Source organism: Carassius carassius, chromosome 10 (assembly GCF_963082965.1).
Source record: "Carassius carassius chromosome 10, fCarCar2.1, whole genome shotgun sequence".
Taxonomy (NCBI): Eukaryota; Metazoa; Chordata; class Actinopteri; order Cypriniformes; family Cyprinidae; genus Carassius; species Carassius carassius.
The window spans coordinates 1,431,603-1,575,781 of record NC_081764.1 but is presented as its reverse complement, the minus strand read 5'-3'; the positions used below and the strand labels follow the sequence as shown (position 1 = coordinate 1,575,781).

Sequence of the window (144,179 nt, the reverse complement as noted above, 5' to 3'; positions counted from 1 at the left end):
GTAAATTCTCATGAAGTGACGGTTTATGCGTTCTTGTCCTCATATAGTGACACACGGCAGAAGCCACAAAACAGCGAGCTCCCGCACATCTGCGCCCGTCTCCCACAGAGATGTAGACTTTGCAGGAGTAATATTTAAATAGTATTTTGCAGTTTAATATTCACAGACACTAGTATATATATTCGGCTACAGTCTGGAGCCCAGCGCTTAGACTAACACGGAAGCGACTGAACGCAGCTGCGGGTAACGAATATACTCAAACTTACTACCGGTTCTACAGAGATGCTGGTATCATCACATTTTAAAATTTTCAGCACCGTCTTGGTAGTGAAGTGCCAGTACTTGTGGCATCCCTAGTCGCCGTTTTACTGTCTGGTTGGTCCAGTCTGAAATACTGCTAAACAGCGGACATACTGCTAACCACTGATCTATAATATTACGCGATGAGCAATCCAGTCATATATAGATCAGTGCTGCTAACGCGTTTTCATTTCTTCTTCGCTGCTCTAAACAGGGGTTGCTTGTGGCAACACAGCACATCGTCCTGTGTTTGCAATGCATTCTGAGCAGCGAAGAAGAACCGTGCAGCGGTTAGGCAAAGCTAGCGGTCATAACTAGGTCTTGAAAATGGTATCGGATCGGTATATGGGTTCATGTACTCGCCGATGCCGATGCCAGAATTTGTTGTGGTATCGGAGATATTTCCGATACTAGTATCGGAATCGGAACAACTCTAGTCTAATGTTTGATGATATCCGTAGTCTTGCCCTTGCCGTGTGTTCTGTTCTGTTTCATGTTGTTTTGGATATTCTGGTTTTGACCCTGCCTGGACTGTTTACCCCTTTGGATTTGCCCTCAAATAAACATCATACCTGCAATTGGATCTCTCCTTGTTTCTTGTATCAACGTACGTGACACTGTGCAGTTGTCATGAAACGACTTTAATCACAAGTTTTAACAATAGCGATTTAACATAGCAGAGGCTGCAGATAGCAAACACTAATTAAAACCGTCTGAGGTTAATGACTCCATTAGTTTAAATGCAATGAGCTTTAATCATTCCCAGCTTTTCGGACCTCACCTTCTTTCTGTTGTGGGAAAAACTCAATTTGCTCGATGTGTTTGCTTAACATTCACTGGACTTTTAAAAAACAACAGTTCCATTTATTATTATTATTGTTACTGTTATTATTCATTTATTATTATTATTAATGATAAAAATAATATACAATTAATATAATGAATTTACAAACAAATTCATTCATTCGTTAATAAAAAAAAATTATTTGTTCATGACTTAGACTCTAATAGATTCCAAATTAATAATAATAAAAAATTATACTAATAACCGTATAAATAATAATAAATTTATAATAATCATCATCATCATAAAACAATTAAAATAATGAAATTACAAACAAAAATAAATAATAATAATGATAATACAAATAATGCAAATATAATAAAAATATATATAATTATTAAGTTTAAAATAAGTTTTTTTTTCTTTACACTAACCTGCAAACTCTGTCACTTTTACTGTTTATGCTTTTCTTGTTCTTGACTTTATAATACTTGTATATTTATTAGTGGTAGTAGTAGTAGTAGTATTAATAAGAATAAGAATAATGTAAAATATAGATATATAATTAAATTTGAAGTGGATTTTATTCTTCACACTAAGCAACAAACTCAATGTAAACTCAACTTTAAACTGAATTGATGCTTTTTTGTACTTGACTTTATAATAATTGTATTGTTGTTGTTGTTGTTTCTAAATAATATAATTGAATAATAATAAAACAAATACAAATATAATAACAATTTAATAAGTCTAAAGAGTGTTTTTGTTATAATAAAAATAATAATAACTATATAACAAATATATAATTAATAAAGACACAAAAAAACAAATTTCTGAATGTCTGCTGTATGCATCTATACAAAAATAAGTATAAAAATAAAATATATAAATAACTATATAAAAAACATCCCTGAAATAACAAACATATTAATTTTTTTTTTAATGAAATAAAACTTTACAGGGTCCAAAAACTACAGCACAACAGGAATCATTTTAAATGTTAAAAGCATAATTTAGGTTAAAAAGGCTTTTGAGGCTGCTGTCTTAAAACAACAATCATTAACATTCAAGCAAACATCCTTACTAACTCTTGCTGACATTTATTACCAACCAAGGGCACGAATGGCCATAAATCTTTCCAGCCTTGACAACAAGCTCCGTTGTGCCATCTCTAACCTACGTACCAACATCTTATAATTAAAAGGTGGAGAAAAACATTCCATTAAAAGGATGCACATGTAGAGCGTTGGCACTCTGATGCTGTAAATTTAAAAGGGTCAATTACAAGATGCACAGCACCGAGTGAGAAGCAGCAAACCATTAGCAGTCTGGCACCATCTGTTCTTATAGCAGGACGTATATAGCTTTGGTGCTATAAAACCCTGTGTTTTTTAAGAGTTTTGGTGCTGAGTTAGCGCTACATTGAAGTAGGAGATACTTTAATAGACTACAGGACAGAGGCCAAGACAAAGTGAAACTGAGGAGTTGGAGAACTGTGGACTCTCATTTAATTTTCCAAGAAGCTGGTTGTTTATTAAGAAATGATAAGGATGTTTCTTCATTTCATGTTTTAAACTACCACAAACCAGTTCTTTAAACAATAGTTCACCCCAAAAAATTTAAGTTTGCTGAAAATGTGCTCACCCTCAGGTCATCCAAGATGTGGATGAGCTTGTTTCTTCATCAGTTTTGGAGAAATGTAGCATTGCATCAGTGTCTCATCAATGGTTGCTCTGCAGTGAATGGGTGCCGTCAGAATGACAGTCCAAACAGCTGATAATAACAATAATCCACAAGTAATCCACACCACTCTTGGGAAGCCAAACGCTGCTTGTTTGTAAGAAACAAAACCATCATTAAGATGCTTTTAACTTCAAACCATTGCTTCTGGCTAAAATATGAGTCCATAATCCATAATAATGCTTCCTCCAATTAAAAAAGTCCATCTCCTGTTGTCTTTCACATCAAATTCCAGCCACATATTAGTTTAGATCTGTTTTGGCTTGTTTTTAAACAGTGCTTGATCTGTGCAGATTTCTCTCCTGATTCAGACCAGACCACTTTTTAACTGAAGGAAGTGTTATTATGGATTATGTGCTCATATTGTAGTTAAAAACATCTTAATGCTGGATTTGTTTCATCTTTTGTCTTCTCCAGATGTTAACTGATGGACTGGAGTGCTGTGGATTATTGTGATGTTTTTATCAGCTGTTTGGACTCTCATTCTGACGGCACCCATTCACTGCAGAGCATCCAGTGTTGAGCTAGTCATGTATCCTCCAGCGATATCATTTTGGAGAGAAAAATCACAGCACAAATATCAATATGTTTAGGATTTGATTGATGTTAGTAGATTTGTGTTTTGCTGAAGTTCAAAAAAAAAAAAAAGTTGCCAACTCCTGCTCACTTTCATGTCATACTGCATGCTCAAAAATGTGAAAGTTTATAATTAATAATGTGCCTGAGTCATATCTGTCAGTCTGCAATACACTTTTTTTTAGAAATACTTCAAATGGTGCTGCGTAACCCGTCTTGACATCACTGTATATGATTCAGTAGGTTTATACCTGTCTGATAGACTGAGATCCACTCCAGGGACTTCTACTTATAGCCGATGAACCGAAAAACCCCAGACTTGGTCATCCAGGTCAATCCAGATCCAGAGCAGCTGGCCATTAAAGGTCAAATACAGTGAGGCATTTCAGAGTTATTATTACTTACAGCTTTTCCTGCTTAGGTTTTCTCAGAATGCTGCTATTAATGATGTCAATTACCAAAATGATTACAGAATGAATTCCCGTCTAAATGCAATTTTCTTAACGTTTCAAAATGCCTGTCTTTGAATGATACATTGCTCTGCCAGTGTGCTAAACAGTGTCAATTAGAAGTTTCTTTAAAGAGAAGTGTTTTGAAAAAAAACTTCCATTTACATGAAAAGGTTCCAATTAAAGGAAACAATGTATTGCACCCTTTAAAACTGATTGTTGATTCCCATGCACAAACAAGAAAACAAGATGCACGCATTATTAAAACGAAAGTTAAATTTAAGGCAGCTCTGATTGACATTTCATTTTATACAGAACCAAACAACTCGCTGTACTGGTGTTGCAATATTTATGGTTATAAATCTCACTCCATGTTTGCATACAATCAGTTTTTATGTCACGTTGTTGTGTATAAATTGCACCAGTGCATGATGCATCATATCAAAGATGAATTCAATCAGCACATGCCCTTTGTCACCGCAGCCATCTATCAATTAAAAGTCACCATCTCTCACTGAAAACCAATGAGTTTGGTGCTGCAAATTGCTGGAGGTGGATTCTATCACCACTATTTTGCAAGATGATAAAACAAAAATAAAGATTAAAATACAAATCTTTACCATATTTTTTGGGACTGAGTGACCCATTGCTGATGATTTTTGAAGAGATTTTTTAAATGTGTAATGGCCAGAGGTGGGTAGAGTACCCAAAAACTGTACTCAAGTAAAAGTAAAAGTACTTCTAGAAATATTTACTCAAGTAAAAGTAAAAGTACTAGTCTTTAATAGTTACTTGAGTAAGAGTAAAAGAGTATCGGATAAAAAATCTACTCAAGTAGTTAGTTACTAGTTACTTTGGGTCATATATACTGAGCCTATTTTTATTTAGATATATAGATAAAATGTATGTAATGTATGTGTGTGTGTATAAATGTATATATTTCATCAGCCTTTACTCCAATTTATGTAATTTATTATAAAACCCTGTCTGTTTACTTAAGTAACAGATATAGGTGTCATGCCATAACATATTTTTAATACGACTGACTTTATATTAAATGTGAATTTAACATTGAAAGTTAATGTGATATAAATATTGCTACTAATCTTTCATTGTTCAGAAAGAGAGCAAATAACATTTACATTATTAAAGATCATTTTCACTGACAGTCTAGATTTCAATCACTCTCAGAAACTCCCATTAAAATCACTGAAACTGTTAACACTGTGAAATCAATATCTTAATTAAAGATTCATACACACATCTGCACTTTGTTGTTTCTGACGAGAGAATTCGCCAGAAAGAGGTATTCAGTCAGTGATTCTCAATATTCTCAATGTTACCCAGAAAACAGGATACAGGTTTAACTCTTTTGAAATACTTCTGCTAAATGTTACACTGTCAGACATGCAAAAGAAATCTACTGAAATCTACTGTCTACTGTGTATAGACCACCAGGGCCGTATACAGAATTCCTAAAAGAATTTGCAGATTTCCTCTCAGACCTTCTAGTTACAGTTGATAAGGCGCTAATCATGGGAGATTTTAATATTCACGTTGATAATGCAAATGATACATTAGGACTTGCGTTTACTGACCTAATAAACTCCTTTGGAGTCAAGCAAAATGTCACCGGGCCCACTCATCGTTTTAATCATACACTAGATCTAATTATATCGCATGGAATCGATCTTACTGCTATAGATATTGTACCCCAATGTGATGATATTACAGACCATTTCCTTGTATCGTGCATGCTGCGTATAACTGATATTAACTATATGTCTCAGCGTTACCGTCTGGGCAGAACTATTGTTCCAGCCACCAAAGACAGATTCGCAAATAACCTGCCTGATCTATCTCAACTGCTATTTGTACCCAAAAATACACATGAATTAGACGAAATTACTGACAACATGGGCACCATTTTCTCTAATACATTAGAAGCTGTTGCCCCCATCAAATTGAAAAAGGTTAGAGAAAAACATACTGTGCCATGGTATAACAGTAATACTCACTCTCTCAAGAAAGTAACTCGTAGTCTTGAACGCAAATGGAGAAAAACTAACTTGGAAGTTTTTAAAATTGCATGGAAAAACAGTATGTCCAGGTATAGACAGGCTCTAAAAACTGCTAGGGCAGAGCATATCCACAAACTCATTGAAAATAACCAAAACAATCCAAGGTTTTTATTTAGCACAGTGGCTAAATTAACAAATTACCAGACGCCACCTGATTCAAATATTCCACCAACGTTAAATAGTAATGACTTTATGAATTTCTTCACTGATAAAATAGATAACATTAGAAATACAATAGCGAATGTAGATTCTACAGTGTCTAACACTTCAGTTTCATCCATCGCACCCAAAGATAAACTGCAGTGCTTTACAAATATAGGACAGGAAGAGCTAAATAAACTTATCACTGTATCTAAACCAACAACATGTTTATTAGATCCTGTACCCACTAAATTACTAAAAGAGCTGTTACCTGTAGCCGAAGAACCGCTTCTCAATATCATTAACTCGTCGTTATCTTTAGGTCACGTCCCAAAACCATTCAAGCTGGCGGTTATCAAGCCTCTTATTAAGAAACCAAAACTAGATCCTAGTGTACTGGCAAATTATAGGCCTATTTCAAATCTTCCATTTATGTCTAAAATTTTAGAAAAAGTTGTGTCTGCTCAATTGAGCACCTTCCTGCATAAAAATGATCTGTATGAAGAATTTCAGTCAGGTTTTAGGCCCCACCATAGCACAGAAACTGCACTTGTTAAAATTACAAATGACCTGCTCCTTGCATCAGATCAAGGCTGCATCTCATTTCTAGTCTTACTTGATCTTAGTGCTGCGTTCGACACCATAGATCATGACATACTCATAGATCGATTACAAAACTATACCGGTATTCAAGGGCAGGCTCTAAGATGGTTTAGATCCTACCTGTCCGATCGCTACCATTTTGTTTACTTAAATGGGGTGTCATCTCATTTATCATCAGTAAAATATGGAGTGCCACAAGGATCCGTCCTAGGTCCCCTTCTATTTTCAATATACATGTTGCCCCTTGGTAATATTATTAGAAAATACGGAATTAGCTTCCACTGTTATGCGGATGATACTCAGCTATATATTTCAACGAGACCAGATGAAACTTCCCAATTATCTAAGCTAACAGAGTGTGTTAAAAATGTAAAAGATTGGATGACAAATAATTTTCTCCAATTAAATTCGGATAAGACAGAGATATTAATTATTGGACCAAAAAACACCACACAGAATCTTGTAGATTACAATCTGCAACTAGACGGATGTACTGTTACTTCCTCTACAGTCAGAAATCTGGGTGTTATATTGGACAGCAATTTGTCTTTTGAAAATCATATTTCCAATGTTACAAAAACCGCATTCTTCCATCTTAGAAACATTGCCAAGCTACGAAACATGTTATCTGTTTCTGATGCAGAAAAGCTAGTTCATGCTTTCATGACCTCTAGACTGGACTATTGTAATGGACTTCTAGGTGGTTGTCCTGCTTCGTCAATAAACAAGCTACAGGTAGTCCAAAATGCAGCAGCTAGAGTCCTTACCAGGTCAAGAAAATATGATCATATTACCCCAATTTTACAGTCTCTGCACTGGCTACCTATTAAGTTCTGTATCAGTTACAAATTATCATTACTTACCTATAAGGCCCTAAATGGTTTAGCTCCTGCGTACCTAACTAGCCTTCTACCACGCTACAACCCATCACGCACCCTAAGGTCACAAAACGCTGGACTTTTGGTAGTTCCTAGGATAGCAAAGTCCACTAAAGGAGGTAGAGCTTTTTCACATTTGGCTCCCAAACTCTGGAATTGCCTTCCTGATAATGTTCGGGGTTCAGACACACTCTCTCTGTTTAAATCTAGATTAAAAACGCATCTCTTTCGCCAAGCATTCGAATAATGTATCTCTTAAATTGTGAGTGTAGTTGCATCTGCATTTTTATTCTTTAGCTTGGGTTAAACTAATTTTACTTTGTTGGATCAGCAGCTATGCTAATGATGTCTCTATTTTGTTTCTATGTTTTGCCGTAACTAGGATTTACACAAGCTCCAGTCTGGATCCAGAACACCTGAGAAGAGATGATGCTGACCCTCAGAGGACCCCAGATGATGCTAACCTTGAATCAACAAACAGAACTAACAATTATTGCTACATGTGTGACTGCATCCTATAATTACTATTAATTAATAATATTGATAGTTCATCATCTAGCTGACTACGTCTTGTATTATTATTATTATTATTTTTATTTTTCTAAAATCCTGTCAAACGTGCACAAACTACTAGCTACTACTAAATATTGTAGAAACATAATTTTCTGTAAAGTTTTTTTAACGATTTGTATTGTAAAAAGCGCTATACAAATAAACTTGAATTGAAAAAAAAACTTGAATTGAGCGAGTGAAGGAAGCACCGGCATTTCAGCGATGACTCATCGGAACACCTCTGATTGGCCAATGCTTTAATAAGCTCAAAAAAATCATGTGTGATTTGTTGTAATGCGCAGTGCTGTAAAAACACCTCTATCTCTTGACTCCCCTCTGTTATAAGCCACACACGTACAACAAACTAATGTCACAGTGGTATCGTGTAATCGAATGTAGCCCAAGTTATTACCTGTTAAACAGTAGACAGCACACGCGGTGTTCATCTAATAAGGATCTCCATCGCAAGCAATAGCCTTTGCAGATTTGCTTTCAATTCAGTGCAGTTCCATAGCCACGTTTTCAACGCTCTTTCTGTTCTTAAACGTTACAACTCCGAGTGAACCGCTTCAGATGCTCAGCGCGTGCGGCAGGGAACTGAACGAATCATTCAAACTGATTCATGAACCAATTCACTCGTTTGCCAATTGGTTTGATCAAGCCTTTGAACAGAATTGACTCAAAAGAATGAATCATTCGCGAATGGGCATCGCTCATTGCCCAGAGAAAAGTAGACGGCGCGTTTGGAATAAACTGAAGCATTTATAACATTTATTGCATTAAGATAAAGTAACGAGAGGAGCGTCGCCCACAGTAACGAAGTAAAAGTACAGATTTTTCCCCAAAAATTTACTCAAGTAAGAGTTTAAAGTACCCATCTTTAAATATACTCCGAAAAGTATTAGTTACCCCCAAAAATTACTCAAGTAAATGTAACGAAGTAAATGTAACTCGTTACTACCCACCTCTGGTAATGGCACTTTTGGAGGCTACTTTAATTTATACAGTGACAATCACATATTTATTTTCATTAAATTGCAGTGTATTGGTCCCAAATGGTTAACTTTAAACAGTGTGAGCTCTTTCACCATTTTTTTTATATTTTTTTTGCATACACACTTTTTCCATTCTTGAAATACTAAAGCCTTTCTTTTTAACGTTTGTCTAAATGCTTGAATTAGTGCATTGATCATTTGTGCTGTTTTTATGCTTTGCTCAACCTGTGACGCTTGTGAGCATCGATCAAGATAATAAAGTAATAATTTAAACTCCCATTTCTATTAGATTTTTCAATTAGCACTTTATTGCACAGTTTGCAATGTTAAAACTATGGAAGCCTGTTTCTGCCACGGAATAAAATAAATACAAAAGGAAATTGTGACTTTGTGACTTCCACCTCAGATAAGAAAAGTCTAGAAACTCACAATTGCCTTTTTTATTTTTTCTTCAATTGCAGAAACAGAAGGTCAGAACAGTGAGAACTTAGATCTGCAAGAAAAAAGTCAGAATTGTGAGAAATTTTTCTAATAATCATAAGAAACAAAGTATGAATAGTAAGATAAAAAGTCAGTTATGTTTGCAATGTAAGCTTAGAAAAAACTGAATTGCAACATACAGTGAAAAGAATTTTTTGCGTTTATGACTTTTTTTTAAGTCCTAACTGTGAGATAACAAAAAAAAAAGAAGTCACAATTACCTTTTTTTATTCTGGCTGAAATGGCCTTTCATACAAGACAATATTGTCTCTAGCCACTATACATAATATATCCATGCAATGCAATGCCTTTTTTTTCGGTCCACAGTACAGAGTTTGTCTCTATTTGTCCATATGACTCAACCCAACGCTGGTTTATCAGTGATGGATTCTCTCTGTGACTTTAGGTCTGAATACTGGCCATAGTGTTCAGAAGCAGGTCTTAATCACAGTCCCTGGAGACTTCCACCACTAGACTTCATTCATACAATGCTACCCACAAAGCTAAGGAGTTTCCAATGGGAAGAGTTATAGGATCAATACTGTGATTAGCAGCAGCCTTGTAGCTATTGTGTGTTGTTAGCAATCTATCGTATCAATGCTAATGCCTGTGGGGAAAAGCACACATGCTGCAAAAAGAATCGAGACTATTAGAAACAGCTTGGCAGCACCGCACCAGTCGATAATGAATTTAGCAAGCACAGGTTTTCAATAGCATGCTCATCTCACCTTGAGAATATGCAGCAAGACTAAATATTTACATGCAGATTTTGCAAGTTTCCCAGTTGAGTGTGTTGCTCTGTGCAGGTTTGTTAGTTCACATATTTCCACGGAAGACCTACAGAGGGCAATGCTCATGTTAGCAGAAAAACTCAATAACTTACGAAGGAAAAACATGACACAACCTTGATTTGATTCCAGATGAAATCCGCTCCACGGAGAGTCACTTACAGTGAAAGATTATTGATTGTGGTTGACCTACATGTAAGCAAACGGTTAAATTGACAAAAGTAATTCCCGGCATACACTTAGTGCATTTCCACTCTTTTGAGTTCAAACGTGGCTCTAATTAGTCAAGCAATAGTCTTATTTTGGCTTTAACAAGTCAAGCAAAAATTGTATGAAGAGTTTAGAAATGGATTTTAAAAAATGCATCTGAATGTTTTCCTTTAGAATGACCGGTGTGCCAGGACAAACATGCATAATTTTACTCTGATTTTAGTAATAGAAGAGTAATAAAATAAAATAAAATAAATAAAATAGTAAGAGTTTGGCAACCCTTAAATGAATCCACTATATGCACTATATGCACACACTCAACTTAAAGTATACAATTGGAAACGATGCAGAAATATATTGTAATTTACAAATAAGTTTTGAAATTATCAGCATGGGCCTAATCAGAGCACTGCTGATAATAATAATAGTGTAAATTTCAGGTTTGTTGCTTAAAGTTTGCTTTTTTTTTTATTATTATTATTTTGTAAGTGCAAAAATGTACTTTATTACACTAAAAAAGTGATTTATATATATATATTTTTTTTGAATGAACTCAATTACATTTGTGTGTGTGTGTGTGTGTGTGTGTGTGTGTGTGTGTGTGTGTGTGTGTATATATATATATATATATTACATTATACTAATTTTCTTAGTTCATTTTTCTTTTCTTTTTTTTATACATTTGTACTGGAAAATAAGAAAACGTCAATATTCAAGTGTAATCAACATTCGCGCATGCCTATTATCTATTGAATTAAGGTTGTTAATATATGTAATATTGAATTATGCTTGAATTATACCTCAGTGGATTTGTTAGATTCCTGCTTAAAACAACGTTTTGCCAAAGAGGGATGAATATTAAGGTTACTAGTGCAAGTAAAGGATGTTTACATATTTTCTCCTAACAAAAAAAGACAATTATTCCACACAACAGAATCTTCAAATGTGCTCAGGGTTTGTAATGAGCATTTGATCTAATTAAAAAAATAAAAATCTGTGAAAAAACACAGATATGGCTGTATGATGTATCATTGCATCCTCCTCATCAGTGTATCTGCAGTTTGTTAGCGATGAAGAGCTCACGGGTTTAAAGAAGAACTTCCTCGAGTAGAAAATGATGCAACTTTCCAGCAACAATAATCCTCAGCTTCACCAAAACCTCATGCGTGCACCAACTCAGTTCAGACATCAGTTAGAAGGTATTGAAGAGCACTGTGTCAGGAATTTAAGAGAACGAAAGACAAAAAAAAGGTTAATCCCTTTCTAAAGTCATACATCCATACGCACACAACTCTTCGCACACTTCCGACTCAATTAGAGGTCTCGGACTGTGACAGGCTGCTGGAATTCAATCATTACCATGCAGCCGAGGGATGAGAAGGACCAGTCAATACAGTCAGTATCTGCTGCCTCTAATCTCTGTAGTCTGTGTCAGCGACGCTATCTGTAATAGATCTGCAGGATTATAGAAATTCCTAAGACATTAGGCCTGTCGTTCAGGTTACAGGCTTGTCTGCGACCCGGCCGCCTGAGCTTTTCCTCGGACCGTGTAACGTGAGGCGAATGCCGGCGGGAGTTAATGACCCGGGGATGGATGGAGGACGAGGGCGGATAAGCGCAGAGGGCAGACGAGCAGAGAGTCCATGTAATTTCTCTAATCCTCATTGCATTTATACCTTCACTGACAGATAATGAAAATGAAAAATCGAAGTGGTGGGGAAACTTCCCAAAGCTGAACGCTTTAATCTGTTGCATGCTTAACACAGTTACTTTCCCGGTCAGCGAGCGTCTATAAGTGCTGACTCACACCAGACGTCATATTTAGTGCTGTCACAGGCAGTCTGGACTGGAAAGAGACCATTTAACTGACATAAAAGTGCTTGTTTTTGTGCCATTTTTGGAATGAGTGCATAATAAAGAAAGAAAGAAAGAAAGAAACGGTTAAATAATTGCACAACAGTTGCACAGAAACTGAGCTGAAATGTGTACCAGACTCAAACTGATTATTTGACACAAACACAACTTTGGGATATAGTAGGTTTTGATCTTTAGTTTTTAATATATATTAATATTTTGTTTAAATTATCTTGTTATGTTTGGACTGAATACCTTCCATCCCTGTTTAATTTGTGTGTACTTGCTCTGCTTGTGAAGCACTTTGGTCAACATTCTTGTTGTTTTAATGTGCTATATAAATAAATCTGACCTTCACCTTGACCTTAAAGAAAATAGATCACTGAAAATTAAAATTAGCTGAAAATGTGCTCACACTTAGATGAGATGAGATTGTTTCTTCATCAGATTTGGAGAATTGTAGCATTGCATCTCTGCAAATTTTGGTAATTCGTTCAATCCCAGACTCCTGGAAGCCGTGCATTAACTCTGATTGGAGCTTCATATTGTCACAGGTGCTTTCCATTGATTGTGAACATTGAAAACACATGGCAGTCTAAGGATGACAGTGCAACCACAGAAACCTAAGGAAGAAAAATAGCAGTAGAAACCATTAGTGTAACATTGATATGCTTCAAATGCAAAATCAAATCAAATATGAACATGTAAAGCACACTTCTTCGTTTATTCTGTTGGTTTCAGCACAAAGCATCAGCTCCCAGCAATGAATGCATGTGAGAGGTTGAGTGCATCTCATCGAAATGAAAAAGGTGAATTGAAATAATTAATTGAAAAATAAGTACATGCTGTGAATGTGGTAATAAGATCGTTCAAGAGCTTCACTCTAAAGGTTATTAAATCATATAAAAATATTAATCACAGAAACAATGAGTCAGGATAATCATAATTAACGATGCGGAAATCATTCAGTCAGTCATTTAATAGCACTGCTTCATAACTGAGCTGCGAGTATCTTTGTTACTGTAATACCAAATAATATTTATCTGCAATTTTAACAGCACATTATAATGCATCTATTTATTTTTATATTTATTTTACTCATTCAGCATTTATATATTTTTATATATGATAATTAACAGATAGATTTCAAAAAATGACTGTATTAACAGAATTCATGAGATTCAACCTTTAAATACTGTAGAAATGCTGTCTCCATCTATGCATTTTATTCTTTATGGAAGTTTCATAAAGACACAAGTGGTTACACTTGTAAATAACTAACGTAACAATTTAGAGGCAATTAAAATGCAATGTACTCGGTCGACACTTATCTTTACAGAGTTAGCCTTTGGGGTGGAAGATTACTTTAAAAATGAATTGCACATCGTGTTGTACACAAAACACTTGACATCTGGTCCACAATCCTGACATGGGTCAGAACTGTCCCTTTGCTTAAGCACATTGCAATTAACCTCCCGCTGTAAAAGGTCAGCAAACCACTAATGCATTAACCATCCAAAACCGCTGTTTTAATAATGCTAACTTTACACAACCTTTCTTGCTCATCTGAATTAGTGCTAACGTTAAAATTGCTGGCTTTATGTGTCATTATGTGACCAGACAGAGATGAACCCAGGGCTAATATAGCTATTAAAAGATAAAAGAATGAAACATAAACTTCATTGAGAAGTGAGGGTTTGTTGTGGTACTGAAAGTATGTATGTGGAGTAATTTAAGTACATTCAAGTTCATTTTTTTTTCATGAAGCAACATGGCATGAGGCTTTGTGATATGTTATATTACAAAACTTGAAAAGGATTACTCTTTATATATATTATATAAAATTCTATTTCGAGAGCTCCTTAAATATGAAACAGAATCTTTTTAATGCCTTTTTTGATTGGCCTTGATTCTGGAAGTATCTTTCCTATAAAAAAATTATTCAATGAAAAGTCATTGTTAAAGACGCTACAAACTTTGATTCTAAGTAAAAAGCATTTGAAAATCTGACAAAAGACAAAAGTACAGTGCTCTAAACTTAAGCTAAACTAAACTAAACTAAACTTCTCCTCTTCTGTAGCTTGCTTCCTAATATAGTTATCCAATAAACTTTTGTCCCAAAATCATTGGCAACAAATATGAATAATGATGGCTTTTTGATAAATTAAGTTGCATTGGATAAAAGCTATTAATAATGCATAATTGGTTTTGTAAATTTAAAGATTTTGATTGTGTCTATAGAAACGACATATTATGTTAAAGCTATTTAAGTAGAGAGTGTATGCAGACTGATTCTATCACATCATTTGTGCTCATGCTTCACGCTCATTCATGCTTGTTTCAGGCTTTTTTGCTTGCTTTAATTAAAAAAAAAATTCTTTATTTATTTTAATCAGGGACAATGCACATTAATAATACATAAATATGTACAATGTGCCAGATTTACCCAACACTGGCTAATTTTCATCCGTAGTCCTTTTTGCACGTTGCATATATTTTTTCACTATGAATTGCACTGTTAAACATGCTTATATAAACATGGGTTGAAATAATGTGGCCTATAACGGCTTCAGCAAAAGTATATACACCATTAATTAAGTTATTGTTAAAAATTAACTCTCCTATTGAAAAAAATGAATGGGAATTTTAATTTCGGAAAGCAACCGGTGCACCTAATTTGAGTGATCAGTCACATGACGGTTTACGGCTCAGGTGATTGGCTCAAATAATGTTACAGGAACTGACTGCAGATGCAGCGGCTAACCTGGTAGCATTTATTCGTTTACTATGTGTGCGTTTTGTTAAACTAAAAAGCCAGATTTATAATATAAATGTTATCATATTTTCCCCATAATTTTAAATATATATATATATATATATATATATATACAAATATATAAAATACTAATAAAAAAAACTGATACAAAATATATATATATATATATATATGTTAGGAGAAAATTGTTAGTTTGAATGCAATCTAAGTCGCTTTGAATAAAAGTGTCTGCTAAATGCATAAATGTAATTTAATTTATTTATTTATTTATTTTAGATCGCAATCTTTTCCATTAAAGTAGGTCTGTACTTACAAGACTGGAAAGAGCTTAACAAGATGTTCACCAATTGGACTGACCTGCCTTGAATGGCTTGATCACATCAGCTGCAAGTTATTACAAGTTATTACATTTTGATGAAAGATTATGAGCGATTTTATGTACACAGATGAATGTCTACAGTATAGAGAAAGTAAATATCACTTGTGATGTCATGCTGACTTTCCCTTCAACAGATGAGATTGCACTATTTTCTGTATTTTGTGTGTTTAATTCGGCCCTGTGCCAGAACGTGTCCTCCTGCGATGGCAGAATGAACAGGTGTCGCTAGACGAAAGCTTCCCGGGCAGATGTTGTTGATGTGATGCCACAGCAGGCTGAAGGGGCTTTGACAGGTCTCAGGTCAGCAGCGAGAGGCTCGTCTTCTCCTGTATTCCTCCCTCCCTTTGGCCCCTGCGCTGTCATGACACAATGTGACTATCTGTGGCTGTGCAGCTGTCGAAATTCATTAACCATGGCTGGCAGGAAGCCGCGGGCACAGGGCACCTCGCTCAGCTGATTTCAGAAAGAAGAACACGCTCCTGTACAGGAAGGCATATGCAACATGCCACGACAAAACCAGAGGTCTGCGTGTGCCGGCCTTTTGTTTCACGCTGTGAAAATACCTGTCGAGGATCGAGGAGCTTCATAATCTGCTCTTCTTTGTAGCTGCATTCAAAAAAAAAAAAACAGACCCAAAGGATGATTTAGTTTTTAGAAACACTCGTTTTAGAAAAATGCTTAAAGGAACAGTTCACCTAATAATAAAAGCATTGCTATAATCCAGGAGTAATCCACACCACTCCAGTCTTGAGAAGATGAAAGCTGTGTGTTTGTAAAAACAAATCCTTCATTAAGACTTTTTTTTTAATCTTCAAACTTTTGCTTCTAGCCAAAATACGGCTCCTCTGTCCATAATATTGCTTTCTGCTGTGAAAATGCCATCTGGTCTGAATCAGGAGAGAAATCTGCACAGATTAAGCACTGTTACAAGCCAAAACAGCTCTAAACCATGTGTGTGGATTGATGTGAGAGACGAGGAAGCATTATTATTGATTATGGATTCATATTTTTAGCCAGGAGCGATGGTTTTAGGTTAAAAACAATGGAATTTGTTTCAGCTTTTCACTTCACATGATGTTAACTGATGGACTGGAGTGCTGTAGATTACTTCTGGATGATTGTGTTTTCAGCTGTTTGGACTCTTCTTCTGACGGCACCCATTCACTGCTGAGCATCCATTGATGAGCAAGTGATATAATGCTGCATCTCTCCAAATCTGTTTGCATGAAGAAGCAAACTCATCTACATCTTCGTTGGCTTGTGGCTGAGCAAATCTTCAGCAATCTTTTTATTTTTGGGTGAACTCGTTTAACTTGTTAAATTGGCCGTCCTGGTTGATTTCCTAGACTCACAGGCAAATACAGTAAGCAGAACTGTCAACCGCTGCATGCGTTTTTCCTCACAAGTGCCTACAGACCGTGAAAGTGTCTGTGGGAATGGATTTATACACTGACATTTCACTTCAAGGTCTGACCAGATACACACCAGGGAAACCAATACAATTCCAAACACTTTCAGTTTCATCCTCTCTTACTCATTTTATATCCAAAAGACCTTGTAGGTCTGCCACACTGAAGAAAAAAAAAAGCCTTTTGTTTACTTATTCAGTGCTTTTGCAAAGATGTGCTATAGTACATTTCTAAGCAAATCCTGAATAATGATAAGAATGATTATATACTTACAATGAAGTAGGTACATGATCCATGTTTACACCCTTAAAAATAAAGCTACTATACTGGCATTTATGGTTCCTTTAAGAGCCTTTAACATCCGTGGAACCTTTCAGTTGCACAAAAGGTTGTTTGTAGAGGAATAAGGTTCATTGAAATGTTCTGGAAAACAAATTTTTATTGCAAAATTTCGGGCACAAAAGCACAAGGCTTTTTCCAACTTTTCCTTCCAGCTGATCCTGATTGACTGAAATTATCCCACCTGAAGTCAGCAGGGAACAACTAAGCAAATAATAAAATTAAACTAACCACATAATTACATTGGAAAAATAAATGTAAACTTTTAAAGGAGAGGCGAAACACTTCACATTCCATTTTCTGTCAATGTAAAAAAATTATTTATCCTATCAGACTCCAATCAAACAGCTCAAAAGTGATCTTTCACTTGGAAGACCCTCACTGGATCAGACAGATGTCAATATGCATGCCACAAGTAAATCTACAGAAGATAAATGAAAAGAAAATCCAGGGTTTAACCCACAAGGCAATGAGGGTTATTAAATATTTGCATTGCATTGCATTATTAAACAATTGCATTGCTTAAAATATGCTTACTAATAAAAATTCCCAATAAAGAGTTTGCAAAATGCATATTGTGAACAGAAATCACATATTTTGGCTGAAGACATGCTGAAGAAGGTGCCCTGTGGAACAAACATTATTTTTAACAATCATTTTTCAGTTTCATCCTGTCTTTTTCTTTTCCTTCTCCCAGCCCAAGATGAAATAATCCCATAATGACAACCTGTCAGGTCGGCATCACATTAATCCTGACATAAACAGTGCTACCGACAGAGCCGTTTTTAATGAAAGGCAGGGAAAAAAGGAGGCGAGGCGGCAGTAATTGTTCTAATTTGGAGTGGATCGATGGTTTTGGCAGAGCACAAATCACACAGGCATATAAAAGCAGACTGTCAGATGCCCCACCCCCACCCCCACCCCCACCCTCCTCTCGCTGCTAAACGTCCATTCATTACACTTGGCACGTTGCAACCTCAGCACACCAACATTTTCAGGTCTCTTTTCAACCAGAATGGCTTTCATAGTGTTATATAGTGCACGGATGTCTTTTAACACAAGACTCAAATGGCGGCAGGTTAAATTAAGGCACGGCTGCTTCTGTGCCAAACTTGAGATCACAGTCATATCCAGTGCAAAGAAGCATTTCTATTCCTCAAACCTCTACAATACATCGGCTTCTTAAGAAGAGCTGTGATACTATGTCTATAAACCACCATTAAAACAGGCGGGGGAAAAAATCCCTCATATTGCAACCCTTGCAACCAAAAAAAAAAAAAAAAAAGAAGGGAAAAAAATCTAAATCAGTCTGTCTGTATCTGTATAAATAGTATATAGAAATTAAAACCGATTTATTAACCTATGTAATGCATGTGCATATATGTATGTATATTCGTGTGTGTATCAGCATATTATCATATTAAATATGCTTAAAATGTATAAATGTGCGTATATAATGAATATTGTCCTATTAACCATATATAACAAATTAATATTACATTAACTTGCAATGTGATGCAATGCATGTGCAATATATAAATAAATCATAATGCTTCAGATATTAAATATAAATATTTAACAAAAATATTAATCTAATGTTATTAGCATTTTTTTTTTTTTGCATATTTCTTTGGATAAATACTGGTTTATTTACTATAATTAGAAATGCCATACTGTTACATGAGCCATTAAACTGACACTTTCTGAAATTGTAAAGAAGTGAATTTCTTCTCATTAGCTCCAGTTTCTTGGCTATGTTTCATTAAATGTGCACACATAATTGCCTATTTCAGAAAAGCACATATGGTGTCATATTGAAAATGCTGAATTATGAAGCATTTCTCAGCCCCAGCGCAACAAAGTGACTTTATTTCACTCACTAACTCAACCGCAGGTGCTCGAACAGGGAGGTGAAATTGAGTTTCATACATTTATTCAAATCAGTTTAGAATATGCTTAACTGGGAAAAAAGATGATAGATTTTGTTCACAGGTCAAGAGAGAGAATCACATTTGTGCCCTTGTTTCTGAATGAAATTCTGTGTGTAATTTACAGTGTTCAGGTCTAATGGATTGCACGTACCTGAGGGTTTTCCATGTTGTAAATGAAGCTCAACTGGTCGTGTCGAAGCTGTCAAGCTCTAACATCTTTGAAAGAGAGTCGTTCTTAAATAGATGTAATGTAATGCATTATGCAGAGCATAACTTACAGTTGAAAAGAAAACAAAGACATATGTGCATATGCAGCCAGTTTGTTAAAAATACAATCACAATCGACTCTATCAAGCTTTTGAAAGACGAAAATGAGAAATTTTACACTTAATTTGCTGCATTCTCTAAGTAAAGCATCAATATTAGTGTTGTACGTAACTTGGCTGATGATTTTGCACCTGCTGGATAAACAGAGCATGCTAACAAAAAAAATCCCATAGATGCAATTGAAGAAGAGATCCAAGCCATGTATACAAACCAGAGACTTGAGGGTCCAGGACTAGTAACTAGAACTAATAACAACCTGAATAACCATACAGAACACCTAGCAATTGAACAGTAATTACCACTACCCACAAGACTCATTTTGCATCTTAAGAACCACTATTTTATCTCCCAAAAATGGAAGAAGAAAAAGGAAAAACAGAGAACATAAAGAAAAACATTTACAAAAACATCTTGCAATTATAACTTGTCCCTTGTTCTACAATGTATCGTAATGTCCTTCAAGGAACCAAAAATATTTTTTCCTATTAGTCTTGCTGTTCACACTTTCTCATCTTTCAGCTTTGCCACATTTTAACACCAACTTTCAAAACCGCTCCTCTCACAAAAAAAAAAAAAAAAACAGGTTGATGCATGTTTTTCTTTCACATGGCAAACAAGGCTTATTAAAAGCGTGCTTTGCTGAGTCTGTAATTGGCAGTGGTTTTACAAAATACTCAGGCACAACTGATGCCAAGAAAGAAGGGAGGCATCAGAGAACTGGTCTTGATAAAAGACAAGAACATGAGCCAAAACATGAGAATTAAGAAGTGTATCATCTCAGTGGATGCAAGTCTATTGGAAGAAAAACAGCGTTTAAGTTTTGACAGGAGCATTTTTACACCCAGAATGCATTGCACCAAGCTCAGTGGAAAAAATAAACCCAAGACGGTGGAGAAATATTGAATATAAAAATGCATGCTACACATTTTGCGTAACAAAAGTATCTGTTCTGGTTATTAGGTGAACTGGCAGTAAATAAAGAATTCAAAATATCCATCTGCCATCAAAACAAAACCATTGTGAAATAATACTAATGCCAAACCACATATTTCATCAACAATCTCAGACGTTATCCAGAATTGAATGGGAATTCTTGTTTCAACAAGCGGCTTTCATAATGGATGCGTAAGCTATTAATGTGGTTTCTCATCAGGTTTGGAATGACAGAACCTATTAAGCAGGTTAATCTTTTAGCCACAGTTTTTCCCCTACACTGTTCCCATTGGTAATTGCATGATTAAAAGTTCAGAAAATTTTCCATGTTTCATAAGACACTCCAAGACTCGACTTACGATTACACCTCGTTAGACGACAAACCTCCTTTTGAACATGAATCTGTGACTGTTCAAAGAATGTATAATCCAACATTAATTAAAGTAGCCGTACTGCTGAAATGAGCCGGTCGAGCACACATAGGCCTGCACAATGTGTTGAGAGGGAATAAGGCTTTCATGTGCTGTTATGGCGAAGCTGTAACCTTACCGGATCCATATTTACACATCCACATGAACATTATTTCATGAAAGCTTATAGCTGGTCACCACAGGGCCCAATGAAATTTTAATCAGTTCGTTCCGGCCAGGCGGGTTTGATAAATGTAATGCGGAAAACAGCCACAGATATCATAATGACGTGCACATCTACTGATGCTAACAGTGAGAAAAATTTGCAGTCATTGAACAGATGAACCGATACTTCGCAGAGGATCACGCATCGCATATGAGATCTATTTTTTATTCAGTTTCTCCTAGAAAGCAATGAGTTTAAATGAAGAACAAATTGAGACTTGCAACTATTTTCTCACAATGAAACAATGACATAAGAAACATATAAACAAATACTGATAATATGTGACCTTGGAGCACAAAAGCAGCCTTAAGTCTCTGGGGTATATTTGTAATAGCCATAAAATACATTGTAATCACAATTATTGATTTTCTCTTATGTCAAAATCATTAGGATATGAAGTAAAGATCATGTTCCATGAAGATATTTAGTAAATTTCCTACTGTAAATATATCAAAACTTAATTTTAGACTAGTATATGCATTGCTAAAAACTTCATTTGAACAACTTTAAAGATGATTTTCTCAATATTTAGATGTTTTTGCTCCCTCAGATTCTAGATTTTCAAATAGTTGTATCTCAGACAAATATTGTCTGATCCTAACAAAACATGCATCAATGGAAAGCTTATTTATTTCTGATTGTGTATAAATCTCGAATTTTGAATTATTGACCCTTATGACTGGTTTTGTAGTCCAAGGTCACATAAAATGTTAAAATAGAACTGGTACATACTGTACCAAGCTATATGTATGATATTTTAATTTACCGTAGTACTGAACGATTACCATGTTCAAGGGCTCCCAAGCTTTTTTCTTAATCAAATAACATGATGAACCCCCTGAAACGAACATTTATAAATAAACACAATGAATAATTCATTCAAATCACTTGTTTTGGAATATAAAATTGACATTTCTGTAGCTCAAGCAAGTAAAATGTGGCAAATCAGCAATTCCAGTGTCAATGATTCGCATAAATGTAAAAATTATTTTATTTTATTTTTTGTGTGTGCGTTTTGTACATATTTTATCATTAACTTTAATTATTTATTATTTTATTTAGTTTAAAATAATAACTTCATTTCATTTGGTTTAAATATTGTTTTTATCAATTAATTAATTTAACATTTACATTACTTTGACATACTTTGATCATAATTACTAATAATCTTACAAGTCCATGGTTGGGAAACCCTGTCATATACCATAGAACAAACAAAGAAACATGGTATTACTATGCTAAAACATAATACCAGAATTTATTTATTTATTTATTTTTAATTAATTTTTTGTTCTCAGCAGCTGGAATCATATTCAGCAAGTCCCAAATTCAACCAGAATCCTACTTTTCTTTCATCTGCATTGCCATAATGTGTTTTTCTCCTTGTGCATACTGAGGCACTTGAACCTTAATTACATTAGTGCGAGTTAGCATGTGCTGACCGTCCGATCGGTGTGACACTTCAACGATCCTCTCTATTAAACACAATTGTGATGAACAATCATGCACAGATGCTCGATCCCTTCCCCAATCGATTCCTGTCCAAATCTGTCCTTGAATTCAAACAGAAATTAAAAGTCACATCCATAATGAGCAGATGAGTGTGAAGCCATTAAAAAAAATCGACTCCCGTAGCTTCACGTCAGTTATGTTATGCATAAATCTGCCAAAATGCTATGTTGATCAGTGACAACAGTAAATGCTGTACAGTTAAATTAATAAACTGTATTAATTAGCTAATTATTATCACTTAGTCTTTTATCACATTGCTGTGAACACTTCCATTGCACAAAAGCAATAAAGCACTGAAAGATTGATTTTTACCACAGTTAAGGGATGTTCCAAGGCACACATGAAGCATTAAACTAATGCACAAGAATATGACACAAGAAATTGTTGCATTTTGCTTCACTTGCTTTTTTCGGGCCTATAAAATCACCAGCTGTAAATACGGTCCCTCAGAAATATGCTTAAACTCCTGCTTGCTTTTCCTTGGCATCCTGACACAACAGTTTTTGTCGTTATTGTTGCTTCTCCAACCCCACCCTGTGTTCCTGTGCAGAAAGTGCCGACTTTGCATTCGGGTTTATGTTACGACAGGACGACATTCATCACATAATGAACTGATGTAAGCTGCTGGGAAGCCTAAATGGAAGCGTCCCAACAGCTCACACCAAGCCTCTGGACTCACTCAGTGATTAAAGCAGAGAGCTCAGATAATGCTTTATAATTATGCGGCGAATAAACATGCTGAAGTTGACATAGACTCTGACCTGCATCAAGAAACACACTGGTCTGACCATACATGAGAGAAAAGCACAGCTTGCCTTATGTAGAGCACACATGTTCCTGACTCTGACTCTGTTCCTGAGAGAGTTATTGACAGTACACTGCTGCCACCTAATGAAATCAAGCCAAAGATATAAGTAAGTATATACTTGAAACCAAGACCTGAAGCTGCATGCATGAAATCTAATGAAACATTAAAGGACACACATTTTCATCAAAACGTGATTTTATTAAGCAGATTCATTAAGTGCTTTTCTTCTGTGATATATTTAAGCTAACATGTAAGCTAATATTTATTGTTGTTGGTGACACTTTACATTAAGGTTCCATTTGTTACCGTTAGTTAAGGTATTAACTAACATTAACAAATAATGAACAATACAATTATTACAGTATTTATTAATCTTTGTTAATGTTAGTTAATGAAAACCGTTGTTCATTGTTAGATCATGTTTGTTCACAGTGCATTAACTAATGTTAACAAGCACAACTTTTGATTTTAATAATGCATTAGTAAATGTTGAAATTAACATTAGTTCAGATTAATAAAGTTCCTCCTTAATTCATGTTAACTTAAGTAGTTAACTAATGAACCTTATTGTAAAGTGTTACCCTCATTGTTTAGCATCATGTATGTTGGCATATCTGGATCAAGGAGATTTAAGTGCTTTAGCCATATTGCATTCAGGACCACAACTATCTATCTATTTTATAAGACTGATTTGGATAATATATGTTACACGATATAAAAACAACCAAAATGTGCATATTTTATTCCTGTTATAATATTTACAGGATGATTTTAAAAGCTAATGAACTGAAATGTGTGAAGCGTAATATTTCTAACTAGGTTTCACTAACCAAGCATGAAATGTGAGTAAACAAGTTAATAGTAGCAGGCAGTTGCAATGATTTCGACTGTTGTCTGCATCTTATTTTGTTATTAATGTAAGATTTGCTATCTGAATTTGAGCTATGAAGCCAAAAGTCCAGAAAATATGAGGATCAAAATCCAAATGAATGGATAATTTCATCATGGGGTTGACTAATTGTGCACAGAAGAACAACAAATGTAAATATAGTACAAGCTGAAAAAAACAACAATAACATAATTCAGCATAGGTACAAAATGGATATAATATTTTGCATTTGATCTATTTTGCACCTACGATGAATTGTTATTGTTGTTGTTGTTTTCCTGCTTGTACTGTATGTACATTTCTTGTTTAATTCTCCCATCAGTGGAAAGTGAAGACAATTTTCATTTTGAAAGCTCTGCTAAAAGGTGAAACTACAGCCTGATTAAAAAACAGTATTTCATGATTTGTGTTAACCAGATTAATACCCTATCAGCAGACAGAAGAAAAAATTACTTAAGAATGTCAATCTTCAAAGTTTTGCAGGTCAAAGTTTGCCATGTTGGCAGCATCTGACCAGGCAGCATGCTCTGCGCCATCCATCTCAGTCGCCACATCATTTCCCTGAATGAGATTGTGATTAGTGCCTCCAATAGCAGCGTCGCATTCAGGACATTTGCTTTGTTGCATAGCACCCCCACATTCGCCGATTGCATACACATGGCCATTGGGACATTTGTACCAATGACCTTTATTCAAACCGATGGCTTTGACTATCATCACCCTCTCCTCGTCGGTGATGCCCAGGCCGCTGCGAGGCAGTTTGGTGTCCAAATCCGTAAAAATCTCCTTGACTGTATGTTCTAGATCCTCAGAGAAAGGCAAAGTGTCCTCCAGGATCTCTCTTAATTGCTGGATCTCTGTGCTATAAACACGACTTTTGATCGGTGACATGCAACAGCACACGTTGAGCTCTGCCAGGTAGGAGAGTCTCTTCAATTCACGTTCGAGATCTGCAATCTGTTGGTCTGAAAACCTCTGAGTCGGACGTAAGAGGAATCCCAAGACTTCATCAACTTTGCTAGAGAATGGCTGAAGTTTGTCCAGAAGGAGTGTCATATGTTCTGCTTGCATTTCTTTTAGTTTCCCAGCCCTCTCGAGGTAGGTCATCAAGTTCTCGGAATGCCAAAGTTGTTGGCGTGAAAGGTCCTTCGTTTCAAACTTATCTTTAAGAAATGCAAACTCTTGGCCAAAATGCTTTCTCAAGATCTCCTTTCCAAGCAGTTGCAAGCTAAGGACTTCCTGCTTTTGCTTGATTTCATACGAAACACCATTGATCTTCTCCTTGACCATCTCGATGGCTGCCAGGCTGCGGTTGATATGAGTGCCATACCGAAGGTTTCTACGGATTGGAGTGCGACACCTTGGACAATCCTTGAGTCGGATCGCCCTTTGATCCAGTTCAGCGCCTTGGTCTTGGTCAAGATTCATGTATTGATCCATTCCTGTAGTTTCGAACAGGTGCTTACAATCTTCAAGCTGAATGAAACAAGCATCCGGGTCGTCTTCATTGCCGAAGAAGATCTCCGTGACCTCATCCTTATGGCAAATGCGACACTTATCAGGACAAGGATCTCCACAGAGACCTATGCAGAGGTGTCCACAGGGCAAGGTGTTGTTACAGGGAACAGAACAAGGTGGACGGTCGCATGGTTCATGACACAGCTTGGTACAACTGTGGTGATGGCACTGCCATTCGCAGGGTTCTCTGCAAGGCGCACAAGGCTGACCGCAAGTCTTCATGCAGGCGCTGTGGACGCAGCGGTTCTCGCAGCGAACTGAACATGGTGGACAATCTCTTACACAAGGCTCCTGACACTGATGAGAACACACCAGGATTTGTAGGCATTTATGGTTGCATGCTTTGTGCATGCGACCTTGACAGCATCCATGGCAAGTTCCCGGGCAAGTGTGCCCACAATCCAAGGTGGTGTCACATTTTGTTCTGCAGTATGTCATCTTTTTGGGGTCGCTGGAAATGAAGCATGGTTCTTCCTGGACGTGTCCACATTTCAGCTGCATTTGAACTTTAACCTTGCACTGAGCGGTGCAGGACTCTCCACAAGCTGCCTTGCAGGGATGGCCACAAGGGAGGGTCTTTTGGCAACGCACTCGACAGACAAATTTCTCAGGGTCTATGTGGCAAGGCACCCTCTGACTATGCTGGCATGATGGAATGATCTTGTCTAGGAGTACCTGGCATTCACCACATTCTTCGTGACAGAGACGTGTACATTTGTGCTTCAGATCACACAGCACCTTCTGGCAGTCTTTCATGCACTTGTATTCCTTGTGTTCCACATCATATGGGTGGCACATTCGGGTGCACACGTGGCCACAATCCAAGCGAAATTGGCAGGGCTGATCGCAACCACCTTCGGGGGCACCTTTGAAGTCATCACTGCAGGATGCAAGGATCTGTTTATCCGGATGGTTCTGACAGCTCAGCGTCAAAGCACGACCCACTTGACCATGCTCTCTCAGAGTGTGAAGGATGTTGCTCCACAGCGTAACGGAGCTCAGCATGTCCATATTTCCAATACAATAGAGACCCATCTTAGCACGAGAAAGGGCTACGCAGACACGGTTTGATATGTTCAGGAAACCGACTCTCCTGTGTAGATTGCTGCGCACCAGAGACAATATGATGATGTCGTTCTCCTCCCCTTGGTATTTGTCCACAACGTGGACTTTGACTCCAGAGAAATTCGGTGAGGGCATGAGCTTACGCAGACAGTGAAGCTGTCCTGTGTAAGTCGTCAGAATGGTGATCTGAGAAGGCTTGTAGTCCTGTAACAGCAAGTAGCGGCAAAGCGCGACCACATACTGAGCCTCGTGAGGGTTCTGGTGGCTCCGTCCATCCTTAATCTCTTCCTCAAAGTGACCATGATCCACGAAAAAGAGATTTGTCAGAAGCCCCTGTAGACCGAAAGATGCAGGAGTCAAGTAGATGATGGTAGCCAAATTACCTACAAGGTACCTACCAGAACTTATGTAATAGAATAATAGAAGGTTGTGTAATTGTATTTGCTGAAATTTACGTACCTTAACATTGTCATACTCCAGTACAGAGGGGTGGTTTTCCAGTGTTTCATAGATATGAGGAGTCAACAGTCGAGCGATGCATGGCCTCATGCGATGCTTTAAATATAAATCAGAATTGTTGTTCATGTTGTTTTAGCATACGGTTCACTAGAGGAATGACTGACATCAGTAAATATCTAATCGGTTGGGTTACACTTTATTTATTTACAGTATGTGCACACTACAGTGTACTAACCTAAAGTACTGGATAATATAAGGTAACTACATGGGTTAAGGTTAGGTTTAAGGGTGGTTTCAGTACCTAGTTATTACCCAGTTGTTGTAATAACTATAACAAGTACGCACACTCTAAATAAAAATGCTGGGTTGTTTCAATCCAACTTTGGGTCAAATATGGACTAACCCAACCATTGGGTTTATTTTTAATTTATTTTATTTTTTAGAGAGTACATAAGTATGTACATGCAGAACACGACTTGAAAATAAAGCGTTTCCCTTAAACAGCTGATGTAATAATACAGAAACTAACCTGGTAGTTAAGGCGCACAAATGGAAAGTTGACTCTGACAAGCCTCTCAAACATCGACACTTCCAGATTGAAATTCTTGGCAAGGTCATACACTGTTGCACTAGGCCTCAACTGTGCAGGATGACATGCATAAAGACATACGTTAACACATGAATGCATCAAGATATTTATACTTATTACACAAGCATTTATTGTTTATGCAATAAATAAACCTAGTTAATGACCCTGATTTGACATTACCAAAGAAAAAGATTTATTTCATAATATTGCCGTCTACCTGTTGGTGATCTCCGATCAGTATGAGGTGCTGGCAGGCTTTGCTGAGGGTGGTGATGGTGTGCGCCTCCAACACCTCCGCCGCCTCCTCCACGATCACCAGTCTGGGCTGCAGCTCCTGCAGAGCCTGTCTGTATTTAGCTGCTCCTGTGGTGGTCATACCCACGACCCGAGCCTGTTGCAGTACACACAGATCCTCACGACGGCGGATTTCATTGAGCCTCTCGGCTGCGTCCTGATACAGGTGTTCAGAGGTGAGGGCCTTAGTGCGGAGATCAGTCCGATAGCGCAAAACCCAAAGCCTAAAGGAGAAAACATAGATCTAATTTAGGTGATTTTAAAGATTAACATCTTAGTGCACCGGTCTGGCTTCAAGAAATTTGTGGGTAAATGCTGCCATCTAGTGCATGTGTGTCTTACCGATACAGTCTCCATCTGTCTTTCAGACTGAGGCTCCACAGATCCACGGTTTTCCTTTCTTGATGTTCACTCATGGCTGAAGTTTTCCTCAGCTCGTGTTTAGCCATTTGCTTGATTTTTTTCTTCTGGTGGCTTTGAATCTGAACACACATCAGCAGAACAGTAGCACTGAGCTCATCACAACACACAACACAAATGGTGAACATCAATACCTTAACAATCAACATGAAATGACATTCCCAAGCCACTTTACTGCAGCAATATAACATATTTCCAAGTAAAACAGGTTATTTTAATTCTTGCATAACCTTGCTTTCTATCACATTTCTTTTGCATTTTTGGAGTTTGACAACCTTAGGAAAAAACCTTTAGGATTAGGATGCAACCTTTTCATTGCATGCAAAAAAATTAAAAATAAGTGGCATGAATTTTATGATAAACATCTGAGAGGCTGAGTAATAACCTGTTTAAAAGTTCAATTTTGACCATTACATTTTAAATTAAATACAATGTTTTCTTAATGGTCTTTTTGCCTTTTCTAGTTCATATAAAATAATTAAAAATAATTTTTAAATGTGCAAATGTTGCATGTAATCTCATCTAATATAAGCTTATAAAAAATAGTTACTTTTCTATTTTTCCCCAACATTTATTCAACAGTTATAATCTTAAAACAATCTTAAATTTAATAATTAATAATATATATTTTAATGCATATATATATATAAAAATTATTAATACAATGTAAACAGTTTTCAATAAAATATATATGATTACAATAAAGGATGAGGTCTCATACCTGCCATTCCCCTTGATCAGCCTGCCTCTGATTTCTGGCTGCTTCTTGTGGCTCAGGATCATTCAGGTTCATAGCCAGCATCTGCTCAGCCATGTCAGCGATGTCTTTCTGATCTTGCTTCAGCTTTTTCCAGTTATTATCCCCGTGCTCTGCATCCACCACTATCCTCTCGGCCTGGATCAGATCCGCCTCTTCATCGATTTCTATCAGTTCCTCATCATTCAGCTGTGCCCCCTCTTCATCAGACACCTCTGAGAACGAAAGAGAGAGCGGTTTCTGTAATGCTGTATTTGCCATTAATGCTTCTGGTTTACATTCATTAACTAGAGACTAGTTGAAATTTGTAATGCAAGTCTTGCAGCTAATTTGTAATGTATCTTGATCTCAGTTTAAGATTTGCTTAGTTTTTCTTCTTCTTCTTTCTTTATCAACATCTAGTAATAAAATGATTTATTTCATGATGTGCTTCATGTTAATAGGAGACACAGACCTCAGCCAGTAAGGGCCCGAATGAGCTGCAGAAAAATATATTACCTGCACTGTATTTATGCCAATAACTGAGTAATGCAGGAAACTTCATCTAATGCATAGTTTGGCACATGTTTCATTAATTATTAAATAATAACAAAAACTGCATCTCAGCATTGAGAGAAAATGCTATAGAAGAGCAATTCTTTCTTAAATGCAAGAACTGAACTTTAAAGATGTCGTGGATAAATGTTCTTCAAGGGAAGTACAATCCAATGATTATTCACCTAATATAGAACATAAAAAGATAAATTATTGCTGATATTGTGGTTTGTGTATTAGAGTCTCCACCTGTTAGTAGCTGCGAAAAACCAGAGAATCCAATGCCGAGCCACTCCGCCATCATTGAAGGCTTCTTTTTCCCCACACTCTCAAATCCATCCATCACCTAACACAGGAAGAAACCTGGTTTTGAAAACTGCTGAGTTTATGCAAATTTCAAGCCACAAGAATCATGGCTTGATGAAATAATAGTCAGAATTTACTGAACTTTTAGACCAAAAAAAAAAAAACCTTTTGCACGTGCACATTTGCATGCTTTTTTTGTATCAAGTATCATATTTAATGCAGGCCTTGGTGGTTCATAGTGTCACTATACCTAACTAAGCATTTTAAAATCATCTTACAAAAACATATTATTGGGATACTATATCTTAGTAAGATTTTGTTGATCATCAAAACATATAATCCAATGCAATACAATGATGACTGAGAGATTAATAAATAATCGTTCCTCAAAAGCCAAATAATCATATTTGATGCTTGCATTTGAACATAAATAATAGTAATATTATAAAGTATACGATTCAGTACAGTAACAATATAAACGTTATTCTGACGTTTACTTTATAAAAGTCAATAAAGACACTTGAAGCTCGAGCTGAAGGTGGAGGTTTGTACAATTAGGCTTTTAATAAAAAAAGTATAACTATCAATCAGATGACAGGCGTGGATTAGATTGTGTGTAAGGTATTAAAGCAAAGTTTTGATTATGTTGATAATTTAGAGGCCTTAGAAATGTGCATATTTTACACAGTAGATTTGTAGTTTTAAAGCAGGGTCCAGAATTGACAACAGCCAAATGCAGTTTCACTGGGAACTGCAACATACTACACCGTTTAAAGAATGATTGTCTGATTTTACTGGATGCAAGTGAAAGAAAATCAAATGGGATATTAAACTCATCAAAGAAAGCCAGAGATGTTTTTGTTAGCTTGTGCCATTGCTTAGCTCAGATCTTCAGGGAATAATATCTGCAATAATAGCTTCAAGGTCTGTATACACTATTTGTGGACGACATGTCTGACAGCTGTGGCAAAGCATTTCAGAGCATGTGTGTGTGTGTGTGTGTGTGTGTGTGTGTGTGTGTGTGTTTTTGTGTCATATCAGGACACAACTCTGTATAATGACATGGGTATGACACAGGTATTACAAGGAGAGGGTGACTTATGAGGACATAACCCATGTGTCCATTTTTCAAAACGCTTATAAATCATACAGAATTAGTTTTTTTGAAAAAGTAATAATGCACAAAGTTTCCTGTGAGGGTTAGGGTTAGGTGTAGGGTTGGTGTAGGGCCAGAGAATATACAGTTTGTACAGTATAAAAACCATTACACCTATGGGATGAACACACTTTACACAAAAACACCCCTGTGTGTGTGTGTGTGTGTGTGTGTGTGTGTGTGTGTGTGTGTGGCAGGCACTCACCGGCTGTAGACACAGGCTGTCCCAGTGCTGAGGAGACATGTATCTCTCCAGGAAGTCTTCTCTGAGGACGCCACGCAGGCAGCACTCCAGCTGAGCAGACTGTCTCTTTAAGAGCTCCTCTGCGGCCTCCATCTGTGTGTAGATCTGCCGACATACAGCACAACTCATTAGAAATATAATTTATATATTACTAGATGCACTGGCACATACTTGTTTTTAGATAACTGAAATGAATAACTAAAACATACATGACCATGGAGCAAATAACCAGTCTTAAGCATCAGTTTTTCGAAATTGATACAACTTTAAAATTTGGATTCTGAGGCTGCAAAAAAAAAATCATCTTTAAAGTTGTCCAAATGAAGTTCTTAGCAATGCATATTACAAATCAAAAATTAAGTTTTGATATATTTACAGTAGGAAACTTTAAAAATATCTTCATGGAACATGATCTTTATTTAATATCCTAATGATTTTTGGCGTAAAAGAAAAATCTATAATTTTGACCGTTACAATGTATTTTTGGCTTTTGCTACAAATATACCCCAGAGACGCAAGACTGGTTTTGTGCTCCAGGGTCCCCATATAGTAAAATAATAAATAAAACATGTTATGCACATGCCTCACAGCATACAATCAATCTAATTATCAAACTAAACATTATATTTTTACTGATATTTTTTTGAGAACAATTGAAATGAAATGAAATGAAAAAAAAATAAAACTGACAAAACGCAAATTTACTAAAACTTTAAATAAAATTAAAACATAAATATAAAATATAAAAAATTCAATATAATAAAATATTAATAAAACCTATAACAGTATATTATTAATACTAAAATAACACTGGCTGTTAATTATTTATATTCCATTAACAATCCTAGGAAGTAATATTATATAGTATAAGAATAATTAGTAAATAAAATAAAATAAATTAAAATATAACAAATAAAATAAAATATAACTGAAATCAAATAAATTAAAATATAACAAATAAAACTAAATTAAATGAAATAAAATAATGAAATCTGAGCTATGTCCAAGATAGTGGGCTCACTTCATGATGGGCTCTCCTAAGATGCTGTGGTAAATTTTTGCGGAAGTTTGATGCCCTGGTCAGCTCCCTCAGACCAAAGGGCTTTAGAGTTTCACTGTTACTTCGTCCTCCAACTCTCACAATGCCCCTTTTTAAAAATCCAAGGATGCCTGGGACAAAAGTTAAGAAATAGTTCATAATATCATACATGAGTCATCTTTTACTGGACTAGAATGAACTCTCTAGAGAAGCCATGAAGTTCAGAGTCTTTTAAATGCTTAAATGAAATGCATAAAATAAAATATTTTCTGAAACTTGAATTTAATATTACTGGTGTCTTTTATCACAAGCAAGAACTCAGAAGTAGGAGGAATCTCTATTTTCTTTCCACTTTATCTTATCAATGGCTCTAAGAAACAACTGAGAGATCTACCCATACTTATCCACAAAGTACAAAAAAGCAACAAGATCTGATAAATACTACACAGATATAGATATTAGCACCGTACCTTCCAGAAACTGGTCGAGCGCATGATTGGTATAACAGACCACCAGCATAGGGCTACCATTTGACCAGGCCTCATGGTTGTTTAGCAAAGCCTGAGCGATCTTCAGGCCTACATGCGTCTTCCCTGCATGGAAGAAAACAAACAGAATCATCAAATGTTCCAAGTTTCTTTGCACTAGGTTGCATCTATTAAGCTGTTATAATTAGCATTTTGTGCATATGCAAGTTGATCTCAAGAGTGCGGCATTGGTTAACAGCAAACCCTAGACACAGATAAGTCACCTGTTCCTGGTGGTCCCTGTATGATGACCACTTCATTGGTTAAGGCCAGTTTAAGTGCTTGAAGTTGGCTTTCATCGAGACCCATTGTTTCCTCATCAGGCCAGGCCTGTGGGGTCAAAGGATTGAAGGGTGCAATCTTCCCCTTCCCTTCTGCCATGATGCTAGACAGATCATATGACCTTCCTTCCACCCGAAGGTAAGCTGGAGGATCTACATCTGTGTTGCACTCCACTATGTACCTAAAACAACAAAAATGTGTGGTGTGGTGTTTACCAGGTTAAGCACTACTGTTATAATTGTTCAGACCTGGATACAAAGACTTGGCAGAGAGTACTCTTTAACATCTAGGAACCACTCAAGCAACCACAAAACAACACTCTGAAAACCATTTAAGAATACCTTAGCAATTCTCTAGTTTAGTGGCGTGACATTCAGCCAAGTATGGTGACCCATACTCAGAATTTGTGCTCTGCATTTAACCTATCCAAAGTGCACACACACAGCAGTGAACACACACACACACCGTGAACACACACACACACACACCGTGAACACACACCCGGAGCAGTGGGCAGCCATTTATGCTGCGGCGCCCGGGGAGCAGTTGGGGGTTCAGTGCCTTGCTCAAGGGCACCTAAGTCGTGGTATTGCTTGCCCGAGACTTGAACCCACAACCTTAGGGCTAAGAGTCATACTGTCTAACCACTACGCCACGACTTCCCCAAGAAGAGTTTTGCACAAGTAATAAATTCTTACATTTACTTCAATTATACATACCTTTGAAAGGGAACATCATTCTCATCTTGCTCCTGGAGACCTTCTAGAACGTATCGATAGGCCTCAAAGTAAGCCGTGGTCTCGACCATCAGGAAGGAGTCCGAAGGCTGAATACTTGCCAACGTTGCCCTGCTCTCAGAAGAAAAACAGAGATGCACCTGTCCCTTCCTCAGCAGCGTTGGATCCCGATCGGTAACAGTGGCGAAAAGGAAGGTTTCGAAATTGTCCATGGAGAGACAGACAAGGGATCCGTAAATGAGACGTTTGGAATTTTCCCACCGGACAAACTGCAAGAGAAGATTCAATGATTTAAACTGACAGAAGGATCAGTGGTGGAAGATGGACATAATTGGGAGTGCATGGAGTTCTTTCAGACAACTTGCAATTTGTGATTACCTGAAGAGGCCGTGGGTCAAACTGCACTTTGTAGGCGATTCCCGTTGGTGTGCAGAGTGGCAAAACCAATCGGGTGTCAAAGTAGACTCTGATGTCATCAAAACGCCTCTTTTTCATTGGTATTCCATCGACAGTCTCTCTGTGCTGGTTCCTCAGGATCTCCTTAACGCCCTCTCTCAGCGGCCTCACGAAATCTTCACGCAGAAGTCGGAAGTGTGTGTCTAGATAGATGCGAGCGTTAGGAAAGCTTTGAGACATTATATTGGGTCTCAGGAATGGCTTTATGTCTAGGTGGAACTCCTCAAGGGTTGGATAAATGCTCATCTTCCTGAAGTCTTCTTCCCCAGGTGGGGCATCCTCATCGGCTGCTAGGAAGGAGTAGTTATCAGACCGCAAGGTGCCTTCCCTTGATTTCTCTTGGAGGTGGTCCACCAAACCCTGCACCCTCTCCAAGTCTTCATCAGTGCTGGGGAGGATATCCACACCAGAGGCACGCAACTGGTTGACGGTGGGTTTCAAAAGCGCCACCAACATTGAGACCGACTGGATAGAGCTGTGAGGAAACATGTTGAGAACTTCAGAGAGAAGGCTGATGATGTTGCTCAGATGTTGGGGATACTGCTCCCTTCGGGCTTGCGCATAATCCGACATCATTCCAGTCACATGATACGGCAGAATGTTACGGAAAAACTGAGAGTCCTTGACAACACGAGCCAAGTGTAGCACGATCTTGCGGTCAATTCGAGAGCCGAAGGCCTTGTAGAGAACTTGACAGACCAGCTGCACCAGGTCGCTTCTCATCATACTGTCTTCAAGCAAATTCTTGAGCCCAGTGTTAGATGAAAGGGTGATGGCCACCTCGGACGCTTCTCTCTCCAGTAGGCCTTCAAGCGTTTTATACCCCAGTTTGCGCACTTCAGGAGTGCCATCTCTCCCTCTTCCTCTTCCTCTCCCATTTGCCCCTCTACCTCTCTGAGTTTCTACTCTTCCTCTTTGAGGTTCTTCACCTTGTGGAACAACTCTTAAATCAGTCATACTTCTACTGGCTTGTTGGTGACCTGTGTTTTTAGGGCGGTTGCTTGAATGTAAAGGGTCTGGAAGAAGATAATTGGGCAAATTCTGTTGCATGAGCCCATAAACAGGTCTCCCAAATCCTCTCGAGTGGCCTCCTCTTATCACTGGGCGGTGGACATAGTTAAAACTTGGCTTCCCTTGTTGCTTGTTTTCTTCTGTCCTCTGTCCTCTGCCCCTTCCACCTCCTCCTCCTCTTGCACCTTGAGCTTTTTCATCAGGTTGTCTTGCCCATTGGCTGTTTGTACTTCCACTGGCTTGTTCGTGACCTCGACCCCTTCCATCTCCTCCTCTTCCTCCTCTTTCTCCTCTTCCTCCTCTTTCTCCTCTTCCTCCTCTTTCTCCTCTTCCTCCTCTTTCTCCTCTTCCTCCTCTTTCTCCTCTTCCTCCTCTTCCTCCCCCCTCCCCTCGGCCACCTCTACTGCTTCCTCTGCTTCGACTGGGAGAGCTGCTTGCTTGTCTTTGACCAGGCACGGAACCATCTGTTGAAAACATAGAAATGATGGTGAATAAATAACAAGGATGCATATTGACCAAGTTAAATAAGGCTATGTAAAGAAGTAAACAGAAAGATCTATACCTCTTCTTTGAGGGCCACTGAAGCCTTCTCTTCCTCTTTGCTGTCTTCCTCCTCTTGGATTGAACATGCTGCAGCTGTTAATATATCTGCAAGGCGATTATACCAATACAGTAAATATAAATATCTCAGAATAATTCTTCTCTGTAGATATCTGCAATATCGTTACTCCCCTCTAGGTGGACATCTGGTTGAAACCCTGAATCTAATGCAATGGCTTTCACACATCTCTCAGTAACTTTGATACATTTCTTGAATCACCCTTAACGTTTGCAAAACAGTAAGTGTGTGCATCTCATGAAACCTTGCTTACACACTTTAAACTTTCATACAAAGCCAGTAACTTGCTCAAAATCCTTACTTTATATCAGAAAAGTAAATATTAGGTTAATGAACACGAGAACCCTAACCCTAACAAGTGTCATCTGAATGACCTATCCTTGTTCACAAACTAGATATCAAAACGAAATTGGACAGGATTCACATTTAATATTTTACACTGCTGGTCTGTCACAAAAAAAAAAAAAAAAATACTCATCATTGTGATACAGAAAAAAAACCAAGACCTGAGAGCACATGTACAAAATGGTAAACAGACTATCTATATATATATCTATCTTACATATCAAAATTACATTGCACATGATCCACATTTACACTTACACAAAAACTACAGTGTCATTACGAAATAGAAAAAAAAAATCTCAAGATCTGAGAGCAAATCATAGAGAGAGAGAGAATACGATGTTTTTATTTATTTTATTTATTTATTTTAAAATGCTTTATCATAATGCTACAATATCTTGTAAAATTATACTATTACTTGCGTTATTCTCTTTTCAAAAAATATTTCGAAATTAAATGACTGCGTGCTAGTCTGCTACCGGAAATGATCAGGCTAAAAAACAACACACAGACGACTCTTTTGAGACGAGCTAAAACAGCAGCAGCGACTCACACTACACTAGATATAACATTAATAATAGCGTAAACAACGCGTTTTTGTTTATTATGATCTCCAGAACTCACCTGGTTTGGATGTCTTCGAGTCACTCTCCCGAAGTCTTTGGGAACAGCTCGTGTTTGATCTCCTCCGTGGCTTTAAATGCCGGTTTAGTTTCGTTTCTCGCGGCTGTGGGCGGATCTTCAGCTGGTTTCTGAGTCAGAACCGAAAGTGATGAACGGAAAATACATTTACCTATGAGCTATAAGGGAGACCTATCACAAGTGTTATATCTCAGTAACAATGCATGAATGCATTGTGCATATATGACATTGCTCATATCAGTAAACAGTTAATTGGCAACAGAACTCATTTAAATTAAAATATGAATAATAGAATTTCCCCCACTACTCTATAAGTCTTTCTATATCTTGTTAAAATAAAGTATGCTATGCATATGCTTACCTTTAATCATATCAGTAAATATTTCATTGTGAACAGAACTTATTTAAAGGAAAATAATAATAATAATAATAATAGAATGTTCCCCTCTACTGTAGAAGTGATTCTATATCAGAAACGGAAACCTACCTGGAAAAAATGTTGTGGTTTGAAAGCAAAGCATTGATGCAGATGCAAAGCAAACAATGTGGTAAAGTTGGCAAAAGGCGAAAATTGCTGTTTATCAACAATTCATCTAATTTGGCAGGGAAAAATAAATAAATACAGACTTGAAGTGTGCAAAACTCATGCATATATGACCTACAATAAAAGCTATGGAGAGATTAGCTGTAATAAAAGAGGAAATCTTGCCTAAAATGAGGCAAAGCTGTCCTGTTTTTAAACTGAGGAAACTGTTCTCAACAAGCATTGCCTGTTTGATGAACAAACACAGAACTTTGACCTGAATAGAGCTTCATGTTTACTTCCAGCTTTAAATCAACTAGAGCTCACAGCATAGATGCAGATTGCAGTCACAAGCACTAATAACCTCACATTACACGCAGTCTAATTTAGTCTGTTTTACAGATACTGCCAGCTGCTCTCAAAAAAGGGGAAAATGCCACTAGTTTCTGATGTGCCCTATTTGAGGAAATCATTTACATAAAGCTGTACATTAACATAAAAGCTCATTCTCTGAACTGACAGATGCAAATCAGTATTTATTATCAGCATTATTACTTTTATTTATTATCTGTACTTAATATAGCTATTTAAATTACAGTAGTTACATTTAATGTTCACTTATTCCGTTACCATATACTCTATGAACATTTGAGCAATTACTACAATAAAAAAGCTCCATATAATATTTATACAAGTACAGGTACTTATAAGTATTACCTTCATTTTATTTCTATTTTATATATTAATAAAGACAACACATTCTATATAAATAATAAAATAAATAAATAGTAGCAAGCAATAAATAATTTTTTAATAAAATAAATTTTATAATTATATATATATAGCTATACAGTTATTTTATATATATATATATATATATATATATATTTAATTTAAATATATAATTTATTTTATTAAATATTTTTAATTGTTGCTTGCTACTATTAATTAATTTTATTATTAAAAATTCTTGTAAAAAATATAATTATATTATGCATCTTTACTGTGAGAGCTTCATTCCTTTCTCATGGTACCAGAAGGTTTCTCTCTACATTATCTTCAAGGTTGGCTGATAAAGGCGTTTCCTGTCACGGATGTGGATTCATTGTATAATGTGGGCTGTACAGTATTTGATATTGTGGGCTCTCTAACATCTCTGACGGCTGGCAGATCTCTAACAGAAGCTTCTCTTCATCTGGAAAATGAAATCAATCTTATTTCTGATGCTCATTAACCGTTGGTTCATATTTGCTCTGCTCTACCGTGACAAATGCACGGACAAACAGAAGCACAGGTTTTCATTTGTAGCGCATTATTTGTAGGTTTTACGTTGGGGAAGGGATTAAAGGTAATAAAATGATAAAGATGCTGAAGTTTTGGTTCTTATACATCAGGAACGGCTTCACTTACTTCTGTACATGAGAAGACACAAAAGACTTGAGACGAGACATAGCAGGCAAACATGATGGCATAAAAACCATGAAATTAGATTAAGATGAACCTAATTTATGTATTAATCTTTTTACTTGAAATACACATTTTAAATAGCTTGACAGTATATCCATTTCACAAAATATAAAAATAGTTTTTATAAAATAAGGTTATATTTTCATTCAATATTTAAACTAGTTTTGTATGTATGAAAACCAGTCTAAATAAATATATTATTAAATGATGGATTGTAGCAATAGATACACAGAAATAAAACAAAATGCAAGAATAAAATACATTTTCAACAACTTTTTAAATTTTTACATACAGTACTACGAACTTCCATGATGCATTTGATTATTTTATGATGTATTTATTTGTGGCTTTATGTCGTCCGCTACATTTTAAATCAAGGTTTTTGGGAATTTGTGGTTAACATCTTTTATTTTATAATATTTAATGTATTTCACATCATATTTATGCTTACATTTACTTGTAGTTTTGCATATTCATTGCAACATTTCTCAGGCATTTAAACTTTTTATTAAATGTTTAAATAATTCAGTTTTAAATCCCTCCGTAATTCCCAACCAATGCATTTATTTTATTTTATTCTCTGTTGCAACTGAAAATCCTCTGTTAAATGAAATGAAAGTGACCATTCAAATTTGTATTTATTTTTTAAGTTTGCATGAAAAGTGAGTGCATATTTAACGAGCGAGTCTGATGGGAATGTTGCACCCGGCCTTTGACTTGAAGCATCCTCCTTTCTTGTTCGGAATGCCGAGTCTCTTCCTGTCCTCGAAGGACGGCCTGGACAGAGAAATCACTGTTAGACTGGGAGACAAACACACAAAGCCTTGAACTCCTCAGTATCACACACACCCGGCTCTGTGTTCATGAGCTCCTTGTTAAAGACAAGACTTCTTCCTACCGCCCTTGACTTTGGAAACTGGGAGAAGAAAGTTGAAAGCGTACATCTGAGACTCCGGCATCTTGAACTGAGCTCTCTCCTCCGCCTGCGGTTCAGACACACACCGAGCACTGAAACAAACCTGAACATGATGCTTTATACAGAATTCTGAACCTCTATGAACATGATTTATGGAAAAAAAGCAGATTTAATGTCAGATGCACAGCGATTTACAAAGGCAGGTCATTTCAGTTTAATTGAAGCTTGATGAAATCTCACTCTTTCCTCTCAAAGCCAAATCAAAATCCTGCAGTGCTTTGGCCACTTTGACAAGGAATGAAAAAACGGAAATGAAGGATGATATTTAAAACAATTATATAATGTGAAGACAATTATAAAGAATTATTGAGAATCTGAATCTGACGTGTTTTCATATTGCTATGTGTTCGTTAAGGTATTTTTTGGAAAGAAGTTAATACTTTTATTCAGCGAGGATGTTTTAAATGGATCAAAAGTGACTTTTACAATGTTACAGAAGATTTCTATCTCAAATGCATGCTGTTCTTTTCATCTGCAAATCTTGAAAAATAAAATTTACAACCGTTTCCACAAAAAATATCGTGCAGCACAATTGTTTTCAACATTGATGATAAACAGAAATGTGTTTTGAGCACTAAATCATCATATTATTCTGATTTCTGAAGATCATGTGACACTGAAGACTGGAGGAATGATGCTGAAACCACTAGAATATGGAAATATCTTATGTCTGATCATACGGCAAAAAAAAAAAAAAAGTTCTTCCTCCGTGTTTTCTCAGTGTCTAAAGCTTTTTACAATAAGTTAAATTCATTTAATAGTCAAAGTGATATAAGTCGAGAGAATTGAACCAAATGAAGTGATTAAAACAGTACACAAATCTGCCAAGAGACTCAAATCAAAGACCTTATTGACAAAATGAGTTTCATTTTGTTACATTTTAGAAAGACACAGGCCTCTCAATACTTGCATCTCAAGTAAATCTTTGTCTATTTAAGGATATTTGTGTCAGAAAACACAGCCTAAAAAACATTTAATGCAATGACAATGAATTTAAGACTTTCTGCTCCTACTTAACACCTTTTAAAATGTTTATATGACTGTAAATAGTTGAATATTAAAAAAAATAAAAACTCTACTGGATTCATTGTTTTAGTCGAGTCTTTTGTGTGGTTCACTAATGACCATTCACAGAGTTACTATCTGTGAAAAACACTTAAAACCAATCACTTATAAAGATGCAGTTCAGTCAGAACACCCTATGTAGACAGCACACTAACAAGGCCACTCAACTAGGACACTTTACCTGCAGCGACAGCCTCTCGTCTCCTCCTTTATTGGGTCTGATCCTCACAAACTCTTGTCTGAGATACAGAGCCACATCTGTGTTACTGTTCACAAAGATCCTCACCGGCTGCATCAGCGACACGGACACCAGATCCTTCACCGGAGGACAAATATTACAAAATATCAGTCTAATATCGGCCTAATCAAACCACACTCTGATATGAGCACAAGTGTGTACAGGGTTTAGAACAGATTTGTGTATATATACAAAAACACAGCATTATTATCCACTAAGCATGTACCAAAGACACAAAAACAGGATTGCCATGTTAAGCAAAATATGATTTTTGCTTCAGTTTAAAACAGTATTCCTGTAATATACCCACATATACATAGGATTGGTATCTAATACATAGGAGCACTACAGTATGTGGCTCAAAACACTACTACTATGGAACATCACTAGATTAAATATTACCATGCATTACACATCCAAAACAACAATAACAACATGGTATTACCATAGTACGAGGCTCAATTCACAAAAGAAAACACAAGCGTGAACTCTACTCACAGCTTCATCATCAGACGCCGAGTCCGGTTCCTCAAGAACCTCACCGAGGGTTCAGATCCAGATCTGGAAACATGCTTCTGCTGCACTCACTAGAGCCGTTTAGAGTGCATGTCTTCACTTGTAGATCTAGAAATACACACTGGTGACAGTGCTGCATGTTCACATTCACACGTGTGCAGCTGGAGCACTGGATGTGGCTCATTCTCACAACTCTTCCTCGATGGCCTCGTGAAACAAGCACTGAGAACTGGAGAAGCTTTTCAATGTGTAACAAAAAAAACAAAACCCTGTATTTTAATATTGAACTCCTCTGAAAATATGTAACGATATACATAATCAGCTTGAATCTGATTTTTTTTTACTATACGCACTATATCTCAAGACCTTCAAAAAAAAATACGGGTCTCCAAATTTTAACCCAAACCTGGCATTGCATCTATTCTACAAGAAGCTGAATCCACAAATGAAAACGTCTCACAGAAGATGCTTTTAAGACTGATTTGTGGAAACACTTTGCCATTTAGAAATTCATACTCCATACATACTTTATTTAGTTGCATCAAAACAAGAGTAAAATCAGCTCAGCGCATCAAGCTGTACCTTAAATTGATATCAACTGAAAGCAAAACACAGGAGTCTTTTTAAAACAAAACTGTCAATGACACTTTATTCAAAAACAGGACAGAAATGAAAAAAAAAAAAAAAAAACTATACAAGAACTTGCAAGCCAAAGGTTTCCCGCACGAGGAAAAGACTGATCTCAAACGCACGGGTCCAGCGCAGAGGTTTAAGGTCTGGGAGGACGCATGCCTGGAGGAGGAGGACCTGGTGGAACACAAGTGAAAGTCAGACCAGAAGAGGAAAATCTGCTTTTGTGCATTCAACCCAGATGCACTTTACCTCTCATTCCCGGCGGTGGCGGCCTCATGCCAGGAGGCATTCCCATCGGAGCGCCGCGGCCGGGTGGCATCCCCATCGGGGGTCCCATGGGGGGCCGCATGCCTGGAGGAGGACCCATCATACCTGCAGAAGAGAGAGACGTCCATCTTAACCATCACACCACACGATAATGGCCATGTGATTGAGCCCAGTGTAATCCTGCTACTTAGAGCTGCAATAACATTTCATGTGTCCTTTAAACAGGGGTGGGGTCACCAGAGGCCCCACAAAACAATATTGCAAGTTATTACCTTTAAAAATTATGTTTCCAAAAGAAAGACTTTGGCAACATCCATTTTAACTAAAAATAAGCATTTGTCAGTTTCTCACTTTTTTTGTTGCTGCAGTGCAAAATGGGGGGGTGGGGACTTAAAAAGGAAAACTCAACTATTTGTATTACAGTCTAGTCCACCTTAATAGCGTGAATTTTACTTTAATTTATGGCATGGTCCGTCTGAATACTGCATTATGATTGGCTGGCAGGTGTGCTTTAAAACCATTAAATGCTCAGGTAGTTCAGTGTCATTCTATATTAATGCAACTCTGCTGTAATTGACAAATGCACACGTCAAATATTGCGCCGCAAGGAACAATAATAGTTTTAACTTGTGTAATTAGCAAACGTTTTCAAAGTTATAGACAAGTCACTCAGATTGGGCAGTAAATATTTTGCTCAACGATCATTAATACACTGATAATAGCATTGCCATGCCGTTTTCAACTGATTAACATTATGAAAACTGAACTTTGGAAACTCCTAATATAACTTACAATAATTTCCACTTATGTACATTTCCCCCCATGGTATCACACGTAGCAAAGGTGCATTGACAATAACACAACAGATTCATTGTTGAAACTCTGTGAAAGTTTAAACATGCCAGCAGAGAGAGGGAGAGAGAGAGAGAGAGAGAGAGAGAGAGACTCACCTGGAGGAGGTGCTCCTCGGCCCATTGGAGGAGGAGGTCCACCGCGGCCCGGAGGATACTGTGTGGGGGCTCCAGCTATACTGGCCCCCGCTGCAACGGCCCCAACCGCACCTCGCCCCTGAGGGGTCATGACCTGAGAGAGAGAGAGAGCGGGAGACAACATACAGTTTGAAAATAAACCACTGTCAATGTACAGCAAAACAGGTCAATTAAAATAGAATTCAATTATTTTTAAAAAATGCTAATCTAAAGCAGTGGTGAATAGTAACACTTTGGATGAGGGCCCTGAAAACTGTGACTCTGGACCACAAAACCAGTCATAAGGGTATATTTCAAAATGGAGATTGAAAATCTAAATAGTCATTAAGTCATTATGTTAAGAGGTATGTTAAATCAATGCATATTAATAATAAAAAAATAAAATAAAAAAAAGTTAATATATTTAAGGTAAGAGACTTCTAAAACATCTTCATGGTACATTGTATTTACTTAATATCCTAATAATTTTTGGCATAAAGGAAAAATCTATCATTTTGACCCATACAATGTATTTTTGGCCGTCGCTATAAATACACCCCAGAGACTGAAGACTGCTTTTGTGCTCCAGGGTCACATATCAGTCGACCCCATCTATTATTAAATAAAAACAAAAAAAAAAAATTAAATGGATTTAAATACTGAATGGACTGTACCTGCTGTGACGGGCCCCCGACCCCCCTCACGGGCCCTGCGAGTCCCGCAGGAGCCTGAGCCATCGGAGCTCCAGCGGGGACACCTCGACCTGCTGCTCGGCCCACTCCTGGCCCTCCGGCCACACCTGCCAGCGGCACGCGGGCGATGCCAGTCTGAGAGAGGACACAGATACAGCACATCACTCTCTGCATTAACAACAACACCTCAAGACTCTGAATGTGGACTCACGTCTTTAGGAGGGGGTCCTTCCACCGTCATCGAAACCAGATTCTCTCCTCGGAGCAGAACCAGACCCAGAACCCTCTTCTCCTCTCGCTCCGGCTGCTTGGAGTTCTTGGGCCTGGGAAGCACAACAGATCGATGAATATTAGGGATGCACAATATTATAAAAATCGACCGATAATGGCTTTAAATGTAAATAAAAACAGTCCGAGTATAAAATAAAAACCATGTCACTGCAGGGTCATGTGACAAACGACCATTCAACGACAGAAATATTTGTCGAAACTTTTATTGCCGATAATGTTTTCTAATTCAGCCCTAGTTCATAACAGCCTGAATTCAAGGTTCACGAGGACTTACTTGATCTTTCTGAACTCGTCACAGTCGCACAGGATCAGGTTCATGTGTTTGTCAAACGCTTTGAACGTGCCGATGAAGATCCGTCCGTCCTGAAGGATACAGCGCATCCGGAAGTCGATGTGCTGCAACATCTTACTGCTCTTACCGACCGTCTGAAAGACAAGAGGAAAGGGTTAAAACCAACATTCACAGAAGCATCCCATGAACCTCGACCGGCAGAAACCATTGGTTTTCATTCAAGTTCACAATCTTGAAGGTTTTCCTTAAAAACCTTAATTTCTTTGCGACTTCAGACGGATAGGCATGAACGTTGGATTTTCATGAAATTATCAGGATTATTCTGGAAGTGAACGACTCCTTTAAATATTTGTATTACAAATCAGAACTTTTATTTTAAAAAGCTTACTTTAATCAAGGTGCACAGACTACGCTCCCGGTCCATTGTGTTTTGGGAGGTTTATATCGAAATGAAATAAAGGATTTAATGTAGAGCATGAAAATCCAAGCATTTATAAAAATAAATTATACAAGTGGAAAAAAAGCGCACCGGAAATAATCAGTTATCAAATAAAAGTCTTCTTCCTGATTGCGCTGCACAAATCAAACAGCTTTCTCTTCCTCAATGAAGTAGTGTGTAAATAACGCAAACAATAGACTTATGAACGCGCTGCAAAACATACTTATTTGCTCTGCTTTCAGACTAATAATTACATTTTTTTTTACATGATATAATTATGTAGAATAAAATGGGTTGCATCGAACTCGATGCTGCATTAGCGCTCATTCATTCTCCTGCCTGGATTTAAGGTTAGATAAAAACTCTGCGTTTTGTTTCAGAAACGTTTCAGTAATAAACTATCATTTCTAGAGCATTTAAACCCCTCATTTAATTAGTTTTGGGCTACTTTTCTCCGGTGAAGCCGCGCGCCGTTTTGTTCCGCGGATCAACAACGTCCTGAAAACGTACAGCATTTTGATTAAAAACCTCAATTAAAGAGCAGAAATATCAAAGACATGGTTTAAACGTGAAGATACAAGTCTGATGATGAAGTCTTACCATGACTGCTGTTCGGATGGCTCCGATTTAAATCGGATTCTGCCAAACTGGTTTAAAAATTGACCCGCGAACAGCCGCTGAGTCCTTTAATGGAGGCGAAGCGGAAAAGAGTGTGACGCGACAAGAGTCCGACCGGAAACACGGAACACAAACAAACTCTCCGGTTTTGTCCACTTAGCCTTTTGTTTGTAATTTTTTTTTTTTTTACGAAAAAGTGTTCTTTAAAAATAATAAAATAAAATACAATTAATTTATTAATTACAAAAAAAAAGAAAAAAAATTCAATATTACTGAAGAATGATATGCATAATTTCGTTCTTTATTTTATTTTAAAGAGTTCTCTCGTGGTTTTTAATGTACTGCCTTATTTTATTTTTTGAATGAGTGTAGTAAGATTAATCATATGAAATAAAATGTATATAATAATATATTTTTATACTAATAATGTTAATATAAATTAATTAATTTTTCAAAATACAAAAGGACAATAGCTTACAAAAGAACACTGAATATCCGTAATAATATTAATATAATAAAAATAAATAAATAAATACATATATATATATATATATAATTTTGTTTGAATTAATAACCTTATTGGAAGGGGAAATCTAACATGACAGAATCCACAGCTTTTATCTAAAATACTTTGACATAATGTAATCATAAATGTACAGAATAAAAGAAGCAACACATTTTCAATTGTTTTTAATATATTTTTATTTCAGTTGATAATTGGTATTTTTATATTAATAATCCAACTGTACACATTCACTTAAGAAAAATAAATACGATTCAAATCATTAAACCCAGCCTAATTGATATCAATAAGTTATAGATCAAAGGCTAACTGTTACATGATTTACAGTGTTAAGAAAATAAAGAGGTAAGCCGTCCATCTGGGCTTTACATCTCCAGAACGCTTTAAGACATCAGATGTGACACTTTCCATCTTCACCTTTATTTGTCAGTTCACTTTAAATCAACCAATATGCTTTTTAGAGTTAAGATAAAGTGCTTTTGCTGTAACAATGAAAATAACAGACACTGTATGGACTCCAAACAAAACCCAAATCACTCTGAAATCTACAGAGCCTTTGTTAAAGTCTCTAAAACACACACACAAATTAAAGCACAAAAATAAAGCACATTTTCTTTTTTTTAATTCACATTGGAGGTATAAAATGATCTGATTATACTAAAACAGTTAACGTTACAGCTTCGGTCATGTGGCTTGTGAATTCAAGATTGGTGGGAAATCTTGGGCTATTGCTATATGTTTATCCAACCATATGTGCATAGATATACTCTTACTGTAGGTATGTCCAGGCCACGGTTCACCCAAAAATCAAAAACTATTATATTTTGCATGGAGAACGTGAAGCCCATCCAGTTTTTTTCAGTAGTGAGAATGAGATGTGCTTGCATCGCACTAGTCATTTTTTCTCGACAATAACCTACACATTTTTTAATAGTGAGTTATTTTCTTATAATTTCTCTTGATCCTGAGATGAAATTTTGACTTGTTGCATGTTTCATATTAGCTATATTCGCTCAATCCTAGTGTTTTCACTAATAAAGTGCAACCCTTTTCAATTGGGAAAGCCTATGTCTTCAAATGAGTAATATTTGTATGAAGGTGCAGATATGCAGGGGTAATAAAACCGTCTTGCACTCATTTTTGCATGTACACACTTTGCATCAGACACACACACCATGCAAACTCAAACTTCTAGAGGAAAAGTGTGTTGCATGTGCATTACTATAGTAGGGAGGGGCGGCAGTCATTAATGGGTTAACACAAGGGTCACACAGTCTGTATAGAGTGAGCCAAGGTGTGCAGATCTTCAGTCCGACTGCTGAGCTGTGCATCCACCATTGACTGAAATCAGAAGTGCATGGTGAGCAAACAGGAGCAAACAGATAATGAGTGTTTATCCCTCCTTCCCGGTTCGCTGTGTTGTCGTGGAAAAGCTTTAAAAGATGCAACGGTGCATGCATGCATCACTCTTGACCGAAGCCTTCTGTTTCCTCGATGGCAAACAGCAGCTTCTCCTTTAACTGCTCGTAGCTTTTATACGGCGGCAGATCCAGACGGTTAAAGCTGGTGGGGCGAAAAATAAAAGAAACGCTGTAAAAGTTGAGTTTATGTATATTACACACCCCTGCATATTGAATAAAATCGGCAAAAATGTAGGATTGAATTTGATGTTGCTGTGCTCAAAGGTAAATATAAAAACTTTCCATCATGTATAGTTTTTTTTTCACAAGATTTTCAAATCATACACAAGTATCAGCTTCATTGCACTTAGTTATTAAAGTAACAAAGTATGCAGGAGGGAAAAAAACAGAAATTAGGCATCAATATCTGCACGTCATGCATGTGAAAACGGGATTAAGTTTTAATCTGGTTCAGAGGAAGACAAGAATCATGTCTTTGTGGTGTTTTCTGCTGATTAAGGGACGACTTCACTGCACAAATGGTTGTCAAAAGCAAAAATAAATATATAAATGCATCATATTTTGTGAGAAACAGAGACTTTTTTTGGAATCAGCACCCGAAATTAGTACGAAACATCCAGGATCTCAGTCAAATGCAGGGCAGTGTTCTTATATTTTTGGCTTTAGGATGTGAATTTTAAGGAGGTCTTCAGAAGTGAATGAACTGCACATTGATAATTTAATGAACATTCATTAATGCAAAAATCTCTGACAAATCAGATTGTACCTGCTTTACTGCACAATAAGATTTGCACCCGTATTATATAAAAGGTTTTTAGTGAGCACTGTATAGTGTGCATCATGATTCGTGATCTTACCATGTGTGGCTCCTGGGCAGCCAGTTTTCTTTTCCCACTTTCTCAATACAGAACTTCTGCGGCCCATTGCTCCCTGCAGAAATCACAACATAGCTTCTAATAAATGACCAGATTCTTTCAAGAGCAATAGAAAACACCAGGCTCTATGAAGACATTCAGTGATGTGAATGTTTATTTGCTTTCATACATGGTAAGGGGAAGACACGATTTCATTTAAATTGATTCTGAAAATCAGAAAAATGGTCACAAACAAAATAATTGCTCTTTTTTAATTAAAAGTTTTTATAGCCATTCTTTTTAAATTCAAATTTTTTATCATTATATATATATATATATATATAGTTAATCTTTGACCCTTACCCATTAGGTCAGCGAATCCCCCGACAGGAAGTCGACACGTGCCGGTCACAAACTGCAGCAGACGCATTCGCTTCTCATTGTCTATCTCCTTCACAAACTAAACACAGACAGACAACAGACCATGCATCTCCACATTTAGGAACATCTGGGTTTAATTTAATGGGTCTGATGCTAGACTGTGAGATTAACAGCTACTAGTTAAGTCTGACCTGCCAGTACCAGACGATCTGTTTGCTGCTGCGAGTGTAGTGTCTATAGATGATGTTCCTCTGCCAGTCGCCCAGATCGATCTCCTGCATCCCACACAGCATCACCTACAGCACCAGCACACGATCAGAACATACTGGCTGAATTCAGAGAACTACACCAGATACATTTAGATATTAAAAAAGCCTCTGAACATTATGAAGTATGGTTTGTACCTCCAGTTCTTTTGCATCAAAGTATTGCAGGTACTGCTGCGGCAAGACTTCATTAAAGCCCTCGAGAAACGCCTGAGTCTGTTCCTCGACCCCTCGGGACAACCTCCACTCAGCCACCAACCTGCAGCACAACCACTCTGATATTATGGCGAATACGGCAAATTTGTTTATTTGGGTACAATTCTTAAAGGAGCATTGCGTAGGTTCTGAAATTTCTAACCGTTACTGACACCAGTGGCCGTTAGAGGAACTGCAGCCAGTTTCATACATGTACAAATGAAATTATAAATCTTAAAGATTTTTTTAAAGTAAAAACCTCCACATAGCTCCTCCTTTAATTGTGAAAAAAAAAAAACTGACGACACAAATGTAACACAAGAGACACATACTCGATACTTTGAACTCACTTTAAATTTTCAGAAGATATTTTTACAGTCCTAGTAGAAAACGTTTTTGTAAATGTAAAAAAAAAAAAACAAGATATAATAAACAAAGTTATATTATTCATATAACTATATATTGACATATGATACTTTTAATATAACATTTTCAAATATAAAACATTGATATGGAGTCATGCTGAACACTTTATGAAACATTATATATTTATATATTAAGCAGCAAAACTGTTAGTATATTATTCTGATTTCTGAAGATCATGTGACACTGAAGACTGGAGGAATGATGCTGGAAATACAGCTGCACATCACAGAAATAAATTACACTTTAAAGTATATTAAAATAGATCACAATTATTTTAAATGGTTATAACATTTTAAAATATTACATGAAAAATCTTACTGATCCCAACATTTTGTGTGTGTAATTAATTAATATTATCTATTCATCTATATTATGCTAATACAGAAATAGATTATAAAATATATATAAATATATATATTTTTTACTAAAATTATTGTCTGTTATAAATCTGTTTAAATGAGATTTTTTACCTGATATACTCCTCTTTATTTTCCTCTGTCACCTGAATGTTTCCTCCATCAGGTTTGAGTTCATGTGTGGTCACTTCTCCCAAAATCTCCTTATCGACCGAGAAAAACATCTCCAAGCCACAATCCTCTATATTATTATCCCTATAGAAAAACACTTTGTAGTCAACACCAACTGGGATTCTTAATTTCCCAGTAATTCAGATCTCGTATTACCACAGTTTGAACCCCAAGCCCTCACTATTATCTCTGTAACTCATTCTCACTCACTTGATCCAGATGAGCGAGTTGTAAAACTCCGGGTCGATGGACTCCAGGTCTTTCAGAGCCAGAGGTTTGTTCAGGATACGCTTATAAAAAGGCAAAGAGAAGCCCGTGTCTATGAACTTCCCATGAAAAAGAGCCTGTGTGAGAGACAATGTACAGTTAATCTTCACAGGCTTTCAATGTATTTCAAACTAAGACACTTCAGAGGTCAGTCGTACCATAGCGATGAACCGGCCAATGAACTTGAAGTATTTGAGGTGGTCGGGGTTGATGAAGGAGGCGGGGTTTATCTGCAGGCAGTAGTTGTCTTTGCCGGCGTACTCGAACAGACAGTACATGGGGTTCAAGACCTCGTGAGACAGCAGGAAGAACCACTCCCTGAGACATAAACACAATTTTATTGTGTGTGAGTGTGTGTGTGCATATATCAACTCAAGTCATCACTTCCTGTAAATGATGCAATGTACCTGGCCACGCCTCCATAGTCAAGCCCCTCCTCCCCGGGGAAAATAATCCACAGTCTCCGTCTCAGATCTTGAGGATGGCAACTCATAATCTAAACAAATGCATTCACAAGTGTTTCATTTCTGAATGCATGCCACATGTAAATTAACTTTTCAAACAAGTACAAAAAGTGTCATTCACCTGCTGAAAGGAGTCCTCAAACAGCGTTTTGCGACTGACGTGGATCTTAATGTGCTGAGGCATTGCTAGTTGCTTTGGTGTCAAGAACAAATTTTATTAGAAATTAAATCACATGTGAAAAAATACTGTTTTTGTTTGCTTTGGCACTATTTTCATAAGCCGTGAGTTTTCAGATCTCTTTAAAGTACTCATCTCTAAAAGGGTTAAATAAATGCTTTTTGTTTTCAAATGCATGCTGAAAAAACTAAATCACGTTTTAAATCCCACCTAAATACTATTTTTGCATCATTTGCAATTCATCTTGTATAATTATTATAAGTAATTAATTATAATAACATTTATTAATTGTATAAATCAGTGACAGTAGCTCAAAAAGTTGAATTAACAACTATTAAAATGACATTAAACACTGTGAAATTAAACATTTACAAGCCTAATGAAAGAACGAAAGCAGGTTTTTAACAAAAATTGTAGAGTTCTGAAGATGAATGAAGATGGCGTCAAAGCAATTAAAAACTGTAACTTAATGAGCATTTCTCCTACCTGACACCAGAAGCGGAAATAGTGCACTTTTGCTTTAAAATCTCGTACGTATGTGATCTGAGGGCCGTTCTCACTGCAGGTTCACAAAGACAGAAACTGTAAAACTACACCGAAACATTCACACACGGTGTATTATTTAAAACAACATGAAACTGCATTTAACAACATTTGACTTATGTGACATATTACTATTTCCATATGAACACATTTGCACCCAAAGATAAACTCTTGAATTTTGCATCTGAGTTAAACTATTAAAAGGGCTCACAGGGAGGATTTTCCTGTACGAGGATCGATGTAAGTCGTCGTTTTCCTGTTGTGATCGACGAAATATGGAATCCCGTCCACTGTGAACCTCATCTCCCAACCCTCCGGCAAAGGCTTCTCATTCAACAACCTGACACGCATTTAAACAATCAAAATAAAGCCATAATGCTGCACGTCAGCTCATTCTGTTAAGTCAAACAACATGATCCAAAAATATCGCAAGGAGGCAATTCAGGGCTATTATAGTGAACTCAAAAAGTATTAATTCAAGCAGAAATGAAATAAATTGTAAATATTAGATGGAAAAACTGAACAAAAATTTGAATGCTGCTTTGGCATCTAAATCTGAAATCAAATAAAAAAATAAATGACTAAACTTAAAAAAAAATGCAATAAATAAATACAAATCTGAAACTAAAAGCTAATCTAGAATATAATTATAACGTGGGTTTGTGACTGTGTCGCACCCTTGTGTTCGAGGGTCTTCCCATTGTGTGGATCTTGTAGGATGGTGAACAAAATACATCCTGCGATTACTATCAGTCTGTTTCTCTGTGGGACAAACACACAGAAAAGACTCTATTACGAGGGTCGAATCTAATTTCCTGTCTCTGCCGCTTAAAAATGAAAGAGTGTTGACTCACCCCATCCCTGCGGAAGAGGACCCAGAGGATCAAACTCTTTATTAGCTGTCGGCGCGAGTTGTTCCTGCAGCTGAAGATAGAAGAGGTTACAGAGGAAACCCTTCCATCTGGAATCATTTGAACAAGAGTCTAAGTGTACATTCACTCACTCCGTAGATGAATCTCTGGTTGAAGCGCTGCATGGCTCCCTGCAGCTGACTGCGCTGGTTCTGCCACTCCTCGTAGTTTCTCACCGACTCCAGCGTGGGTCTCTGCCATGTGGTAGTTCTGTTTATATGATCCACAAAATACACCCGGCCCATCGGGTCCAGACGACGCTCCCAGCTACAACACAACACACACACACACACACACACAAGCTTCTCTAAACAACTGCTCATCACGGACACTTTAACATCTGACCTTGTTCAATTTACACACATTTTTTAATTTTCATAATAATACTCTTAATTAAAACCCCATATAATATATCATCATTACTATTATTATTTATATTAAAAGTCATTTTTGATGAATGATGACATTTAAGATACTTTTATTTAAATATAACTCTTCAACATTTATTTTTCATACAAAACTGAGCTAAAAAGAAATGAGAAAATTAAAAATATGTATTGTAACAATATTTATATTATAATAATAAAAATATGTATCACTGATGTTAATATTATCGTTTAAAATTAGCAGTTAGCATTTTTTATGATGATTGCTGATAACAAAAATAACAACAATAATAATAATTATTATTATTTAAACAAAATAATAATTATAGTTACTATTATTGATTTCATTATTATTATTATTTCATTATTATTATTATTATTTAAATATTACGTTATCTTTCCAATACATAAAATGTAGCTAAAACGTCAGAGGTCAGAAAATGAAAAATAATACGTATTGTAACAATATTTATATAATAATAAAAATATGTTCATTTAAAAATGAGCAGTGAGCATTTTTTATGATGATTGCTGATAACAAAATAACAACAATAATATTTATTATTATTATTTTAAACAAAATAATAATTATTGTTACTATTATTGATTTTATTATTATTATTTAAATATTACATTATTTTTCCAATACATAAAATTGAGCTAAAAGTTATAATAAAACAATAAAAAGCATGACCTTTAAAAAAATCGTCAAAAGAAATGCAGTGACCAAACTGGCTTAAATGCTACGTCATCAGATGCTCTTTTAAAATGAATGCCTGGAACTTGTCTTATTTCAGTAGGTAAAGTGGCATTATGCTTATAGCCTCACTGTTTGTAATCGATATGCAATTTAAATATCTATTAGCAACAAACAGACAGATCTGTGAAGCTGAAAAGTGATCTCTAATAAGACAGCAGGGTTACCCTTGTGGCAGTGGTTCTGGTCTTTCCCATGTGGTTCTTTTCTCAATGTGATCCACGTAGTAAACACGGTCATTCGGATCCACTCTCTGCTCCCAGCTACACACACACCAATAAAGAAAACATCAGATCAAATCCTTCCAGGCTTATTATTATAAAACGACTTTATTGTCATCCATTTATTCTGACATGCAGCAAGACCATCTGCTGTTATTATAATCTCCGTATGGCACATAGCAAGTAAATGAGAAGAAATATGCCGTACCCAGGAGGAAGAAGGCCGTTACTGATCAGAGGAGCTCTGGGAGGCGTTGGACTGACGCTGGGAGCCTGATCTGACCCTGAGCCTGACCCCTGAGTCTCAGTTTCTCCGTTCACACACACCTGTGGAGATGCTTCCGGGCTGGGAAAGCTGCTGCCGTGAGTCGGAGTTGAGCCTGCAGAGGACGCTTAAAAACAATGCAGTGAAGAGATAGGAAACTTCAATTTAAAGGAGCCACGTAATCCAAACAAAGTGCTGTGAAGTGCTTTGATAATGTCCCACCTGTGGAGGAAGTAGGTTTGTGTGGCCGCTGGGCTCGAGGTGTGCGGGGGGGTCTCAGAGCCGCTCCTGATGGAGAGAAAGACCCCGGGCTTCCCACTGCATGACCGTTGGGCAGCGCCGCTTCATCAGTGATGTCACCAGATGGGGAGGAGTCTCGACTGGACCAACAACAGACAGACAAGTCTCAACATTCAACTGGTGCGAAGACTGAGGTTTAATCAGCATGAATCAGTTTAAAATCAATACGCATCAGTCATTATATAAAGGAAATGTGCTAAAAATACATACGTTTTTAAAAGTCTAGAACATTCCTATTGAATTTGCATGACATGTAAAACTTTCTTGCATAAGTTAACTGCTAAATACGCATAAAAATTAATTCATACATAAAATTATGATGTTAACATCTAAAATATTCCTGTTTTATCTGTTCAATAATGTGGAAATAATTTGTTATACATGTTATTAAAACTGAAATAGAAAATAAATGAAAGTAAATACAAATATGGAAAACAAACAACCTTTTTAACGTCCATTATCTAGAATTATCTTTAACATTATGATTGACATTCATTATCTAAAACACTCCAGTTTTATGTGCATGGCACAGAAGTTTAATATTGCATAATTTAACTGCTATATATATTCAATAATGTCAGCTGACTGAAATAAGTACTAAAATTATTGAAAGTAAATATAAAAATTAAAAACAAAAAGCTAAAAAGAAAAATAATTTTTCAACATCTAGAACATTCCTTTTATGTGCATAATATAGTTTTATATGATATAATTCATCTGCTAACATTCAATAATCTGACCATCATTTTTTGCATCTTATTTATTTATTTATTTTTGACGTCTTGCACACTCAAATTCTATGTGCATGACAAAAGTTTAATATTTCACAATTTAACCATCTAACATATGACTACAAATAGGTTAAAATAATAAAATTAAACTGAAATTTAAAAATATTTTATGTGCAGCTATGCATCTTATTTAAACCAAAACAATGAGGAAATACAAGAGAAGATACACCAAAGAAGAACAAAAAATCACTCTACTTTTATGCATCAATGAATGGTGTATTACGAGTCATAAAATGCTTATTGCACTGAGTCAAGATATTTCCCTGGAGAACTAATTTCACCAAGAATACAAATAAAAGCAAAGAAAAAAAAGATATTAGCACATAACGTCGTACTGTTCTTTCAGAAATAGCACAGTAAAGCATAGTAATCTTTATTTTACCTTCCTGCTACATCTCCGTTCAGTTTGGATCCTGCATTCACAACAGCATCTGAGCCAGAAGAGAAACATTACACAACTTCACGTGTGGGAAATCTATATTTTAAACAGCAAAGAATCTGGATGTTTTGTAGGGATAAAGAAGGTCTCAACTGTGCTTTTGTTCCTCAGAAGAAAAAGTCTCGGGATCCACCTGCAGTCCATCGAGACACACGGAGAGATCTCCAACCACTTCTGAATCCTCTCGGTCTGAAGTCAACTGCAGCGTCTGCACGATCTCACAAACTGAGACACACATAACATTGCTTACAGAACTCAAATACTCAGAATAATAGCCTGTAAAAGTAGCATCCTGATTGATCAATCTGCGGTTCTGTAATTCACATTTGCTGTGAATTATCACATGATTCCCACGTGACCAAAGTATCTGTAAATACGCTTTTTTTGCTCCTATGAGTCAGTTCACCTGCCTTTGTCTATTACAAAGAGCCTATAAAACCCAAAAGCACTCACCATAGAGACCTGACTCTGACTAATGAGATGCACACAAGTGGAGAATATAGAAACTCACTCTTCATGTCGTTGGCTTTTAAGGTCTCGCTGAGCTCCAGAGTGGCCATGCCAAGCAAAATATCTGCTTTAAGTGTCTGGTGACTCCAAACCCGGAAAATTAACTTGCTGAAAGGGGTGACGATCCTACATGGAATATGATCAACAGAGCAGTGTTGTTAAAATGACTATTTTACTTAACTAAAAATGAAGCTCAAAAAAAATCAAAATATTCAAAAACAGTACAAAAAATATTTTCCTCAAATTTAAGTTGAAAAAAAAAATAAAAAATACAAATTACTAAAATTAAAAGATAAATAAATAAATAAATAAATAAACCTATGAAAATATTATAAAAAATTTAAACAAAAACAATTATATAAATATATTAAAGAATATAAATATTATATTTAATATATATATATATATTGCCTTAAACATAAAACTAAATAAAGCTAAAATAAATATAAGATATACATAAATGACAAAAACAAAACAATTATTATTAAAGCTGAAAATATAAATTAAAAGTGAAAATATAAAAATACAATCCTATTCAAAACAGCAAAAAAAGGAAGCTGAAATAAAATCTAAATATTAAAAACAGTAATACAATTTTAAGTTGAATTTAAGTTGAAATACTAAAATTACAAAAAAAAAACTATGAAAATATTATAAAATAATATAAATGACAAAACAAAACATAATATAAATATATTATAGAATATAATATATTTAAAAAAATCTAAATATAGCCTTAAACATAAAATAAAAAGTAATGCTAAAAATATATAAAATATATATAAATGACAAAAACTGAATTTAAGTTGAAATACTAAAATTACTAAAACTAAAACTATATATATATATAAAGCTATGAAAATATTATAAAATAATATAAACGACAAAACAAAACATCATATAAATATATTATAGAACATAAATATTATATTTAAAAATAGAAATATTGCCTTAAACATAAAATAAAATAAAGCAAAAAATATATAAAATATATATAAATGACAAAAACTGAATTGAATTATTATTAACTTAAAAAGATTAATTAAAACTGAAAGTAAAAAAATAAAAGCTAATTCAAAACTGCAACAACAACAAAAAAATCTTACACTTTAATATTGTATTTATTAGAATAACATTCATTTTTAGTCTCGAGAGAGAATATAAAAATAATAAATATTGATCCTACATTCGCTCTGTAACTCAAAAATTACTTATTTTAGTATGCAATGCATTCTTACACAGTGAGAGACTGTTTCCATTTGGGACTGTGAGTGTTGGTGCATTTCTCCGTCTTCTTGGACTGGCCATCCACACAAACCTCGACGTAAGGACTGGGTCCAAACCAATTCTTCTTACCGTCCTGCAGCTTAGCAGACAGAACTGATAGAAGATGAAAAATATAATCACAGATCTATCAAAAGTATTAATCTGATGACATGACAACAAAATGCTAGGGCTGTATTGCAATGAGTTCAAACAAAAATACAGTAAATGCATGCAAAATCATAAAATAAAGATTGTCAGCTCACCTGTTATCTGAAGTTGGGCCTTCATTGTACGGCCATTAAAAAGAGTTGTGGATCAAATCTAAAATACACAAATAAACATATAGATCAATATTAATTGGGTTAAGTTTCATCATCACAAAAACTCATGAGCTGTGAGTCATTTCATCAGCAAACAATAAGAAATATTTTCTTCAGATTTGTACTTGCTCTGCTGATTTTTTCCATAATTACAAATATAAATGTGACCTATACATGAGAAGAAACCTTCAAAATGATGCATGATTTGTTGGAGTCAAGCAAAAATTATGTTTGAAGTCGATAAGGATCAGCAAAGTGAATTTTGGAATAAAAAATTGGGTCCCAAAGCAAAATCACTGAGCAACGTTGCATCTTTTCCTCCACTTCTTTTCTTAACAATAATTACTATATTAATAATCACAATAAATATAACTGTTTTTCATTTCATTTTAATAAGAAATTAGAACAACGATATAAATAAACAGTAGAACCAACATAAAATTAGAAAAAATAAATAAATAGCTTATTATTTTTTTCATCTTACATCTAAACAGCGTATTGTAGCAAAAGCTAAAAAAACATTATGTGTCAAAATTATAGATTTTTCCTTTATGCCAAAAATCATTAGGATATTAAATAAAGATCATGATCATGCTTTTTTAAGGTGTTGTACTAAAATAATTAAAACTGAAAGAAAAATGTATATACTACTATATAAATAAATGACAAACAACTAAAATAATTACTAATATTTTAACTATAATGAAAATGAAAAGGGAAACTAAAAATTATAATTAACAAAGAAAAATATTAAAACTAAAAATATTAACAAAAACTATAATAATATTTATATATAATAGGACCAGGACCTAATCCCATCTTTTCCATAACACCCTAATTATACCAGAGAAATAAGGTAATGCAGCATGAAAGGAAAAAGCCCTGGAGGAAAATGCATTTTAATTTAGAGAACCAGAGGTTATACTGTAGAAAAAGTATTCCTGTTTGGATTTAAAATCAGGATATCAATAGCAATCACTCATTGAAGTAAAGAACAGTCCCCTATCAAGGGAACTTCGAACTGCGTCCTCTAGGGGTCGCTATGGGGAACACCTCGTCGTTATTTGACACCTGATGACACACACAGTCTTTGCGTCTCTTGTTTGGGTGAAGAGCACACACGCGATGTCCTTGAGGGCGCGACCTGCGTGCACTGCGAGCGTTTTTCTATGAAAAAGCTCTGCTCTCGTCTGTCTCTCTTTTCGAGGAAAGAGGAACGGCCGTCTGATTCCCGCGGTTCAGGACCTGCCGCTGCTGAGGCACGGAGGAGAATGAGCTTGTGGGGATCGCAGATGGAGCTCGCTGAGGAGTTTAGAGAGGGACTTTCCCTTTGGCGCTCTTTGGCGGCAGACGAGAGTGAACTTCAGGAGGAAGATGTTTTGTCATTAACCCTTTCTGATACTGAAGTTTGTGCTCTGCTGGGTTCTGCCCAGGAAGAGCAGGAGATGTTTGAGGGTGGCGAAGAAGCTGAGGCTGAGTCTCCTCAATCCTCCTGCCCTGCGTATGTGGAGCTGTTAGAGGTTATGGATCGCGCCATGGCAAAGTTGGACTTGCCATGGAAGCGTGCCAGCAAAGTGACGCCGCGAGGTCGTCTCGACGAGCGTTATTTGTCTGACCATAGCCCTCCAGCCCAGGTGAGCCTTCCATTCTTGCCTGATTTACATGCAGAAATTGAGAAAGAATGGAAGAGGCCGTTTTCTCCTCGCATCCATCGGTTTCAGCATACGAGTTATGCCAATATCGAGGCAATGCGCGAAAACGGCTATGAGAGGATGCCCCCTGTGGAAGAGACGCTAGCTAGCTATCTCTCTGTGGGGGAAACATCCTCTATTAAATCTCCCTCTTTGCCATCTAAGCCCCTCCAGGATACATCCGGCTTAAATGGCAGAGCATACGCAGCAGCAGGTCAGGCTGTGGCTTCGTTGCACACGATGGCAGTGCTTCAGGCTTATCAGGTTGACCTGCTGAAGGACCTGGATGAAGGCGAGGGCCTTTCAGCTGATCAGGTCGCCGAGCTGTGCCGCACCACAAACCTCTCTCTTCGTGCTACCAAGCAGGCCGCCTCTGCCATGGGTAGGTCTATGGCGGCCATGGTGGTAACGGAGAGACATCTGTGGGTGAACCTGGCAGACATCGGGAGGAAAGAAAGGGGCTTTCTTCTCGATGCTCCGGTCTCGCCTTCCGAACTTTTCGGTACCTCCGTTGAGACAGTGGCGGAGAAGTTCAGGGAGTCAAGGGCGCGCTCAGCTGCCTTTAAATCCTTCATTCCACGAAGGTCCAGGTCCGAGCCCGATCAATATAGGGGTCCTGGCCCTTCTCGATCTGAGGATCAAAGACAGGCGCAGAAGGCTGAAGGCGCAGAAGGCGCGCTCCTCCCCCGCCGACAGGTAAGGGTAAGAGGAATCGTGGGTCACGAGGAGGTAAGCAGGACCTGAGGGATGTGATTCAGACGAGGCAGCGTTCTCGTCCGAATCGGAGCGATACCTAACGTAGCTACTCATTCCCTTGGGTGTTTTTTAACTTCTGTTTTTTATCCTCCTTTCCCTGTAACCACCAGCTCTCCACCTAATTGAGGTTAGGTGGGGAATTTCTTGCATAACAGTCTCCTATGCTGGATTTATGATGAAAGTGACGTGACATTCAGCCAAGTATGGTTACCCATACTCAGAATTTGTGCTCTGCATTTAACCCATCCGAAATGCACACACACAGAGCAGTGAGCACACACCCGGAGCAGTGGGCAGCCATTTATGCTGCGGCGCCCGGGGAGCAGTTGGGGGTTCGATGCCTTGCTCAAGGGCACCTCAGTCATGGTATTGAAGGTGGAGAGAGAACTGTACATGCTCGGGTGGATCTGTTGCAACTCAAGAGAGCATCGCGCTGTCCCCTCTGGCTTCCTCTGACTCATCCAGCTCCAATGGGGCTGGACGCCATTGTACAGACATGGCCGAGGCTTCATCTGTACGGTTTTTTTCAGATTGCTCTGCTCTGGAGTTCTGGAGAGAGTGCGCCGGGACGGTGTTTGGCTGCTGTTAGTAGCCCCGTTCTGGCCAGGTACGATTCCTGGGCCTGATTTCTCTTTTTTGACGGTACTCCATGGGAGGTTCCTGTCAGGAGAGATCTCCTCTCGCAGGTGGAGGGTGCGCCCCCGCATGGAGCTTAGAGGCTGTAGGTGTGATCTCTGGGAAGGCACAATTTGTAGCTTCCGGTCTCTCAACCGAGGTTTTTAAGACCGTTTTCCAATCCAGAGCTCCATCAATGTTGAGGGGATATCCGGGTGTTTCTCGTGGTAGTTAGCAGCGCTCCCCTTTTCCAAGGAGGGTCGCCTATGAGTGCACTAATCTAAATTCGGAGTTCTCCTCTCATATGAGACGGAGTTCTCTGTTATTTCCCCCAGAGCGCTCAGATTAGGTTGATGACTCTCAAACATACTGTTTTGAGATGCACCATTCCATTTGTGAGAGGCCCGATCAGAGTGCCACAAGAGCCCCTCCTTTGAACAGTATTTCGAAATCCATGTTATGGTAAGTGTACATGCGAGGTCTTTGTGCACTTTCTGAAATCCACACTGTGGTAAGTTTGCACGCTAGTGCTCTGCGTTCTTTCTTAAATCCTTTATGGTGAGGGCTTCGCGCGGTTTCTTTGTGCCCTTTCTTGAGTTGGTAAAAGCCCCGTTCATCTTGGGCGCCACTCCACCCATGTATCCTCCGATACCCATCTAAACAGGGTGTTGCTGCTAGGGATCTGTTGAGACAGAATTTTCAGCAAGCTTGTGCGAGAGCAAGCGGTTAACCCTGTGTGACAGGCGAGACCTTGTATAAATACTGGGTTCTTAGCCATATCCCTCTAAAGGAATCCTTCTTCATTCCAAGCCTTGAGCTCTACCCTGGGTCGAGGCCCTAACAGGTAAGTTGGGTATGTAGCCTAGGCCTCTGGCCGTAAGGTATAATGTCACGGACAGCCGTCTAAACGGGGCAACTCCCATGGAAATGGTAGAGTTGGGACTTAGTGTTTGCCATGGTTCTGGCCTGCACTCCCCTCAGCATGGCGGCGTGGGTATACTGTTCCCCATAGCGACCCCTAGAGGACGCAGTCCGAAGTTCCCTTGAAAGGGAACGTCTCAGGTTACGAATGTAACCTTGGTTCCCTGAGTAGGGAACAAGACACTGCATCCTCTAGCTTCCTAAGCCATGCTTCGGACGCAAGCTTCAGACGAAGAAGTAAATGACGTGCTCTCCGGGCGCTTATTTATAGTCGCGCCGTTAGTGACGTCAGAGGCTGTCGCCGGCCAACGGGTTGGCGTTTTTTCATTGTATGCTTTAGACACGGGTCACGACGAGCTGTTCCCAATAGCGACCCCTAGAGGACGCAGTGTCTCGTTCCCTACTCAGGGAACCAAGGTTACATTCGTAACCTGAGACGTTTTCCCCCATTAATTAACAATGCTTTCAATAAAGCTTAATAAAAAAAAGAAAAAAGTGAAAAGTGAAGTGACATTCAGCCAAGTATGGTGACCCATACTCAGAATTTGTGTTCTGCATTTAACCCATCCGAAATGCACACACACAGAGCAGTGAACACACACACACACACTGTGAGCACACACCCGGAGCAGTGGGCAGCCATTTATGCTGCGGCGCCAGGGGAGCAGGCAGTTGGGGGTTCGATGCCTTGCTCAAGGGCACCTAAGTCGTGGTATTGAGGGTGGAGAGAGAACTGTACATGCACTCCCCCCACCCACAATTCCTGCCGGCCCGGGACTCACAACCTTTCGATTGGGAGTCCGACTCTCTAACCATTAGGCCACGACTTCCCCAATAAAAAATATTTAGACAAAATGCACAATATGGACAGAGGGTAAAAAAAAACACTAATTCTGTCATATTCACAATCATCTATATTATTATAGTAATATTATAATACTTTTAATAATATTTAAGTGATTATAAAATAAAATACAGTGTCAACAACATGAAGTTTTATGTGTATTTGACTATACCTGATACATTCGCATAACTTTTTTTTTCTTAAAAACATAGTTTAAATAGTTTTATGACCGTTGACAGTATTTATGAAGTGACAAAAAGAGACATTTTAACTCTAATGTGTCAACAAAATCACACAATAGATTTTGAACCTGGTTTTATCCGGGTTTTCGGGTTTCTGTTATTGAAATGTATGCAAATGAGTGCATATTTAATTAGATAATGCCTTATTTGCATTTGTTAAAACGACGTGCAATTGAAGACAACTGTCATAAAGTAGTTAATTATTTTACTCCATTCAGCTTTAATAGTTTCTAAAGAGATGATATCAGATGGTATAAACATGATACGTTGACATACACCATATATATCAATATTTACATAATATTACAAGCATCTTGGAGTACCATGTAAGTAATGGTGTCAGATACTTTTGTGTTATGATACCGTAAAACAGTGCAGAAGTGACGTCACGCAGCGTAACTGACTGACGCAGCTACAAAAACAAAACAGCAAGACGTCAGTCAGACGTTTATAAGTCAACTAAACACATATATGTATTTGAAACTAATAGCTGATAATCGTTTTAGACTGTAAATTGCGTGAATTAATTAATGAGCTGTCAACACAGTCGTTACCAGTCAGTCACCAGTCAAACGAGCTAACGCATTACCCAAACGCGGCTGTTTTTCTTCCATTTTGTGCTCTATATTCGTGTGTCGCTTGTATCTTACCGTCTTATGATCACGGGAAATGTTTCTAAGGCTCGTTTTTAACGGGTTCGGAGGTAATCTTCCCGTCGTTTGAATGAACTTCACTCCATCTCAACCGGCGACCAACGGTCCGCCACCAGTGCTGGCTCTACGTCAGGGCGACGTCACGGCGCGACCCCGTCACGTGACGCGACGTTTTCGTATACTGTATTGAATTGAATGCCTTTATTGTCATTGTATTTTTTCTGCATACAACGAATGTAGGAGCACTGCTCCTGACTGGTGTTAGAAAAACAAACATACAACCACAGACAATAACAAGACTGTACAGTACAGTTTTCATGATTTTCACACTGTGCAATCTGAAGTAAAATGACCATTCATAGTATTGCACGTGGACCTTCACATTGATATGCACAGTAAGTTTATACAAAAGTACAATTTAAATGGAATTTAATTTAGTGACTATATATAGTATTGCACACTGACATGAAATAGTGCTTATTATTGCACATATTATTGCACCCTTACTGCAGATATGTAGTGTTTCACATATGGTATTTCAACCTGACATACTATTTAGTGCATTTGTTTTAAATGCTGATAAATAAAGTGTTTAGACAGTGGTATTGCAGATTTACATACTGCATATTGTACAATAGCTTTTGTATATATTGCATGTTGTATAGCAGCAGTATAGACAGAAGAGATTTTGAAATAAGTGACTAGTGAAAATAATAACTTGGTTGGAATTATATTTTAACATAAGTGCATTGATAATTTTAAAGTCTTGATAGCAACTGTTGTGTAAGCAAGAGGTTTTTGCTGTTAAGGATTAAACAGGTGCTGTCCTGGATGCATGTGTCCTTGATGATGATTTTGGCTCTGAGAGATTATTTGGAGAGAGCGATGCTTTCCAGGGAGTGAGTAGCTAGTGATTGTTTGTAATGTTTGTTTGTACAGGGCAGGTGCGTACATTGTGTTTCATTTCACCATTGTATAGACTGAAACACTAGGTGTGTGTGTGTGTGTGTGTGTGTGTGTGTGTGTGTGTGTGTGTGTACTTCAGAATGAGGAGGTCATTGATTTCTTAACATTATTTCTTTATTATTTGTTCTTCCACGAGATGGCGCTGTTTGTCAGGGCAGGAATTGCTAATAATACTACTTTGAAATATAAACCAGTTCTATAATACAAAAACATGGTATATCTGTCATTGACGTTTTTGGACATTATACCCTGAGCTGCAATGAGTTTTTAGAAATATACCGGTGAGCACAGAGCCTGGGTAGATTACTAACAAACTGTAATCTGTTATTAACTTTAAATTACAAGAAAAATTGTTTAGTGTAACGTAATCCGTTTCATTACTCATTTCAGGTAATATTAATCAGACGCATTTTTGATTACTTTTGAACTAACTTTTTTTATCACATTGATTTAAATAGGATAATCTTGTACGATACTGACATACAAAGTGTAAGAAAATATATTCCATTTGTTGAAATTAATAAAATAAAATGCATTAAAAATGACATTGTCAAGGTTTCAGAAAGGTACAGCAGTGAGTTTAATGAAAAGTTAATCATTCATTAATCATAAAAATGTCAAATTAAAATAAATAATTTTTAAATATCATAAATCGAAATAAATCGAGAAATATATATATATATATATATAGAACCTTGAACATGCAAATGTGATACTTAATTATTAAATAGTTCTTTTAAAATCTCAGGTAAGTATATTGAGGTGAAAGATGTTCAGATGACAAACATAACATGTAAATAATAAATGAAGTGAAATTTGTTGAAACATTTGAAATATGTTTTGTGAATCCAGAGGTCAAATGCTTGTGATTTTACACAAAACTGGAAGCCTTTCTGTGAATAAGAGTGTATAAGAATTTAAAAAATGAATTTTGGAGAATCAATAAATGATGAATTATTTATTGCTATTTTGTGAATAATACATAATCAATAAAAAAGTAACTGTAGTCTGTTTTAAATACCATGGTGTTTATTATTATTATTATTTTTACTTTGATATACCATGAGAATACTTTGTGTATTTTATTATAATGGTGGTTCTCAATGATGAACTGAGGACATTTAAAATACAGTTTAGACGACTTTATATCACATTTTTATTTAATCTTTAATCTTTAATGTTAACGTTTATTGTAATAACGTGTCATATCATTAAATAAATTGCTGTAAATAACATTAATGGATTTGCCCTAAAGCGAGTCAAGGGAGTGATGTGCATTGAACTACTGCTGGACCAATCAGCATCCAAAGAGGTGGAGAAAGATCCTGGAAGTCTGAATCATTTCCGCGAATCGATTCATTCGGAGATTCATTTCAATGAATCGTTGCTATAAAAAAGATGCATTGATTCGTTTTGTCCATCAGTTAAATATGCACTAGTTTGCACATATTTCCAGAATATAAATCTGGACTTTGGATAAAGCCAGGTTAAAAGTTAAAGTTCTTTACAGAGATGATTTTGAATATATCTCTTTATCACGCCATAAATCTGCTCAACAGACAGAGAAGAAGTAAAAAACCTACAAAGGTTTTAGGCGAGTGATTCACAAGCGCTTTTCGAATCAGTTCGTACGAATCATTCAAAAGAACCGGTTCAGTCAAAAGAACGATTCATTGGCATTCACTAGTGTTCCTCAGTAGCACTCTCCCCAGAAGACAAGCGCCGTGCTGCTGTTCACACACCAGCTCCGATCTCATTCACTCCGAGTTCTGCTTATATACCGATGTCATTAAGTGCATATTCTTTTTTCTAAATTCTTAAACAGCTCGTTTAAAGATGTTGGCGTGCACCGAGATGATCACGATGTGTCTCCAGTCGGCGAAGCGCGAGCATCTCCGCTCCAAACAGCAGCAGCATCAGATGCAGGATGCGGTTCACGGACTGTCCATCTTTCACGATGTAAGTAGCCAAACGATCGGTCACTGAACCCACCAAAAGGTGACCATGCAAACATTCACCTTGAACCCAAGAAGACAAGTCACTGTGTCACTCACTTCTAATAATATAGGACAGAGAGAGATGTTGGTTATGCACATATGACAATATAATCTTTAAATAGGCTGTGCTGTAATGCATTGCTTGTTATACAGTTTGGGGAATAAATAATTGATCAGTTTAGGCGCTTATTATCCAGCACAATAAGAAAATCCAAATGCATTGTCATGTCTTCTTTTTAGACTTCCATTGTAACATCAGATAGCCAGTTTTTAGGCTACTATAGCCTTAGATATAGGATATACAGCTCATTTACACATTAACATTTAGGCACAATGTATTTGTAATGTTGAGGCTTCAATATGCATATAAACATAAATTGTCATCTCTTTTTATTCTAGTTGAAATGTCTTTCTTTGTCACTCTCACATTCAATCATAAATGTCATTCATGCATAGTGATTTTGATGCTTTCACGCATTTATTCTGTTCAATTAAACAATCGCAGCAGCTACTGGTGAATCATATTTGCTGAAATCACGATTTCTATATTTTCTTCAATGCAATGCAATATATTTTGGATGTGTTTGCATGTTTCTTTTTGTGCTCATATACATGAAAAATCATTATCAAGTAGAGCTTTTAGAAGAAAATTGTATTTTTAATCTTCTGTCTTGCATGTTTATTGCATGTATTGTGGATGTGTTTAATGTACTAGCAGTATACCTGCTTCAGCATCTTTAGGGCTGTTTGCAGTCGTGTTAGTGACAGATAAAAAGTTGCAGATGTTCTCTCAGCAGGGTTAAGTAAGCTGTCTTAGAAGGGATTCGACAACAGAGAGGATGTGTGTGTGTGCGTGCGTGCTCTTGTCCTCAAAACTGACCTTATTTAGCACATCTTCCTTGTCTTTTTTTGAATGATTCATTAGTGCACTCTTTTATTAAAAAGCATTAACTTGCTCTGTCTCTGAGACAACTCTTTTTTTGGCTGCAGGCATTCGGTTAATGTTAAACAGTTGCCAAATACTCTTAAGTCGTTGTTTTAGACTACTGTTTCTAAAATCTTTTTCAAATCTAAAAACCGATCCTCCATTTCAGCCGATATTCGGATCTGGCATTGTGATATGAAATGCTCATTTTTCTTGATCCAGTAAATTCCAAGTGGATAAAATCAAGTCCCATCCTACATTTCTTTTTCTTGAATATCCTGTTTCACATTACATTAGACATTTCTACGTTGACTTTATACGCATCTCCAGCTTTTGTTGTCTGTGAATGAAGAGCTCAACGTGTGCATTTGGGAGATAAAAAAGTCAAAGCTTTGTGTTTGTATCTAAAGCTTTCCTCCTTTAGCGTGCACTTGGGGAAGAAAAGTTGCATCTTTAATCATCACAGCAAATACAGCAAAGTTTTCTGACAGTTCTGATATATATCATGATCAATGTTACTGTGCTGCTTGGAAGAATTCAGTCTGTTCAAGCGCAGACTGATCTCAGCGTATGATTCTGTCATGTATTCTCATAGTTTCATTAAAGAGACGATTTCTAACGTTGCTGTCTTTTGCCTTGCATTTCAGATCATGTCATTTCAAACATCTCTTATTTATGAATTTGTCATCAGGATGTAGAATTATGCATGAAATTTAATATTGCAGAAACTACTACCGAGCTTTCTCCTGTCAGTTTCTGTGCAGTACAACATCACAAAACTTGAGTTTTACATTTAATGAAGAGATACTTGTAAATGCAAAAACTCACAGCATTCCAGAGTGTTTTAGTGTGTTGCTAGTACATTCTCAGTGGTTGCTAAGGCATTGCACATTCTGGCATGAAAATAGAAGCATGCATGTATACAGAAATGTAATGACATATACAGTATGAACTTAGTGATAATAGCATGTTACCTAAGGCTACATATAATTTTCACATTCATGAATTCTCTGGTTAGATGAAAATATAAGTTCATAACTTTATATATAAAATATATATAAAATCCCACTAGAAAAATTTACAAATGTACATGTGTTAATAAAATCTATATAATGATTAATTATATGGTATATGTACCAACCATATCTGTCAACAATATATTTTACACAATACACAATACTACTGTTTTTACTGTATTTTAAAACCAAGCTTTGATGAGCAGAAAAGACAGCCCCAAACTTTTGAACAATATTTACATTTTTAGGAATTATTCGGAGCAGAAAGCATAATTTTCCTCCAATGTATTGTTAAGAAGCATCCCAGGATGCACCCGTAACTTTCTCTTATAGTGAAAGTCTTCTAGCGCCACTATAGCAATTGGACATTTGCCTCCATAAAAGGTGTGTGTTTTGTGGATGGTTTTTGAGAGCATGGCTTGTTTGTTTCTGTATCTAACAATCTTTATAAAGCATCTCAGTTATAATGTCACGTTCCATCAGTGTTGCAGAGGGAGCACAGCAAAGCTCTAAAGAAGCAGTTCATTAACGACATTCAGGCCAAATTATATTCGGTATTGATCAGCACTGAGCATTTCCATCAGTCCTCTATGCTTCTGAATGCTGCTCACGTTGATAAACTGGCCATTGAATGTTTTTCCATCTTTATCTCTTCACAGATTTTCCGCCGAGCTGACAAAAACGGTGAGTGTGATCTTTTTAGATGTCAATTTTGAAGTGTTTCTCATTACTTTTGCACGGCGGTTCAACTGGAAGTCTTAATTACGATTCAAATCAATGGAATGAAAAGCATTTGTTGTTTTTGCTTAGTCACTGTAAATAAATAGTTTGCATTTTGCATGAATATCCTGATGCATTGGTCGACAGTCTTTCTGAGTGTGCGTGAATTTGAATAAATGAGGTCGACATTGTCTCAGATGTTTCTTCTTTAAAAAAATAAAAAGACATGAGACACAACGACACAAATGAGGCAACAAAAATTATTTAATCATGAAAGAAGTTCATATTGAGTTCTCAACATTTACATTTATGCATTCGGTAGAGTTTTAATCCAGAGCTTTCAAATTATACATTTGACCAAATTCACACATTCCCTATACATCATACCTTCAAAGGGCACCTGTTATGCAAAATGCATTTTATATTGTTTTTGAACATAATTAAGTGTACACAGTATGTCTTAAAATGGTGGCTGCATCCAAAATTGCATAGGCTACTTCTCCACTATTTAGTAGGTGAAAAACAAGAAGTATGTCCGAATTCACAGTAGTCTTAAAAAAGTAGACAAAAGTACCCAGATGACCTACTGCTTCCAGCTTGATTCTGAAGTGATTCATTTGCATTTAAAGACATGCACAAATGTTTTTGATTATGTTAAAAAATATATATTTTTGGTATAGTATAATGAATAATCTGTGGGTTATTTTAAGATGAATATCTCTTATGATCTTGTAAAAAGGGGCATCATTTGTTCTCTTTAATTTTGGCATTGTTGGTGGAACAGAATCAGATCTTATTCATACTTTTGATTGCGTCTCAGACTTAAGCACAGTTGAGATCTTTATTTGCCTCTCAGTTAATCTTTTTGCTGTCTAGGATTCAACTGCGATGTTAATCAGGTCACATCTTTCTTTTCTATGGGTAATTTGGACGATGAGCTGAAATTGTTTTGTAATTTCTGGGAATGCTAAAATACATTTTTTATTCAGAATGTGTAATATTTGTGAGAGTTTGAAGCCACAAAGTTATCGAGTAAACCCTCAGGCACATGTGCGGGTGGCCCACTGGTTAATCTGAGCCGGAGCCAACAGCCAGCCTTTCACAAAATGCCTTTTTATTCTTGAAAGGCCTGTAATGCACAAAGTGGGAGAGGGCCAAATGAACAGAACGATGCACTGTCCAAACAAATCAGAAATGAGTGGCTGTCACTGGGGCAGCACAGTCCCTTCGGAGGTCTTTATCATTGTTACAGAATGTCAATTACCTTCTTGCCACTTCAATCATGCTCTCATCATTGCCAAAGACGGAGAGAAGTAGAAAGAGAAGTGGAGTGGGAGAATATAAGAGCGGCAGAGAGAGAAAGTGCTGTGTAAAAGCCATAATTTGTGGGCTTTGCTAAGGCTGCGTCAGTATTACTGTTGCTCATAGTGAGTTAGTGTTAGTGATTTGAACAGACCTCTAACATGTACCTTTGCCATTTCAGTTGCACAAAATGTGCAAAAAAGGTTGACAATTCCCACAGGTGTACATTGAAGGAGGGAGCTGAAACCACAAATCAGAGAGTTGAGAATGGACCACCTAGCAAACAATCAGAACACCTTAGTGACCACCTAGATGACCCTAGCAACCTTCTAGGATACCATAGCAACCACTCGCAGCAACCACCTAGACATACTAGCAACCACACAGAACTTGCTCAACCAATGGTATGAGTTTGGGGGCGGAGCTATATGTTTGACTGACCAATGACAGGCATGGAGCAGTGTAGAAGTGGCAGTAATGTTTGTGAAACCTGCTTGAAAACAGTCATTATTTAGCAGTTTTGTTTGCTACAGATTTGCAGTTACACTCTGCAGCTTTAACTGCTTCGATATTATTATTGTGGTATGTAGTTCTTATATTATACAGTATATATATTAGGGCTTGTAAGTGATTAAAATTTTTAATCTAATTAATTACACAATGTGGTGATTAGTTAATCAAATTAATCAAACATCAAATTTGGAGTAATTACTCACAAAAGATAATTTAAGGTCATTGTTGTGTAAACCATCAAACAATACAAAAATTAGGTTCAGCAAGAAATATTTTGTTTGATAAAATGTATTACATATAGCCTACTCTTTTGGACCATGTGAGTAAATGATGACCGAATTGTCATTTTTGGTTGGGTGAAATATAACTTTAATAATATATTTTCTTATTTTTATTATTATTACTATGAAAATATTATTGTATTATTTCTTTAATGAAATAAACTAAAACTGCCAGTAGGTGGTGGTAAATATCTTAATGATAAAGTCATCAAGTCATTTATTCATTCATTTGATTCGTTCAAATAGCTGATTCATTCAGGAGTGAAGTAAATGAATCTTTATGAATGGTTTATTGAATCATTAGGCTTGTCTTCAAGAGCTTAGAGAGCAGATGACTCCTTGTGCTTCTGAATCATTTTCGCGATACTTTGATGTCATACACCGCTTCAAAGCCAACATGACTATGGCCAATGGTTTAACACGCCAAATGGTTCACCAAATTCATTCAAAACGTGGATTAAGAAATGAAATGCCGCTGTGGGTTGCTCAGGGATGATCAGTTCTGATTTGTCTTTATATTTTGGTTGGTAAAATAGAGCAAAACAGTCAACATTGTGTCTAAAATAACACAATATTAACTTCTTAATGAACTGTTGTATAAGATGAGTATCACATTTGCACTCGTGTGGTATTGCACTTAGCCTACTTCTCTTGTGATATTTCTTAAATAAGTGATGTAAATATGAGACACAATCTCAAACGGGCATTTTGCCCCATATCTTGAATTTTAGAGACATTTTCTAGGCTCCATCACAAAGTTAATTGTTGCTTTGCCTCATATTAGCCATCGATCGACTGTAGGAAATGGCAGATGATCCATATATGTCTGGGACGGGGCAAGTGCGTTAAATGCGTTAATAATTTTGACGTGTTATTTTTCTCCATAATTAATTAATTAATCTAATTAACGTGTTAAATTACCAGCCCTAATATATATATATATATATATATATACACACAAAACACACACACAGTGGGTATAACAATCACCCCCCCCCCCCCCACCACCAAAATAATCACATTTTGTTGCTTTGCTGCCTGAAATGTAGATGGACACAGTTTTTGTTTTATCCAGCTGTATTTACTCAGTGCATCTTATAACATACAAGTGAGAGATATAACACCGACATATCAGAATAAATAAATAAACAGGATCAATGAGTGGGAAAAAGGATCACCCCCTCCTTAAAATTACTTGTAAACTCGATCAGGTGCAGCTAATCATCTTCTGAATGGCACACAAAGCCATGTGACCTTCAGCTGTGATCTGCTGTGCTAATTTCGATTAGCTCAGCATGAAAAGAGCTTTCCTGGAGCATCTCAGCCCTTGGTAGTGCAACTGAAGTAAACAATCAACTATGGGCACCCATCAAAATATCTCCAGGATAAAGTTGTGGACAGGCACAGGTCAGGAGATGGACACAAAAACAGTTCAAAATCTATTATTAAGAAGTGGAAGGTATTTGGTACAGCGCAGAGCCTTTCTGGATCAGTATGTCGCTCCAAACTAGATAAAAGAGCAAGGAAGAAACTGCTTGTGTTTGGTTGGTCGTTCCTTGCCGGCCATCCGCTTCAGGGCACCGAAGTGACCAGCCCAGAGAGTCTGGTTCCCTTAGTAGACTCTCTCTTGTTCCCAAACGTTCTAATGCAGCTCGAGTTCCCTGATGGGGAACGTCTCAGGTTATGTATGTAATTATGGTTCCCAAAAGGGAACAAGACACTGCATCTCCCTGCATACTACCTGCATCCCTGCAGGCGCTTATTTCGTCCTATCAGAAGCTAACGTAGACTTTGCAGGGTGCACTTTTAAGCTTACTGGTTACACATGTCACTCGTGATATCTCACTTCTCCATTGGACTGATTCAACACATATCTCTGACGGGGTCATGCAGAGGCGTTCCAACGCAGCATTTCATTCACTTTAGGGAACCATTGTTACACACCTAACCTGAGACATTTTTAAATATCTCCCAAGTTGACTTTGAGTTGCATTTGATCAGCCAACAATAGATGAGAAAGCATTGATTCAAAGAGCTGTCGGTGTTAAACTAGAGTGCAGTTGCTAAGTAGAGCACTGAGTTAGACGAGTGGGAAATAATAACAGTTTGGCTGCTATTCTCCTTTCGAGAATAAACTGAGCTTTTAGTCGAGCTTCAGCTCTTCTGTGAGGATTTTGAGCTCAGCAACTAAAGATTAGAAGCTGAGTTAAAACTAGCCCATCCTGCCTCACACTAAACTAGTTAATAACCTCTCTCCCACAGGCCCGTGATAGCCAGATGATGTATTAGTGGATTTGTGTCGGTCCTTTCTAAAGCCAGCTTTTCTGTTAAACTTCGAAATTACACTTTGAGGAAGGGATTATATATCTAATCATAATTTCATTATTATTTTGTAAGTTTTTAATCTAATATTTAAATTTAAATTAAATAAAATTAATTTTTTTAATTTAATTTAAATTTAATATTTATATTGAATTTATTTTACTTTATTTCAGTTAAAGATAAGTGTATCAGCATTGGCAAAAAAGGCCTATTAATAATTAATAATTTGCAAAATTGTTTGAATATATGCTGAAATTTTATCTGTTATGTAAGAAAACTTATGGGCATAGTTAGGTTATTTAAACTTTAAAGCATCCATCAATGGCAGATTTAGACCATTGCTTGTTGATTTTAATGCTGTAATGAACTCTTACTAAACTAGTTATGTGTAACTGTATATACGTTCGAATAGTTGAAATAGATTTTATAGTCAGTTATTGGTAGTTTAACTTCATGAGTTAACATTCATCTGCAGACCAAAAACTGCTCAACCAATGGTATGAGTTTGGGGGCGGAGCTATATGTTTGACTGACCAATGACAGGCATGGAGCAGTGTAGAAGAGGCAGTAATGTTTGTGAAACCTGCTTGAAAACAGTCATTATTTAGCAGTTTTGTTTGCTACAGATTTGCAGTTACACTCTGCAGCTTTAACCGCTTCGATATTATTGTTGTGGTATGTAGTTCTTCTAACTGTGTCACCCCCACAGTCGTCTGTGTTATGTAACAGAAAGGGATTGCCTGAAAGAAGTTTAGTTTCAGCATCTGCCTGAGCCCATCACTGCTGGTCAATCAATGACAAATGGCACGTCAAGCAAAACTGGAGCTGTCAGCACAGACACAGAGGGAATGAGAATGTGGGGGAATGTAACAAAAATGGTCTAAGAGAGACAAAACAGGCTGTGAACGCCCACCGTGACTCTCTCTTCACATAAATCCACCTCATTTCCCTTCTGCTCTTCTGCATCTTCCTTTCCCAAATCAAATGAAAATGTTCTAGCTTTCTGTCTGTCTGTATTATATTCATCATTTTTCCATCCTCTGTCATCCTTCTTCCTTTCAATCCCCTCTTAATTCCTCCCTCTCAGACAAACAAACAGATTTGGTGGTGTTTCAGAGTGTTTGTTGCATCTGTTGACTCAATCTGACGGTGCTGCTGGTAGAATTAGCAGTGCGTGGAGAAATCCTCTCAGAACTGGAGAGGAAAGATGAGTGTGTTTATGAGGATGCAGAGGCTAAAAGTAGGGGTGTGCGATACTTACAAAAAAATATATATTTTTGGGGAAAATTTATGCTGATATTGGTTATTAAACAATATTTTGATGAGTGTCTTTTTGTGCTGGTACTTTAGCTAATTTAGGCCTGTCGTGGATAAATAAATATGACACAAAAACGTCCAGTAGGTGGTGGCAAGTCCCTGTCTCAATGAGTGATTCATTGACTCATTCATTCATACGATTTGTTCAAAATGTCTAATTCACTTAGAAACTATGCAAGTGATTGTCATAACGAATTAATCATTGAATCACTGGCTCAAATGATTCATTCAAAACAGCAGATTAATTTAGACACAAAGCAAGTGACTATCTTTATGAATGGATCATTGAATCACTGGTAAGCAACCATGCATTCAGAACACCATAGCAACATCCTTGCATATCAAGTAATGTTCGTTTTTTTTATTTTATTTTTGTGCTATAGGTCATTTTTCAAGGTAATGCCTTTCTTACCTTAGCTTGAGTTGAAATATCTTTAAAAATTGCCCCTTTTTTCATATCTGTTCTGAGTAGTAAAGCTTATCCGACAGCCATACTGAGATGAATAATGACATGTGAAAACTGCAATTCTCCAGCAAGAGCCACCGAATGAGAAAGAGCTTAAAGAAGCAGATGACTGGAGGTTTTGTGTTGAAATAAAGCATCACCATGGCAGCTCGCACAGAAGAGACTGTCCTCTGGAAAACAGATCTACTTTGTCTCTCTCCTGTTTCATGTGAAAGAATTTCCCTTTGAACCTTGTCTTCAGAAAAAAAGCAGTGTCTGTGTACAAAGAAAAGATACTGTGTCTTTTTAAATTTGCTTTAAATGATTGAAATTAAGTCTTTTTTGTCTCGTGCGGAAATAAAACTACTTTAGGCATGAAATATTCACATGCATCTCTGGTTGTTGTTTGCAGTGTCTCGTTACTACAGGGTAATTTTGTCACTGATACATAAAGGAATAATTATGCATCCAAAATGCTCATAAACTATTTAAATTTCGTCATTTTGGATTTTATGTTTAGTGTATGCATTTAAATAGCTTTAAGTTTGACCACCTGCTGTCACTGTCTTCTGTGAGTGTTGTGTTTGTTTGGTGCCATGTGCTTTTGTCCTGTCTCTTTTCTTACCCTGCCTATCTTGTTACCTCATCATTGTTTCAGTTGCTACACCTGTGTTTCTCCCTTGCTCCCGGACTCATTTACCTTCACTCTGCACACCTGTCTCTCAATCACACACACAGCTGTTGCTCATTGTCATGGACTATACAGTATATTCTTGTCTCACACACCACTCTGTCTGGCTGTCTTATATTGTAATGTTAATTGTGAACCGTGTCTCTAGTGCTTGTGTTATTTCGGCTTGTTCCCTGTGATTAGTTTCTGTTTTGTTTTTGCCACGTTGGCCTTTTTGTTCGCTTTTATTAAAAGTGATAATTTCCCCTGCATTTGGACCCAGACCCTGTTTCTTCCTCTGCGCGTCCTACCGCGCCGTGACACCTGCTGCATATTTATTTGAATACAGTCTTGATGATTTACTGAAGCCTTGAGGTCGTGTTCATGGGAAGATAAAGAATGAATTATAGTTTTTTCTGTTTTATTCTGTCAGACCTCCATCGCACGGAATGAATGTCTTAGAAAGTCTCCTTCAGACTGACATTCAGCCTCTTCTCCCATTGTGACAGCTGTGAGATGTAATATATGTTTTAGCCTCAAAGAAACTCTTGGCAATTATTTTGGATCGTACAGCGAGGGACAGACGTGGGCAAGAGAAAAGAGCCGTTTGTCTGCTATTGCTGGTGAACACCTGGTGACTTTGACAGAGTCGCTAATGGAGGTTTTATATTCAGCTCCAGGCTATATATGTGCTCACCTTCAGGTCATCCAAGATTTAGATGAGTTTGTTTCTTCATCAGATTTGGAGAAATGTAGCATTGCATCAGTGTCTCATCAATGGATGCTCTGCAGTGAATGGGTGCCATCAGAATGAGAGTCCAAACAGCTGATAAAAACATCACAAGTAATCCACAAGTGATGCACACCACTCCAGTCCATCAGTTAAGAAACATCTTGAGAAGACAAAAGCTGTGTGTTTGTTAGAAACAAATCCATTATTAAGACTTACTTCAAACCATTGCTTCTGGCTAAAATATAAGTCCATAGTCCATAATAATGTTTAGACTGTTTTGGGTTGTAAACGGTGTGCAGATTTCTCTCCTGATTCAGACCAGATGAGTTTACCACAGGAGGAAACGTTATTATGGATAGAGGACATGCTTAAAGTTGAAGAAAAATGCCTCCGTGATGGATTTGTTTCTTACAAACACGCATATTTTGTCTTCTCCAGATGTTTACTGATGTAATGGAGTGGTGTGGATTATTGTGATGTTTTCATCAGCTGTTTGGACTCTCATTCTGACGGCACCCATTCACTGAAGAGGATTCATTGGTGAGCAAGTGATGCAATGCTACATTTCTCTAAATCTGATGAAGAAATAAACATCTTGGATGGCCTGAAACATGAGGACATTTTCTGAATATCTTAATAGTTTTGGGGGAACTATTAAAGGGCTAATTTAATGGAGGACGAATTTTGTGTTGATACGTGCAATGTCAAAAATTTTGTGTATGTTTGCACAATGATTTGCATTAATTTCTTTAGTGAATTTAGTTTTAAAACAACCCAAAGGTGCATGCAAATGAACTGTGTTGTCAGTGTTTCAAAATGTTTTTTAAATGCCTAAAACCCATAAATGTTTAAAAGTGCAGATGTGTGTGAGGGAAAACAAATCAGACTTTAACAGAATAAATCCCTGAAGTAACTGTACCAGACGACGTTCTTTCACACTGCTCCACCCTCACTGAAGGAAATGTGTTTGAAGCACAGCATGGGATGGGTGGGAAACGCTTAGGAAGATGCATTAGGGTCTGCTGATCCCCAGGCAACAACACAGAATAGCACATTAGTTTGAGACTAAATAAGGCAGAGCAGCAGAGAAGATAACAGTCTCCTGAGAGCCAAACCTTTTTCTCCGGTGTCTCCATTAACCACAAGAGCTGCTTGCGGTCTGCGGCTGATTGGAGCTCATGCCGAACTTCCGATATTTCTGAGAATTAAACTTTGACCTAGAAACGTCACTCCTAAACATCAACTAAGAGTAAAACAAACTGATTGGTCACTTTGCATGTCTAAATGGGTGTATTTTTGTCAGAATAAACTGCGGTGTCAACCATTTCAATATGCACTTTTCAATAAGCAGCATTACATTAATGTATCGCAACTCATTTACAAAACTCAATGCTATTTTTCTGGTGCAGTTAATGCACTTAATTACTTATGGCATTACTACTCATAAAAGGTTAGTGGTAAACTGAATATGATTTTTTAAAAGACCTGTAGAACACTTTTAGTGATGTTTTAGAGTCACATTAAACTCACTTGATTGTTGCCTACTCCATGAGATACTGGATTGATATTATGAACAATGATTGAAGAAGAACTAATTTCAAGTATGCAAGGTTTGTAGGATCAGATATTTAAAATATTCAGTTTTGTTTGAGGAAATGAACTAGATATGCACAAGCAACTGTTTATTGAAATCTGTACTTATTACATTCGGATGCACACTTTTCCGCAGTTTATTTGATATTTTATGTATGTGTAGTAGACCCCTTTTTTATTTATTTTTGTTAAACCCGCCCCTAAACAGCCTGTAAAAACAAAACAAACTGTGACTGCATGTCAATCAGACAGTCTCTTCCTGTCTAAATGGATGGTTTTTGTCCAAATAAACTGCAATGTAGACCATTTATGTTGTTCTTTGTGAAGTATCGACAAATAATTTATGTTAAACTAAAGTTAAACAGAAAAATATTTTGATGACATTTTAGCAATAATTTGCATTGACACCAGCTTTATCTGTAAACATTTTGATACTTAAAAAACGCTTTTTTGCGCAAAAAGTCCTTGGATGGAAACTTGGCAACAGATGCGATTGCTGATTCTCTGAATGCTTTCCTCTTGTGTCTTCTTGCAGATGACGGGAAACTGTCCTTCGAGGAGTTCAAAGCCTACTTTGCAGATGGGATACTGACAACCGACGAGCTGCGTGAGCTTTTCTACTCCATCGATGGACGGCAAACCAAGTATATACTTTAACCACAGCTTCTTTACAAAGCATAGTTTTTCTGGTGCATTTAATGTGCTTAATAATTAAAAATGCCAATACTGTTTATAGATCTCACCTGACTGTTGCATCCTCCACAGGCGACCTGCACTAATTACTTATGCCTTTTTGCATCGTTATCTTATTTGCATAATTCCTTTAGATAATCAGCTGCTAAAACAACACAAGCTGTTCACCCAAAAATGTGAAGCTACGAGAATAATTTTTGTGCACAAAGAAAACATAAATAACGACTTTTTTTAACGATTTATTCTCCTCCATGTCAGTGTTCGCAGAGCGTTCAGAAGAGTATGATGCACAAGCAAACACATTTGCTTTTTAGACATTATTCCAAAGACTGAATGTCTTCATAATAAAAAAAGAAATGTTAAAATTTCCATATATGCAAAATTAGCGCTTAGATTTTTCAGTATACTTCAATATATGCTTGAACCATGTTTGGTTATAGATTAATATATTAATGCGTGTATATATAATATATATATATATAGAGAGAGAGAGAGAATTGTGTACATGCTTATATTGCACATACATTTTTCTATATAATGATGAAATATATTTATACTCACATTACCATATTTTATCTATATGTTATGAAGTGTATTATTGAATATACAGTGACATACAGTATAAGTTCACATATTGTCACATTTTTCCATGAAAAATATCTTACCTTTGAGTGTGTGTCTTGATGCAATGTGTATTTTTAAGCTTTTATATTTAATAATAAATATTATATTTAAAATGTAAATAAATGATAAAATAAAAACATAATGCAATGTGTATTTTACAGATTCTAGATTTAATATTAAAAGTGATATAATTTAAAATACATTGTTATATTATATTACGTAATCTGATGCTTTTATGGAGATTATCATATTTGTGTTTTTATTATCTTTATTATCATATTTTCTTAGGTTTTATTTATATCTAGTTACATTATTAATAATATGCAAATAATATGATTAAGAAATATGTAGTTAAACTGCATATTATTATTTTTTTATCTCATATTCATTATTTGAATTCAGAATTGATCTTATGGGGCAATTAAAAATAAAAACATGATGCAATGTGTATTTTTCAACTTTTATATTTAATATTAAATGTGATATATATAAAATTCAGTTTTTCATTTTTTGTTTTTGTTGGCAACAAATCTAAAATTAGCAATACACATTATAAGACACTATGATATGCAATAAAGTTTATGCAGATAAAATAAATATTATACAGCCAGCTCACACTGTGCAAAAACTGGACAACATGTGGTTATTCTTTGCTTTTGGAGTTTATAGAGATTCATGCAGTTTAGATATAGAAATACTTATATACGATATATTGAAAGCAGCACATCTACAGTTTGCAATACACATTATAAGACAGGCATAATATACAGTAATGTAAATATAATGCAGACACTTGCACATGATTTATTAAATTGATTTAAACTGCTTTAGTGTAAATCTGAGTGTTGTTAGACTGGTATTTTACCCCATTAGCGAGATCATTACTTCTGTGAGTTAGTACTATCACCTCAGCCCTGCGATGTGAACAGAACGAAGCATAATTGGACTGTTTACACTTTAAAACTCGGCCCACACATCCTCCTCGCTAACGACTCCTCTTTCCAATCCTTGACTCTTCTCCAGTTCAATTAAGGCTTTCTTTTTTCTCATGACTCATTTTATTCTCTCCTCTTCTCTTTCCAGTAACCTCGATACAGACAAACTATCAGGTAGGAGTGGATAATTCCTTTAAATTATGACTCTGGGAAGAAAATGAAAAAATGAAGATGTGTTTCAAGTGGCAGTAATTAAAAAACGAATCAAATTTTACTTGATGTTGTCACTTTCGTCAAACATTTAGGATTTTCTGCCTTTAGGAATGTGTGATAAGTGTTTTTTTTGTGTGTGTTTTTTTTGCGTGCAAGGTCATATTCTGCTCATTTGCTGCTGTTCCCTGATTTGCATATCATCCCTCTTGAACATCACGCCAGATAAAGATAATATGTTTAAAACTGTATTCCAGAACTGATATTTCAAAGGTGCTATGGATTTTCCAGTGTATTTTTGTGCATCGTTGCATATTTTTGAGCTAATGTTTACCATAAGTGAGATCCACATGGAAAAACTGAATATGAAAAGGGAACCAAGTTCACTATAAAACTAAAAGCTGTCTGTTATGCTGTACATTTACTACAAAATATAAATACATGAATTGGAACACAGCCTGAATCTGGAAATCTCTGTGTGTGTGTGTGTGTGTGTGTGTGTGTGTGTGTGTGTGTGTGTGTGTGTGTGTGTGTGTGTGTGTGTGTGTGTGTGTGTGTGTGTGTGTGTGTGTGTGTGTGTGTGTGTGTGGCTGATTAAAAAAACTATTAAGCTTGATCGTTTCAGACTTCATTTCCTTGAACTTTTCTGTTTCATATTTGATAAATGAGTCACTGACAATTTAAGAAATTGTGAATTTTGGAATTTTTGTTCTCTCTCTTTCTTCCTCGCTGTGTTCAGATTAAATTGAACCATTTTAGAGCTGAAAAAGTTAAGAAGTGACTGAAACTCTCTGTAATGCAAGAGGTTATAGGAGATATTTGTTCAAAAATATGCACAGTGGCATGCCGAAAAATCCACTGGAGAAAGTATAGGAAGCATATTTGGTTTCTGACCTATAATTCACCCTCTTTCTCTTTTCAGATTACTTTTCCAAGCATCTTGGAGAATATCTGGATGTGCTTTCAGCATTAGAGAAACTCAATGTCGCCGTCCTAAAGGCCATGGACAAGACGAAGGAGGTGAACTAGTATCAGAATGAGATCAAATTATATAACTCTCATAAAAACAAGTAAATGATTAAAATGAATTATAAATATCAGGTGGAAACACTAAATAAAATAATAAAAACTGAAAAAATAAAAAATAAATTTAAACTTAATAATAATATTTAAATAATAATGATTATGATGACAAAAGCACATAACAAAGTTACTAAAGAAAAACTAAAATTAAATCTGAAAATATAAAATTAAAAGCTAATTCAACATAAAACAACAAGGTGCATTGTTAACTAAAACTTTTAAAACGTGTAAATATATAATATAATATAAATATTACATTAAAAAAAATTGCCTTTTCAACTAACTTAAATTTCTAACTAAAAATAAATTATAAAATAAATACAAATAAGTTAAACCTCATAGTGATAGTTTAATAATAACATTTATAATGACAAAAGGGGTAAAAAAATATATATATATATTCAAAATATTTATAAATAATACTAAAATATCAGTAGCAGCATGTCTGTTCTGTTGCTGTGCACCATATTTAATACTTTGTAAAGACAAAGCTTTAATATTTTGTAATATTATTATAGCATTATAGATCCCATCTATCTATAATGGAGACCCTGCTTCTCTCAGTGCTCTCTACATGGAGTCCAGGGCAGTGATTAAATACAACACATGGTTCAGGATGAAATGGGCCTTCAGTTTGTTTTCAGACGGTGTCAGCCGGTAAGGAAAAAGTGTCACAGTTTACCTGAATTAACCGATATTATTCTAAATTAAATAATGTATATATGTATATATCCTCTGCATGTTAACAGACATATGGTCCCTGCAATTCAATTAGCCAATTCATGCAACTAGTCCCTTTTCTCCTTTTCTTCCCTCAGTCTCAGTGAAATATTTAAATTGCTTTAATGCTATCAGGAAGCACTCAAAGCAAATCCAGCCAAATTATGGAGTCCGAGACTCTGTTTTCATAATTGTGTTTTGGCCGTGATGGCGATTTAATGTGACAACACACACTGGGGTATTTAGATTTGTTGGCATCTGAATTCATTGAATATGAATGTGAAGTTCAGCATGAAGGTGTGGGATGGTGTGATTGTGCAACACTTTATTCTTTGTCATGTTTCCTTTACACTAGTAACTCACAGTGATTATCTGCATCTCTGATTTAGAGTTCAGGATACTTTTGTGTATTATATTTATAGTGAATTTAAGATGTATCTTACCTTTGAGTGTGTGTCTTGATGCAATGTGTATTTTTAAGCTTTTATATTTAATATTAAGTATTATATATTTAAAAATATTATATATAAAATGTAAATAAATGATAAAATAAAAACATAATGCAATGTGTATTTTACAGATTCTAGATTTAATATTAAAAGTGATAAGGGTAAGTGTGAGTGAATTCAGCGTGATGACGAGTGTTTCCTGTGCAGCAGTACCAGGGTTCGTCTGTTCTGGGGCAGTTTGTGACCCGTTTCATGTTGAAGGAGACTTCCAGTCAGCTGCTGTCGCTCCAGATGTCTCTGCAGTGTGCAATGGAGGCTGTGGAGGCTCAGAGCAGCACCTCTCCGTGAGTTACTATCTATCTTTCTATCTATCTATCTATCTATCTATCTATCTATCTATCTATCTATCTATCTATCTATCTGTCTATCTGTCTATATGTCTGTCTGTCTGTCTGTCTGTCTGTCTGTCTGTCTATCTCTCTGACTGTCAGTCCATCCATCCGTCAGTCCATCCATCCATTTACCTATCTATCTATCTATCTATCTATCTATCTATCTATCTATCTATCTATCTATCTATCTATCTATCTATCTATCTATCTATCTATCTATCTATCTATCTATCTATCTATCTATCTATCTATCTGTCTGTCTGTCTGTCTGTCTGTCTGTCTGTCTGTCTGTCTGTCTGTCCGTCTATCTATCTATCTATCTATCTGTCTGTCTGTCTGTCTGTCTGTCTGTCTGTCTGTCTGTCTATCTATCTCTCTGACCGTCAGTCCATCCATCCGTCAGTCCATCCATCCATTTACCTATCTATCTATCTATCTATCTATCTATCTATCTATCTATCTATCTATCTATCTATCTATCTATCTATCTATCTATCTATCTATCTATCCATCCATCTATCTATCCGTCTATCTATCTGTCTATCTGTCTTTCTGTCTGTCTGTCCGTCCATCCATCCATCCATCTATCCATCCATCCATCCATCCATCCATCCATCTATCCATCCATCCATCCATCCATCCATCCATCCATCCATCTATCCATCCATCCATCCATCCTAATCTAAATTCATCTAAATAATGTACAGCAATCTAATGTAATACTTTTTTTTAATGCAATCCTGAATGGACACAAGCCTGCTTAGAAGAACCTTGTATGTCTTTAGACATCATTAGAACTTAAACTGGTTCTCCTGTGGCCTCACGGGAACCCAATAGTGTTCCTATAGAACCGCAGAGTTCAGGTTCTTCAGAACAACCAGAGGAAACCAAAACGAAGAAGGTTCTGTGAACCACAGCTGCTGCTAAGAAGGACTGAAGATCTTTTATTTTCAATATGGTGCAGTTTCTGCTCGCCGAGGGATGTTCACTTGTCTGTGAGAGCGAAGGAAAGAAAAAGAGGGAGAAACAGAAAACTTATGAACAGAGAGCAGCAGAAGTAATGTAATGTTTTCTTCATGATGAAGCACATTTGTCTTGTTTATCTGTAGGGCATTCTCTTCCTCACGAAGCAGCTGTTACAGAAACACGCCGGTATTCTCCAAAGAGCTCTTAATGTGACGGAACAACAGGAAAATGTCTGCATTTGTTTTTGTTTGCTACTAATCACTCAATAAGTGAAAAAACATTTCCACTGTTATTTCTCCCGACTGTAATTCCCATTAGTCAAACAGAAAAGCCCCATTAGGACGATTTCATAACATGACTGCCTGTACAGTTCAGCACGGTACCCATAAACATCAGCGAGAGCTGGGATTATCACAGTCCTAGTGAACATAAGAATCATTTCTTGATGTTGCAGCTTCAGTATTACAGACTTTTGATAAACTTTTGACAGATTTTTCCTCTTGTTGTTGCTGAGCTGGATTTCAGATCCTTTGTTCACTTCTTCATTATGCCATGTTCACACAGGTCTATAATACCTGGAGAACAAACAAATTAGCATTCATTTTTGGGGTAACTTGTTAATGCTAACTATCCAAACTTAAATAATTTGATTATACTGCATATTGTAAAATGACATATATATATATATATATAGACATAATATGAAAAGTTTTTGTCCTATTAACGAAAATAGTTCAGAAACAAAAGCAGAGCAGAACAGTTCACAACACACATTAACAGTGTTTTGTTCCTGAATGAATCCATGTTTTTGAATGATTCAACTGAATGAACGATTTAATGACTCACTCATAAAGACACCTGAATCAGCTGAATTAATGACTCAGTAACTCACTCAAAGCACTTGTTTCATTTCTGAACAATTTAGTGTTATTGAAAGAATCAGTTGAATGAATGATTCAGTGACTCATAAAGACATGTTTCCTTTCTAAATGATTCATTGTTGTTGAGTGAATCAGTTGAATTAACGACTCAGTGACTCACTCAAAGCACCTGCTTAGTTTCTAATTGATTCAGTGTTTTCGAAAGAATCAGTTAAATTAACGATTCAGTTACATGGTTGTTGAGCGAATTGGCTGAATGACTCATTAAGAGACTTTTTTATCCTGAATGATTCACTGTTTAGCGAATCGGTTGAATTAATTATTCAAATTAACACTTGACTCATTACTAAATGATTCAGTGTTGTTGAGTGAATCAGTCTAAAGAATGATTTAATGCTCACTAATACAGACACCTACATGTGTAACTGCACTCTGGCGTCCAGTTTGTTGTATAAAAAGTTAACTACTCCAGATTTATTTAATCTTATTAAGTTAAATCTTGATGCATTGTTATTACTTTTTCTCAAAGCTTTTTTTTAATGTAGAAATTAGTTTTGCTATCTTTAAATAATGAGAATAATAAATCATGGACAGTTTTATACTTGTGTTTGGTGCATTGAACATCTCGTTCTGTTCTTGGATACTCAGCTTCTCTCATAAATTTATCAGTGCTGCGTATATCAGGACAAAATTTCTCACAGCTTCAGTTTCAAACTGAAAATCAATATGCAGATGATATCCACTGAAATGCAGAATTCTCTAGCCTTTCCACACGTTTCTGAATCTGGTCTGTTACATCAGGAACATTGATGGAGACTGTGGTGATGATAATCGCAGATATAGGTCAACAACAGCCTTGAGAGAGAGTTCTGACTCATCTGAACATATGTGTGTGACTTCAGCAGGGTTACGGCATTCACAAGGTTATTTTCATTCAGTGATATTCTCTTGTGCTCATCAGTTCTCGGCAGTGAATGTAGAAGTGCAGACACCGCGTTCTTTCACTTAGCAGCTGTGCTTTGACAAATCTGCCATCCGCTCGGCTGGTCACACTGGACATGATATTAAAGATATTCAAGATATATTTACTGAAAACGACACAGAGTGAAAGCATCTAATTTTAAGCATTGTAAAAAGTGTGGACAGTTTCATATTTTAAACTAAAAAATATCATATGTTCCTATGATGCAGAACATTAACAGAGGACCGATGCTGTTTTTGCAGGGTTGAAGTTAAAGTCCCGGAGCATCTGGTCATACAGAAGAACAACAGAAGATGTGGCCGTCGAGTGCAGAAGAACATGTGCCTGTCCCCGACTGATCCGTACTCGGGCATTCTCACTACTGGTAACACACACACACATCCACACACACACACACACACATACTCACATACTCACACAAAACACACACACACACACACACACATACTCACATACTCACACAAAACACACACACCCACACACAGACACACACACACACACACACACATACTCACACAAAACACACACACCCACACACAGACACACACACACGCGCGCACACATCCACACACACACACACACACACATACTCACACAAAACACACACACCCACACACAGACACACACGCGCGCGCACACACGCGCGCGCACACACACACACACGAACGCACATACTCACACAAAACACACACACGCACACACAGACACACACACACACGCACATAAACACGCAGACACTCACACACGCTTATTTATTTCCAGTTAATAATTGTAGTGCTTATATATATATTATTGCAGCTTCATTTAAAAAAAAATTTGTTGTTGTTTGTTTTAGATTTATTTTTAGTATGGTGACCATATTACCCAAAATGTCCAGTTTCGGCTTTGTTTTGCTCTCCTCTGTCCTCATACAATATTTGTACGCATATTTGCATTGCTTTATACTGTTTCTGTAGATGTAGGTCTGCCTCCTGTCCCATCATGATTGGTTGATTGTGTACAACGGCAGCATGCTATTGGTTAAACTTTTTGTCAGTCAATGCCTTCAACAAGTATGAAAACAACAGGAAAACAAAGCAGACATTCTAGGCAATTTAGTCCAAACCAGTCCAAGACATGTCTGTGAAACAGGGATGAATATAGTCATGCTATTTTTAGTTATCAAGAATAACCCTGCTGGTGATGAGTGTGGTTGTGTACTGAGTGCTGGTGCGTCTCAGGTGTTACAGTAGATACAGACGAACACTGGTGCTCTCAGATCAACAGACTGCAGCAGCTCATCGACAAACTGGAGTGTCAGGTGAATACACTGAAACATCCAATCAAACAGAATAAACTTTCTGTTCTGAGCACGCATATTAAGATTCTATGTTTTAAACTCATTTGAGCTTGCTTTTCTTTTTAAGAGTCCAAAGTTGGAGCCGCTAAAAGAAGATACACTGGCCAGCACATACAAATCAGTGAGTGCTCCGATCCGCATCTTCAGAAGTCCAGTCCGTGTTTTATATCTGTCGAAGCTCCAAGATCCTCCATCACAATGCATGAATTCACCATGTTAAACTGTGTTAGTAATAGACTATTAGCAGAAATGTTGATTTTTTTTATTTTTATTTTACTACAAATGCAGTTATGCAAAGTTTTTAATAAAATAATTTCAGCCTGAGGCGTATCGATTTCACTTTTGGTGTTAAAAGGCTTTTATATTAGCCAAAAATATAACTTTTTTATTTTAAAAACAAGCAAGCAAGCCAGAATTAAAAGGTAATGCAAAAGTAACATAACGCATCACTTTCCATAAAAGTAACCAAGTAACGTAACTAGTTACGCAAATTTGTAATGCATTACTTTTACAAGTAACTTTCCCCAACAATGCTTATTTTTCACAATGAATCAGCATCATGCCACTTTCATTGCATTTTAAAATCATTACATCACACAGAAGGACATGAGGGTGACATATTTTACACAGTGCTCAGATGTTCATCATATAGTGTTAATGTAGCTCAATTGGTAGAGCACTGCGCAATCAAGCGCAAGGTTGGGGGTTCACATGATAGGTAAAAATTGATAGCCTGAATGCACTGTAAGTCGCTTTGGATAAAAGCGTCTGCTAAATGCATAAATTTAATTTTAAATTTAAACATTCATATGTTCATGAGTTGCTCTTCTGATGGCTTTCGTCTAGAACATTCTTCTGGTGCAGAGACAGATGAGCGTGACAGAGAACGGTCTCGAGGACTTCCAGAAGGCTCTGAAGACCTACGCAGACATCACCACCAATCAGAACGACAACCTCCAGTGAGACAAACACACTCAAATGAAAAGTTATTATGTTGAGTTATTATCATGAAGACATAGATCATATTATAATGACCGTGATCCTGAAAGCCTGACATGTAAAATGAAATGTAACAGTTTACTGAAGACAAAATCAAAAGTGTTTTTTTTTATCGCTCCTATAGTCTGATATAGTGAGATTATGAAGGAAAAACAGTGCAATTTGGTGAAGATTCTTATATTTCTTTCATGCTTGTAATGTACCGTATTTTTCGGACTATAAGTCGCACCTGAGCATAAGTCGCATCAGTCCAAAAATACGTCATGATGAGGAGAAAAAACATCTATAAGTCGCACTGGACTATAAGTCGCATTTATTTAGAACCAAGAGAAAACATTACCGTACCAGCCGCGAGAGGGCGCTCTATGTCTTCAGTGTAGCGCCTAGCGGCTGGAGATGGTAATGTTTTCTATTGGTTCATTTCTCATGGTTCATTTCTCTCGGTTCATGTCAAATTAATTTTGACAAATAAGTCGCACCTGACTATAAGTCGCAGGACCAGCCAAACTATGAAAAAAGTGCGACTTATAGTCCGAAAAATACAGTACAGTAAATCAGTACAACAGATACTGACACTAAATGATATAAACATCAGTCGTCGTCTCAGTAAGATGTGAGAGCTGAAGAAATAAACTCTCCTCAGAAGATGTGAGATGTTCTGGAGGCTTGTGAAGATCATTCCTCCGCTGAGGAACAGTGAAAGTAAAGCTTCTGGAAACAAACGCTCCTCAAAAGATCCTGAGGATCAGATTTGAGACTCTAAAACATGATTGATGGAGAATCAAGTAAAGCTGAGCTGCTTCAGTCCAGTAAGAGTTCATCTGGAGATATTACTGACCTTATTCTGACCTTTACTTGATCAAAATCAGGAAAGATTTGAGAGCAGAAGCTCCAGTTGAAGCTGGACGTTGAAAGAGCTTTGACTGGATAAAACACTCGAAACTATCAATCAGAAAGCATGGAGGAGAACGTGTGTGAAACAGGTTTAACTGCATCATGTTGATCATTTAGAGTCGAAATGTGTGTATCAAATATCAGGCTTTATGGAGTATGAAACTCAAAATGGAAACTTATAAAGACTAGTTTTAGTAGCAGAATGCTCTCATCAGATGATGTTTGCACTGATTGTTTGTCTGTCTGTTTCTCGTTCAGTGTTTCCATCCAGAAGCTTCCTGAGAAGAGCTGCTACATCATCTATGAGTTCTGGCAGGACCGTATTTCCTGGATGAGGTGTGTGTGTATGTGTGTGTGGTCTTTGGAAATCAAATCCTAATCGAATCTATTTTTACAAACACAAGATGAGCACGGTCTCGTCTGAGGCTTCGTTCAGCCTCCTGCTGCAGTGCTTCATGAGCACAAGCTCCTGCTGGGTCTTACATCTGTCCAGGGACATGGACGGACACGATTCTGAAAGTCACAGTTTTGATCAAGTGCTTATATATTACAATATCTAGTCAAGCGTGATTCCTCAAGATATAGCCTATTGTGCTCTAGCAATCAAAGGTTTAAATACATTAATGCTTTTAGTCATCAAGGATGTATTCAATTGATAAAAAGACAGTAAAGGCATTTATAAGGTTATAAAATATTTCAATTTCAAATAAATGCTGCTCTCTTGAACTTTCCATTCATTATAGAAAAAACATAAAAATGTTAATTATTCCAAACATTTGAATGTCTGTGTGTGTGTGTGTGTGTGTGTGTGTGTGTGCGTGCTTATGCATCTCTGTGTTCTCAGCCAGATTGTTGAGACTCATTTCAGATTAGCAGATGGTTCGTCTAATAGCACACATTTCAGGAGCACACACAGCGCAACACACACTCATCCAGAAGAGTTTCACGTGAAATCTTGTGTTTTGTGCAGCTTCACCTGACGGCGTTGTGAAGTACATGTGTGAGCTCGTGTGTGAATCTCATCTGCTCATTGTCTTCAAAGATAGAGTCATCTAATTTAAGAAATACATAATTTCAGAAAAAAAGTAAATTATAACTTGCAGGGAATAATACTGAGGTGTAATTATCTCCTGTGGAGGGAGTGTGTGCACGCACATGCTTTAATAGATGCTGTGTTTCCTATATATGAAGAAGAAAAAAGATCTTTAAATGTTGGTGATCTTTAAGATTTTTTTAAATGTTGTTGAAGTCTCTTCTGCTCACCAAGACTGCATTTATCATTATTGAACAAAAATACAGCGCGAACAGTAACATTGTGAAATTTTATTCATATTTAAAATAAGTTTTCTGTTAATATATTGTAAAATGTAATTTATTTCCATGATCAAAGCTGAATTTTCAGCATCATTGCTCCAGTCTTCAGTGTCACATGATGATTTGTTTCAGTGAACCTGATTTTAATGCATTAAAAAAAAAAAGTTCTTAAAGAGATTAACTCACATTTCATACACAAGGGAAATTAATTTGCTTATTTAAAGCTGAAATGTGTAGTTTTTTTCACCACTTCTGGCTCCAAGCATTCCACACATTTTTTATTTTTTTCATTTATCCAATAGGTAAATCAATTAGTCTGAGACTTAAAGAAATCGTTCACCTATAAATGAATGTTTGCTGAAAATATCGTCACCCTCAGGCCATCCGAGATGTAGATGAGTTTGTTTCTTCATCAGGTTTATAGAAATGTAGCATTGCATCAGTGTCTCAGCAATGGATGCTCTGCAGTGAATGGGTGCCGTCAGAATGAGTCCAAACAGCTGATAAAAACATCACAATAATCCACAGCACTCCAGTCCATCAGTTAACATCTGGAGAAGACAAAACCAAACAAATCCAGCATTAAGGCATTTCTTAACTATTCAAACCATTGCTTCTGGCTAAAATGCGAGTCCATAATTCATAACAACACTTCCTCCAGTGAAAAAGTGTTCTGGTCTGAATCAGGAGAGAAATCTGCACTGATCAAGCAGCGTTTAAACAGCTCTAAACTAATATGTGACTGGATGTTGATGTGAAAGACAACAGGACTTTTTTACTGGAGGAAGTGTTATTATGGATTTATGTTTTTTAATTAAAAATGTTTTTAACAGCTGTTTGGACTCTCATTCTGACGGCACCCATTCACTGCAGAGCAACCATTGATGAGACACTGATGCAATGCTACATTTCTCCAAACCTGATGAAGAAACAAACTCATCCTGATCTTGGATTTTCACATTTTAATTTCTGGGTGAACTTGATGTTACTCAGAAGTCTCTTAAGTGCTGAAAGAGCTGACTATTTTCATCTGGAGGACGCTGTTGATTATAGCATCTCATAATGTGAGCTGGACTGTTTCTCCTGACGTCTGTCGTCTCTCTCTGCAGTTATTTGCAGTGTGACGCAAGTAAGATGTTGCAGCGCTGCATCATAGACATGCTGGAGGATCCAGAGATCGTCTCCACGATGCTCATGCCAGGTAAGAGTGTGTGGGCGACATCATTTATTAGTTTGCATGTTTGAAGCTGAATGCATCGGTCTCAGTCTGTAGGAAAAAAAGGAATTAAACACGAACCCCAGTGCCAAAAGTGCTGGCTGTTGATCTTTAATGAGAAGTTATGACTAATATGTACCTATTTGTTTCTCATAGCGTCCTGGTGGATCATGACAAACAACTAACAGCAGCAAGAGAAAACACTGCTGAAAAATGACTCTGTTGTGTCTCTGAATTAATAATAGACCTTAAAAATCAGACGAATCATCTGTTTTCGTGTTGCATTTTATTGATAACGTCTGTCTGATAGTTCACTGAAAACAAAACATGTTACACAGGGTTGTGCATCATTCAGAACTGAATTCAGAATTTATCCAAATTTGCAAACAGGAAGCAAAAATGTTTGAATTCAGAGAAAACGTAAAGAAATTTATATAAATTCTGTAAAAGTATTTAAAATAATTTCATTATTTTATCATGTTTAATTATTGAGCTATTTAAATTTAGAATTTAGAGAAAAAAATTCAATACATTTAATGTAAATGCTTTAAAAGTGTTTTATTTCTATATTTTATTATGTTTAAATTTAGTTAATAACATTTTGAACTCAGAGAAAATAGAAAGAAATTCAAAAAAGTTCTGTAAAATGATTTTACATTCATTTCATTATTTTTAATTTATATTTAATTTAAATTAAATTTAATGAAATTATCTACATTTTGAATTCAGAGAAAATTCTAAGGAATTAATATAAATGCAAAATTAAATTATTTTAAATAATAATTTTCATTATATTTAATTATTGAGTTATTTAATTGTATTTAAATAAAATTGATTAATTTAATTGCATTTTAATTGTGATTTAATAAGCTACTTTTCCTTTTATGTACTATAGTGAATGAACACTTAATTTCACAGATTTACGATATATCAATAGATTCATATTTTGTTGGTAATATATTTATTTTGTATTATTATTTGTTTTATATCTAATCATTATTTTTAATTTGTCTGGTGTACAGTTTTGTGGTAAATATTTTAATTGCTTTGAAAAAAGTTATCTTATCTACATGTCAGGGAATAAATAGGCATAATTAGCCAAAAATAATGCTGTAAATATGAATGTTTTATAGCTTATATTGAACAAATTAATCTGTATTGAATTTTGAATTTCTTTGGTATTGCATTTCATTAGATTCTCAATTCAGCATCCAATTCAGATTCACACTCATGAATGGAAAGGATCTGAATCATCAGCTCTAAATCGTGCTCAACTCGACATTAACAGACATGGGTGAAATATTCCTCGCATGTATAGAAAATCAAAGCGTAGTTTGCTCCATTATGTGACAAAGCTGCAGAAACAGCGAATCTCAGAGCAGAACAACACAAAGAAAAACAAGAATTCATGTGTTCTTGTTAATAATTAAGGTAACATTAGCAAAATGATCTGCTACTTGAGTTTAACACCTTTAAAGTCACTTTTACTTCTGTAGATACTGGGACATGAAGCTGCATGCCGATGTATATATATATGATATATATATATTGTATATATATGATGTATATATACAATATATAATATAAGTAATGGCCAAAAAAAAACTGAATTATTGAAACACGTTTCAAAATAAATATTAAGTATGTTTTCTGACAATTAATTGTTTTTGGTCATTATGTCTATATTCTAGTAAATATATATAAAAAAAAGCTCCCCATATATTATAATCTACGAAAATACATCCACATATATCACATTTGGAGATGCGTGAACATATAGCACATTAGAATAAAAATAAATAATTAATAAAGCCTAAATGTAGGCCACTGTAAGATTGGAAAAGTATTTTCTTGTGTCTGAAATACATTTTGAAATAAATATTGGTGTATGAATTTTTTTTTAACTAAATATATTTCAGTAATTTGACAAATATATTTAATTGATTTTCACTGTTTACATTATTAGCATAGATTTAAAGTTTATTTTGGCCAGGGGAATAAATATATATATATATATATATATATATACACATTTATTTATTTTTTTGTGAGTAAATGATGATTTTCAGGTGATCTACTCCTTTACTTTGCTACACAGACACTCAAAGATCCTGGTTTGACTGATTTATTGAACATGGAAACCTGCTAGTTGTTGTACTATTTATGCATCTTAACTGAAAAACAGAAACATGACCTTTTTGTTTTAGTTTGTTTCACCTTATGTGGTTTAATGCATTGAATGAAAATAAAAGTCGAACAAGTATTTTCTGTGTCGTTTTGTTCTTCTGCCATTTTAGATTTTAAACTTCCTATTATTCTTAGGATCACTGTGTTTGTGTATTTATGAATGTAAAGTGGCATGCTAGAAATATCAGAATTCAGAAATATAGTGACATCTTTTCAAGTAATTAGTTAAGATCCTTTCACTCTCTAATAAACACACGATTCAGTGTTTTTTCTTCCTTGCGTCTCATTTCACGGCGCTTCTGAAACGATGGAGAAACATTCAGCGTTCAGACAGTAATTGGGACTTTTAAGTTCTCGTCAATTAGAGTAATTGGACAGTGATTAAAAAATGTGCGAAAAGCTCACAAACAAACATGCACTTGAATAAATACTAATATCTGCTTCCTTATTTATGACAGGAATATATTAGTAACACTTCAGAAGAATTTAACAGCATTAATTGCATCACATTAGATGATGCTTAACAGATCAGTAGTTAATACTTCACCCAAAAATGAACATTTGGAGCAAACTTCCATACTACTTTTAATTCTTAAGAAGTATGCACACTGCATAATATGCAAAAAAATTGTATATGCAAAAATAAATACATACAGTGCAGTACTTAAATAAGCATGATGCTAGTATTGATGTTTTTCTCTCTGTCTCCCTCTTCGGGTGGTTTTTAGAAGTCGTTATCATTAACCAAATCTGAAACAAAGACTAAAGTGTGAGAGTGTGAAGAAAGAAAGTGTGGGATTATTGAGAAAACGGGTTGAAAAGGGAGAAAATGGGGTGTGAGAGTGAAACCCCAAAAATCTAAGTTTTATTTGAGCACTGTATAGCATTATGTTTTTTAATGAAATTAAGAACATTTTCGCTAAATGTTAATGATGCAAAGTCTGATTCATTTCCGCGAACCGGTTCTTTTGAACTGGCTCATTGAATCGGTTCAAATTGCCGATTCATCCGATCCTGACGTCATCGAGCAATAACGTCTGTACGCATTTCTTTTCTGACTCAGTGCAATGCTGTATGAATTTCAAATAAGTAATTTGTGTCAACACATATTGAAACAAAGTTTCAAATGAAATAAAGTTATTTGTGTTAGAGTAGATTGCTGATTATTGCCATATAATTCACTTAAGTTAATAGCGTTTGTGGTCACAGTTTCATTCGCAGATCTTTTATGTCATATGTGTCTTATAAATGTATTGATTTCGCTTAAGCAACTTTAAATATAATATGCATGCACAATAAACTAGTGTCAATTTACATCAGTCAACAGAAAAGTTTTTGCAGGATTTAATAAAATTTAAATTAATAACAAAAGTCATAATTACAATATTTAACACCGAGCCGAGTCAGATAACGAACGGACGATTGAGTCGTTCTCGAGTCATGATCCGGTTGCATCGGTTTTCGGATCACCAGTAGTGATGGGAAGTTCGGTTCTTTTCCGCGAACCGGTTCTTTCGGACAGTTTGATTCAATAAACCGGTTGAAGAAAACGGCTCACCGGTTCTTTTGCGCTCGACGTAATGGCGTCATTGGCGATGATTGCCCTCGATTCAAGCCTTCGGTTTACCCGCGCTCATAATATTAGCACAGAATCAGTTCAGAATCAATCACCAAAAGAATCAGTTCGGTGTAGATGCTCTGTGTGTCAGTCTGCTTCACGCTGAATCACACATGCGCAGTATCATCAGCTCCTCGGTTCTCGAATCGGACGCGTCTGACAGAAACGGTTCTTGACTCGTGAACAAATCATTGTCTGGCTCGGCTCGGTGTTCATCTTCAGTTCTCTCTTCACAGCAGTTCAGTCAGTGTACTGTTTGAGTAAATGAATTACTCCGGGATATTGGTTTGTTTGAACTCAGAGGGAGTGTCAGCCACTTTAAAAATGTTAACAGCTTAAGTCATTTGTGGATTAATGCGTATTAGAGATGCGAACCGTTTAAAACGATTCAGTTCGATTTGGTGAACTGGTTCAAAAAGATCCGGTTACATCGAATGATTCGTTCCTCTCGGACTAAATCTAAAATATCTTAAACTGTGTTCAGAAGATGAACGGAGCTCTTACGGGTTTGGAACGACATGAGGGTGAGTCATTTATGATATAATTTTCCTTTTTGGGTGAACTATCGCTTTAATGTGACTTTTTTCAACCCGCAGTCTGTGTGCGATCAGATTTTTGCTTTGTGTTTGATTAAGAACTGAAAAGGGTTTTCTGTCGTGCCAATTCGCTGGGAAGGACAAATAAATCCAAGGCAGAAATGGTAGAAGTGCTTGCTGAAGCGATAACATTATGATTTCCATCCAGATGTTATTTCTGGCTGGTTTTTGTGCTCGTGACAGTCATTGATGTGTCGTGTCATGTCGTGTTGTTCCGAAACACTGTTAAATGTCAAGCAGCTTTATTACATGGTAGTGATGACAGAGGAGATGTTGAAGATGGAACACACACACACACACACATCTGCATGTCATGAATGTATAACCCATGCTGTCTGTCTTCTTTAACTTTCATGTTTAAAAGCATCAAAGCATAAGGGAATCTTCTCATCAGTTCACTCAAAATCATTATGTTCAAACTACAAAACAAAGACTCAACGTGGGCTGCATTTCAAGAACTAAAAATGCAAAGTGATGGCAAAACCAAGCTTTATGAAATCCCAAAAAAAAAAAAAAAAAAAAGAATGAAATTTGAAGACTGAAGACCAACTGGGGTCAAAACTACTTGATGGTGCATAAAAAAAAGAGTTGTTTGCCATAAGTGAATATGAAAAGTGATGCATGCTCCAACAAAAATGTAGATACATGTGTGAAATATCCCTATCATTTATTGGTTCTTTATCCACATTATAAAACCTTTAGGGGTCTTTTGCTCCAAGCACATCCTTTTATATTCAGTCTATGGTTTTTAATCCATATATTCAGCTATAGTTGGCCACAAATCTGCAGTGGGTTCCTTATGTAGGGTGACTGAAGCTGATCAAATCAGTGTGTTTCTGCCATCTAGTGGTGAAAGGTGGAAAAGCGCTTGTCATCTCCCAGAAAAACTCACTTTTACGAAGAAATTTCATTTTCATCTCGACCACAGAGGTCAACACTTGGATTGCTCTTAATAATAGTATTCTCATCTGAAAATTAAAATTTGTAATTTATTCCCCTCAGTTTTGATGTTTAATGCTGAAAATGTGTTTTATGCTGGATGTCACACTGTATATTTGTTAATGTAGGATTTGTGGACACAGTGATTAATTTATGTAGTAATAAATTATTTAAATAATGATAATAATACATGTGTATAATTTATATATTATATATAATTTGTAAAAATATTTTTAACAATTAAATAAAAAATTAAAAATGTTTTTTTAAATGTTCTCAAACCTTTTTAATCTATATTAATATACATACAGTCAGTGCAATAACTATACACCTTATAATTATAATTAAAAGATGGATTATCAAATTAACCATAAAGTAAACTTGTTATAATGCGTTTCTTTTTTTCCCAACTTTTTTAAATGTTATTATTCTACAAAATAAGAGTAAAACCTCCATGACTTGATCGAATCCACTGGCAAAACAAACACAACGATCGTCGAAGCCTGAGCTCACGTTAATGTCTTTATTTTTTAATATCTACTTCATAACAACATTTAAGAATTCTTGAAGAAAAGAAATGAATAGCTCACAAAATAAACATTCTCTTGACCGTTATATTTAACACATTCTTATAAAATAAAAAAAAATCAACATGTGGTGTACCGTACGAAACGAAGGCAGCTGAAGACGCCAACGTGGAAATCAAAGAAAAGAAACACCTCGACTTGACAAAATAAAATTCTTTACATAGAACATCCTCCTGAGATCGCAGAGCTTTGCATGTGGATACAAACAGACCAAGTTTGGTGCATTCATCTGTTGATTGTATGTGATCAGGATTTGTTTGCCACGTTTAACACACACTCATTCTCTGTGGTAACTCTGAGAACACTGTCAGATAATAATGATAGACATCAACAGGTCACAGCATTGGTGAATCCATCACGTTTATATTGCTCTGATATTGTATTTACAGACACGATCACACACTCACACATGCTCACGAATCACTGACAACAGTTTGTGCGGGTAAAACAGATCACGTTTGCACCAAATAAGCAAGCTGAGTCACGCAGAGCAGTGCTAAAAACACATCCCTCTGTCCATAAGTGTTTCTGAACGTCCTGCTTCTGTCACATCCGGCGGTTAACCTTCTCAGTGTCCGCCGGCGTCCGGTGTGGAGGAGGACACTGGGGTGGCTGGGGTGGACGCTCTGGAGGTTTTCTCCAGACTGGGACTCGGGATGGCTTTGGCAAGGATGCGTGACATGGTTTTGGGCTGCGCCTGGAGCCCCGGGCTGCAGATGAGATGGTGTCGCTCCCAGTCCTTGTGCTGACAGAAGGAGCCGCAGTATCGCGCCGCATTACAGCCGCTGCACGTCTCGCTCGCCTTGCGACCGCAGTTCCAGCAGCACTGAGGACCAGAGAGAGACTGTGAGCCAATCACAGCTTTAGACACATATAAACATTACACTGAAACTTCCAGAAGTATGTTTAATCAGCCAAGGATGCATTAAAGCAAGCATGCATTAAACTGTTTTGTGACCCAGGAGCACTAAACCAGTCATAAGGGTCAATTTTGGCATCATATGCAAGCTGAATAAATAAGATTTCAATTGATGTATGCTTTGTTAGGATCGGACAATATTTGTCTGAGATACAACTATTTGGAAATCTGGAATCTGAGGGTGCGAAAAAATCGAAATATTGAGAAAATCATGTTTAATGTTGCTCAAATGAAGTTCTTAGCAATGCATATTACTAAGTTTTGATATATTTACAGAAGGAAATTTACAAAATATCTTCAAGGAACATGATCTTTACTTAATATCCTAATGATTTTTGGCATAAAATAAAAATCAGTAATTTTGACACTTATAAAGTATTTTTGGCTATTGCTACAAATTTACCCCAGAGACTCAAGACTGGCTTTGTGCTCCAGGGTCATGTTTAATGTGACAGACCTTAAAAGTAAAAATTACATACATATGTTTAGTAGTACCATGGTAAATAATTTAATACCATGGTATACATGCTACTGTTGAAAAGTATTTTTTAAAGAAATTAATACTTTTAGATGCACTAAATTGATCAAAAGTGAGAGCTGTCGCATAACACTCACGAAGACGAAGAATATGAATGGTCACTTTTAATAAACAAACTCACAGGTCATGCATAAACCATACAGAGATGAGAACGAATTCTCAAATTAATTCTCAAATCTCAAAATGAATGCTGTTCTTTTCAACTTGAAAATACAGCTGTACATCACAGAAATAAATTACACTTTAACAGATATTCACATAGAAAACAGCTGTTTGAAATTATAATAATATTTCTTTTTTTGAATGTTATTATTGTAACTTTGATCAAATAATTGGAGCCTTGGTGAACAAAAAAGTCTTAACATAAAAACCCAAAATTTGGTTAGTGTGTTATATTTTATTGTTTGTATATACATTTTTTATTGTGTCTTCTAATAGTGCTATTTGTTATTTGCATACACTTTCTGTGATGTTCAAGCACCCAGTTTAGATTTAAAAAGAACCGAATGTTGATTCAGTCAGGCGAATGTTTGCATTATAATGAGCCTCATTTGCATAAAAACGAAGGCAGAAAAGATGACCTGATTTAAATATTCATGATGCATTGGTATATCAGTGCATGCAGCATCTGTGGTTGGTGACTGAATGAATGTGTGTTCAGCGTGACGTTCACCTCGCTGGAGTCTTCCTGTTCGTTGATGACCTGTATGGCATCTTCGGTGGCCTTCCTCTTGGCCTCGGCGAGGGTTTTCTCCATCTTGGCTCTCTCGGTGGTGATCATCTCGAAGGCTTTCTGCTCGGCCTCGGCGACGGCCTTCTGCACCTCGTCCATCGCCTGACGCTTCACCTCGTTCACCGCTTCCTCTGCACAATCAAACCACACATGCATCAACATTCTGTTTCGTGCACGCTATTTCCTTGCGATAAAACAAGAATCAACATCCAGCAAAGAGCTTTGAGTCTGAAAGTGTGATTAATGAGAAACTAGACTGATAAACAGGTGGTAGAGGAGAAAACAGGTTTCCCAGAGTGCATCTGGGTCGCTGCACTTACCGGCTTTCCTCCATATCTCATCAGGCACATATCCAGAGCCGGAGCGCAGGGGAAGATCCCTCTGAGAGTCTGCGGGACACAAAAACAAATATATTAGGAGTGAATAAGCAGTGAAACACTTTGCAGAAGGGACGGATAAAGAGGCACGCGAGCTGCTGTGAGAGTTTTGGGCAGCGTTTGGTCACAGATGGTTGTGAGGAACACGGCCAGACCTCGGCGCTTGAGACGATATTCTCTCAGCCTGGACACAAATACACAACACCTGCTCCATCAGCAGGCTCTCTCTCTCTCTCACACACACACACACACACACACACAAACGACTTCGTCTGTTAGTTGTGTTCTGAAAGACACTTAAAGGGACGGTACACACAAAAATGTAAATTCTGTCATTAATTACTCTCATACTGTTCTAAACCTGTACGAGTTTCTTTTCAAAGAACGCTGGTGGCCATAGATTTAATGTAATTTATTTTTTGTTCGATAATATTTTTGCTTTTGTATTTTGAGAGATTTCATGGTACTATTTAATATTTATGCAATGATTATGATCAATTTTTCCCATTGAAAATAATACAGAAAAATTAATTCTAATATTTTTCTGTTATATTTTCTGAGTCAATGCCTTTAAAATCTAATTTTTAAAGGCAGATTAGAACATCTGAATAAAACATCTATATAAAAACATCTGAATGTAGATTCCTATAGAGCTCTATATACAAGACCAGCTGTTTTTAGACACAAATACTTTTTAAAAAGACATTCTCAAAGACAAGTTTTTGTAACGGTTTAGTTGGTCTGTTTTGCACTCTTAAAATTTTAGCGTCACCCCTTTATTGCTGTGCACTTTTTTTCCTACATTGAGAATGATTTGTATATTGCATGCGCAATTTTTTTTTTTAGTATTTTCATATTTTTACGCATTTCCCATTCATTTAATAACCGCGAACAACACAAGTGTGACTATTTTTATTTACGACAATTGAGCTTTTACAAATCAAGTCCAAATTTTCTTTTTCTTTTGTGGTCATATAGTGACTGAAATAAAAGTCAGAATTTGATTAAGTAGCGATTTTTTTAATTTCTAAACTTTTTTTCCCGGTCTAAAATGACCGAATAACACCAGAGGGTTAATTATCACTGAATTGAACTGAACGGAATCAACACTGAAATGAATAATGATAAGATTGTCTTTTTAGAGCTCTATAGAGGTATAGCACTATAGAAATCAAGGTGCATCGACCTGGGAGCGAATCAGTTGACAATCACCACCACTAGAGGGAACTTGTTTACACGCTGAAAAAACTCAAAGTTTACAAAAATATAAATGTCTGCAGCATGAAAGGTCAAAGTTGGATCATGATTCTGAGCTCCTGACCTGTGGTGACTCCCTCGGCTGACAGAGGGCTGTGTGTCTTGCTGAACGGGATGTTCCCTGCGGCCGATCCCTTCTTACGTCCCTCGTCGTGTGAGTTGGAGCGTCGTCTCCAGTAATTGAGCTCCTCGCGGTCGGACTCCTGACAGCGCCGCAGAACGCTCACCGAACGCCGCGTCTTCTCCACCATGTCCACAATACAGTTCAGCACCTACAACCAGAGACACCATAGAAACACTCAGAGCACAAATTCACAACAGACAAAAAATAATAATAACTTACATATACACACATTACATCCTTTTATAAAACAGATATTTCCGGTCCTTGATTCTGATTGGCTGAGCCACGTTCGAAGCTGTTCTAAATCACTCTATAAACATACACCTTTGTTTACGTCTGCTGTTGCTTGGCAACCACTTTGTTACAACCACAACTGTTTCTGAGGAGCTACATTGTTACGTCTGACGGAATGTTTTTATTTTTAAGTTGGCTTGAGAAAGCCAACTTAATGATATTCTATTTAAACTTATTATTGTTCTTCTGAGACTAAATTATCAACTCTAACTCCTCCTAGAGCTTTAAGGGTGTACTCACACTAGGCACGGTTGCCATGAACCGGGCCCGAGTACGATTGTCCCCCCTCCCCACTCCCCCTCTGGCCTGCACTCACATAGGAGGGTTTCAGCATTCGTGCCGGAGCACGCTTACGTCATTATGGTGCGCGACGGTTTCGGGATCAACAGGAAGAGCGGCGCTCTCTGAACACAATGGAGTCCATCGCTCTGTTTTCTTTGTGGATAATTTTGTGTCGTTTGGTCCACGGTGGTCCACAGCCCTCTCACAGCCTGTTGTTAAACAGGTGTGTCGCCTTAGTGGCGTGAAAATTTCCACGTAATCGTGCTGCTCGTATGAGGAGGTTTGCAAGGTACCAGCTGAGCTTTTGGAGCGTCGCAAAACCGCGACGCCACGCGTCCTGTTCCGTGCTCCAGCACGGTTAGCGCTCACACTGCATGCGAACCGCGCCCGAGTCCAACTGAACCGTGCTCTGGCCCACCTCTTCCAAGCGGGCCAGGGCCGGCCAATCGAGCCGCGCCCGGGCACGGTACAGAGCACTCACACTAGTCAAACGAACCGCGCTTTGGTGGTCAAACGCACTCGGGCACGGTTCAAACTGGCTAGTGTGAGTACACCCTAACTCTACAGACTCCAAACTCAGCCCAGCTCTTCAGACTGATCTCGCCGGGTGTGCTATATCTTTTCTAACTGATCGAACTTAAGGTTTTCATAAAAATGAAGATTAAAAATCATAAAAATCCGTTAGACTTGCATTGAAAAGCCTCTGCTCATCTGAACATTCCGTAAACTCCAACTGTCAAAAATTCAAATCTAAACACACTGAAGCCCATTAGACTCAATCAGACTTCCTATGTACTAGTACTAACCCATTCAATCTCATTCAAACTCTATCTATCTATCTATCTATCTATCTATCTATCTATTTATCTATCTATCTTCTAACTGTTTCTATCTGTTTCTATCTATCTATCTATCTATCTATCTATCCTAATAACATGCTAATCATGCTAAAATCATGCTAGCAACATGCTAGTCGCATGCTAGTCATGCTAGAAATATGCTAGCAACATGCTAATCATTCTAAAATCATGCTAGCTATATGCTAGTCGCATGCTAGTCATGCTAGAAACATGCTAGCAACATGCTAATCATGCTAAAATCATGCTAGCAACATGCTAATCATGCTAGCAACTTGCTAGTCGCATGCTAGTCATGCTAGAAACAAGCTAGCAACATGCTAGCAACATGCTAATCATGCTAAAATCATGCTAGCAACATGCTATTTGCATGCTAGTCATGCTAGAAACATGTTAACATGTTAATCATGCTTAAATCATGCTAACAACATGCTAATCATGCTAGCAACATGGTAGTCGCATGCTAGTCATGCTAGAAACATGATAACAAAATGCTAGCAACATGCTAATCATGCTAGAAACATGCTAGCAACATGTTAGTCGCATGCTAGTCATGCTAGCAACATGCTAATAATGCTAAAATCATGCTAGCAACATGCTAGTCGCATGCTAATCATGCTAGAAACATGCTAGCGACATGCTAGCAACATGCTAATAATGCTAGAGACATGCTAGCGACTTGCTAGCAACATGATAATCATTCAAGAAACATGTTAGCAACATGCTAATCATGTTAAAATCATGCTAGAAACATGCTAGTCGCATGCTAATCATGCTAGAAACATGCTAGCAACATGCTAATCATGCTAGAAACATGCTAGCAACATGCTAATCATGCTAGAAACATGCTAGCAACATGCTAGTCGCATGCTAGTCATGCTAGAAACATGCTAATCATGCTAACAACATGCTAGTAACTTGCTATTCAAACTTTATCATCTATCTTTCTATCTATCTATCTATCTATCTATCTATCTCAGACTGAAAACCGTCAAATTTAAAACTTTTTAAACTTTTCAAACTTTTTCAAACTTTCTGGTCCGGCTTTCTCGAGCCAACTTAAAGGCACAATATGTAATATTTCTGCTTTAAAAATAGCAGATATCACTATATCTATGTTATATATTTTTTTTGTTGTGTACTTACATTATCCCGACAGTTTCCACGAACTTTAAAATCCGGAGAAAATTATAGTTTAATTAGAAGACACGGCACGTTTCTTTATTTCCGTTTTGTCGCCCGTCTATGGCGTCATATAAACTTTGACCCCTCTAGTTTATCTAACTTCCTGCGGAACCGCCAAATACAAAGGTGGACAGAAGCAAAGACGAGACGAAGAAGAAAAAGTAGTAGCTAGCCTTGATCGAGACTATTATATTTTATATTTATATTGTTTATATTCGTATTTATACCTCAATCAATAACTTAGTTATGGATCATGATTATGCTTTGCCTGCACGTTCTGTGAAGCGCAAACGTACGGGTGAAATAAATGACCTGAGAAGGTTTTGGGACGAAGAAGAAACGAGACACGGGTAAATATTGGAGTTGCATTTCCAAGATAGAGAGAGCTTCGTGACAAGCTGAAACTACAGAGAGATGTTTGCATTCTGATAAACAGGTATGCATCCATTCAGCTAACTATATCTATCCGTATATTTTGTGAAACGATGATGTCTTGTGTAAAACGCAAACGGACTAGCTCTCATGTAGAGTATAATGTAAATCTACATGTGTTCTATATCTAGCTGGATAAAGTAGCTTTTTTTAACATATGTTTTATACATATATTACTACTAGCTAGATGGAATATTGATTTGATAGGGGTCTGATAATTCATATATCTCTCCGTTCGAAAAGAGGTGATTGTCAAAATACTAGGCTGCTGCTGCTGTAGGTGAAGGGAGACCGCTGACAGACCAGGCTCTTGTCTTCATGGCAACAATATCTATACTTCATGTTGAACATAAATATAAAGCCTACTGATAAAGGACACCGTCAACAGTATTGACGGCAAAATAGACGATGTTTGACAGGTGCAATATTTGAAAATCGATAATTATTTATTTATTTTTTAAATTACATTTATATCTGAATTTATGTCAACCTATAGACTTCAAACATCAAAATGTCATGAATTAATATGTATTTGTGTACAAAATTACATATAAACATATTTTCCTATTATATTTTGCCTGGAAACGGTTCCAACACGCGTGCGTGTCGCGTGAAAAATAGGCGTCGGTTCTATTTCTAGCAAGCACGCGTTTTCCGTGCGGCTCGAGCTGGGCCTGAGACACGCGTCTCACACAGGCAGTCTGCAAGCTCTAACCTATTAACATGGGAGCCGAATTAAAAACTGACACGCCACGCAGCTGAGACGCTTGCGCCACGCATCCAGTGTGTCGCCGGCCTCAGTTAAAATGAGTGAGGAATGTGGGGAGCGACAGAGCGCGTGTTCCAATGAACAACAACTCCCATGAGCCTACGCTCTTTCCCGACGTCATCAAAGTACGTCTTATGTTATTATTTTGATTGATGACCCCTGGTGGCCAAAAATTCCATACTGTGCGTTTAAAGTTTGTCTTGACAAACTTTTTTATCTAGTTATCATTACACTTTATTTGCTCTGTTTTATTTTGTGAAACATTAGCACGAATATGGAATAACCGTTGAAGCCGTGGTTTACAGTGACTTTGAAACAGCTAAGGGTTTTATTTAAACAATGACCCTTAACTGTTATAAATTCACTGTAAACCACAGCTTCTTTGGGCTTATTGCTTTAATTTAGTTACTATAATATTTAATATAATGTTATGTGTGAATTAAAAAATATTAGATCTTTCATCTGAAAAATTTAAATTAAGTTAAGCAGATTTGACTAAAAAGTCATGTATTTTTTGTTGTTGTTGATTTATATATATATATATATATATATATATTTTTTTTTTTTTTTTTTTTTTTTTTTTTTTCATAAACCATGGCCCTGAATGATTACTATATTAATTTACCATGGCATTACCAAATGAATCTCAGAACTGAAGCCCTATTTTATGACTATGCATTTTTTTCCGCATTATTTTCAGGAAAAATAAACAAATTTTTCCTCCCAAACTCTCAGTATATTTTTTGCTTTTGAGATTGTTTCTGATTCTCATCATCTAATTAAATTATCAGAACTGAAATAGAATGATTTAAATCAGCATAAATTTAAAGATAAATCAGATGTGCTAAAACACTAGTCACATTTAAATCTAGACTTAATCTCATCTGTTTAGCTGTGCATTTATTGAATGAGCACTGTGCAATGTCCGAACTGATTGCACTATAATTTCACTGTTTTATATATATATATATATATATATATATATATATATATATATATATATATATATATATATATATATATATATATATATATGTGTGTAAAATCATTCTCTAAGTGTTTTAAATTCATTTTAAATAAGTAATTTTTTTAATAATTACAAAAGTTTTAAAATTGCTTTTTTTGATTCTTGTTATTATTTTTCTTCATTATTATTTTAATTTTATGTAAAGCACTTTGAATTACCATTGTGTACGAAATGTGCTGTATAAATAAACTTGTCTTGCCTTGCCTTGCCTAAAGCCATTCTAACAATTTCTATCATGATACATTTTGTATTAATGTAATGAGAATGAGGGTTTTTTTTTCATTACAGAAATTAGTGTTTCATTTGAGAATGTGCTTACTTTGAACTGAAATTATTTGAAAATCATTTTCATACTAATATTAGATGGAAAAACAAACAACGTTACCTTGATTACTAAAACCGAAATACAAATAAATTAAAGGTAAATAGAAATATGGAAATAAAATCCTATGTGACAAATACACATGACAAAATTACTAAATTTAAAATGAAAACTGAAAATATAAAAACAAAACCTAAAAATAATAACATAAAACGAAACATAATAGTACATTTTTATTATTATTCATGATTTTCGGGTGATATACAAGCCAGGTTTTGCAGTCTTACATGATCCAGATGCCTCCATTCTTCAGCCCACTCTCTGTCTGTCAGTCTGTGGTCTACAGGTTCCTCACGGTAGCCTCCGTTACTGCCTAAAAACATCCACGAAACACGTCAGATCTTCCGAACTTCAGAAACAGTTGAGTCTTTCTGCTCATATTGTATGTGTTACCTGTCAGCCGCGGCCGCTCCTTCAGCTCCAGGATCCGCTGCGGCTCTCTGTACAGGTGAGGTGTGCTGATGTCATCCAGCGCATAGTGCTGCAGAGGGGGCGGAGTCGGGTGGATGTGGGCGGGGAGCTGCAGCGGGTGGGCGGGGCTGTGTCGGGGGGCGGGGCTAATGGTGCAGATCCTCTTGGCAGGAGGCTCCAGGGATGCGGGAGGACGCTCGTGGAAACCATTCTCTTTACTTCTGGAGTAAATCATAAAAAATAAATAAGTAACAATTCCTAATAACACTTTTGGAAATGTACGTACAATGACAATAACAGGGTTTATTTGAAACATCTTACAATAAATACAATGGTATATAAAAATGGTTACCATTTAGTGCCATGTTATATATATATATATCAAAGTGCAAAGTACCATGGCCATACCATGCTTTTTGGACTTTTACCATGAATAATACCATGTTTGTTTGTTTGTTTATTTATTTATTTATTTTAATACTGTGGTAATTCCATGCTTTCCTAGATATGTACAATGGCATACAATTTTATTTTGGTCGTGGTATCATGGAAATGCCATGTTTTTGGACCAAAAGCATGAGATTTTGAACATTTGGAAATCAATTATATAAGACAAAAATAAAAGTGTAAAATCAACTTTATTAAAATATCACATTATTTTTATTTTACAGTATTGTCAGTTTAGTATTTATATACAATGATAGATTTTATTACTATTTTAAATGAGCTTTTAATTGAAGCTTTTAGTTTAATTGTAGTTTAATTTTGTAATTTGTCATTTTTATTATTTATTTAAAAAAAAAATTTAATATTATTATTTAAATATTACTATTATCCATTTTAATTTATTTTTTATTTCAGTTTTAGTTCATATTTTATTAATTTCCAGTTATTAATTTTAGTTCAGCTAGTTGCAAAAAACTTTTTTACTTTTCATCTAGTTTAAGTATTCCATCTAATATGTATATTTTATTTTATTACAGCTTAAATTAACCAAATTTGTAATCGTTTTAACAATAATGTTTACTGTTATTTACAACTGTATTGTATTTCTGTCTTCATTTTTTACAATTAGTCAAAAAATGTTGCCACAGTAATATCAAGGTACTCTCTTAAATACCTTGCAAAACTATGCTGAAATCATGGTATATGTAAGCATTAGTTTACTATAGTACTTCCATGGTATTTATTTTAAAGGAAAGCTCAGGTTTATTTCTCAGGCATCTTTATATGTGACCCTGCATCACAAAAGCAGTCTTGAGTCGCTGGGGTATATTTGTAGCAATAGCCAAAAATACATAGTAAGGGTCAAAATTATAGCTTTTTCCTTTATGCCAATAATCATTAGGATATTAAGGAAAGATCATGTTCCATGAAGATATTTTGTACATTTCCTACTGTAAATATATCAAAATGTAATTTTTGATTAGTAATATGCATGGCTAAGTACAACTTTAAAGGTGATTTTCTCAATATTTAGATTTTTTGCTCCCTCAGATTCCAGATTTGTTGTATCTCAGCCAAATATTGTCCGATCCTAACAAACCATGCATCAATAGAAAGCAATTCATTCAGCGTTGACATGATGCATAAATCTCAATTTCCAAAAACGGATCCTTGTGACTGTTTTTGTGCTCCAGGGTCACATCTGGCGTGCTCGTACCTGTTAGGACTGTGGTGTTTGCTGCTCTCGCTGGGCTCCAGCAGGAGTTCGGTGGAGTCTGCTGGCGACGGGACGCTGGTGCTGAGCAGGAGGTGTTCGTGTTGGGACAGATACTGCGCTGGAGTCTGTTTGGCGGCTCGAGCGCAGTGCAAAAGCTCCCTCTGCAGCAAAGGCAGGTTCGCCTGAAGAAGAAACACTGCGTTCATCTCACCGCACAACAAACATCAGCTGAACGCCACACTGTGAGCAATCACACACACTTTGCAGGGGTTTTCTTAAAGTCTGTCCAGCACATTTTTGTCATTTTTCCTGATGAGAGATGAGATAAAAGTCATTCCCGGACAGACTCGGAGGAGCCGTGGCGCACGTGCAAACTCAAAGCAGATCTCGCCCGAGGCGTCTGTTCAGCATCACTGCACGTTCTGCTCGCCTTTACAGCGGTTTACACCGACATCTAAACCTCTCATATGAAAAAACTTCAGCCTCGGGAGGATGGAAACAATCGGCAAGATGAAACAAACCAGATGAGCATGTTAGTCTGACTCCTAATGTGAAGAATATCAGACACAAGGACAAAATACTCGCTCAGTAAAACATGCTCATCTTATTTTTGCTCATTTGAATCAGTTCTCTAAAATTATGATTTAGAGATTTGTTGAAGATGTCACTCAAAAATGAATAAACATGCAGAATTTTATGCATTTCCGTTCAATAAAAATATCTCATATCACTGCGCTCTGAATTAAATCATATCATATATAACAAATGGGTTTTATTTGACTGATTATGATGTTTTCATTGTAAATGAGCCTCTTTACGTGTTATTTTAGTATTATTTATATAATTTATTTGCCTATATTTAAAATTAGCTTGTTTTGTATTTTCACTTTTCATTTTAATTTTATTTTAAAGTTTAGTAATTTTGATATGTGCATTTTTTTCTTCTTTATTATTATTATTATTATTTTTAATTATGGCTTTTTAGGTTTATTTTTATTTTTTATGAAAGTTTTAGTTTCATTCAAAGTTTTAATTGTATTTATATCAAGGTGCTTTAATGCATTTGTTTTGTATTTTCAGTTTTCATTTAAATCTTAGTTTGTGTTTTTTTGTTTATTATTATAATTTAATATTACTATTTAGGTTTTAATATTTATTTCAAGTTATTTTAGCACTTCATCTTAAATTTATTTCAGTTAATTTTCAAATCAATTTCTGATTGTGATATATTTTTTTAAATTTAAGTTTTCAATCTTATAATTATAGTTTTTATTTTAGTTTTAAAATCAGTTTTAGTTGCAGTTAACACTAATAACCCAATTTTTCTCCACATAAATTTAGCAATAACTCCAAAAAACTGTGTTGCGTTTATGCTTTGAATATATCAATCCACAGTTTTTTTAAAGTTAAGTGATTCATAAATTGGTTTGACTGAATCTTTGAAAAGAACCACATCAAAAGAATGATTCGTTTGTGAATCAGGCTTCATCACTGAACAATTCATTACTGGTGATAATCAAAACAATTCAGTTTTCACAGAATATATTAAACACGACACCCGAAGAAAGTGGCCTGGAAGACATTTTCCAAACACATCTAAACCAGGAGAAGAATCTCGTTAGCTTTTATTACCAGTATGACAAACACTTCTGTGCATGATTAACTCAGTCCTCCTCTCACATATGCCGTCTGTCATTCACAATCTCATATTTTGTGCAGGCAGTTTTTCGTCTCGACTGTGTTAACCGCTGCCTCGTAAAAACCTGCAACGGTTTATAGTCGTGTTTCACACTTCTCGGAAGTCTCCGTCTGCTCTATAAATCACCAAAGAAAACACAAGACAGCTCCACTTCCTCTGTTCAGCATCCCTGTCATAGTTTAATCAGCTTCGCCTCCGTTTCAGGGATACACTAATATCACCAAATCAACATATTGTCAGTATATATTTTAAGATTTAAATATTACTATTTAGGCTCCATTTCTTTTTAGCTTCAGTTCTAGCTTTTATTCATTTCCAAGTTAGTAATTTAATGCAACTAGTCGTTTTTCAATAATTAATTTCAGTTCAGCTTTATTTCAATTCAACGAAAATGTGTTAATAGTTTAAGTTAAAATCATCTAATTCAAGCAGCTTTACATCAGTTTCATCCTAAATCAACATTTTTGTTTTTCATTTTTAAAAATATTTTCAATAGTTATACAATTATTATTTTTTTAAAATTAAAAAAAAAAATCGTAAAAATATTTTAATATTTTTTTTTTATGTTAAATTCATGTTAAGTTCAGTTCTACCTTTTTTGATTTGAATGTTTTTTTTATATATTTTAATTTCGAATATTTCCCTTTTTTCCACTCTTTACTATTTTATGCAAATTTTCTATTATTATTTTTTTTTTAATTTGCATTTTATTTCGTTTGTTTCGATTCAACAAAAATGTGTTAATATTTTAAGTTAAAATCATCTAATTCAAGCAGATTTACATCAGTTTCATCCTAAATATATTTTCAGGTATTCACTAAAATCCCCAAATCAACATTTTCTTTTAATTTTTATAAATATTTTCAATAATTATATTTGTTTATTCATTTATATATTTACAATATTTTTTTCTTTTTATGTTCAATTCATATTAAGTTCAGTTCTAGCTTTTTTTTTTATTTTTTTATATATTTTAATTTTGAATATTTCCCTTTTTTCCCCAATTTACTATTTTAACCCAATTTTCTATAATTTTTTTAATTCGCATTTTATTTTAGTTTGTTTCAATACTGTTTTAATAGTTTTCGTTTTTATTAACCATAATAACCCTGGTAGTAACAGGGGTGAATTGTCCTTTTTTAGCTCAATTTTGGCCATTTACCTTCAGGAAGGGAATGACGAAGGGCCTCAAGGGGAAGTTTGTAGCTTCTTGCAGTCTGGAGTGAAACTCTTCGATGGTGACGGTGGAGTTCTGTAGGAGAAACACATGGCTAGTTAACTCTGCTTCACATTTGAGCGATCGGTGCTCGTGGAAGGCCAGTGTGTGAGAGAGACGCACCACCAGCGCCAGCACCAGGTTTCGGACGCTCTCTCCGATCTCGGGCGAGATGTCGTTGCCGAACTGCTGCAGGGTTGTGAGGAAGCGCTTGAGTTTGCTCAGCTGTCGAGCGCCGCAGGTGGCTGGAAGCTGCTGATTGGCCAGAGAAGAGGAAGATGATGATGAAGGGCCGTTGCTGTAGCGCTGAGGCGGTGAGGGAATGGCGTTGAGCATCGGCGGAGAATGATTGATCCCATTAGTCACTGCAGAAACAGAGAATGTGGTAAGCAATGATCTGCAAACACATAATTAGCATTATTTATATTTTACATTTTATTTGTATGTGCTTTAGTCTTTTTTTTAATATTACTATTTATGTTCAATTTCAGTTTTATTTTAGTTTTTTATTTCTTTCCAGTACTTCAATTCATTTTTTAGTTTATATATAATGTTTAGTTTTTCCATCTCATATTTTATTTTATTTCAGCTTTATTTCAGTTTTAAAAATATGTTTCAATAGTTTATGTTAATACCCCTGTTTTCAACCACATACAGTGTCCTGAAGTGTTGCGTTTATGGCTATATATAATATATGAAGACTAAATAACCACTCTCTGTTTCAGCAAAAACACTCTTTTCACTTTAAACTTTTGCACTGGTTTTCCTATACTTTGGCGCTGAGGTTCATTGCTCCTGAAGTGTAAATGCCTTTTTTTCTTCAAAGTAAGTTGTTTTGCATACAAATGCATGCTTAATAATGAAATGTAAATGCACTAGGCTACTATGCATTTAAAGCACTGTATGTACTTTGCTGGTGAAAGAGTCTTTGCCGTTATTAAGACGTCTGTGTTTGTGTTCAATTGCATTTTTGACAAATAGATAATTTTGGTGGTCAGTGCACAGAGAATACATTTTTTTTTTCAGTAAAAAAAAAGTCAAATGATCCAAAACTCACCATTAGGAGTTTAAACAACTGATTACTTTTCAGTATAAACAACTAGTGCTACAATGTTGTCACATGATTGCATTAAATCCATCTGTAATCACTTTTGATTTATCAGTCACACTGGAGATGGAAGGTCAATTCAAGTACACTGCATACTGCAAATAATGACAAATGCAATGGCTAACTCAGGTATTCCATGCATACAAAAAGTTCCAATCTTGTGCATAGTATGCATACAGCAGAAACGGTAGTATGTCATCCTAGGGGACACAATGCAGTGCAATGTTGTGTGCGGGTCTCACATGCTGTGGTGGAGAAGGTTGCTGGTCGAGGTCCGCTGGGGTTGATGGAAGGTAAAGGAGGCATGATGGAGACGGTTGGTCTGGAATGAGTCTTTCCATCCACTGGGGAACCGGGCATGGCAGGAACGTTCTTCTCTGCACTGTCTGAAAACCAGACAGATTGAGCTTGAGATTGACAGCGATCCTAATCATGAACGTTTCTGTTTGTTCATGTAGAGATTTCCATTAAAACCCAATAAAGAGCTGCAGATTAGTGGCAGCAGAACATCTCATGATTGCACCATGCAATCATTTCTTTAACCGCATTCATCTTGCATCTGCATCCAAAACATTCCCAGAAGCACCAGTGCAAACGATGCAAACACAAATGTCGTAATTGTGTCTCATGCATTGATATGCAATTGATATGCACTTCATGTTTCATCCAATTCCAGAGCCCAAACCTCTTAAAGCAGCATGCATTTCCAAGCCCTTGCATCCTAACTAAACCCATCATCCTTTCTGCTGCACACCAGATGTTTCTGCCCCTGTTTAATAACCGTGGCGTCCCGACGGCTGAAGTGCAAATGAACCAGGTTTTGTACTCGGCAGAAAGAAAGGGTGATCATTGAGCTCGCTTAAGAAAGAAGAATCGGGCATTTCACGCTCGCTAAGGGCAAAACGCATACTTTCTGTCTTTGAAAAGACCACCAGGCCCAAAAGTCGTAGATCAGAGGCGCTATTGTTCTACAAGAGCCGTGAGAGAAGCCATCGGCCTCATTTGGAGTCTATCAGACCGCTGGAAATGCTTTTACAAAGACAGCTAATAGACCCACACAGATCGAGTTGTCAAAGGTCATGAAACGCTTCTCAGCAGACGACTCTTCACAGACGGACAGCGCTTCTCCGGATTAAAAGCGTGTTTTGTGTAATGTTTATTCATGGGAAACTAATGCAATGAATGCGTTTCTCGCTGTATAGTTTTAAAACGGGCCTCTCCACTTAACAATGAAGAGTAAAGCAGCTTTTAATGGGATTGTTATAGCGCTTCATTTCTACGTATCATTCCAGTCGAGATAAACAGAGGAGTTCGTCAAACCTGAGTGAACTGATATATGAGATTTTGCAAGTTATAGTTAATATGCTACTATTTCTTTGTTTATAAAATTTGATTGTGTCTCTATTTGTTTATGTTTTTAGTTGTGCGCAAGGGTTGTTATTATTAACTATAACTGAAACTCCAAAAAAAAAATACTTTTTTTCCCAAAAAAATTAAACGTATTTTATGATTTAACTTGAAGTACTAAAAATAAATAAACCAAAAATAATAAAAAACTATAGACAAATATATATATATATAATAAAAACACAAAACAAAATGACAAAAACTTTAACCAAAAATGAAAGTGAAAACATCTAAAAAAAAAAAATATTTTACAAAAATTACGATAGTATATCAATGATACTAAAATGACACAGCAGTGCACTGAATTAAATAAAATAAATCACAAAACATATAATAAATAAGAAAAATCGTGTTTCTATGGAGGACAAAACATGTAGTGTAATATATCAAATATTTAAAACCGATACATTTGATATATAATGTATAGAAACAAACAAATAGGAACATATTTATTTTCCTATTATTACATTTATTTATTTATTTATTTATTACATATTTCTGCGAGTTTGGTCCTCCATATATTTCAAATCATTGTTTGAGGGGCAAATCAAATGCTGAAGGATCAATATATTTCATGGTTTCATGTATTTCTAGAAATCTCGTTCTCATGTGCTTTAATCGTGAGACTGCATCTAATCGAATGCGGCGCAGTCACAGGTGCGACACACTTTTGCACACACGTAGACACAGATCTTGTGGTTTGCGAGCGCACCTGAGCCCCGCTCCGGGTCCTTCAGGCTGCCCCTCTTAATGCCTGACTGAAAAATCATATGCCAGTTTTTTTTTTTTTTTCTCCATGTACACCTGGTTCCTTCCTAGGAGGCAGGAAGTAGAACGCGGGAAGGACTGGGAGAAACAGGAAGCCCAGCCATTTGGGTTTTTGCCACACCATAGGATGTACACAAACCCTCCCGTATCCACCGTCTGTTAGCAGAGATTAGCATCACACCTGCGGAGATCTACAGCTTAAACAACACTAGCGACTTCACACAGGACACAGTTCTGCTAGTCAAGCTACGTTTTGGTAATATGGGTTAAAAAAATTATAAAAGTTTATGACTCAGATTGGAATCAGGTTTGTTGTAAAATGTTACAAATTAATATATCGGCTAGATGGATCATTTTTAGATCATGAATAAAGTAAGAAGTTTTTAAATCAAGCAATTTTGTTTATATAATTAACAAATAAAATTTTCAATGATTTTTTGTTCGTGTGTGTATATGTAAATGTTGTGAAAAATAACCGTTCATATCACTTGAGAAATTGTGCATGCACATTATTAAATTGCATTGAATTTAAATACTATTAATTGCGTAAACTGGCATTATAATGGCTGTCCTGCTTTCATGCACCAATGTTATTTTTGAATTATTGATATAATATTATATTTACATTTTCATTGGTTAAAAAATTATTTTATGTGCTTTTATAATTTTTATTAATACTATGTTTTAAATATTACGTTTAGTTTATTTTTAAATTTAATTTGTATTCATTTATTTTGTGCTTTAACTTTTGCGCCCAGGAAACAGTCCTAATATTTGTTTAGAAGTAGTTTTTCATCTAATAGTTATATTTTATTTTATTTCAGCTTTATTTCAGTTACCAAAACTTTTAATAATTGCATTTATTTATTTATTTTTTTAGATAATAACCCTGCATATTATGCTTTTTTTATTGATGCACAATTGAAAAGAGGAAGTGATGGCTTATAAAAATCAAGAGTATTTAAACTGCAGATACTTCCAGCTCTTAAACTTGTCCTCTTTTGTGGTTTGAGGGACACAAGGCAGGTGTGGAGGCTTTGGTTATCAGTCACTGAACTGCTCGAGATCTGAGGCAGAAACATCCTTGCCTTCCACCTGAGACACACACACACACACACACACACACAGCTGTGGATCGGGGAGAGCACACAGGTCTGTTAGCACAGCTCCAGGATATCTGTGCAGATCAATATTGATCTGCTAACAGCAAACACACAGCTTCCTCTGACTGCCACCTGTCACATATCGAGAATTCATTACTGCTATTATTAAACAATATTAGCTGACACATCTCATGATGTCCAGAAACCTTAAACTGCATGCTATATAACATATTTAATCATGGCTTCACCACAGAGAAATGAATAACTAGTATATGGAGATGTCTGCCACTTCAATTCAAATTTAATTCAAATTCAGGAAATGATTTGAAATTAAAAAAACAAAAATTCTCAGAATTGCAAGTTTGTATATCTCACTTATTTTTCTCAAAACAGGTTCATTTCTGAAGCTATAATGAAACATCAAGCAACGTTTAGTAACAAATGGTTCTTTCTGACAAGACGATGCATATGCATATATCACTGATTTCTCCTAAGGCATCTGAAAGCATACACAGTGTGTTGCTTTGGTTGTGAATACATGTGCTGACTCTGAGAATATAACCAAACCCATCTGAAGGAGCTTTACTCCCCCAAAACGTTAAAAACATTGAGGCACAAGAGGTGATTTAAAAGCCCTGCCTGTCTTTGTTTAAAATGATCTATGAATTTCCATTAAAAGCGCTTCAATGCGAGTGTTTAGAAATCATTTAAAGAGTGCGGGACAAAAGCCTCCAGCCACACATCAGCAAAACAAACCCACACAGAGCTGCTTCCAGCCACGGACACAAAAGGGTTAAGCTATCGGATCATTCTTATGTGTGTGTGTGTGTGTGTGTGTGTGAGAGAGAGAGAGCTGGGACGGATGATTCTGCTTCCCTCCCCCTCCGTCTCCTTCTGTTCCTCCTCCATATGGAGCTGCTGGGGGTGTGAAGGACAGCTGGAGTCTCCAACAGTCACCTGTGTCCAGATCCCATCCGTCGCAGACTTCCTCAAAGCTTTCTCTCAGATGTTTGCATGGAGCCTTTCTGCTCCTCAGGAAGAAGACCCTGCTAATCTACGGAAGCTTCTTAGATGATTGCAAATTTGAATCTCACAATTCAGACTCTTTTCTAGCAAATGCAAGAGTTTATATCTCTCAGTTCTATTTTGTTGTTGTTGATGATATTTTATTTATAGAAATATAAGTTAATATCTCTCAATTTAGACTTTTTTCTCTGAATTGCAACTTTAAATCATACAATTCCTAGCTTTTTGTTTTGATTTTTCTTAAAATTTTAATTTATAGCCCACAATTTGGACTTTTTTATATAAATTGCAAGTTTGTATCTCACAAATTTGGACCTTTTCATAGAATTATAAATTTATATCTCACAATTCTGACTTTTTTCTCAAAATTCCAAGGTTAAATCACACAATTCTGCCATTTTTTTCTCATAATTGTAATTTATAGCCCACAATTTCGAAATTCTGAGTTTATATCACAATTTTTATTTTTTGTAAGTTTATATCTCACAATTGAGACCCATTTTCTCAGAATTTCAAGTTTCCATCGCACAATTTGGACATTTTCATAGAATTACAAATTTATATCTCACAACTCTGACTTTTTTCTCACAATTGCATGTTTATATCTCACAATTTGGATTTTTTTATCCTTAAAATTTTGAGTTTAAATCTCACCATTTTGTAAGAAAAAAAATTGTGAACTTGCAATGTGAGAAAAACAGTGTACACTGTAACCTTTTCTAATGGGTCGTGAATGGCATAATTAATACTAAATGCAAACAACAAAATGCATTTAGAAAAAGATCTCAATAATGACGTAGATACATGCACTCAAAACTCAAAACTGATCTGAGCTGCTCTTATGAGCTGCTTTCATTTTATAGCTCTATAATCCAACTATTGTCTCATTTAGAGAATTCCAGTTAAAGAAACATAACCGATATAAGTCCATGGAGTCTCCTGAGCTCTGAAAGAGCAATACAAAGTTCCTGTTGGGAGGGAAAGAGGAGAATAGAGGTTTGACAAGAGGAGAGGGAGGGAGGGAGAGTTAAAGAAAGGAAGGCAAAACAAAAGCTGCACCTGGTGCCTATCAGTCCACACACACACACACACACACTCAGCAACAGGTCCAAGCCTCATGCACGCTGCCGTCTGAGCGAATGCACATGTTCAGTCCTCTCATGGTTTCAGTGAAATCATCAGCTGACCGCTTCACTGACCGCTGATTCAACTCTCTCAACTCCATTCATCAGAAATGGATTTATTGCTGCTTTTATAGGTTTAACTGAAATTAAAAAATCTTTTTTAATGCTGTAAATAAAGCAGATATCAGAGTGCATTTTAAAAGCACATTTCTACTTCAAAATGTCACATTTAAATGAGTGCTACTTTTAATTTTTTGCAATAATTTGTGAGTAAAACTGTTCAAACAAACAAATTTTTTTTTCAGTGTATTTTAACAGAATGAGCTTAAAGTCAAAGCTATTGACTAACATTTGAAGATGAATGATTGGATTGTAAAGGCACATTTGAGATGTAATTGGTATTTAAAATGACAAAATACCATTAAATTACCATGATTTATATGACATCAGTGAACCAGAAGGTATTAGGAAAACGAACACGATGCTAGAAAGAGATTCTAGAAACTCAGTCTATACTTGAATAATTCCCATATTAGCAAGACAAAACCTTAACAAAAACAGTATAAAACATTTTATTTTGCACAAAATAATTTTCTTAATCAGTATTTGTGACTTTTATAATAAAAACAATCTAAATATGTTTAGAACTAAGTGCATTGACTAGGGAACCAAAATTGGTTCAAATAAGATGTTTTCAGAGAATATATGTGAAAAATAGATGCATTTTGACTGCTCTTGGCAGATATTTTTGTTTGTTTTCAGTATGAATCTCACTTCATTTATTTATTTCACTTCTTCGTCTCTGCAGCCTGTTGTGAATGTAGTTACATGTTAGTCCGACTGCTTCTTCAGACTTCACACATTCACACTTAGATGCACATTTGCATGATTAAGTAAAAGTTACTGACTCATCCTGATTGCAGTAATATCCACTGACAGGAAAATGCTTGTGTGTGTCATGACTAAAGTCGCTGTCCTTCATCTCATCGGAAGCATCTGCTCATTTAATCGCTGCCCTCCTGACCTCTGTGGCACTAATTGATTGGCTGGCTGATCAATCACTCACTCAGCGGCTGCTCTGATTGGCTCCTTCTGCTTGGTTTTAGAAACACAGAGATCAAGCTGTGGACCTCGATAAGAGCACACACACATCACGTCTCATGCCTGATGAGAGATATACACTCCTGTCCAGATGGACAGCATGCTGTCTGGACGAAATCTGGACAATATATATTCTCACTTATGGGCACTAATATGTGAGTTAGGTAGCATTTAAATATCATGCTAAACCAAACTGTACCATGGTATATATCAAAGTATAACCAGCTGATACTTCTCAGTGTTTGGTATCATTGACTAAAATGTTTTGGTAAAAAAAAATGTTATATATATATATATATATATATATGAAATAAAAAAAATGTGCTCTGCAACTAACTGAAAAATCTGAAGTTGAAGAACTAAAGTGACAAAAATTAAAACTAATAGAAAAAGATAATAAAATAAATATGGCAAAAGCACATAACAAAATGACTAAAAATTAAAAAATTAAATAAAAATAAAGTTCTATAGAACTATTAAAAACTAATAAAAATGACAAAAGCACTAAATTGCTAAAACTAAACTAAAAAACTGCAACAAAATTAAATATAATGATTCTGATAAAATACTAATAAAAAAGAAAAAAGAAAAAAACTAAAACGTAAAATAAAAGTAAAATTAAATACAAATATTTTAATAAAAATGATAAATATGACAAAAGCACATAATAAAATCACTAAAAATAAGGTTAAACAGAAATATTTTAAAAACAAATAAACATGAAAAGGCACATAAAATATGACTAAAACTTAAACTAAAAATAAAATTAATAATATAAAAATAACATAAAAATGACAAAAGCACATGACAAAAAGACTAAAACTAGAATTAAAATGAAAACATAAAAAAATAAATACTATAATAGTATACAAATTATATATATATGACTTTCTTAAAAAGCTTTGAATCTAAATTCTAACAACAATAATGTTCTATCCTATGCTTTTTTATTATTATTAATTTACAATGGTATTCTTTTAGGAGTATAAGGTAAAATCCTTGATGCACTAATCATTCAGTACTGTGTTAAATTTCAAAAGTACCATACTTTTGATACCATCATCTCTCTCTCTCACACACACACACACACACACACACACAGCAAGCATTGTATCAAGCTCTATTAGATAATTCTCTAATTATGGGGCCTTTAAAGCCTAAACGTCTCTAGCTAGACTCCTGCAGGGCTCCTGAGGGCCTTTATTGAGAGCTGTTGGGGGTCATCGAGCACAAGCCGTCCAGCACTACATCTTCACTAGGGCTTCACAGTCAAACGGTTGTTTTAAGGCTAATCGGCCGGATCAGACACTGTCTTGATGATGACAAGACGACAGTTAGCGTTGCTTCAGCAGAGCTAATGTGGAACTTCCTGCTTCAGTGGGACTCAACAGCTGCTCTATAGAGTGTGTGTGTGTGTGTGTGTGTGTGTGTGTGTGTGAGACATATTCATACGCAACAGTACGTGTTTTTGTATGTTTTTGTAGGTGAATCATTAAGTACCATCATATATAAACATACTTTTAATCAGCAAGGATGCATTAAACTGACAGTAAAGACATTTAAAACATTCTTTTGATCTTTCTATTCATCAAAGAATCTTGAAAATAAAAAAATGTATCATGGTTTGCACAAAAATATGAACAATGACAATGAAGACTGGAGTAATGAGGCTGAAAATTCAGACCTGCATCACAGGAATAAATTACAATTTAAAATATATTAAAATCTAAAAGAGTTATTTTGAATTGAAATAATATTTAGCAATTTTTTATGCATTTTTGATCAAATAATTGCAGCCTTGTTGAGCAGAAGAGACTTTTAAAACTTTTTAAAACATTGCATAATCTTACTGGCCAACTGTTTCAACGTTTTGGGTCAGTAAGTAGAAATGAATACTTTTATTCAGCTAGAATGCATCAAATTGATCAAAATTTACCATAAAAAGACATTTATGATGTAACAAAAGATTTGTATTTTCATGTTTTTTTTCAGGATTCAAATAATCCTGAAGTCCTGACGCCGAAGACTTAAAAATTCAGCATTTCATCAACAGGAATAAATTATATTTTACATTATATTAGCATAGAACACTATTATTTTTAATAAAATAACATTTCACATTGTATGTATTTCTAATCAAATAAACACAGCCTTGTTGAGCAGAAAAGACCTCTTTCCTAAACATTACATAAACCCTAAACTTTTGAATAGTGGTTTATAAAAATACTGTGATACTATGATCTCCTACCATCACTTTGTTAATGTCTAAAATAAAAAATAAACCAAAAAATGCTAGAAACAGTGCTTAAATGTGCTTTATACTTAAATAAAGAGGACTAGTAGACACTAGTTGGATTCCAGTCCAAAGCTCTGAGTTTGAAAAGCAGGCAGCATGTCAACAGGGAAAAACTAAACACACACACACACACACACACGCTGTGCTGTGCTGTGCTGTCAGTATGACAGTGTGCAGTCCTTCTCTGCTGTGTGTCTGTCAGAACACAGCTGTAGATTGTGTTAAGGTGACACACAGCAGACCTGCAGAAACACACAGTGCTCAGAAACAGACGTCAGTAATGAAACGCATATCTCCAATCTTTCTCCTGGACTGCAGTGTGATTGAGCCAAGACTGGGCTCAGATCTGCCCAAATCTGCAATGAAGAGCCTGAGCTTCTCCACATTCATCTTACAGCTCTATAATCTCACTTTAAGACGGCAATGTCAAAGAGGAACGATCTATCCATCCATCCATGCAGAAAACAGTCTTTCCAGCATGACGGTTAAAGGAGAGCTGGCATCTCATCACGCTTCATCACACCTCGAGCTCCTGCCACGTGGAAACGCTTCAGACCCGTTTGAGTTTTCCAGTTATTCACAATCAACTGTTTCTTATAGAGACTACACTCTCAAGGAGCAGTTTCCAGCTGATGAAATATCTTGAGAGAGGAGCAGAAAAACTTTCCATGATGTTATTCATTTCCATGACTGACCTTCTTCAGGCTCCCAAATCACTGTTTCATAATTCCCTGATTATTTCAGCTTTTCCATGGCCATAAATGCATAAATCACTTCTATTACACGAACATAAAAACAGCATAGCAAATGCTATTATTAATGATGATTAATAATAATAATAAAAATTGTGTTGATTAATATTATATTACGTTATTATTATACAGATGCACTATATTATTATATATTATTAATGAATATATTAATATTTATTATAATAATGTATTATATTATAAATATTTATTATAATACATTTATATTTATATTATATTAATAAATAATTATATATTAATTAAAAAATATTTAATTTAGATGCATTAACCAGGATGGACCATGAAAGCAGTGCATTTGTGTATTTTCAAAACCATTAACTAGTTCTTTATAGACATGTAAATACTGAATATTTATCATAATGTACTCAATTTGTAAATGTCTGTAAGATTAAAATTCAAAAAGCACTAACCCTTACAGGCGAGAAAGTACTGATACATACTCATACAACAGCAAAGAAAATAGAAAGCTCTTCAAGATACTTCCAAGAATACTTTGTTACTTGTTTTTTAAAATGACTTTGCATTATATATTTTCAGAGGTTTGTAACACCAAGACCCTGTAATCCACACATAAAAGTGTCATGGTAATACTTTATTGTAAAACACACACACCTTCTATCTACAGCCCTGGAATAGAGTATAAATGCAGTTTTGGATGCAAACATAAAATAGCAAAAGCCAGTGGAACGGAAACGAACAACTAAAGGCATGAACACACAGAGAGATGAAGCTCACCTGCTCTCTATGATGGTCCGCTCTGCTCGTGTCTTATTCCAAACAATGTAAATCACTCCGCTCTTCATATGTGATGCATGTGTCTCAAACTCTCTCACATATGTGAGCGCTGCAGTCCGAGTCCTTCCCACCGCCAGCGAGGCACAGATGGACTCCAGATGGGTTACGGGATTTAGAACATCTTCCAAGCCTCCTCTCTCTCTCTCTGCTGATGTCACAGCCCAGGCCACACCCACTGCATGGCTTCTGGCCAATCAGCCACTGCTCTATTCAATATATTAAATGAGAGGAGACTCATTAACATAACTAAATGCTCAAGTACTTAAAGGCTAAACAAAGTAAATGGCATTTGCAGAAAGGGGAAGTTACCCATAACACCCATGCTGTGTGTGCCACTACTTTAGGCTGAACTATTCAACCTCTTGCACATCCCAAAAAGTACACTTTTATTGCTCAGAGTTGCTCTTTGGAGACCTAAGTGATGTTTCAAGCAACCAGATGTTTCTTGTAAAATAATACACACAAAATGTCAATTGTTTATGAACAAAAAACAGAGCAAGAATTACTATTATATCTGTCTTTATTAGATGATATATATTCACAATAGTGTTGAGAAACTGCTTTGGGTTTTATAAATATGTTTTTATTTTGTGAATTGTGTTTTTGTCATTTATAGTAGTTATTGTTTATGTATGTATGTGTGTGTTTATATATACATAAGTTGTATAGAGTATGTTATTCATTTGAATTTCAGTTTTAGCAATTTTATTTAGTTTGAGCTATTTTAGGACAAAATTAAAATGAGAAATGTAAAAAAAAAAAAATTTTTAGTTTACGTTAATATAATTACAACAGTGACTCCCATTTGTTACATTTTTATAATAGCATCAATAATAATAATAATAATAACAACGTATGTATGTATATATATATATATATATATATATATATATATATCTGTGTGTGTGTGTAAATAAATAAATATCATATAAATAAATATATATATATATATTTATTTATATGATATATATATATATATATATATTTTTTTTTTTTTTGCTGGGAATGAAATTGTGGTTTCTCCATACAAAGGAAAAATTATTCCAAACATTATCAATAAACACTTCATGCACATGAAAGATCATTTTCTTATCAACTGGGGTGAGGGAGGCAAATCTGAACAAAATCTGACTTGTAAATTAAGAAACATTATTTACAATATGGTGTCAGGTGGCACATATCTTCCTCTCCATCTACCTCTAGACAAATAAACAGAGCTGTGACTAGCGGCCAATCTCTCGTCCCGTCCAAAAAGAAAGTCAAGAATGCATGACCTCACTCTCAGAGACTTCTCAAGCCCTTGGCATCACAGAGAGAGAACGAAACCTGATACGAGCAGAAACAACACGAATCCATCGAGTTTAGTGAAAGAGCAATATTTAATCCAGCCTGATTAATCAATCACTTGAATATAATTGTATATATTTATATGGCATCAAAAATTGCATTTATGGAGGGAGTAAAAATCAAAAGAGTGGTGTAAACCTGTGGCTTGTGTGAAACAGTGCTCTGCGCTCTTTAGGGAGCGTGTTTGGCCTGCTATTCAAGTTAATGAGCGTTAACACCACCTCCTTTCATTTGCATGTAAATGTGCATCTATAAAGCTCGGCAGAAACAAAACAAAACTTTCCCCTCTGAGATGCATCTGAAAGGAGTGTGTGTCCATTACACCACATATGGAGACAATGAAGGACACCACAGAAAGTCTGTTTCAAATGGAAAACCCTGAGAATGACAGAAGAATAGCTCTGTTCTCACATTTGTTGCCAACCTTGTGAGTATTTAAAGGCCACAAAACAACACAAAAACATTAGCTGCCTTCTAAAATGCCTTCTTTAAGCCAAATTCTAAAGCTCTACGACAAATGGAGTGAAAAAACATCCAAGATGGCAGAAAAAGCAAGGGACATTTGAAATTATAAAAATTATAAATATATTCCCAGCTAACAGGGAATGTTTTCAGAAATGTAGCTAATGTTCTAGCAAGGTTCTCTCATTGTCCTGATCAAACATTCTTCCAGGAACGTTTATAGAACACAAAATCATTTACTTATGGAATGTTTTTCTGAAATGTATCATTTGAACATTCATCTAACGTTTTTTAAATGTTACTATTTGTTTCAGAGAATCATCAAAAGTAACGTTTGCATAATGATACAATGGAATGTTCATTGTTTTTGGAACATTTCCACACCGGACATTTTGTAACGTTCGAGAACATTCAGAAATAACGTTTAACGGGAAACATTCTTGGAACAAATTTTGTTAGCTAGGTTTACACAAAGCAGCTCTAATTAAAAATCGATGATCTTACCCAATATTTGTGTGCGCTGTGAGTTTTTGTTTTTAAACTGATAATAAAATGTCTACATCTTTGACACCAAAACTGCCTGATTGAGGAGTTTCATCGCTTTATTTTGGGTGAAGTCGTGAACACATGATAAAAAACACAACATCTGAATCGTTACAATCACTTCACTTGCATCTGCAAGACGTTTCCTGCATCTGTGGATGTAACGCAGCAGGGCAACAGATGTGAACACACTCATCCTGAACTCACACACACACACACACACTGTTCCAAATCCACATCCAATCTCCTCCACAGCAAAATCTCTTTCCAAGCACTTCTCTGCGTCCGTCAGTCTCTCTCTCTGTGTTTGTACTGGCATTCCTGCTCGGCTCTCGGCTCCAGTGTGTCTGGCCCCGCTGCACGCCTGGGAGCCATTAGTTTAAGTAAAGCCTGACACACACACACACTCGACTCCTCTTACAAGACATACAGACTGAGTGTGTTTGTATGTAAGAGAGGAGACGTGTGTGAAAGAGGTGTGTGTGTGTTTACTTAGCTATAGTTTGGGGACCAAAGTGTCCCCAGAAGTGAGTTAAATCTGACTAAACCTCCCTTTGGGGTCATCCAGGAAAGTCCTGAAGTGAAAGAAATATATATATGTGTGTGTGTGTGTGTACACTCTCTCTCTATATATATATATAATAATGAACAGCTTAAAATGCTAAATTAAATAAAAAATGTCACAACAATATAACGTTCGAATGGTTGAAATATATTGTAATAAACCAGGGTTTCTCAAATGCACTGCAGAGTTTAGCTCGAACCCGAATCAAACACACCTGAGCAAGTTAATCAAGGTCTCCAAAATCACAGGTAAGTGAGTTTGATCTGAGGAACCCTGTAGTACACTATGTACTGTTTTTCTAACTATTATTAAAAAAAATGGCCGGCTGTATGCATATGTGTATGCATATTAGTTAGGATGCTAGCTTGTCATTCTGAAACACAGACACACAGATTCTGCAGAATCTGAAAACCTTCTGGCAACTACTCCCCAACACTTCAGCGTCTGTCCGAGCACGTGCATGAGGGCAATTTATGAGAGGGGGGTCACACGCTCTCTTGGCAACATTACCCTAAAGTTTCCACTTCGAGAGCCAAGAAGAGTCCACACACACAGTTTACTGTTAGAAGGACATAATGACCATCAAATGACCAGATTACATAGCAATCCAGTCTCATTACCTGCATCTCAAACACACTTTCCAAATATTTGAACCAAACAAAGAAGCTGTTTAATGCTCAATCAGATGCCAACATAGAATCGAATAATGTGCAGTATATGCAAAAAAAAGTAGTATGCAACAATAAATGGTTATATAACAATATATGGCAATATGACCTGCATGCATGTTTAATTCAGAAATTGCAAATATTGCATTTTCTACATTCCTACAAATGTCAGAGAACAGCCGGTATCAGCTCTCCATCTGACCCGACTGCATTAACCATCCTTGCGAAAGTTTATCTGAGAATCTCTTTTTAAAGTCAGGAGGAATTTACTGCCTGGTTTTACAAGAGAAGAAGTACATGTGTGTGTGGACGGACAGAGAAACACACACCGCTTCATACCGAAGAGGTCAAATCCCAAACCAGGTCTGGTGTAAACAACCTCTGGACTATATTTAAGACTTCTGATATAATCACTGACCGTCAACACAAATAAATGGCACACAGCAGCCATAGAAGAACATGTGAATGTCATTTCAATTAATACATAATGTCTAGCAAACCTTTTCACAAAAGGATGTTTATTAAACTTTTAAATGATGAAATAATTAATATTGCAACAGTGCATTTAGGTTAAATTCATTTAAATGCATCTGTGTTTTCATCGGTTTAAATACTTGCTATTTTGTTTTCTATAGTGCAGTGACATTCACACATTTGTAAGTGTGATGTACACATCTAAACACTTTCTGGGGCCGTTGCATAGTAAAGGAAGGACGTAGACAGTGACCTATACAGTCTATACAGTAAATCAGATCCAAGTTGTGCTATTGGGATAAAATGCATCCGGAATCTCATCCGAGTGGGATGAAAGCATGGATGAAATAACGCGGCTGTAATGGGGATATTTTCTTGACAAAGACACAAAGAGCTCTGTGTCGGGCCTGTATGTGTGGGATCCATGCCGAACGAAATCTAAGACACAAGATGAGAGAAAGAGACACAATAAAAGAGGCAGTGTTCACATACTGCTTACTGCTCCAGATGAAAAATAATAATATATATAATGTGAAACTGTATAGTGCACCATTTAATGCAACACTATTAAACTGCTCATATTTATGGTGCATGCATTATGTACATACATATATAATTGTAAAGGTATAAATTCAGCCTTTTGTCTATATATCATGTTTTAAATAATATATATTGTCATGCAGCATAAATAGTATGAACAGTACAGGAATGCCTTAACAGGAAAATTACTTATGATGCATGCTCTCTCTCTCTCTCTCTCTCTCTCTATTTTATATATAATGAATGTTATATATTTATATGTAGATCAATAGCATGAGTGGTAGAAAGACTGCTTAAAAACAGGGGAAAAAAGCTTGTTTTGGTCAACGTTTAGGGCTTATATCTCTTGTTCTCCTACACAACACCTGTGTTTATTCTGAATTCTTGGTCCATTTTTGTCCTCAAGGCAAGAGAGCAGCTGTGTTATTGGCACAAACACACACACACTATGAGCCACACACACCTGTGTTTGCAGGTGGTTCAGCTGGAGTATGTATAGAGAACACCTGGAGAGAGAGAGAGATAGAGAGAGAGACAGAGAGCGAGCACCCATGGGGCTTTTTACACTGTAAACCATGGACTTAATTATAGTTGTGCACATAAGAAGGGAAAGGGGATCTCGTGTGTGTGTGTGTGTGTGTGTGTTTGCATGCCTTTCCTAAGGTTGGATGCAGGATCTGTTCTGGCTTGTCGAGACCACCGTTTCCCACAATCCCTTTGGCATGTTTATCAGTGCTGGAATGCCTGAATCATTTTGGTGAATCGATTCTTTCAAACACCTCTTTTCAATGAGCTAATTCATGAAAATGATCCACCAGTTAATATACATGATCTCAGATTCAATCCCTAATGACTTATATCTGTCATTTATTTTATTAAATTGTTAACAAATATATAGCATACTAGTTTATTTTATCAGAACACCTTTGAGGTTTCATTTAAGTTAGGATGCTGCATTTTAGGATGCTAATTTTTCATTATATAAATATATATATATATAGTTAAAGTTTTAATAAATTTGTTGTGTGTATTTCTTTTTAATCACAAAAATGTATTTAAATAAAATAAAAAATTCTTTATAATTTTTTATATCATGTTTATTTTTTTGTTATTTTATTATATAAAGTTGAAACTAAAAGAAATAAGAAAATGAGATCTTGGCAACTAGCTGAAATAAAATGTCAATTTTCAATAATAATAATTAAAATAATTAAAGATTTTAACTTTTAATAATTTTTTATATTACATGTTTAATTATTTAATGTAATTTTATTTTAATTTAATTTAGTTCTTGTTTATATTATTTCAAGTAAAGCAATTTTTTTTGTAGTTTTAGTTTTAATCTTAGTTTTAGTTAACCCATAAAATGTTTTTAGACCGAATCAATCCAAACGTCTCGGTTACGTCTGTAACCTCGGTTCCCCGAGAAGGGAACGAGACGATGCGTCGATAACGCTTTGGGAACGCATTCTGCGTGAGTGCGTCTGAAGCATCCATGTCAACTAGTCCAATGGCAAGAGTGAGCGTCAGGAGTGACGTCACGACCAGGAATTGATAAAAACCCCAACCGGAGCAACCGGTGTTAGCTTCGACAGTGCCGAAGCAAGTCGATCACAGGAACGAAGGAAGTATGGCAGGGAGACGCATCGTCTCGTTCCCTTCTCGGGGAACCGAGGTTACAGACGTAACCGAGACGTTCCCCATCGAGGGAGAGACGATGCGTCGATAACGCTTTGGGAACGAGAATACCCAAACCGCCATATAACAAGTGCCTGAGTGTCAGCCAGAAAAAAAACCAACGGCTCAAGAATTAAAAACCTGAGACCCGGGAGTAGCGTCCAGGTCTAGGCTATAAAACCTGACGAATGTGAGTGGCGAGGACCAGCCTGCCGCATCGCAAACATCCTGAAGAGAGGCCCCAGATAATAAGGCTCTAGAGGCCGCCATACTCCTAGTAGAATGAGCTCTGACCCCCAAAGGGCACGGTAGGTCAGAAGACTTATAGGCAAGAAGGATAGCCCCAACTATCCACTTACTAAGTGTCTGTTTAGTGGCAGGAAGACCTATCTTAGGTGACCCGAAACAAACAAACAGCTGATCGGATTTCCGAAAAGAAGAAGGCCGATGAACATAAGTGTCCAATGCTCGCACCGGGCACAAGAGGTTAGACTTTTCCTGGTCCGATGATGCAAACGGGGGAGGACAGAAAGCCTGCAGAACAATAGGTCTCGGAACAACGGTCGGTACCTTAGGGACGTATCCCTGCTTAGGGTAGAGATATGCTTTGACCATCCCAGGTGCAAATCAAGGCAGGTGGGAGAAACCGAGAGAGCCTGAAGGTCTCCGACTCTTTTTAGGGACGAAATAGCAAGGAGAAAGGTAGTCTTAAACGAAAGAAACTTCTCAGAGACAGAATCTAGGGGTTCAAAAGGAGCCCTAGAAAGGCCTTCTAAAACTATAGCCAGGTCCCAGGCCGGCACTCTAGTACGAGTTGCAGGTCTCAGCCTCAAGGTGCCACGAAGGAAACGAGAGATAAGAGGGTCACGACCCAGAGATGCACCACCCACTGGGGCGTGGAAAGCCGAAATGGCCGCCACGTAAACTTTTAAGGTGGATGGACACAGACCAGAAGTGAAGCGGTCCTGTAAAAACTCAAGAACTGAGCCAACAGAGCAGTGGACGGGGTCACACTGATGTTGGTAACACCAAGAAGAAAAAACATTCCATTTGAGTCTATAAAGTTTCCTCGTAGCTGGAGCTCTGGAGCTAAGAATGGTCTCCACAACCTCAGTTGAGAGACCACTCTCTATGAGTTGCGCCCCCTCAGAGGCCACACCCAAAGCTTCCAAATCTCTGGCCGGGGGTGAAATATAGTGAAATATAGATAGAAGGTCTAGCTAACTGCTCTTGAACCCCCCTCAGAGGGAGCGAGCCCGACGCAGCGTCTGAGAGACACAGCGCCAGAGACCCGCTGGAGACCGGTGCGCCCCGAGGCACCAAGGGTGGCGGGGTTGGCAGGACGGCCCCGTGAGAGCACCAAGACCGGACGGGCACCGTATACTGAGGTGTACACCGCACCGTCTCGATTGGGGCTGCCCTCACAGGTCTGACCCATTTGGCGTCAGGACCTTTTCTTCTGAGCCGAAGCTTTCTTAGCGAGAAGAACGGTCCTCAGATCCGGCTTCTGCTTAGATTGCTTTGGCTGTGAGTGCTGGCTCGGTCCCCGTGATTTTTGAGGAGGAGCGCGAGACGCAACACTCTCTTTTTGAAAAACACGATATGAGAAGCATGAAGGCTGGGGCTGCCTTGCACGCCCAGCAGCATCAGGATTAGATCGGCGAGGGAGAAAACTTTTAAAAGCTTCAGATTGCTTTTTATTTTCTTGAAATCTTTCAACCACTTCATTCACAGCATCACCAAACAGACCTTCATGAGAAATGGGAGCGTCTAAAAGAAAAGATCTATCTTTATCTGTAATAACTGAAAGATTAAGCCAAAGGTGTCTTTCTGTAGAAACCAAAGCAGCCATAGATCTACCAATAACACGTGCTGTTTCTTTAGTCGCCCTGAGAGATAAATCCGTAGCCCGACGAAGTTCGCGAATTTCGTCACGGCTGACTCCCTCACTGTTATCTAACTCCCCCAGCAGCTCAGCCTGATAAGCCTGAAGCAAAGCCATCGAGTGAAGGCAAGCTCCAGCCTGACCTGCTGCTGTGTAAGCTTTACCCACTAAATTAGATGTGATCTTTAAAGGCTTCGTGGGCAAAGTCGGGTTCTTAATAGATGACGCTGAACCAGGGGAAAGATAGCTCGCGAGCGTCTGTTCCGCCCGGGGCATCGCTTCATAACCATTTTCTTTCAGCCCTCTTATATCAGAATAAATGCGCACTTGAGGGCTTAAAAGACGTGATGAATATGGCTTATTCCACGATCTAGACAGCTCACTGTGAAGATCAGGGAAAAAAGGGAGACCCCGTGATGTAGGAGATGTTTTAAAAGACAGAAAACGCTCGTCTAATTTGCTTTTAGGACGAGCGCTCTGTTTATCAGATGGCCAAGATATATGTAACTTATCTACAGCTCGTGTTAATACATCAACCAACTCCTCATATGCTGGGGAAAGAGATGGCGAATCCTCTTCCCCCCTGATTGTGTCACCTTCGCTGCCCGTTACATCTAACTCCTCGGAGCTAGAGCAACGAAGCAATGAGCTCTCCCCCCAGGCGGAAGAAGCCACGGGGCGGGCTTCCGACACCGGAGTTTGAGCTATGGATCTCCCAGGTAAGGGATGAGAAAGAGCCCTCGGACCCGTCTCCAACCCCGCTGAGAGATCCATTTGCGAACCCCAGGAATGCATTCTCCGTTCTGCCTCGGCAGAAGCGGGTCCTGCACCCTGAGGAGCGCGAGGCTCGCCGCTCTTCTCATCAAAGAGTGACAAGCGGGAGCGGATCATGCGAAACGAAAGCTTCTCACAATGCGGGCAATCAGTCTCCTCGAAGGCTGATAACGCATGCTCCACTCCCAAACAAACTACACAAAGCTTGTGTGTATCCGCACTGTTTGAATAGTTGTTTCGCCATGATATATAAACTTTGAACAAGACAACAGTAAATATGACAGACAGGTTTGACACATATCGCTTGCTGAGGCACAGAAAGCTAACACCGGTTGCTCCGGTTGGGGTTTTTATCAATTCCTGGTCGTGACATCACTCCTGACGCTCACTCTTGCCATTGGACTAGTTGACATGGATGCTTCAGACGCACTCACGCAGAATGCGTTCCCAAAGCGTTAACGACGCATCGTCTCTCCCTCGATGGGGAACTGAATATTTCAGTGTTGTTTGTGAAACAGTTAACCAAAAAGAATCGACAAGACTGATTCGATCCCAAATCAGACATCCCTCACGTAAGACATAAACACTGAGCTCAAACTCATATTCAGAGTATTTCATGGGAGAGATATCATTACAGCCCTCTGGACAAAAACAGACAAAAATAAAGTGTCTCATTCGTTCAGAAGCATTACTGCCAGACCTACAGGAGAAATATAATGGATCACTGAAATGTGACACAGACATCCTGTTTAATGTGGCAGTATGGCCTGAAGCATGAGAAACAGTTGGGAATACACACACACACACACACACACACATCTCCATGTCTCCACGTCTCAATGTCAATGCTCTGGTTCTCACAGACTGATCTGAAGGCGATTTTTATCCCCTCTTTTTTTTATAGTCCATCAGCCACTGATGGTCACAAAACAGCTGGATTTCCCATGAGCCCTTGAGAGAAATACAAAACAAGTTTTGTAATGTAACTGCTGGATTTAATTTTAAAATTGAATGCATCTCACATTTTATATCATATCTAAAAAAATATTCTGTGAAATATTAATATATCACATTCAAATTTGAAGAAAACATTTAGAATAAAAAAAAATAAAAATTTGCTTAATATTTTGAACCTGTTTTTATTTTTACAGTTTGTTTTTATTTTAATTGTAGTATTTTGGGGGGGGGGGGGTTGCCACTTTTAGTAGTTTGTGCGAGTGTGTTTAGATTTTCATATTTTATTTTTATTTCAGTTAATGTTTAAGTTATTTTAAGTAACAATATTATTTTTAGATTTTAATTTTATTTTCCATTTTAGTTAACTTTAATAACTGTGATGCAAAAATAAAAAATATAATAATAATAATGATTGATTGGCTAATAATGATTAATTGTTTAATTGTTGTACATTTGTAAGTATGCATCATAGCACAGTGTATTCTATTAAATTTAATTCATGCTGATTTAATAAAAAAAACATTGTGCCCAGACAAAATTATTTTCATTACCATTGTTGTTGTTTCCATCAATAAAAATTTGGGCGAGATACATGTGTTTAATTAAACAATCTTAAAAGTTCTAAAAATAGGCTCTATTCTTTTTACACAAACTATGATTCCTTGTTTTTTTCCTATTTTGTGGTGAAATAGCATCTGATCAATAGATTCAACCATACTGTAAATCAGTGTCTCAACATGAAGTTTTTTGAATCCGATACTACAGAAAGTTGAAGAAAATCTTCCTGAACTCCACAGAAATGTTGGTGGAGAAGGTGAAGGGCTCTTTTTTTTAAGTGGTGTGGATGGTGGGGGTCTTAAAAAGCTTTAATGGCATGATAAGCCCCTTTCACAATCTCTGATAGACTCCCGTCTTTGTCCCTCTTTAAACTCCCACCGCTGCAGAAAGTCCAGAGCGCGATCAACCATCCCCAAACAATCCCGCCACTCCAAAACCTCCGTTCCCCGAATTGCTTTGTTTTCACAACAGCCGGATCAGCTGATAACCATCAGGCCGTGCAAACAATCAGAACACATCAAAAGACAACAAAACATCCCGCTGCTCGATGACTCTGCTGTTGAAACTGCAGAAAAAAGAGCTTAAAAGAGACGGTTCACCCAAAAACGATCTTTCTGTCATCATTTGCAAACATCCTTTGGAATTTAACAGCAGTTTCTTAGTGAAAATGGTTTCATAATAAATCACACGCCAATTTTTGACAAGTCTAGTTGGAGATGGAGAAACATCAAGCTCCAAAAACGTCTGTATGACTTGTATGCAATATTTTCTAATCTTCAGAAGTCATGCAAAAGGAATCTAAAATGTAATGTACATTTTTTTTAAGATGTTCTTGAACAAATCTTGCATGTACCCAAAGTCTCAAAAACTCATTTGCACGTTCAAACATGGCACTTTGAGATGCATTATAGATTAAATTCAGTGATGTCCAGTGCTAAAGGGATGAAAAATATTTTGTAGGCCAACACCTGGGTTTTTTGAAGGGTTTTTTTTTTCGGCTAAATGCATGAAATAAGGTCTGTGGTGAACACAAGCTCAAGATATTCTCACGTTTTATTCTACCACATAAAATGCATCAGTAGTGTGATTTATGGTTATACTTGGTAGCTAACAAGTTGTTAAATGGCACTACAAAAGTTGTTGCAGACATCACACCGAACATCTACTCACATGCAAACTATTCTTACCTACACTTTCAGAAAAAAACTGACCGAAAGAGTTTTCAGAAGTCATGCGACCATGGTATATTTCTTTTATAATCAACGTTTAGCTTTTTACTTCTGCCGACTGTATTTAGACTTCATTGAAGTTGTGCTCATTTGTGAAGATTGTCGATCTTGAATCAACAAAGACCAACTAAAAATAAACTTTTTGGGTCACAGAGCTCGTTCCCTGTAATAATCCAATGGAAAAATCTTACTGGGTTTTTGCCAAGGAAACAGTGGTGAAAAAATACTAGGTCTTAGTGTCTTGTTACCAATTGTGATTCACGACTGAATATGCACAAGTCTAAATGAGCTACAAGAGACAAGAGGTCAAATTCTGTCCAGAAAAGGACTTCAGAGGAACATGTGATTGAGTAGATGAGACTTTCCATGTTTAGGCGAACTGAAGTGAATCAAAACAAAGACAGTTGTCAACACATCAGAGTAATATCCGTGATGGAAGCATATAAAGAAATCTGGATTCTTCTAAACGGGGTCAGAGGCCCGACTCCAGCGCTCCGGTCTCGCAATAATCCATATCTCCAGAAAAAACTGACGTTCTGGGTAACAGTCGTTCGTTGGTGGTGAGAGAACTATTCGCTGTGGAGCCTCGACATCTGGATTCAATCTTGCACAGCCTGTCTGCGCAGCGGTGGGCGACGAGAAACATCTGCTGGAGCTGATGTCAATTACTGCGTTGTGTTTCCCTTCCGAGATAATCCAGCCAACACACACAACCGCATACACGCTCGTGCTAAACACAAGTCAATGACATCCACTTTTTTAACTTTATCAGAGGATGTTTGAAATCTTCAGTGCTCTACAGCATTGCAGTTACCAAACAGTTTAATAAATGGTAGAACCATGCATTTTAGGCTTGATAAACTAGCATTTGCAAACCACAGAATCCACCAAGGATGCATTGAGGGTCCGTTTTATTGCAGCTGGGACTCAAAGGGTTTGGTTATTTGCTAATTGGACGCAGCTCTCAGCGGTTTGAGAGGAGAACTGTGGAGCCGAAGCGGGCCAAGACTGCTTCGTTTAAACACTAGCAGCTGCTAAAACCGAAGCGGAGACCCATACTTCATTCCACGCTCTTCTTATACTCTCTCTTTCTGACGGGCCACTAACTCTCCCACGCGACCCGAGTGGTGTGTTGTCAGCTCTGGAGACCCCGGCAGCAAGAGCCAAGAGCAATTAAAGCACAAATTCAAACCTGAAGGGCCCTTTTGTCCTGTGTTTCCTTTCTTCAAGTCAGAGGATAGGAATCTAACCACCCCCAACACACACACACACACACACACACACACGATCTTCCAGTTTTTCAAGAGCTCCGGCCAAAGCTGAAGAGGGAAATTACACCAAAGTCCTAAAGCTTCACATTTCCAGCTGGAGCCGCACCAAAAAACTGGCTCACTAAAGAGGGATGTACATCAGCATTTAAGTCTCCAAGATGCTGGACAAAACCATAAATGTGTTGTTAGGAAATGATCCATTTTATTATCATGTAATACTGTTGTTTTTTAAACAACACTTACAAAAAAGTACCATGATTAGGTGTTTTGGACCCTAGTATCAGCATGTTTTGCTTTGGCAGTTAACTAAGATATACTAAGTTCAAATTGAAGTACTAAAATTATTAAAAATGAATTAAAATAAATTAAAGCTAAATAGAAATAAATAAAAATAATAATAATAATTAATGACAAAAAGCATATTAAATTGCTAATACTTAAACTAAAATATCAAAATAAAATGTAGAAATAAAAGTCAATTCAAAACATTAATAAATACTATAATAGTACACAAAATAACAGTGATCTCCGGTAATAATACTGTGGGACTTTCACAGATACCATGATACTGGAATTTATGTGCAATGGTATTAACATGGTACTCCAAGGTATATTAAAAATATAATCGTATATATTTCCCAAAAACTAGTGTTTTTGTAATGTACACATTCACTGTCATGACTCTTCCATCTTCAGCTCATCTCACCCTCATGTGGTCTCACCGATCATCTCATGGTCTGCAGCATTAGCAGCTACTACTAGATCATGCATTAGTTATTCAGGTCAAGGAAACAAACCCCGGGGACAAAACAATGGCCTGCGTTATTCTCGAGCACCAGTGACCCTGACCGCTGCTGTGGCACCAGGATGTTTCATAGTAAACACACACACACACACACACACACACAGGCCTCCTGTAGATCAGTCCACCGTGCCACACTAAAGTCCAGATGGGGTGAAACTTTGCCGAAGGGATTAATGCCAAATCCTCCAGTGAGACACGAGAGAGGGGTCCGTCTCGGACCCTCAAAACAGATTAGAGCCGGTTTACCACGCTACACTGACAGCTTGCGCTCACTACAGTCTGTGGTATTAGCATGAAAATATACTGATACTGTGGAACTGCTGGCACTTTTTTTTACACAAATTACACACTTCAAATAATACAATGATAAGATCACCATTATAATGTCCAAACAAACAACAAAACATGGGAGTACTATGGTACTCGTCTAAAAAACATGGTAATTGCAGTGGATATCAATAATGCATGGTTTTTAATGTGGTACTAGAAGAATATGGTAGTACCATTGTACTTTGGGTTGCACTCTTACTATGGTACCAAGTTCCATAAATTTTATTTATTTATTTATTATAAACATATCCAATCGACCTCCATGGTATTCTCTGAAGTACTGTATAAATTTTAAATTCATAAATTTGATAGTATCAGATAGTAATGCCACAGTTTTTTTATTTGCAGTAAATTACCTTATGTGTATGTATGTATGTATATATATATATATATATATATATATATATATATATATATATATATATATATATATATATATATATATATATATATATATATATATAAATATATAAACATAAGGTAATTTACTGCAAATAAAAAAACTGTGGCATTACTATCTGATATCATCATGAACAATCGTAACATTGGCAAATTGATAAAAGACTTCAATGGTATAGTAAACAACAATTTACCACGGTAAGAGTAGATGCTACTAAAATACCAAACTTAACACCTCACAAAAGCTACATTAACTGTTTGAGGGGGGTTACATATGAATCCATTGTTAGTTTAATGCTCATCATACCGGAAGCGTTCTGGCGTTTAAACAAATGGAACTCGGAAGAGCGCGGGAGTTTGGAACGCTCGTGGCGTGAAGACGCTGAAAAACATCGAGACGCTATTCCGCATGCGCAGACTAATTACAGTCAATACAGTACAGTCGCAAAGCAAGAGCGCGTTTTGCGTGTTCGATACATTACAGTAAAGGATTCAATTACGGTTTTTATCACTACAAGATGTGTTATTCTCACTGCTCTGTTGATCTTTTTAGTCTGATATGCGTGTCGCGGTATATAGCTACAAAACACTGCAAATCCGCACAATCACATCAGTGCACTTACATTGAAACGCGCCCGGGATCCCGACCATTGTGACTCTCCTCGCGCTGTTTGCTGCGTGTCTGTGATGTGTAGTTCTTCCTGAATAGATCCACGCACCTCAGTGTCTCCGTGTGTCTCTCTGTGTGTGTGAACACACCGACAGCATCCCTGAGATGTTCATGGCTGGAGGTGGAGCTACAGAGATTGCTGTACAATAAACCAAAAACACCGTGGTGATACCATGGTACAGTCATGATGCCAGATGCTGCTTTGATGTTTATCATGGTAATGAATGATTTCAATGTCATACACCATTATACATGTCCACATGGTATCATGTCCAGAAAACATGGTAATAACGTGCATGTTTCCAAATCAAATGTACCACGATAATACCTTGTAGCTACTTCTGGTTTCTTGATCATGTACCATAGTAGGAATTTCAGGACCATGCATTATATATATATATATAAAGCACTTTGACAAATGAATGTATAAAAATATAATAATTATTCCATACAGACTCTCAATTATAATTAGGCTATCAATAAACATGTAGACAAAATCTATTTCAGTATTATTTATATATTATTATATTTGATGTTTCATATGTTTATATGTATTCACTTTGCATGTATTATGTAGCTTTTTATATTTTGACGTTTTAGTCATAATTATGTTTTTCATCTAATATTTATATTTTATTTTATTTCAGGTTCATTTAAATTAATGAAAAAGATATTTTTTTATTATTTTTAATTACTAAAATTAATTTAGGTAAAAACAAAACAATGATGTATAAAAAAAATATTTTAGAATATAAATTATTAGAATCATTAAAAAGGTTTTGCATGAAATCTAAAATGAAATAAAATAAAAGTATGTCACACTATAAAGGAAAGGGTATGTGTAAAGATGTTTAAAATGTAGTAAAAAATTTGTATATTTGAAATGTAATTTTAATGTGATTATTTGAATTATGATTTACTATGTGTGTGTATGTGTGTGTTTATGCATATATATATATATATTATTTTTTTTTTTTTTTTTTTTTTAAAGAAACAACCTCTCATATTAAGATTTTTGTTGTTTGTGGTTGCATCTGTAGAGTGTAAACATCTTAAATCAAATGTACAGGGTTCCTGAAGTGGCTGTGAATCTAGTGAAAGGTCACTGGATTTTTAAAAAGTTAACACAGTCATCTGAGTAAAATCTCTCTGGTCTAAATAGTTTCTGATCCCTATCTGTGTTGATGCTGTGTCCGTCCACGTCCTCATATGTTGGTGGTGTGTCTCGTAAGAGGACGAGAGTCTCTCCCTCCTCCTGTTGCCTCCCACACAAACACATGTCGCTCATTCTTTCCCAGTCCCTCACGAGTGGCCACCTGCTCCTGAGTGTACAGCACAGCTGCTGACCAACAACAACAAATTAATACTCAATGTCCAGGAGCCATGCTGTGCCTCCTCTTTACTGACACACACCCAGAAGATGCTCCAGTCATGCTTCAAATGTCATTGCAATAGAAAACAATATAAAAGCAAGAGTCTTTTATAGTCAATAAATATGCACACATTTGTACCGGTGTTATTTATTTTAGTATTATTGTGTTTTTGATTAATATTTAGATTTTTTTAATTTTCTGTTTTCATATTAATTTTAGATAATGTTTTAGTATTTTTGTGTTTTGTCATTTTTTTGTCATTTTATATGTGCATAGTTTTTATTATTTTTATTACAGTTTTTGTTTCTTTTAGTTAAAGTAAAAGAAAATGAGAAATAATACCATGTTTTTTTATTTTATTTTATTTTTTATTTCAGTTAACGTTTATTTTATTTAAAGTAACCATTTTCTGGTTTAGTTTAAATTAATTTTAAAAACACACTTATAGTTGTACTATAACAATTTGAAAACATATAGTAACAAAAACAAATTCAATGATATATAGTTTGAAAAATATCGTAAAATCAAATAAATGCTATACTAGTAAATACTAATAATATAATAGAATAATATTTTACATTTGTATTTTATTAATCAAAGTTTATTATTTTTGTGTGTATTTATGTACACACATTTTATTTTTATTTTTTTTATTATTATTTCATGATAATAACTCCGTTGGTACAGTCTGAGCTAAAACAATAGACACTGAACTTGAAGTCAGCCAGTAATGTGTTTGTTTGTGGATCATGTTAATGTGATTATTTAAGCCTGTGTGCATTTGAGAAGAACTGACCAACAAAAATCATTAAAACACCAGCTGATCCGTGATGTTAGTAAAGAGAACAGATTCAAACTGAGCAGATCCAGACAGACGGAGTAATAAGCACGTGGCCTATGAATAAATCATATATGTGACCCAGCAGGCCTTTGTGATGATAATTTGTAACGGGCAAATGAAGCAGCGTGAGTTACGTCAACAAAGACAGAAATACGTTAGTCCGAATGGCAGAAGTCACTCTGCTGATGTGACTCGTGCCAGTGTGTGTGTGTTTGACAGCTGGGCTTGTGTCTTTGAGTGTGTGTGCCTTTGTCACTGGTCTATTTAGTGCATTAGCAGGTCTTTCACAATGCAACAGCTTGAGAATGACCGAGTGACACACACACAAACACACACACACACACACACACACACACACGTCTGTCCCCTCAGCTCCTGCACTCCTGCTGTTCTGCTCCTGTGCGTGTGATTGTGTACCTACTGTTCTTCTGAGGTCCATGCAAAAGGCCGGGGTCAGAAAGGTCAGCAGGCAGACGCCTGGTTAACCCTCCAGGGTAAAGACATCTCCACACACACACACACACACACACACACACACGCCACTTCAGGACAGTAAGATTATATGAGCAGATGGACACCAGCGACAGCTTATCGTTTGCTGACATACAGCACAAATACATAGATTTACATTCATCTTTATCAGGCAAACAAACACTCACTGCTTGAGGTGGGCTGCTTGTATTTGGCAAAAAATAATAAATAACGTTTTGGTTTAAGTTTTAAATTTGACTGTGCAAACACAAGCGTTAATTAAATACGATATAGTTTTAATTAATATTTAGAAAATGTTTTTTATTTATTATGGTTTTATTTATTCAGAATTTATTGATTCATTTTTATATTTAGTTCTTATTAGTTTATTTTATTTTATATATTTATATATATTTTTTTTTAATTTGCTGTGTGCTTTTGTCATTTAAATACATTTTTGTTTTTAAATTACTTTTTAGGTTTAATGTATTTTTATTTCAGTTTTAGTTTTTTTTTTTAAATAGTTCAGTAACTTAAATTTATTTCAGTTAATCCAAAGGGAATCCCATTCCCATTTTTGTTTACACTAAATTTTAATCTAATATTATCATATATGTATATATTATATTTATATTTAATAAATGATTATATTTTATTTGACTTCTACAGCTTTATTAATATTAGTCAATTTTAACATTTTTACTAATACAATTTTTTCACACAATTAAAAGTTGTATTAGTTGTGCACTGTGAACTAACCTGAACAAACTGGTTTGAGCTTCATCCTGCAGAATAATGCTGAAACTGTGCCTATATGTGTATACAAACATGCATATAGACAGAGCATATCAAAACACATCTACAATTTAATTACACTGACACATACACATAAAGACGGAACAAAGGTACAGAGACAGACACACACAGGTCTGAGACCCCAGACAGACATGAAGGATTGTGAGAGCAGATGGTATAATGATAGGAAACAACCAAACCAAAATATGCAAATAGTCATATAATAATCCCAAACGCGCGCACACACATATAGTACTATAGTATATCCTACTATAGCAGTATGTCTATTTGACATCTGATAGGAAATGTCCTATATTGCAGGTGAGCAAAAAATACATCTTGCAGATGTAAATATAGGGGAGAGCAAGGGTGAAAGTACCATTTCAGGTACCATATATATATATATATATATATATATATATATATATATATATATATATATACATATATATATATTTATATTGGCAATTTCAATGTATTTTTATAAAACTTTTATTAAACAGAATCAAAAATATAAAAATATAATTACATTAGCAAAATACAAATTTTAAACGTAATGTATGCCTATTCATGTTTCCATACAGTTTTTTTCATGCATAAATTCAAAATGTGCATTAACACATCTGTAAACACTGCAAATTCATAGGAGGAGGTGTAAAAGCTAATGTAGGGCTAAAACCTAAATATAACTAAGGTACATGCAACGTAGCAGCTGCCCAGGGAGAGATGTTCCTCTATTGTCACGATCATTAGATGGAGTGCCCATGAACTTCAGTAGAGGGCACTCCACTCAGGACCTTTCCACCCATCAACCACCAGATGTAACTTGGACACTAGCACCCTGTAGGTGTGCTATGCTCCATTTTTCAAGATGGCCGACCAATTGAGCTCTTTGTGGAGGAATTCATTCAGTATAGTCACCTTTTGCCTGGGGATGAGGATCTGGTAAAGGACTGTTTCTGGAGTGGTCTTGACGCTAAAATAAGCTTAAGTTTACCAGAAGACCCTAGCTGGACCCTGGGACAGTTTATTGACTTTGTAATGCAGTTTTGTGGCTCTCCCTTTATAGTTGAGGAGGTCACTTCTCCAAGGTATCCAGCTCCTATCCGTTCGGTGGTCCCTTTACCTGAGCTTCTGCACAAGATGGCCGCCAGCCCAGCACCGCTGCAC

General features: G+C 36.3%; 5 protein-coding genes across 8 annotated transcripts; 1 reads left to right on the top strand and 4 right to left on the bottom strand.

The window, feature by feature from the left end:
* Positions 1 to 24,672: 24,672 nt before the first annotated feature.
* LOC132151498 (NFX1-type zinc finger-containing protein 1-like) lies at positions 24,673 to 37,483 on the bottom strand. Its single transcript, XM_059559631.1, has 15 exons — positions 37,353 to 37,483; positions 36,327 to 36,412; positions 34,676 to 36,228; positions 34,280 to 34,566; positions 33,503 to 33,741; positions 33,222 to 33,344; positions 32,734 to 32,882; positions 31,674 to 31,817; positions 30,256 to 30,352; positions 29,437 to 29,687; positions 28,638 to 28,777; positions 28,219 to 28,519; positions 27,942 to 28,052; positions 27,413 to 27,508; positions 24,673 to 27,286 (listed from the first exon to the last, which is right to left on the bottom strand). The coding sequence occupies exons 2-15, from the start codon at positions 36,391 to 36,393 to the stop codon at positions 24,833 to 24,835; spliced, it is 6,012 nt and encodes a 2,003-aa protein (XP_059415614.1). The 5' UTR covers positions 36,394 to 36,412; positions 37,353 to 37,483; the 3' UTR covers positions 24,673 to 24,832.
* Positions 37,484 to 42,775: 5,292 nt separating this feature from the next.
* LOC132151210 (small nuclear ribonucleoprotein-associated protein B') lies at positions 42,776 to 46,498 on the bottom strand. Its single transcript, XM_059559323.1, has 7 exons — positions 46,338 to 46,498; positions 45,281 to 45,432; positions 44,927 to 45,038; positions 44,698 to 44,850; positions 44,006 to 44,138; positions 43,038 to 43,160; positions 42,776 to 42,962 (listed from the first exon to the last, which is right to left on the bottom strand). The coding sequence occupies exons 1-7, from the start codon at positions 46,338 to 46,340 to the stop codon at positions 42,925 to 42,927; spliced, it is 714 nt and encodes a 237-aa protein (XP_059415306.1). The 5' UTR covers positions 46,341 to 46,498; the 3' UTR covers positions 42,776 to 42,924.
* Positions 46,499 to 47,282: 784 nt separating this feature from the next.
* Positions 47,283 to 64,436, bottom strand: LOC132151497 (E3 ubiquitin-protein ligase Itchy-like). The gene is made up of 24 exons (XM_059559630.1): positions 64,286 to 64,436; positions 58,510 to 58,567; positions 58,219 to 58,360; positions 56,982 to 57,106; positions 56,564 to 56,695; positions 56,414 to 56,462; positions 55,163 to 55,320; positions 54,884 to 55,067; positions 54,622 to 54,717; positions 53,404 to 53,578; positions 53,255 to 53,324; positions 53,078 to 53,162; positions 52,612 to 52,740; positions 52,344 to 52,416; positions 51,801 to 51,872; positions 51,623 to 51,711; positions 51,374 to 51,533; positions 51,159 to 51,292; positions 50,892 to 51,032; positions 49,939 to 50,059; positions 49,726 to 49,830; positions 49,517 to 49,613; positions 49,157 to 49,229; positions 47,283 to 48,441 (listed from the first exon to the last, which is right to left on the bottom strand). The coding sequence occupies exons 2-24, from the start codon at positions 58,532 to 58,534 to the stop codon at positions 48,342 to 48,344; spliced, it is 2,535 nt and encodes an 844-aa protein (XP_059415613.1). The 5' UTR covers positions 58,535 to 58,567; positions 64,286 to 64,436; the 3' UTR covers positions 47,283 to 48,341.
* A 2,517-nt stretch (positions 64,437 to 66,953) lies between these two features.
* LOC132151496 (N-terminal EF-hand calcium-binding protein 1-like) lies at positions 66,954 to 93,309 on the top strand. Its single transcript, XM_059559629.1, has 13 exons — positions 66,954 to 67,213; positions 69,852 to 69,876; positions 79,624 to 79,732; positions 81,489 to 81,514; positions 82,473 to 82,570; positions 84,010 to 84,146; positions 87,266 to 87,387; positions 88,244 to 88,323; positions 88,430 to 88,483; positions 89,209 to 89,321; positions 90,514 to 90,591; positions 92,679 to 92,770; positions 92,942 to 93,309. Exons 1-13 carry the CDS (start codon positions 67,091 to 67,093, stop codon positions 92,968 to 92,970), a joined length of 1,086 nt encoding a protein of 361 aa, XP_059415612.1. The 5' UTR covers positions 66,954 to 67,090; the 3' UTR covers positions 92,971 to 93,309.
* Positions 93,310 to 98,634: 5,325 nt separating this feature from the next.
* On the bottom strand, positions 98,635 to 139,640 carry LOC132151495 (protein CBFA2T2-like). 4 transcript variants are annotated; one of them, XM_059559625.1, is made up of 11 exons: positions 139,483 to 139,640; positions 114,228 to 114,371; positions 113,001 to 113,242; positions 112,824 to 112,913; positions 109,963 to 110,144; positions 108,282 to 108,520; positions 108,116 to 108,201; positions 102,601 to 102,808; positions 101,223 to 101,291; positions 100,843 to 101,033; positions 98,635 to 99,538 (listed from the first exon to the last, which is right to left on the bottom strand). In XM_059559625.1, exons 1-11 carry the CDS (start codon positions 139,508 to 139,510, stop codon positions 99,281 to 99,283), a joined length of 1,737 nt encoding a protein of 578 aa, XP_059415608.1. In that variant the 5' UTR covers positions 139,511 to 139,640; the 3' UTR covers positions 98,635 to 99,280. The 4 variants fall into 4 exon arrangements, with proteins under 4 accessions (XP_059415608.1, XP_059415609.1, XP_059415610.1 ...); XM_059559626.1 differs by having other exon boundaries at positions 108,282 to 108,517; XM_059559627.1 differs by lacking the exon at positions 139,483 to 139,640 and adding an exon at positions 124,316 to 124,567.
* Positions 139,641 to 144,179: the final 4,539 nt, after the last annotated feature.

What these genes read in the sequence shown, in the direction of transcription:
- LOC132151498 (XM_059559631.1), bottom strand. Translation starts at nt 36,393, where the DNA reads ATGTTCAATCCAAGAGGAGGAAGACAGCAAAGAGGAAGAGAAGGCTTC. An exon ending in CAGTGGCCCTCAAAGAAGAG is followed by an intron (nt 36,229 to 36,326) that starts GTATAGATCTTT and finishes TGTTTTCAACAG; the next exon opens with ATGGTTCCGTGCCTGGTCAA. An exon ending in TTGTGCGCCTTAACTACCAG is followed by an intron (nt 27,509 to 27,941) that starts GTTAGTTTCTGT and finishes TTATATTTAAAG; the next exon opens with CATCGCATGAGGCCATGCAT.
- LOC132151210 (XM_059559323.1), bottom strand. An exon ending in TCGGGGGCCCGTCACAGCAG is followed by an intron (nt 44,139 to 44,697) that starts GTACAGTCCATT and finishes TCTCTCTCTCAG; the next exon opens with GTCATGACCCCTCAGGGGCG. An exon ending in CCGAGGAGCACCTCCTCCAG is followed by an intron (nt 43,161 to 44,005) that starts GTGAGTCTCTCT and finishes TCTCTTCTGCAG; the next exon opens with GTATGATGGGTCCTCCTCCA.
- LOC132151497 (XM_059559630.1), bottom strand. Translation starts at nt 58,534, where the DNA reads ATGAAGGCCCAACTTCAGATAACAG. An exon ending in TTCTGAGGAACAAAAGCACA is followed by an intron (nt 56,463 to 56,563) that starts GTTGAGACCTTC and finishes CTTCTGGCTCAG; the next exon opens with ATGCTGTTGTGAATGCAGGA. An exon ending in TTGATGCAAAAGAACTGGAG is followed by an intron (nt 49,831 to 49,938) that starts GTACAAACCATA and finishes CTGGTGCTGTAG; the next exon opens with GTGATGCTGTGTGGGATGCA.
- LOC132151496 (XM_059559629.1), top strand. Translation starts at nt 67,091, where the DNA reads ATGTTGGCGTGCACCGAGATGATCACGATGTGTCTCCAGTCGGCGAAG. An exon ending in ATCGATGGACGGCAAACCAA is followed by an intron (nt 79,733 to 81,488) that starts GTATATACTTTA and finishes TTCTCTTTCCAG; the next exon opens with TAACCTCGATACAGACAAAC. An exon ending in TCGACAAACTGGAGTGTCAG is followed by an intron (nt 88,324 to 88,429) that starts GTGAATACACTG and finishes TTTCTTTTTAAG; the next exon opens with AGTCCAAAGTTGGAGCCGCT.
- LOC132151495 (XM_059559625.1), bottom strand. Translation starts at nt 139,510, where the DNA reads ATGGTCGGGATCCCGGGCGCGTTTCAAT. An exon ending in ACCTGGTGCTGGCGCTGGTG is followed by an intron (nt 112,914 to 113,000) that starts GTGCGTCTCTCT and finishes TTTCTCCTACAG; the next exon opens with AACTCCACCGTCACCATCGA. An exon ending in AACAGGAAGACTCCAGCGAG is followed by an intron (nt 99,539 to 100,842) that starts GTGAACGTCACG and finishes TCTGGTCCTCAG; the next exon opens with TGCTGCTGGAACTGCGGTCG.